A 144,179-nucleotide genomic window follows, 5' to 3' on the forward strand; every position below is an offset into this window, starting at 1 on the left:
ACAACGTCAGTGACTCGTAATATCTCTGGAGTTAACTTCACACTCAGGTGAGAAGATCCACGTAACGTTACGCTCTGCAATATTGTATATTAAATACTAGAATGTGTCTGTTAAGTCTTGGTAGACGGTATTAGTCAACATAAACTTGTTATCGCGGGTGTCAGTTTGTAATCTTAATTCATTAAATCCGAATTGTTGCGTTGGCGTTTTGCTACTCGAAAAGCGTACTAGTTTATATCTAACATAGTTGGTTCATAAATATAACGAGACACCGCTAGCTTTAAATCAAGCTGCTGAATGGAAATTCCAGCCCTATCAGAAAGGAAGCGGGTCCGTCACCTAATGCGTCCGGGTTGCAATATTATGGCAAAACAAAACTAAATGTCTTTTTAAAATAAACATTGTCACATAGTCTTTACGGCAATAAATGTGTAATTTCTTCCACGATTGAGCCGTCCATATGACAGTCTAACGGGTTAACGTTACATTTTTCGGAATTAAGTTAAATTGTAGAAAATCCCATTGACCTTTCACCAAGTTTAGCTCTATCTGTTGTATCTTGTCTCCCAGACACAAGCGTTATGTAGCTAGGTTAACGTTATCTGTTTAGGGACGTAGATTACGCAATATAAGCTCAGGGCTATCTAGCGGTCACACTTAACCACTTTTTAACATTTTAACTTTAGTCCTAAAGAGGCTCGTCTTGTGCCTTTTACAGCTAGCGTTAGCAACTCACTCAGTGGTTTAACGTCTTCCGTTAGCCATAGTTTGTGGCGTGTACCACGGTACCGGCGTTTCATTAGTTAGCGGTAGTTCGGTTAGGTTAGTATTTAAAAGTCAAGTAATGTTAAAGCAGAATAGTGTCTCAACCACCACAATAAGTGTCATTCTACTAGTGATATGGCCGTAGCAAACATGGTAGTTGTTGGTCAGTGTTTTCTGTAACCTTCCCATATAGCTAACTTTACATTAGCTACACAACGCAACAGTGGAACAATGTCCCGTCATGTCTAATGTTGCGTTGCGACTGCAATGTTCTTGGCTTCTTTTGACTGTGAGCCTCTCAAACAGTAACTTAGTTTTCTGTTAACATGTCCAACGGGCGAACAAGGGAATGTGTTTTCTGACGCAGCTAAACAAACAAAGACCGGTTCCGACTCTTACATCAGGAGCACTAAGTGGGCCCAACACTGTCGACAAATCCAAAGTTGTAGTACTCCAACACACAACCTATTTATCAAATGAATATAATGCTGAACCTGAAACCTCTACTCCACCCTTTCAGGATGCCAGGATCAGCACCAATCAGTTGCTTAGGACCATGGCCCAAAGATGTAGGTATCATTGCTTTGGAATTGTACTTCCCGTCCCAGTATGTGGACCAGGCCGAGCTGGAGCAGTTAGACGGTGTAACAGCTGGTAAATACACCGTGGGCCTGGGCCAAGCCCGTATGGGCTTCTGCTCAGATCGTGAGGACATCAACTCTTTGTGCCTGACGGTGGTCCAGAGGTTGATGGAGAGGAACAGGCTGTCCTATGACAGTGTAGGTCGACTGGAGGTGGGCACAGAGACCATCATTGATAAGTCCAAGTCTGTCAAGACGGTCATCATGCAGCTATTTGAGGACTCTGGCAATACAGATGTGGAGGGCATTGACACCACAAATGCCTGCTACGGGGGTACAGCTGCACTCTTCAATGCTGTCAACTGGGTGGAGTCCAGCTCATGGGATGGTGAGTGAACATATATATATATATATATATTTTCACATTGATCGATTCATTGAATAGTCTATGAAATATCGGAAGTGTAGAAGTTTTCATTCAATTACATCATTGGGAAGTGTTGCATATTGATTACTGCTAACTCCTGATTGATGAGGTGATTCCCTTTTTTGCACATAATAGCGTTTAGTCAGCCTTAATTGTTGCAACAAATATATTACACTCTTATAGAATGGGTTGCTGCAACAGTTTTGTGCCACTGTGCTAATGATTCCATTTTCGAGAAGAGACTTGTGTGTATGTTTGGATACATATAAAAACATGCTCCTCCTCGTGTTCCCTTTCTGCAGGACGTTATGCTTTGGTTGTAGCGGGGGACATTGCTGTCTACGCCACAGGAAGTGCCCGGCCTACGGGAGGTGCTGGTGCAGTGGCCATGCTGGTCGGGCCTAATGCTCCTCTGGCCTTTGAACGAGGTCAGCTATGTGATGACTGCTGTGCACAACTTGTCAGATAGCACTCTTCAATGATTGGCCGTATAATAAGACCCCATTGTTATTTAGCCAATCACAATATCCAAATGCTGATTAAGTCACTTACTTTTAATCTTCTCTGCTGTTAATCACTGAAATCAAGGTTGTCAGACATTTGGAAGGAACATGTGATTTAAGTAAAGTATCTGTCATCTGATACTTTACTTTTACTTAACTTTTTTTTTTTCTCATAAGTCTGTCTTCTATAATTACATTTTTATTTGGGACAAGTGACTTTTACAATTTGCACTGGTTAGTTGCGTTGGTATCTCAGTCATTGTCTGAAAGTTTACAAACGGCAATATAAAAGTGAATCTGTGAAAGATTTGAAAAATGATCAAGCTTAGTGGAGATGGTGCAGCCAACACAGAATGAGCTCTACATAGGAGTTGAATTGAGCCAGCTGGTGTCTTTGGTGCAGGTCTACGAGGAACCCACATGCAGCATGCATATGACTTCTACAAGCCAGACCTGATGTCCGAGTATCCTGTGGTGGACGGCAAGCTGTCGATAGAGTGCTACCTGAGTGCCTTGGACCGCTGCTACTCTGTGTATCGCAACAAGATCCACACACAGTGGCAAAGAGGTGGGTTAAAACTGATGTCTATGATCAATACAGACTGGTGCTCCACATGGATAACACTAAAAGAGGTGCAGAGGTATCAGATATTACCACACAGTTTTGGACTCGGCTCCCAGAAAGGAAAGATGTGAGCGTGTTCTCACTAATGCCTTGTTTGCCCTACATTGTACGACTCGTCTCCACTCACCTCTCCTGCAACCATTTTGTGTTTGGTTTTCCATTAGTAGAAGTTGTGTAATAATAAATAAATAAAAATACAGAGGGTCCTCTGTTTGGTTGCAAATGAAAGAATCACACTGTTTGTGTCGCGTTGAGGTTGATGTCACTGCAATTTTATTCGCCGTTGCTATAATCAGCTGAGAGTTCTGCCTACATCAAAGGGGTACTATCTGTAGTGGAAAATGAAATTGAGAAAATCACCTTGTACAAAAAACAAGTCAAGCGGAACTAAACTGAAAATTCATCATTAATGACTCATTCAATCTTATTACTGCTCCATGTCAAATATCTTATATTTGAAGACAGAAAGCCCCCAAATACTGCTGCTACATAATAAGAGCAGTCGTAATATTGCAGTTGACAGTATCAGTATCTGATGCTTCTTCTTTTTTTTTACAGCTGTATTTATTAGTCACGGTACCTTCTGTTGGAAAGGTTTTGCTGCTGTCTTGAGGGATTGATCCGATAAGAGCATGATTAGTTAAGTTGGTTTCAGGACGTACATGTACAAGAGTTTACCTAAGTTCAAGACCATGAGCCTTTTAACCTAATGTGTCAACAATGTACAGTATCTGAGAACATATAAAGTGGATATATCCAGCTCTTCTCTCTGGGCTTGATCTAATGGGCTGTGTTTCCATGGCGTCTCACATCAGCTCTTTGAGGTGTTGGTGTGTTCCTGACGTTGAAATGAGCTTTGTCACCTTGATATTTAGTACGTAGTGCATGGTTCGGAGGTGGGAGGAGAGGTGCGACATGAGCACAGCAAGGTGTATTTAGATAACAATTGTTCTCATTGCTCTTTGCAATGAAATGTAAGCATATGTGTTACAAATTCTTGAGATCGTGCAAAACAAGTAACATGCTCTTCTTCTTCACAGATGGTTCAGAGAAGCGTTTCAGCCTGGACGACTTTGGCCATCTAATCTTCCATTCTCCCTACTGCAAGCTGGTGCAGAAGTCTTTGGCTAGATTGATGCTGAATGACTTTCTAAATCACCCCAGCCCCAACACTGACACGGGACCCTTCACAGGTCTCGATGCCTTCAGGTACACTTAATAAAACGGCTAGACATCAGACATGAAAAAAAGTGGTTGTTTGACTGCATTTAGAAACTTAATTCTCCTGCTTACTACTTCATGTTCCTCCATCTATGCCGACACCTTCTTCTGCTTGACTCTTCACTTGGTGCTCACTCGCTTCATAAGATATAATATACTGTAGTATTTCATCTTGGATGTAAAGTCTAATGTACAGTTTGCTCTGCATGTGGAAAGTATTTCCTAATGACCTAACTTACCAAATGACTTTACCAGCAGGTGGTACAAGTACAACCTAGTTATTCTATGACAACACCAGGATACACTTTAGTGATTCTGATCAATGGTGTGTGGGTGTTTTCAATGATAGAGATGTACGACCGGAAGAGACCTACTTTGACCGGGATGTGGAGAAGGCCTTTATGAAGGCCAGTGCAGATCTGTTTGAGAGGAAGACCAAGCCCTCCCTACTGATCTCCAACCAGAACGGAAACATGTACACCCCCTCTGTCTATGGCTGCCTGGCATCACTCTTTGCAGAGTAAGTCTCAGTGTGACTGTTTTCATTCATTCATTCACTGTATTTAATCACAAAATGTTCACGTCAGATGAAAACACCTCAAAACAAAAGCACAGGAAACCAAGCATTTCTAGATTTGGTAAAGACCTGAAGAACTCCAAATGAACTGAACAACACAAAGTGTCTACTGAACAACCGACTAACCCTGCTGTAGACGCTTTGACATTGAACCATGATAGAGACAAGTCCTGAACCCAGGTCCCCAGTACCCAACGCAACTGGATCTGTTGGCTGAGTCCCTTCTTTTTTTCGGGCAGTGCAGCGTTGGTCTAACAGGATCCGTAACATTACAGTAACATTGCCGTTTACCTAATACTAGCAGCTCAAAGATTTTTACATAGCCTTCAGCTAATTGTAAGGTGAGATTACTGGTGAGATCTTCAAACAACTGTAAATCGTTGCATTCTATATGCAGTTTATTGCAAGTTAACAGGAAATTGCATCTCAACCGATCAGGGGCATCAATGCAAAGTAATCACTTTATGGCTGCAAAGACAACTCCGATTCTGGTGGGACTCAATGAACTGGTTGAAAGAATTGACTCTTGGTGTTGTCAGGAAAAAAAAAGTTTTTCTCTGTGTTGCAGGCACACATCTTCACAGCTGGCAGGACAGAGGATTGGAGTTTTCTCTTATGGTTCAGGATTTGCTGCTACTCTGTATTCTCTCAGAGTCACACAAGACCACACACCTGGTGAGTCGGCCACGGTTCAGTTCACCTGTGTGATGATGGGGATGAAATTAGAACCTGAAGTCATTATAAAAGCTGTAGAAACTAACAGACTACAATGTGATTTGTTGACTTTTGTTTCAGGATCTGGTCTGGAGAAACTTGTGTCCAGCCTGAGTGATCTGAAAGTCAGACTGGACTCAAGACAGAAGGTTTCACCTGCTGTCTTCTCTGAGAACATGAAGCTGAGAGAAGAGACTCACCACCTTGGTATGACCTTGCTTCACAGCTGCTCGTGTTTGATACACAAGGACATGTTCCAACTGCTTCTTTTACAGTGAAAGTCACAATTGTGGCAGGAAGTAAAGCTTGTAGAAACTCCCTAAAACAATGGCTGCTCAATCTCTCTGGGTGCTGAAGAGAGATGCAGACGCCGTTGTCGCCGGACTTGGACCTATAACCACTAAATAATTGAGAATTCTAACATTTTGATGAAGCATTTCTATTTTAACCGGCGCAGCTTTTCTAGCCTTTACGACACTCATTCAGCTGTCCAGGAAATGCATCGACCAATTACATGCGTTGTAAATCATCTCACGTGATGCCACTCAGCCAATCAAATATGTGTATTCTAATAAGCATCGTAGTTTGATTGAGATATTCATATAGAAGGGTTAATGATCTATAGCGGGCACAAGTGGAATGCATTTATCAATGGGTGTACTGGCCCAAACTCTGCTGCATGAGCCTTGAGATTGTGTCGGCACTGACAAACAGGATTTTAGTTGATATTTGGAATCCTGCATCTCTCACTGCTTGCCATCACGGTGATCACATTCTATTTTCAATCTGTCCTCACAGCCAGCTACATCCCTCAAGGCCAAGTGGAGGATCTGTTCCCAGGGACGTGGTACCTGACACGAATAGATGACAAGCACCGTAGGGAATATGCCCGAAGACCTCTGGACCATGATCTGCAATCGGAGCCAGAACTTGTTCGCTCTAGCACTGCCACCGAGGTACAGGAGGTCTAAACCTTAGGACAGTTTCCTACTTTGAACATTATATCCACTGTAGAGCAAAGGAACCACGATCTGGGAACACGGTGACGTCACTATCAAGTCTTAAAAAGACACATGCATGAAATTTGACACCTGTAGAAGTGACGAAATGTTTGGGACGAGGGTTTTAGAGCAGAACACTGGTGACTGACATGACTTGTCCTACAGATGGGATTAGTGTTCATAACGGAGCAGCAGATCGGACATGGATTTGACCCGAAACCATTTAGTGCTTTGTTAACCAGCAGTTGTTTTCCTCCTTCAGCACATCCCCAGTCCAGCCAAGAAGATGCCTCGCATCCCTGCAGCCAGCGCCAGCACAGAAGCTGCTGTCAGCAACTGAGCACTCAGTTTACCTCTGAGAGGTATCAAGGAAACTCTAATAACTAGATAACACTAGAGGTCCGAAGGCAGTGTCCCGTCTGAAAACACCAGACAAACTAAATTAGGTTGGAGCACTTTCCCCTCATGCCCCTGTTGTCCACATGTAATACTGTCGGAACGTAAACTCTCTATTTGACCACAGTGTCTATTTTGATCACGATAATCAATTATTTTAGCAATCCTTCATTTCAATATTAACATTTGTACATATTTTCCTTTTGCGTTCATGCAAAAAGGACTGTTTTTGAGACGCACAGGCAGATGTTTGCATAGATTATTGCAGATGTTGAGTTAAACAAGCAGTCTTTCTACTGGCAGCTGGCAGCCAGTGACAGGAAGAGGAAATGGGACATAATTAACGTGGTTGCAGGCCTCCTGCTAATTAAAAGATCAAAGGGAAGTGTGCCTCAACTGTGTTAATGTATTGAAAAAGTGCTGACACCACAGCAACCCAGCATGAAACTGAGCTGCTCTGTGTCCAATACCTCAGTTTTCTATGAAAAGATGTGGTTCGCTTTCTACAGGACTCTGCAAGTTCATCATGTGACCACACATCAGGAACAGTGATATTCAAGGCTCCACCCAGAGAGCTTCACAGGGTGGAATCTCTTTTCCACTTGTAGTTGACAGCTGTAGCTGTGCTCATGTAGGAAACGTTCACCCACACAGAAGATGTTAACCGTCCCACACTCAACACTGTTGAGTCCATGTTGCACCAAAGCTGTTCTGGATAACACCATAAAAAGCTTAAGCTGCTGCTGTTCATTAGGTTTACTCAAGCTTCCAAAGTAATTCGCTCTGATTGTTTTTAAAGTCTCTCAAGAGACTGCAACATTTGGCCTGAGTTTCTTTGTAACTCTTAATAATTAAATTAACAAATAATTAATCCATGAATAGGAGATAAATCATTGAGTGAATTTTATGAAGTAAACTTCCTGTGGTTTCAGTGTCTCTTGTTTGAAAACAAGCACACGTTCACTGTATTCCTTTAATGTGTTTGCAGACTAGATGATGAAAACACAAGTAGTGTCTTTGAGTCACTCCCACCACATGTACAGTAACAAAGAGAAAGCAGCCAGGTTGAAAAATGCTGTCTTGTAGTAAGATGCCAACAACAGTGGGTTTAGACTCTTCCAATAAGTGATAACAGAAAAACATTACACCATTGTTATCCTTAAAAGTGCACTCTGCAAAATGTCTGTTTCAGCTGTAACACATTCCTCGATTTAAAAAAAAAAAAAAAGTATGCAACTCACCACCCTTTGGGAAACCTACAGTCCTTCAATGAGAAGAGATACATACAGCAATATCAAAACTTACATTTTCTTTTTTTCTGGGGTTTTTACAAGAGAAATATTTTTGCAAGGGGGATTTTAGTTTTTTAATTTTGAAAGTTGAACCTCAGCTATAATAATAAATAAAAGTAGTACGAATACAGACACTCAATCCCATAAGGCCAAATGTCCCCATAAAATCAATGAAAACCACAATGTTTGATCCTGCGGCCATCGCAGCATGAAATCATTTATTATGTCATATCAAACTTACAATCTAGAGCCCTGGCTTCAACATTGTACTTTCTATTTTCCACCTGTTTGAACCAGTCATGTTTGCTCTATGGGGTAAAACATGCTATTCTCCTGGCGTCTCCTAGGGTCATCACTGCTGTAAAATAAAGCACTGCAGTATTTGATGCAGTGCATCAAAATCTATGTTTTTGCTAATCGTTGACATATCCCAGACTGTGAAATAAAATCACTTCGTATCCAGAAAAGATGTTTCTAATATTTTGTTCCCCCAGAATCTCCACCTCTAAAACAACAGTTTCAATGCAAATGGAGCCTGCACTGAAGAAATGATTCTGTGTCCTATTAAAAGGTTGATTCTGTGTAATTAATTTATGCCTGACAGTTATGCAAGAGTTATTTGTGTTGTGAAACCATATTGAGGCAGTGATTGGTAGATATGAATGTGTATCTGGCGAAGGGACCAGTCAAACTGTTCCAGTGTCACAAACAGCTGCTGTGATGAGCTGCAGTGCAAATAGCTGAAGTAAAACATATGAATCCAAAGCAAAGCTTTAAGGTCAAAGGGCTAGGTTTCATGGAGTTGTAGGTCAGAAGTCATAGTAGCTGACCAAAGCTGTTCATCAATTATGTTCAGATCTACATATATTCTGATTGCTACCAAGTCAAAATGATATTCATATTGTCATCCATCAACACTGTAATAAGGTTTGACTGTAAAACTTAGAAAACGTATTGCGTTGCTTACATTCACTAAGTGTTACCTGGAGTAAATAATTACAAGTAAAACTCACATTTTCATAGTGCTATGAAATAGGTTTTTGAACCCTCTAGATGCATAGTTAAAGTTATTTTCATATCACCTGTTTAAGTTATGTAATTCCATAAAAACCTTTGCAAATGAACAGAGCCCCTGCCAAGTTCTGCCAACAGAAGACTGGAAACTGGCACGGGATGTACACAGAACAGTACAGAAGGGCAAACAAGCAATCAGTGATTGTTACGTCCCCTTCTCGGTCTAGGGGATATGTGGGGGGGACGAACACATGGCAGTCAAAGAATAAGTGAAAAGAAGTCCAAAGGAGGAGTAACCGTTTCAAAATAACATTTATTATGACTCGGTTTAATAAACAACCCAAAAGTTCTAAGTGGGAGAGGTTGGGACAGTTGTGGTTGTGCCAAACAAAAGAAATCAGGATAACAAAACTAGGCCTGGCTAACTACCTCTAAGAAAGAAAGAAACCTAATGGCTTCATCTGCGTATCTAATAAAAGTCCATCAAAACAATACAGAGGCAGCACCAACAATAGTCTAATATTTTAGACCTACGTGAGTGCACAAATGTACACCAAACTTACCTACTGTCCTCAACCTCCCACCACAAACCTGCACCTCTAGCAGTGTCAGTGGGTATATGGAAACAAAAACACTCCTGAACTCTTCAGGCCTTCTCCCTTTTATAACGGGGCCCACTCAGCGGATTGCCTAGCTGGCCTTCTGGAACCCAGGTGCAGCCGGATTGGCCTGTACAGGTGGCAACTGATTGGCACCTGAAAGGAAAACATGGAGGGAGAGGAAAACACACAACACTGACACGTAACAGTGATATTGTGTACTAGTTGTGTCAGCCGGTAATGAAGCTCTGTGATCTTGGTCATCCTGACGCACTGTTGTCGGAACTCTATCGCTTCGCTGAAGCATAACACAACTTCCCGCTCTGGTGGTTTCTCACACTGTGAGAAGACCTCATCAAACAGGAGATTCAGAGCATCAAGTCACTCAGACAAATAGGTACAAATACTGTCATCAGGGACTATATACAACGGCAAATACATTGGGTCTTGAATGGTAAATAGACTGTACCGACCACTCAAAGCTCTTTAACACTACTTGACATCATCCACCCATGTATTAGGTATGTATAGGCATGTATTTAACAGTGTGCGCGGTGACCGGGGGGCTAATATCAAGATGAGCACAGTGTGATATGCTGATGTTATGAATGACGGAACAAATTTTTTCAGCATTTAGAAGGTTTTTTTGTGTGCATGTTTATGGGAACAAACCAGCAAACCATGCTGCAAAGTACAAATTAAGATTGTGACCACCTCACATATGGGGTAAGTAGTCAGATTGCAGGACAATAATATAATTTCAGAAATTTATATTAAACCTTCATTTCTGTCCCAGGAGGTAATCTCTGAATTGTTCAGTCATGGCCCATTTGAGGGCCAGAACCTCAAATTTCAGAGAGTTGTAGTTGCTCATGTTACGCTCTGAATGCTTAAGGCCACGGCATGCATAAGCTATGAGTCTAACCTTACCCTCCTGTTCTTGTACTCCACTGTAGCTGGCATCAACCTCTAGGATGAACTGTTAGGCGAAGTTAGCGTAGGCTAAGACTGGAGAAGCCATCAACCTACTTTTAAATCCCTCAAAGCTCTGCTCACACTCCTCTGTCCATGCAAAAGGTAAGACTTTTTCCAGGATGATGTCAGTGATTTGGAGCCAGTCAGTTCAGCAACCAGGTGATGCCGTGGGGCCGCAAGCTTGGCAAACCCTTCAACAAAACCTTGGTAGTAGCTTGCAAATCCTAAGAAGGAACGCAACTCAGACCCATGGTTAGGTCGCTGCTACTTTGAGAATGCTTCTATCTTGTACACACCATCCGTAGATATGATGTAACCCAAGTATCTCACCTCTGGTCTGAAGAAGGAGCACTTTTCCAACTTAGCTTTGAGGCCCTCTTGCTGTTCAAGAGCCCATAATCCACTCACAGACAATCCGTCTTCTTCACCAGCACAATGGGAGAGGCAAAAGGGCTCCTACTTTCCCTGATTACCTGTGGGAGGAGCTGGTGAATGTGAGTCTTTGCTTCCTCATACTCTGACGGAGGAATGCACCTATACAGGTACCTCATCCACTACAGGACAAGTACAACCTATATCTCCCTCATGGGCAGATATAGGTTGTACTTCTGCAGTAAGGACCTGACCTGACAATGCTCCTGATCGCTGAGTGCTGTTAGATCAGATGCCGCAATCTTGTCCTGCACTGAACTTGTTAAAGTCTGGGAGAAAACTGGCTGATATCTCCCCCTCTCACCAGAGTCACCAGATGAGCATGATTCAAGTTACCCAAAACAGTGCAAGGGTACAGTACATCCTGGGTCCCTACCAGGGTTGCAAAATTCCGGGAATATTCAAAGTTGGAAACTTTCCACGGGAATAAATGGGAATATACGGGAATTAACGGGAATAAACGGGAATAAACTGGAAATGTTGGGGTAATTTAACTGTATTTACCTTGTCATAAGCAGACATGCATGCAAACATTTATAATACAACTTTTAAAAATGATTAATTAATTAATGATCATTTTTTACATTTTGTGAGTATAACTTTATTCTTTCATCGAACAACAAAAACATGATGATTCAACTGCTCATGCGATTCCTCAGAATTTCCTTTAGTTCACCTAGCTCAGAGCTAACAGAGCGCACGCAGACGCGCACACACACAATATTTGGCAAGAGACGTGTAAGCAAACATTTATTAAAAGGAATCAATGAAAATAATCAAAACTAAAAACTAAAAGCCAAACCATGCAAAACAGAAGCAAAAACAAGCAAAATGGAGACAGGTAAACAGCAGCAGCTGAACCTACAAATGATAAACAGAGATTAAAAGTTAACACCATGCTGCAAAGTACAAATTAAGATTGTGACTACTTACCACCGCACATATGAGGTAAGTAGTCAGATAGCAGGACAATAAGATAATTTCTGAAACTCACCATGAGCCACCACAGGGCCAGGACAGGGGCCAAAAGGGAGTGAGGTTATATAACAGGTACCTTACTGGCACTGATTGGTGGAGGAGCCAGCCTGAGGGCTGCGTTCAAAACCCTACACTTCCTTCTCTGGGGAGCATTCCCCACTACATACAACAATAAACAAACATTTGTTAACAATCCTGAACAATTGATGTACTTATTGTTCTATGAAAGATTCTCTGGAACTGTTAGGACTGAGTAAATGGAAGAATTAGGAGTGAATGAGTGTTCAATCAATCGAACTCAATTCAATTCGATCAGCAGCTCATTTCTCTCAACATAAGGTGACCATTTATGGTTGAATGTGGCCATGTAGAGATGTGAGGCTGAGCCAGCTGAACACATTTACAGGTTCATGAAATTATAAAACGTATTAAAAATTGAGCACTGAACATCACATTCTGAACATTTAGTCTGGATTCTACGCACTGTTTTATAAATGAGAGCCCTGGTCAGCGACCCACTCCCCTAGATCAAGAGCAACTGTGTGTACAATTCCAGTCATCAGTTCCTCTCACCAAGGCCTTAGGGTTATCTTGGATTCCGACCTCATCTTAGAAACATTGCTATTGCTGACACAGAAAAACTAATGCATGATCATTATGACCCCAATATTGACTATTGCAATGCTCTTGTGTGGTCCCCCTAAAGAAGCTGTTGGCCTTACATAGTATTTATATCTCTGGAGCCAATTTTTGTTATTTTTATTAATGTGAAAATGTTATTGTTTATTGTTGTTGTTGTTTTTAGTCGTGCAAAATTATATTGCATTCTTTATTATTTATTTGTGTATTTTATTTTGTCTTTGCTGTTTTATACTTGCTCTGTGAAGCACTTGTTAATGATATTTAATGATATTCAGGAGGGCTAACATGAACCAGCTCTCTCCATAATGGTTCTTATTATTGTCAGGGGGTGGCGCATTTCACCAAATTGTTATGTCTCTATAAATACTATATATACATTTATACTTACAGAATTAGAAAAGTATCATGATGAGGTAAGGACTCTTCCTTAATCTTGTATACATTGCTTGCTTGGCCCCTGGTGGTGCTGTTTGCAGTGTTGTGGAGAACCACTCATTGCTCGTTGACTCCAGGAAAGTGAAAAGGTTTGGCCGTAAAATTAAATCCAGCACCCAATAACACCCATCAGCACCAAGCAGCACCTAGCAAGACCAAGCAGCAGCCAGCAGCACCAAGAAGGACCCAGCAGCGCCTAGCAGGACCCAGCCGCACCAAGCAGGACCAAGCAGGACCTAGCAGGACCCAGCAGTATCCAGCAACGCCTAGCAGGACCCAGCAGGACCCAGCAGGACCCAGCAGCGCCTAGCAGGACCCAGCAGGACCCAGCAGCGCCTAACAGGACCCAGCAGCACCAAGCAGGACCATGCAGGACCCAGCAGGATCCAGCAGCGCCTAGCAGGATCCAGCAGCGCCTACCAGGACCCAGCAGCGCCTAACAGGACCCAGCAGCACCAAGCAGGACCATGCAGGACCCAGCAGCACCTAGCAGCTAAAGTAAAATGAAGTGAGAGTCATGTTCTGTAAAACGACCAGTCTGCGGAGTACTGGAGCCCCACCCCTGCTGCTGCACAGATCCTGTTCGGTAGTTTAATCAAAGTTTATTCATATTTATGAATTCCTAGCTTTATTAGATTATCTGACCAACCTAAGTTCCAAAGATAACATATTTGAAAGGACTACAAGTGTCTCCTGTATCCTTGATGCCCTTGGTGGCTCTTAACTGTCCAAAATTAAGGGATTACCCCAAGAACTTTAGAACACATACTTTCCTGGCCCAGCGAGGAGCGATAAGAATCACAGATAATTCACCAGAACATGGTGTCCCGGCACCAGGCCCATAGCATAAAAATGTCTCAGTGACTGAATCTTTTGTCAGCTGGTGTAATGACAACTTTTAAAAAATAAATGTTGGAAAGACCAAAGAGCTAGTGATTGATTTCAGAAGGAAGAAGGAGGAGGTCTCCACAGTGATAATTGCGGGTCAGCAGATAGAAATTGTCCAGTCATATAAATATCTTGGGGTCCATCTGGACAGTAAATTGAATTGGAAAAAGAACACTGATGCTGTATTTAAAAAGGCTCAGTCAAGACTTTTCTTCTTGAGGAAGCTTAGATCCTTTGACATCAGCAGAAAGCTTCTTCATGTTTTTTATAAGGGGATCTTAGCTAGTGACCTCTTCTATGCTGTGCTCTCCTGGGACGGCGGCATTACTGCGGATGATAAAAACAGGATCAATAAGATGATCAAAAACGCTGGCTCAGTGATTGGCCTTCCCCCGGACTCACTAGAGGTCACTATACGAAAGAGGACAAGGGCCAAGTTAAAAACAATCATTTCTTTTGAAGGCCATCTCTACACTGGGTTTTTAATGGTCTCAGAAGTTCATTCAGTGAGCGTCTCAGGATGCCTCAGTTCAGTAGAACTACTGAACGACTCAGAAGGTCCTTTGTTCCGGCAGCAGTTCAATTTTTTAATGAACAACTTTAGGTGTTTTTAGATTTAGACTTAGCATCTTTCTGATGGTCATATTTTATGGGGTATCTTCTGGTTTTGTTTGTTTTGTAGTGTGTTACTTGTCTGTTGTGCTCTGTAGACTCTGTCTTTTGTTGTCTGTATGAATGTTTGGTGGCAAATGAGTTTTGGGATTAATAAAGTTTTCTAATCTAATCCAATCTAAACACAGCAGTTTCAGCGGATTGATATGTCTTCCTATCTGACCAGGTCCCGTTCACGGTTCTGCAGATTCCCCAGTTGGATGTGTCTGTGGTAACCACAATGGTCTGGTGCTTGGATCAACATGCTTGGGCCTAATTATATTCTTAAACAGGGTTTCTTTCATATTGATGAACGCTGAAATTACATTTAGCCCTGTTGAGTCAAAGCCCGTAGACCAAAGGGAGATCATGAGCACCCAAAGCTTGCTGCTTCCTCCTTCTCACTGTCAGGGGATGTTTAGGGGCTGCTGCTTGTTCTAGGACCAACCGATGTTTAGCCAACGCTGACTGTGGTTGCTGCTCCTGCTGGTAAACTGTTGATATTCGATGAGAATAGTCTCTTCTGAGCTGTGCACCGTGTGAGTGTCATATATAATGCTGTCCCTCCAACATGCAGAACAGGCTACATTCCATCTGTCATCACTGATGAACTTGGTTATTATCAAATTCCTTAGAATTTACCTTAAATTTCAATTTAGACTCTAGGTGAAAACTATGCCATCGTCTACTTGAATCTGCTCCTGCAGGTTACCTGATTCAAACGCCTGTTTGATTCAGTAAACCATATCATTTTGGGAAATACAACTCCATCCATCCATTATCATTCCCCTTATCAGAACTGCGGTCAACTCAGCGAACACTCGGATCTCGGTGGTCAAATCAGCCGGCACTGACATTTTTGTGCGCCTATATACTGACATTCATGGTAAACACGTTCAAACGACCCAGATCGAGAGCGAGCGAGGGTTTTTGCAAAGTTTGCGGAAAAATCCACATGACACAACATCCGGCTTTCAAAATAAGAAGTCGACAAATCGTATACTTGTATGGAAAATATATTAAATAAACAATATTCACAAGTATAAAACATGTGACCTGCTTCTAGTGAATAAAAGTGAAAATACAACTCAATTGTGTGTAAAGTGTCTTTATTCTTTGATTAAAGTGTTAATGGAAAGATAATAAATTGAATAAAATCTAAATGACTGACTGATATGTATGTGTTAAGGACATGTAGCACTCCATGCATACTGACAATCAAACATATTTACTGTCTAGATTGGGAGATAATTAACATTAAAAGTCATATCTTTTTAATTCGGAATGAAAATATATTGATATTAAAAGTTAATTAAAAATACATTTAGCAATAAATCCAGGCAATGGCTTATGCACATGTGTTAATGACATGTAGGACTTCATCCATACTGACAATCATATTTAACAACAACATATTTACTGTATAGATTAGGAGATAATTAACATTAAAAGTCGTATCTTTTTACTTAAAAAAGAAAATTAAGCTGTGAGCAGCGATGAACGAGTCCTCGCTCATTTGCACCAGTCGGGGACGCCGGCAGGACGCCGACCCGCTCGGCCGAGAACGCAGGGCCGCCAGTCGTACATTTTACCGTTTGTAACGCTGATTTAACAGACAACACAACACCGCCAAAAACAAGACACTACAGGGAATTGAACCCCATCCCAGGGAACCATGAGTACCATTACCAATATCTTTTGCTTATTTTAGGCTACATGAAGGTAAAGCAAAACCTGCATTAGCAATAGCAATAGCATGAGCATTTATATTTCATAATTGGCCATTATGTCATTATGTCTCATCCAATTTATTACATTTGGATGAGTATTAAGTTTTATATTATTGCCATAAAATGTTTGAAAGTTATACATGCTCTTGTAATGCAGAAAAATAAACCCTCTTTTATGTTTGTTTTAAACTTAAAACATTTCAAAGTACAGGAACTTGAACAGTCAACAAGCATAACATTATACAACACAATATTTGGAATAAAATTTATAGACTTTATAAAGACATAAAAAATATATACAAAGACTTTTTACAGTCAAGACATGAACACTATATACAAAGACTTTTACAGTCAACATTAATATAAATATTTGCCAACCCCAAACTACAAATCCCACCCAATGCCTAAACTAACTACAAAGCCCACCCGATGCACAAACTGCCTCTCAACATTTGGATTATACACCCTTTTGGCAGGGTCAAAACCGTGAGATTAGTCCGTAAGGCAAGGTAGGGAGGCAGGCAGCGAGGCAGCGCGGCAGGCAGCAGGCGGCAGGCAGCAGGCAGCAGGTAGCAGGCGGAAAGCAGCAAGCAGCAGGCAACAGGCAGCAGGCAGCAGGCGGCAGGCAGCATGCAGCAGGCAGCATGCAGCAGGCAGCGAGGCAAGCGCGGCAGGCAGCAAGCAGCAGGCAGCGCGGCAGGTGGCAGGCAGCAGGCAACAGGCAGCAGGCGAGGCAAGCGCGGCAGCCAGCAAGCAGCAGGCAGCGCGGCAGGCAGCATGCAGAGAGGCGGCAGGCGGCAGGCGGCAGGCAGCAGGCAGCGCGGCAGGCGGCAGGCAGCGCGGCAGGCAGGGAGGCCTATGGATATTAAAAGGTCAATACAAATATTATTATCAATAAATCCAGGCAATGACTGATGCACATGTGTTCCGTATCTGACTCCACCCATATTGAGAATCAGATGGACCAATTAAGATTTCTTTCTAAATGATCACACATTTGTACATTCATACTTTTGGTGCAATAATTATTCACACAGACAACAATTCCAGTTGGAAGTTGTTGCTTTTGTAGGGTTGTTGTGTCCATTCCTAGGCACTGGCTGTGGAACCAGCGGCAACAGCTGTCACACTGAATCTAAAAGAAAAAGGGAAAATTAACCACTTTTACCGTGAACACGGTTACTTGCTCTTTTGTCATATTAAATATATATTTTTTATATTACTTTTTTTACAATTTTATAATATATTACATTATAAACCAAAAAACATAATCAATTCAGCACATTGTGTAATAAAACAAAAAGAGTACTTTTCTTGTATTCTTAAAGCCTAGGGACACTTAGTGTTACATTATGTAAGTGGAATCATAAATACATTTTCTTTTATTTAAGACAAATTTAAAGTGCTACATCGCAAGGATGTTGGTCCACTCACAGATAATAATTTGTACGCTTGTATAACCTAAACACGCAAGTTATTTATGTGCGTGTATTTTGAGACCAAATAAACGGCATACTAGAAATAACTAATATTTCACAGGATAAGAATCAGACAGTATATTAAATTCAGCATCACCTCCATAAAAGTTCTCATTTGTCCAGGTCACTGAATATCTGGTAATCGTGAACTTGACTTGATTAATTAAAATGTAAACAGAGAAGGTTTTTTATATTTTATATTACACAATGTGCTAATAAATGCATTATATTATTCAACCTGTAAGTATTGTGTACTTACAGGTATACATTTTATCATGAAGTAATACTTTTTTTTTCTAGAAATTGTTATGTGATGCTTTGCTTACAATAGATGCTTGTTTTTTAATTTTGAACTTTTGTGGATGGGATTTGTGTGTTGAAATGCAGTCACATACTACATGTAAATAGAAGGTCTTAGCTACCTGTTTTTGAAAATCTACAAGGTAATCAAAATCATATCCATTATTGCATGTCATTCCCCATCTCTCGTTTAATGTAATCTCTCTATTGTCTTTCTAATAATATGTAGAAAATGCCCAAACAAACAATGACGTCAGTCAAATAATTACTTACCCAGTCAGTGACAGCAGGCCCTGGACCGGGTGGTTTTTTGGCCGAGCACATTGCACATTTGTACTCTGATTCAAACACTAAGATACAAACACACTTATTAGATCTTGAGTACCACACTAAAAAAATATGACTAACAAAAATTCTCACTCACCGGATGCTTTCAGTATTTGTAGAGCGAACAGTTTTCGCTGATGTACCATCTCTTTTCTTGTCGTACCAAAATCCATGTTTGGCATATCTGGGAAGGCCTCCATTACTTTGTTTGCCATCTAAATAATGGCACAATGTGTGATGTGCATGTGAGCGATTGTAGATTCTGATAAACCAACTTAAATCAAAAACACAGAATTTATTACATTAGATTACATTTATCTATAATCATTTAGGAAAAGCTTGTACTTAGAGAAATATTAATCTCACCATGATTACCACCAACCCACAGCTACTGCAATCTTGCTGCATTGGGTGTTCCATAACAGCGCCCTTCCATTTGGTATCCACCCAGTCACACTTACTGTGGCAGATCCTCCTCATCTTGAAGTACTCACTGTGTGAGAACAATTAATGAAAGTGTCAATGTACTATATGTACATACACATGCAATTTGTATATAATATGTGAAAACAACATCAGTGTCTCTATAATTTGTTGGGCTCCCACATTTTGACATCTTTCTGGAAGCCTCTGTAACTCTAATCAATGCTTTAAGTCCTGAAATATTAAACCTAACCAACAGTGCATGATAGACTCCCAGTGTTTCTCTCTCTGTCTGTCTGTCTGTCTATCTATCTATCTGTCTGCCTGTCTGCCTGTTTGTATGTTGCAACGCTCTCCAGGGTGCTGATCCTGCTGCTGGGAACAGCAAGGGAGCTATCCAGCAGTTTGAAAGCTTCATGAACTTCAACCAAATAACATCCTTATCTAACCTTTGACTGTTTCCTAGCATATAGACTAAATAGGCCCTCTTAGTGTTTTCTGTTTTCTGAATCAAATCTCATTTCACTCATGAGTGAGAAAGGCTTCTCTTTTCTTCTTCACTTGTTTTCTGTCTGTTTGTTTATTTCTGTGCAGTACATTGAAGTCACCAAGTAACTAAGTTAGAAAGCCTGTTTGGCTAAATTGTTTGCAAAGAAAATTAAACTCCTTAAACACGTATGTTGTCTCCTGCCTCTCACTGCACTTTGGTTCTCCCTGCATTCTTACAAAGTCCCAGGAAAATGCTAAATTGTAACTTAGGGTGACACAATGTAAAAGGTTTAGAACCTCTGTTACAAGTTATTCCCTGATTCTAGGGTTTAGCTCTGGTTTATGGGGGTATACATTTCAAACCATACCTGCTTCTGACAATTTCCTCTATACTTAAGTTTCTTTTATCATAATTATTACAATAAATGATAGATATGAGGAAATTAAAATGATGTATTTAGGCTGACAAGCTCAAAGCTTTCTTCCCTTTTTTCCCTGTCAAAGGTTATTTTTGGGGAGTTTTTCCTGATTCGATGTGAGGTCCTGGGACAGGGATGTCGTATGTGTACAGATTGTAAAACCCTCTGAGGCAAATTTGTAATTTGTGATATTGGGCTATACAAAATAAACTGAATTGAATTGAATTGAAATTAAAAAAGTACCTGAATCCTTTTGCAGCATTGTTGGAGTCTGCCAGCTCTGTGGATATGGGAAATGGGTCCACCAAATAAACGCTGCTTTGTGCAGGATTGATGTACTAAAAACATAGAAATTACATGAAATATCAGTCAAAGATTATTCACAACATCCATAAAACAATGAAAGATCATAACGATGAATACAAATGTCGTCACTACTAACCAGAAACTTCCAGTGAGAATTTCGTACGTTCACAAAAGACACAATTGCCTCATAGTTGTCAAAGTTGATCTGTAACACATAAAAAAAATGAACTTGATAAAAACATTTTCATATTTAATTTTTTGTAAATACCATACTGTTAAAAACGTAGATCTATTAAATGTAATCTGCTTTATCATAATGAAGACACAGTCATAAACATCAGCTAACATGTAAACAGTTATAAAACTCTGTTTGGCTCCCTGACAGACACACAAGTTACCTTTGACAAACTGTTCCTCCTGACCGCTTCTCTCGTCCCAAAGAGGATCACACTAGCCGTGTAATAGTTTAGAATATACAGTTTACTCCCCAAATGGAGCTTGTTGAGAGTGTGATGGAAGAGACACTCAATGATCTTAAGAGATTGAGAGACAGTCTATTAAACATCATCAATTCATTTACATTTCAGACAATGAATGGGTGACTGCGTGGTTGTTGTTAAAAAACACTTGGTCACCAAAATAGTTTGCATTGACATGTTTGAAGTTTAGAATCACATTCAAAAGTATGTTACTATAGAACAAAAATGTAAATGCAACCAAAACCAACTGAATAGTCAATCAGTTCAAGGGCTCAACAATCTATGTGGTCTTCATATATAGTGGCCATTGCCTGGATTTATTGCAAAATGTATTTTTAATTAACTTTTAATATCAATATATTTTCGTTCAGAAGTAAAAAGATACGACTTTTAATGTTAATTTTCTCCTAATCTATACAGTAAAAATGTTTGATTGTCAGTATGGATGAGGTCCTACATGTCATTAACACAACTGCAGTAGCCATTGCCTGGATTTATTGCTAAATGTATTTTTAATTAACTTTTAATATCAATATATTTTCATTCCGAATTAAAAAGATATGACTTTTAATGTTAATTATCTCCCAATCTAGACAGTAAAAATGTTTGATTGTCAGTATGCATGGAGTGCTACATCTGCATTAGCCATTGCCTGGATTTATTGCAAAATGTAATTTTATTTTACTTTTAATATCCATACATTTTATTTTTTAAGTAAAAAGCTACCTTTAATTTGGAATATCTCCTAATTGGTAAAGTAAATGTGTTTCATTTGCTGTACATGTGAAGACAGAGATCCCTTCAACATCACTCATATTTGGAATTATTGAGGAAAGTATGTCTATAGCACCTAAAATATACCAAAAATAAACTGTTGTATCATACACCTGAATTAGACATTGCTCGACATATTGAGACAATTATCTTTATACCAGAAATGATCTATTCGAAATGTACAACATCAATTCCGTTATTACTTTGTAAAATATCTGAATTGGTACAGTTAAGATGTTTGGATATGGTCAGAATTCTAAACACATACATATCAGTCAGTCATTTAGATTTTATTCAATTTATTATCTTTCCATTAACACTTTACACACAATTGAGTTGTATTTTCACCTTTATTCACTAGAAGCAGGTCACATGTTTTATACTTAATGTGAATATTGTTTATTTAATATATTTTCCATACAAGTATACGATTTGTCGACTTCTTATTTTGAAAACCGGATGTTGTGTCATGTGGATTTTTCCGCAAACTTTGCAAAAACCCTCGCTCGCTCTCGAGCTGGGTCGTTTGAACGTGTTTACCATGAATGTCAGTATATAGGTGCACAAAAATGTCAGTGCCGGCTGATTTGACCACCGAGATCCGAGTGTTCGCTGAGTTGACCGCAGTGTTGGAGATGGGGGTAATAGAAGAGTCACAAAAAAGTGGCTAGGGCACCGAACAACCCATAGTTCTTGTTGTCAAGAAGGATGAGTCTGTACGGTTCTGCGTTGACTACCGCAGGGTGAATGACGTGTCACGATTTGATGCTTACCCAATGCCCCGGGTCGACGCACTCCTCGACGGACTGGGCACTGCGTGTTTTTTACAACCCTGGATTTAACCGAGGGCTACTGGCGGATTGCTCTGTTGCCAGAGTCCAAGGAAAAGACGGCCTTCTCCCCTCGGTTTGGTTTATACCAATTCACCACGCTTCCCTTTGGGTTGTTCGGTGCCCCAGCCACTTTTCAACGCCTCATGGACCGGGTGCTGCGTCCGCATGCTGCATATGCTGCCGCCTACTTGGATGATGTGATCATCCACAGCACCACCTGGGCAGAGCATGTGCAGCGGGTGGGCGCGGTGCTGGAGTCCCTGAGGCAGGCGGGGCTGACCGCCAACCCGGGGAAGTGTGCAGTTGGACGGAGGGAGGTACGGTATCTGGGGTACCAATTGGGCGCGGGGCACAGAGAACATTATTAAGTCAGAGATGTTTAGTCTCTTCATTTATTGAAAACATCCAGGAAGCTGAAAGAGAGAGAATCTTGAAGAAAAGACTTCCTTAGACTCTCTGTGGCTAGCTCTGTTCTTCTTTGTGAATGCTGGTAAAGTTCTTGCCATATGGCTACTTCATGTATAGATTTTCCATCCATCCATCCATTATCAGCCGCTTATCCGGGGTCGGGTCGCGGTGGCAGCAGGTTCAGCAGGCCGACCCAGGCTTCCCTCTCACCCGCAACACTTTCCAGCTCATTCTGGGGGATCCCGAGGCGTTCCAAGGCCAGCCGGGAGATATAATCCCTCCAGCGTGTCCTCGGTCTTCCCCGGGGCCTCCTACCAGTTGGACGTGCCCGGAAAACCTCTAATGGAAGGCGTCCAGGAGGCATCCTGATTAGATGCCCGAACCACCTCAGCTGACTCCTTTCGACACGAAGGAGCAGCGACTCGACTCCAAGCTCGCCCCTGATGTCCGAGCTCCTTACCCTATCTCTAAGGCTGAGCCCGGCCACCCTACGGAGGAAGCTCATTTCGGCCGCTTGTATCCGAGATCTCGTTCTTTCGGTCACGACCCAGAGTTCGTGACCATAGGTGAGGGTTGGAACGTAGACCGACCTTGTGGCTTGAGGATATCGACAAGCTTATTTTCACTCACTCAAAGCACCACCTACTGGCAATAGGAAGTCAGTATTATGTGACGAACAGTATTTGATTTACATGACATGTACATGATGTTGTTTACACTTGTAATAGAGCTTTTGCATTTATTTGTATTTGCTTCAAAAGGAATGTAAACCGCAGCAACAAAAAAGTTCTCTGGCCAGATGATATAGTCGACATCTGAGCATAGAAGCATTTTAACATTATAAAAGCATTGTCCATTAACTTTGTTTGACAGCCAATAATCCAAGTCCACCTCCTCTTGTCCCACCTGCACTGTGGTTCAACCATAAAGTAATGCTTGATTTGGAAAAACAATGGAGTCAATCTGTAAAGATGTGGGCAGTCAAAAAATGTCTCATGTCTCATACATATGTTATGGCCATCTCAATTATTGTAAATACATCTATGTACAGTTTATTTTGAGAAACAGTGACAAGGAAAATATTATGGACTTCCATGTTTATGCTAAACAACTAGCAGGACACTGCAGGGAATCGAACCCCATCCCAGTAAACCAGGAGTACCATTACCAGTGCCTTTTGCTGTTTGAGGCTACATGGGAGTCTACAGCTTCTTCTTTACTTTTTTAAACTTTTTTTCTTAGCTTGTAAAGATGGGTTTGTTTTGTTTGGTTGTTGTTGAAATGGTTTATGTACAATGGTGGGGGGAGGGGGCTTGTGAGAAGAGCTAATCCTAAACTAATGGGGGGGGGGCTTGTGAGAAGAGTTAATCCTAAACTAATGGGCGGGGGTTTGTGAGAAGAGCTAATCCTATACTAATGGGGGGGGGGGGGGGGGGGCTTGTGAGAAGAGATAATCCTAAACTAATGGGGGGGGCTTGTGAGAAGAGCTAATCCTAAACTAATGGGGGGGGGGGGGCTTGTGAGAAGAGCTAATCCTAAACTAATGGGGGGGGGGGGGGGGCTTGTAAGAAGAGCTAATCCTAAACTAATGGGGGGGGGGGGCTTGTGAGAAGAGATAATCCTAAACTAATGGGGGGGGGGGGCTTGTGAGAAGAGATAATCCTAAACTAATGGGGGGGGGGCTTGTAAGAAGAGATAATCCTAAACTAATGGGGGGGGGGGGCTTGTGAGAAGAGATAATCCTAAACTAATGGGGGGGGGCTTGTGAGAAGAGATAAGAGGAAGGAAGGAGGAAGGAAGAAAGGAAGGAAGGAAGAAGGGAAGGAGGAAGGAAGGAAGGAAGAAAGAAGGAAGAACGGAAGGAAGGAAGGAAGAAGGAAGAAAGGAAGGCTGGAAGGAAGAAGAGTCTGTTATTGTGTCTTGTTGCCTCTTGTTGTCTCTTGTTATCTCTTTAGTCTCTTGTTGTCTCTTATTGTCTCTTGTTATCTCTTGTTATCTCTTTCATCTCTTGTTGTCTCTTATTGTCTCTTGTTATCTCTTTCGTCTCTTGTTGTCTCTTATTGTCTCTTGTTATCTCTCTAGTCTCTTGTTGTCTCTTATTGTCTCTTTAGTCTCTTGTTATCTCTTTCGTCTCTTGTTGTCTCTTTCGTCTCTTGTTGTCTCTTATTGTCTCTTGTTATCTCTCTAGTCTCTTGTTGTCTCTTATTGTCTCTTTAGTCTCTTGTTATCTCTTTCGTCTCTTATTGTCTCTTGTTATGTCTTTCATCTCTTGTTGTCTCTTGTTATCTCTCTAGTCTCTTGTTGTCTCTTATTGTCTCTTTAGTCTCTTGTTATCTCTTTTGTCTCTTGTTGTCTCTTGTTATCTCTTGTTATCTCTTTCGTCTCTTGTTATCTCTTTCATCTCTTGTTGTCTCTTATTGTCTCTTGTTATCTCTTTCGTCTCTTGTTGTCTCTTATTGTCTCTTGTTATCTCTTTCGTCTCTTGTTGTCTCTTGTTATCTCTCTAGTCTCTTGTTGTCTCTTATTGTCTCTGTAACAGGTTTCGCTGTTACCCGGTGAGTCTCGGACTGGTACAGAGGCAGCGCACAGCTTGGGGTCGTTTTCAAAAGGCTTTATTTGCTGACAAACACACATACACGCTCGGTGACGTTCCTCGCTCTCAATCCCTCCTGCTCTTTATTGAGAAGAGACAGATTAACCCCAGCTGGGGCTGATTAACCCTCAGCCCCAGCTGAAACTGATTAGACATCATCCCGGCACTGTTCCCTGAACCACACCCCCGCTCCACCCACTCTACACCTGAGTCTAACCACACCCCACTGCCACATACCTCCACCGCCCGTTTTAGGCCAGGGTGCCATCTGGCCTAATCTACTCCCCCCCCTCCCCCCCATGAGAGCGGGAGAGGAAGTCGGCCACGACCATCTGCGTCCCCGGCCTATGGATCACCTTGAAATTAAAAGGCTGTAAAGCCAGATACCACCGAGTGATCCAGGCGTTGGTATCTTTCATGCGGTGGAGCCACTGCAGCGGGGCATGGTCCGACCAGAGGGTGAATGAGCGTCCCAGGAGGTAGTAGCGCAGGGAGTCGACCGCCCACCGGATGGCCAGGCACTCCTTCTCCACCGTGCTGTACCTGGCCTCTCTCTCTGACAGCTTCCGGCTGATGTACAGGACTGGGCGGTCAACCCCCTCTACCTGCTGGGACAAAACAGCCCCCAGCCCTCTGTTCGACGCATCAGTCTGCAGAGTAAAAGGAAGAGAAAAGTTAGGTGTGTGAAGGAGTGGTTCCCCACAGAGAGCTTGCTTTACCTTCTCGAACACCAACTGGCACTGCTCCGTCCACTGGACCGGATCTGAGGCACCTTTCCGGGTGAGGTCAGTCAAGGGGCTGGTCAGCTTTTTTACCCACAATGCCTCCATCAATGCCCCGGGTCGAACCAGGCTCTGGTGGATCATAGACTGCGTACAGCCCGAATCCACCATCGCCTGGTGTGTCCCCCCCTGGATTCTTTCCGGAACCCGGTACGTCGCTCCCGGACCGGGGGAAGGTGTTGGAGAGCCGGCAACCCGAATCACCTGGCCCACCTCCATCAGGAAGTGCCCGGGCTGCCCGCACCTCCAACACTCCTGCCCTGGTGTTCGAGAACCCCCCTGTAGGTCAGGAAGAGTGCTGGTGCTGTCGGTGGGCGGTAGCTCAGGGACCCGCGGGAGGGGTGCCGGACACTGTGCCGGCGTCGACCCCGCCAGGGCCTGTGTGGGTGGCCTCCTCCGCGGGGCAGGTGTTGGCCGGAACGAAGCCGGCATGAGACCGCTGTCCCCCTGACCAGGTGCATGAACCGCCAGGTGGTCCTCCGCTAGGGTGACGGCAGTCACCAGCAGCGACGGCCGGTGGCAGCGGACCCACGCCGCGGTCCCGGACGGTAATCCGCCGACAAACTGCTCGAGGACGAGCTTTTCCACCACCTCCAGCGCCGTTCCCGGACCCCCGGGTTGTAGCCATCTGGTGGCCGCGTCCTCGAGCCGCTACGCAAAAGCGAAGGGACTCTCTTGTTATCTCTTTCATCTCTTGTTGTCTCTTATTGTCTCTTGTTATCTCTTTCGTCTCTTGTTGTCTCTTGTTATCTCTTATTGTCTCTTGTTATCTCTCTAGTCTCTTATTGTCTCTTGTTATCTCTTTCGTCTCTTGTTGTCTCTTGTTGTGTCTTTCGTCTCTTGTTGTCTCTTGTTGTGTCTTTCGTCTCTTGTTGTCTGTTGTTGTCTCTTGTCTATTTTTTTTTTTTATATATAGCTTTTCTTAGCTTATAAAGATGGGTTTGTTTTGTGTTGTTTTGTTGTTGTTGTCTTTTGTGAGAAGAGTTAGTCCTAAACTAATAGGAGGGGGGAGTACTTTTCGCGGCGGAAATCGTCTCTTATTGACGACCTCCGCAGCATGGTATTAGGCGTTGGTACCATTTTCTGGGGTTCCTTCGCTGACTGTTGGTGATCTGGCTCTGGAGATCTTCAAGTTGGGTTTTTAAGGAGCTTTCACTGGTCTGCCACTCCTTTTCCTGGTCTTGCAGAGTCTGTTGGAGGCTCTCTGTGGCCTGAAGGAGTGAAGTCTTTTCCTCCTGCCACGTATTGGTCTGGCGCTCCACCAGCTGCTCAGCCTGAATCACAGCTTCATTCAGGGCTTCTGCCATGTTTTTATTTTGAATGGCAAGTTTCTCTTTTTCATCCGTCTCGATGGTCTGGTAGTTCTCCAACTTTATCTTGATGGAGACCATCGTCTCAGTCACAACCTTCAGCTGCTGATTGGCCTTCCATAGTTCGGTCTTTAGCTTCATATTCTTTGTATCGTTTGCTCTGGTGATCTCTACCAACTGGACTTCCTGCTCATGGATGATGCAGGTCTTTTTTTTTAAGTCCAGTTCCGCTCCCCTTATCTCGAGGAGGGTCTGGTTTGCCTCTTCATTTAGATTACTCATAGTCTTCAGCAGGTCGCTGTTAGTAAGCTGGGCGATGTGCAGCTCTGCACGGAGTGCGGACTTCTCCTCATCCCACTGCAGTGTCACAGCTTTCACCCTCTGCTTAGCTTTCCACAGATCAGTTTTCAGCTTCTCTGTTTTGCGCTGCTGGACGTCCACGGTCTCCTGGCTGGTGGATGACCGTTGATTCATAGTATCTTTAAGGGCTTGTGCCATTTTCTGATTGGCAATGGTCAGTCGCTGTGTTTCAGCTCTCTCAATGACCAGGTAGTTCTCCAACTCGAGCTTGGTGTTGGACTTCATGTCAGTCAAAGCCCTCACCTTCTGCTTGGTTACAAGTTTTTATTTTAGTTACGTAACGGTACGGCAGCGTTTGTTTGCAGAAGGAAAAACTGCAGCAATTCTCTACGGAGACCGATACGGGTTACAAGTTTTTATTTTGTTTCGGAACGGTACGGCAGCGTTTGTTTGCAGAAGGAAAAACTGCAGAAATTCTCTACGGAGACCGATACGGGTTAAAGAACTGCAGCAATTCTCTACGGAGACCGATACGGGTTACAAGTTTTTATTTTGTTTCGTAACGGTACGGCAGTGTTTGTTTGCAGAAGGAAAAACTGCAGCAATTCTCTACGGAGACCGATACGGGTTACAAGTTTTTATTTTGTTTCGTAACGGTACGGCAGTGTTTGTTTGCAGAAGGAAAAACTGCAGCAATTCTCTACGGAGACCGATACGGGTTAAAGAACTGCAGCAATTCTCTACGGAGACCGATACGGGTGCGGAACGGTACGGCGATGTTTGTTAGCAGAAAGAGATGAAAAGACGATAAAAGTTAAGAATAACGATGATAGCTGGGTAGTTAGTGACGCTGACCAGACTTGCGTTTCCCTCCAAGTGCAACCAGAGTGGACCGATAGTGACACGCAAACCGGACACGTTACGATAGCCCGCTTGTTGGCGCAGAACACCGGGATAATTAGGAGACAGAGAAATTAGGGAATAATCGGGTGCGTACTCATAGCGGTACTGTACGTTTCAATACTGACAGTATTACTTTACGTAGGACTGAGAAAAGGCCGAGTATAGAGTAGGGACAGCACAGCTCCCTTCCCAGCGCGTGCCCTCGCACACCTTCACACCCACACGCACACACACACACACCCACACACACACATACGCACCCACACACACACACGCACACACACACCACCACACAGTTAGAGGCAGGAAAAGGAAAGATAGCGTAAAAAATTGATAACTAGATGGAAGGAAGCAGGTCTGTTGCCACAGTTTAGACCCCAGAGTCGAGCCCAACTCAATGCCATAGTACTCGACGCACGAAAAAGATTGCAAGCAGCAAAAAGAAATGGAAAAGAAAGAAGGTGCCAGAACAGCTAAACAAATGACTGCCTCAGCGGCACCAGCCCCAGAGCCTGCAGCACCTGCCGCCCCAAGCACAGACACATTGTTGCTAACTGCCCATGCCACTCAACTGCTACAAGGCAACCAAGGCCCACAACAGCAGCAGTACCAACAACCATGGCAGCCACGAGGGGGTGGAGGAAGAGGTAGAGGAGGAGCCCCTGGAGGGACATTCTACTGCTACAACTGTGGCAAACCAGGCCACTACTCGAGGGAGTGCAGAATCCCCCGCCGTCCCAACGACCACCCTCCACAGCACGGCCCTCCCCACCAACGACATCAACACCCCCACCTAGACAGTATGGTTAAATTGTACTGCGAAGAGTGCAAAGTGTGTGGCACGCGCAACTCTAGAAAACCATACAAAACACCAATGGGATCCTATCCTGTACCATCAGCCTGTTTCCAAGACATAAGTATAGATTATACTGATATGGGGGCAGGAAATGTAGTACAGGGAAAGAGATATCTATTAGTGATGGTAGACAGATTCTCAAGATGGGTAGAAGCAATACCTGCCCGAAGGGAAGACAGCAAAACAGTGGTAAAGTGGTTACGAACAGAGCTGCTACCTCGCTATGGGGTACCAGCTAGAATAAGGTCCGACAACGGAACACATTTCAGCAACAAGTTGCTACAGGAGGTGGAAACAAGTCTGGGCATCGTTCACAGCTATGGGTCCGTGTACCATCCACAGTCTCAGGGACTGGTGGAACGAGCTAATCAAACGTTGAAGGCCAAGATAGCTAAAGCATGCTCAGGGAACAGGATGACGTGGGTAGAGGCACTCCCCTTGGCACTCATGGCCATGAGATCGTCAAAAGGGGGAGGCACACACCTCTCACCACACAAACTCCTGACCGGAAGGGTTATGCCAGGACCACCCAGGGATGGAGGTCATATGCCATCCTTGGATGTCAGTCAGATAGAGAAGTCTGACTATATGCACGCATTGACATCTTTGGTCTCAGCCCTCTCTACCCAGGTGGCGAAAACTCTCGAGAAAGAGCCAACAGAAGGAGAGGACCAGACTGTGAAAATAGGTGACTGGGTAAGGGTCAAGGTTCACAAGAGAAAGTGGAATGACCCCAGGTGGACTGGACCGTACGAAGTGAAGGAGGTTACCTCACACTCGGTCCAGGTCAGAGGCAAATCAGGAGCGCCCTGGCATCACTTGACACATTGTTCCCCAGCATCTCCACCAACACGCTCCCTTGCTGAAGTAAGGAGGGACGTGGCCGATTTGGACAAAGGAGAAGGTAGCGAGACGACTGTTAGGGGCTCCGGCCCAGCCACAGGCTTACAGATGCCCTCCCTTAAGGAACTAGGTTTGACCAAAGAGAAGCCCCCTCCACCTCCCTATGAGGCTGGAAACTACCCCCTGTTGACCGTAGAAAGCACCGACGAAGACTGCACCTATGACGTCCCTCAGGTATAAGAAGGGGGGCCAACTATGCATAGAATAGATTCCACACCTAGCAGGTGTGGAAAGGGGGATTTATAGAGCATTTTAATACAGCATTAAGGTAAATCTGCACATCAGCTTGCTTCAGCCTAGACAACACATTTATAGAGCATTTGAATACAGCATTAAGGTAAATCTGCACACTAGCTTGCTTCAGCCTAAACAACACACACAGCATTGACCCTAGCGTTAAGGTCACGTAAGTTCGCGCCGAGTTACGAGAGCCCAAGGCCGAACTCAGAAGGGAGTGTCCGGTCCCAGCGCACACACTGCCCTTATCTAAACTGGGGCAAAGGAGAAAAAAGATAATCAGGAGAATCCCAGCCGTTAGTCAAGGGCAACCCATCCTGCAAGACTGAATTATACCAGCTCCGATCATGCCCCCACCTTCGCACCCCGACAACATCCACACACACTGATGGATGAAGACCAATGGACGTGAGCCAGTGTAGGTGGAAGATACCCAGTGCTCCTACCGGACAGGCTTGGAATAAACCTTGCCCCGTCTGCATCAGTTTTGACTTTTAATCCAATGGGACCTGATAAGAGGAATCCTATATGAAGCTTCCGCGCACTCTGTTTAAGCGCCTTTTCCTTGGACACTCAACCCTGTTGGGTGTTCAACTTAGGACTGTGCATTTAACTGTACGGGAGCATTAACTCTGCTTTTTATTACTGAATAAATATTGAGAACTAACTTTACTTCACCGGACTCCGTTTGCTCATTAATTGTTGGGTTGTACTCCACAACAGAAGTAAACGGGCAGTGCGTCTGTTTGATTTGCAATGAAACTGTTGATGAAAGATTATAATGTACGACGGCACTACGAAACCAGCATCAGACGTACACGTCTTAGACCGGTGTCGAGCAAGAAGACACCGTTTAGCAAATGGCGGCTAGCCTGCTAGCTCCACCATCGTATTTTAGCCATCCGAACAAAACACAGGAAACGGCCACACAGCTGCGAGGTCGCTCGACTCGCAGCGCGACACGGGGAACCTTTCTCCGGGCGGCGACTTCATAGAACAGCGCCTCACTAAAGTCGCAGGAATAATGTGCAGGGAAAAGATGGCGGAGTTGAACAACAAGACCTGCGTCAACGCCGCACAACTTATTAACACAGTTGTGCGGCGGATCGAAGACTTGTGGGCTAACTTAAAGCATCGGGTGTCACATAAAGCCGTTAAAGTGTTTTTGATTTGTACTCGATGCGTGTGACGAGAGCACAGGCGCCACAGACACCGCTCAGCTGTTCATGTGTTTGCGGAGAGTTGACGATGACTGTTGCATTACTGGCGCTGCTTGATCTGAGGAGACTCAAGGGCACAACAACGGGGAACGACGGTACATTATTAAGTCAGAGATGTTTAGTCTCTTCATGTATTGAAAACATCCAGGAAGCTGAAAGAGAGAGAATCTTGAAGAAAAGACTTCCTTAGACTCTCTGTGGCCTGCTCTGTTCTTCTTTGTGAATGCTGGTAAAGTTCTTGCCATATGGCTACTTCATGAATAGATTGTGTTCATTATAACTAAATCGTTTGTGTGTTGGAATATTGTTGTATATGCTGTGTTTTTTAACTTAATGGCTTACTTCAAATACTAATTAATAAACATACTTGATACAACTTAATATCAATTGCAATAACTTTTTACAAGACACAATTAAGTACATGTCAGAGTTGTACTGTGCAGCAGTACTTAAATACAGTTAATGCAGCCTAATTTGTTTAATTCAACACATACCAACAAAATAACAGACTTTACACTAAAAAAATAAACACATCAGGAAAAACATCTAGAAAAAAGCCAAGACTAGGATGTTCCTTCTGCTTCTACCAGCTGTTAAAACACATTTATTTATGAGTGTGTACATACTGTATATTGTGAGAGGTTCAAAACAGAATAAAGTTCTGAATGTCATTATTTCCTTTTTGCTAATTTTGTCTTTATTTTTCTTAGAATGTGTACAGTACAATCTCATGAAAATAACCATGGACATAGCAGAGGTCCTCCTGAATGACAATCCAGTGTCTTTTTCATATACACTTTTTACGGCTCTGCTTTAAATAAAGTTAAAATATTAGAGAATTTTCTCTTTTAGCTGACTTTGCCTCTCTCAGAAACTGTACAGTAAAATCTCATGAAAATAGACATGGACATAGCAGAGGTCATTGTGAACAATAAACCAGTGGAAGTATAATATAACCTTTTAAAAATATGCTTTAATAACAGTTATAATATTGTGAAATTATAAATAGAATCATTGAATTCGAGCTGACTTTCAATTAAAAACAGTACAGTAGTGTAACCTTATATGTTATTAAAATATTATTTCATATAATGTCCATTGTATCATTGCTTAAATAAGGGTCTATCTCGGTGCTTTTGGGCTGTACACGCCTCTGTACCGTAACACCCGGAATAGAGGTGCATTACATTTCAAGCGGCGGCTCACTTGACCGAGTATCCGCGGATGCCGGCTCACATGACCGCAGTCTTATCAGAGGCTGTGCCCCTCCACCTAGTAATGCTCTCCGGGCTCTTACTGGGGCTCTAACTCCCAGGCCAAATTCCAGAGCTGTAAAAGTAATGATGGAAGATTTAGATGATGAAGATGAGCTCCTGTCCCTAGAGAATGAATTAGATTGCTGGTACCAATCTTCCAAAACAAATTCTGCTCAGTCCTAATGGAATGATACGAAGATCATTCTCACAATAATAAAAGCATTTGAATAAAGAATACTATTATATTTGATCATGTTCGTTTATAACAAAAATGCTGTTGCTGCTGTCCACTCATATCGGCATACGTAGAGCTGGTCCTTCTGCTCTTCTCTGAACATTCATTGCATGCTAGTTTTTGCCATCGGTGAGTCGTCGGTGGCTGAGCCCGCCGCAGTACACCGACATGTCCACGGGAGAGCGCCACCGCCCCGCTGCACAGCGACGCGGCCCGCAGGGTGGAGTTAAGCAGCAGCTCTGCAGAGAGCGGATAGGGAGGGGAACTCAGAAGAAGTCGCTATCTGGCTATTCCCCGTTGCTCCAAACCTCGCTCTCTATCCGGAATAACCCAAACACCTTCAACTATTCTGGTTTTCAAAGTCCAAGGGGCCGCCGGCGGGAGTGGATTCACGCGCGCAGGTCAGGCTGAATGTTGTTGTTGTTGTTTAGTTTTTTTTACTTTGAAAAGTTTTCACCATTCTAACAAGAAGTCCTTGACGTCAGCGTTAGACTCAACGTGGGAGCGAGAACACTCCCGAAAAGTAACTCACGCACTTTAGGCCGCAGTTAAAACGACCGTGTGTGTGAAGCACTGCTAGTTAATGAACACGTAGGAAACGACGTGCTGGTATGTAACACACGCCACACAGGCAGACAGCGAAATATGCCCCCCGCCACATACACACGCACGCGCATTCACACGCGCACACACACACACACACACACACACACACACACACACACACACACACACACACACACACACACACACACACAGCTCAATGTCCTATGGTCTCTTGAGGAACATGCAGTGATGTGTTCAAGTTCCCGTAAGTCTGGCATTCTGAAGACCTGATAAATGTTGCTCTGTCAAAGTTCCGACTTTTCAAGAGCTTACAATTCGGCTCGGTGGTGACCTCCAGCAGCCGTTCCTCTTCATAACCCTCTTGTTCAGACCCGGTCCCCGGTCCTCTATGTCCAGACTAGCTCACATGTGACCGTCTGTCGGTTCCGTTCGCTCCGGTTGCACACGGCCGAGCGCTGGGCGTGTTCCACCGCGAGCAGACAGAGAGGAAAGGTAGCCTCCGGGTGAACATTCTTCCACCGCTGTGATGTGGCGGTGAGCGACATAATGGAGGAGTTTGTTTACTGCGAGCAATAAACTTGTGTCAGCAGTGGACTAGAAGGAAGGTTCCTCTGTGAAACCTGGTCCGGGAGGATTCTGCGAGGCCTAATAACAGTGTGTACGCGCCTCATGTTGGCACATGTTAGGACAGCCTCCACACGGATGTCCAACAAGCTCTCCTGTAACTCCGTGATCGAGTTTGAATCTAAATGGCACAGCAGCGTGTTTACTAGCGGATGAATGACCTGCTCCATTGTAATGGATGGAGATGCTGGAGAGGTCTAAAAACAGAAATGTCTAAAGTGGAGGGGAAGAAGTTGTCATGTAAGAACTCCTGTTATTACATATAACTACTTTATCATCAGAGATTTAGGCAACAATGACTTTAACTATTATGTAAGAAAGTAGAGAATGTGAGCCTTGACTTAAGACTGTGCTGACATACCCTCTGTAAGCACAGTCTGAAGTCAAGGCTCAAATTCTCTACTTTCTTACATGACAACTATGGAGATCTGTCTCTGTTGTTTGAACATAGAGGTTGGACCCGATGGATGAAAATAGTTTCACCGCGCGAGTGTAACCTCAGACTGTTTCTCTATTCTCAGAAGAAACATGACTTTTAAGACAAACTGAATGAACAAAACAAAAAAGAAGAATTGTTGATTTGATTGGAAGTGTTTCTTTCTAGTATTGAAATAATTAGCTGAACAACCAAGAATGAGAAGTCATGCATCCAGTCTCCCAATGTAAGCATGTTTCTGCTTTTCTACGTTTTATATCAAATATAATGTGTTAATATTGTCCAACCCTTTCTGTGACTTTCTGAAAAGAGCTGTATGGAGTTAGACTACATACATGTTACATACATGCCACTTTGTTGTCATTGCACCCTCAAGCCCCCCTTCCCCCTCCCGACCTTACAGCTTCCCACTCTGCCTTCCATTGTAGCTGTTGAAAATAGTTAACACTTTTGATTTCTGACGTGGGCGGACAACTTGTCGGTTGATTATTCAAATGGACCAACGATGTACTGAACACATGCAGATTAGATTTGATGCCAGAACTGAGTGCCCCGGCAACGCAACACAGGGTCATCTGGTTCAAGTGTTGCTGCAACGAGATGCAACGTCATAGGACAACTCTCTGCATTGGCCAGACACATGCATGCAGGCTTTCAGACTGTGTTACATGTTGTGCTGTGTTTTAGTATGTGATAAACCTTTAAATGCATTAACCAACTGGACTTCCTGCATTGTATTTCATTGTCTCACTGGTACCTTAAACAACAGGCCCCCACCAACACAGCCCCTGTGCTGTTTTAGGTGCTGACCTGGGCTGTGTGTAGTCACCATGACTGTGTACAGCGCCACTGAGAGTGAATGCAACAGTACTGCTAGCTCTGCTGTGAAGGCGTCGCTTTCAACACCTCAATGTCTTTCGTTATGTAGAAGTGGTTCTCTAACATTATTGGATTACAAAAAAAAGGCACTTCATCTCACAGCAAAGGTTGGAACTGTACCAGGAGAACAATCCGGATCTGATCAGGAGACATTGATCAGCTGCACAGACTATAATTAAGGTTGGCAAAAGCAGTGCAGTCTGTCTCAGTCAAGATGACACAAGGTCAGGCAGAGGAGAGCCAGACACACGCCATTCTGAAATTAGTTTGATAATCAGCCAATATATTAATAATACACTTAATTCACATAGCGGCTGTCATACAGGGGTTCAGATCAAAGTGTCCTATAATACATGGTCTGCGTTGAAGTTAGTTCCCAGTTCCTTCCCCGTACATGCTGCCCTCATATTGTACATTGTGAAGTTGTTGTTATAAATTGAGTATGTAAAAAAAAAAGAAAGAAAGTTGACACAATTGCTCGCAATCACTTGGATGTAATGTTAAACTTGCCCTCACTTGAATTTAAGGATTCCTCTTGCGTCATTTAGTGTGAAGTGAGTAACAGTTTTGGGCTTATTGTTTTCAGAAGCTACATCAGCTGATTTGTAACTGTTGCCAGCTGATTCTTTGTACATTCTGCTGTAGCCAGGACACGTCACGGAGCAAATCAACACTCGCAGGGTGAGTCGGTACACTAAAAGGTACTCGGTTAAAATGAAATGATCTTTTTCACAAGGAACCTTTAGATCAGAGCCTGGTCAACCAATTGGGCAGCTGAAGTTATCGGCCGACATCAGCTTATCACAGATATTTCTGTGCCTCAGCATTTGTTTGTCCCAGCCAATAAAGAACAAGCAGTGTCTGTAGACAGTGGAAATGTGATATGTGCCAGGCTCTACTTTAAATAGGTAGGGATTAGTACTGCCCCCTCTTAGTCCAATACCTATTTTGTTCACTGTTTCATGCTGAATGATTTATTTCCAGGGACCATAGGAGCACATCTCTGGCTCACACAAGGGCTAAACTTCTGCTTTTGTGTGATTCACTCACTCATTCACGGCTCCCTACTCACCATCTATGTAGATGACTATATGGTGAGCTTATTAGCAAAATTAGCAAAACCCTTTCGTAAACTACATGGGTAATTTTCTCTCCGCCATTAATTTTTGTCGCACAATTAAAACGTGCCAGATCAGTGTCGGCTGGTTGACTACCATATTAAATACAGTTCAGTTTTTGTGGTAAACATTTAGTTGAGTTGCTTTTTACAGAAGTGCCCTGAGTGAATTCCTGTTCCCCAGGTAAACAGCAAAGCAGAGTATATATGTCCAGGGCTTTTATTGTGAAAGGTAAAAACGGAAGTAGTAAAGTGGTATGCGATGTCTTTGTCAATGTCGGGGCAATTAGCACATTTTCACAAAGCAATAATTACAAAGTACTTTGTGGATCTTTTTGTGCCACAACTCCTGGATTTGTCTCCATTGGCTGCTCGCTCTTCTCCGACATTTTTCCTTCATTGCAATGCATGATGGTATATAGTGCTTGGTTAGTGATCATCAGTTGTATACCACGTTTCGCCGTGCATTGTGGGATACTATGAGTCCACTATATAGGTCATAATAATTCTCACTACACATTTGGACAGCTCTACAAAATGGCGAACTTGTATGCAGTCACTATTGAGTGACACAGCACCCGGTGTTGGCAACTTCCCTGCTAGACTTAGTGACCTTTCAGCCCCCTTAGCCACTTTATTTCTTAAAAGTGTCTCCCAACAATGTGTTTACTCTCTCAGACCATCAGGGAGAAAGCAAGACATATATTCAAACATGTTATATTGTAATTCATTCCCATGCATACCGCTCAGAAGCCAAGCAGCGCAGGGGAAATCGCTACTGATCACAATCCTTTTTGCCGCCAATTCCAATTTCATTGATGATCCATGTCGCTTGATTCAGACTTTTTGTTGTTGATCCATTTGGTTGTAGCAGTTGGTCTCCAAGAATTTAGAATATTTATTTTTCTTTGTCCACCAACCCCCAAAATAATTTCAACCGAGTAAACCTTCAAAAACATTAAATATTCTCCCGTTAGTTTGTTAAAGTTGTCCATAGAGGTTATTAGCATATTAAACACAATTCAAAGCATTATATTTGTATTTATAAAAACATCTTGTCATCAGTACTTTTAATGATTGCTTAGCGGTAGTGTAAGCAACTCATAATTCATCTCTAATATAAATCAAATGTTGCTGCGAATACATCTGCTTCAAACAACTGAATGTATTCATCTTTTTAATTTTACAAGATAACCTTTGAATACATTCTAATAACATTATCATTTACCTCTGCCCAATACTAATTTCCACTTAACAGAGCCTGAACACATCACAATGCAACTGAATGGAACCTCCTTACGTTAGTATTGGTGTTAGCCTTACTAACCTTCCTCCTGTCAATTTCAACAGATTATCCATAAATAGAAAGTATTAAAGCCGATCTCCTGATGGCATATCTTTACTGAATACCGGCCGATGACGATCAGCAGTAAAACTTTATTTCACACTATGAGGTTGAACTGTGTAATTAATCCATGGTTCACATGCGTGAGGATCAACAAGGGTCGGCCACACCACCATTTAGTAAGCTTTAGTGACTGCTGATCCACCACCTCCACATATATTCAACCTGTAGAGTAGAAGCTCCGTTGGTGTCACGGCCCACTCTCACACCAGTTAAGGAAACCTGCTTTTCATTCCAGTGTGCTGCAGAGAGACTGGTGTTTTCACTCAGCCATATTTGGTCAAGACAACATGTGCTGCCACTCCAGCACAATAAATGATTTGTTTTAGACTTGAGCCAGTTCCCAAGCCTGTGTGCTGTGTTGGGAGTGGAGTCAGACCCCGAGAGCTCTCCAGTCTCCAGAGATAAAAAAGCAGCTCATACTTGATCATATCAGATGAAGCAGTAAGGCTGTTTGGAGATAATAGACACATTTTCAGTGGTTTTAATCTTTGACCTGATTATTTTACTCTCAGTGATAGACTTAAGGAGGCCCAGCTAATTTCCAAGCTGAAGTTGTGAGATGATATGTGCACTTCTTTATGAACATTCCTGCTGATTCATTCAATGCATTTCCCTTTCCAAGCACACATGTGACTTGTTTTAAGGTAAACAGTGGGCTTTCCTCTGCAACATGCAGGGTGTGTCTCTGTAGCCTGGGCCGCCACTGGCCCTGCTGTCAAAGATGGAGGAAACCCACTCTGTGCTGGGAATGAAACGCTGTACATAGCTGGTGGTAGCACATCCGTGTATATTCTGGTGTTCATTGAAAAGGCAAAGAAGACAAGCTTTATCTGTGTTTTTCAACGAGCTGACTGTTTGACCTTTTGCTGCTTGCAGCTTTCTGCAGAATCGCTCAAACAAACAAGTTGACTCTCAGCACTGAGCTTCCTCTGGTCCTCACAACACACCTGATGACATGTTGAGTCACACACCCCAACTAAAAGGACCCCAAACAGCTTCAGATTTATTATGATGTTTAGATGTATGGGATTATGTTACTATTCTAACTCAATGTTCCCTTAGATAACTTACAAAAGGCTTCAAAGTCTTAAAATATACAACTGTAAACTCTGTGTTTATGAAAGTGGAATGCCTCCTGCAGTTGGTCATCTTTGTTAGGAGCCAATATTCAGGAAATTATATGAGATCAGTTCCCGATACCTGAAATCTGTTGAACTCCCTGTCCTGTTTAGCTAAATTGCTGAAGTTCCATTCAGATCCATTATATTGCGTTAAAGCTCCACTAAAAAATTGTATTTGGTAAATAAAGTTTTCATGATTTGTTCAAATGGTAACTGGACTGAAAATACAACTTTCTGTATAATATATATACATATCATTGATTACTCAGCAGACAAGTTGCATCAAAATACAAAATGTATTTGCATTGCACATAGTCAGTGAAAGTCACATCACTGACTGTGCAATGCGTCTCACTGAACACTTTTTGTACTAAAATGCACATGCCACAACTTCACTTGAAAATAAAATATAGTGTTTTATTTTGTTATTGTTAAAGGTACATTTATATCTCTTTTCTCATCTTCCGACCACTCAAAGCTCTTTGATCACTACAAGTCATCCATCCATTCACACACATTCATACACTGATGGGAGAGGATTCTAACCATTCTAGCAAAGCCGGGGATCTAACGGCCGATTCTCTGATTGAAGGACGACCCTGCTCTACCACTGAGCCCGCAAAAGTAGTTTCTGTTGAAAAACTGAATAAATCCAGTAGTTTGAAGGAGATGTTTTCACAGCAATATGACAGAGATATTAGATAGAATTAGGACCTGTTAAACTTCTTAACTAGTGTTATAATACATAACTACAACTCCGAATGACAAGATTTATTTAATTTTTTCTCAAAGCTATTATCTAAATAAAATCATTCATTCCCTAATCTTTAAATTGTTTGTTTCAATGCAAATAACGACAATAGATCACATTAGGAAAGTTAAAACATAGCATTTAGAATTTGATGGTTTTGATTTTATTTATTTATTATAGGCCTATATTTTTTATTTCAGACTTTGGGTTAATAACACCTCAGCTTTCAGCCTCTCAAATGTAGCTAAGAAAGCTTAATGTGTACTTCTACTTCAAATTAAAACCTTGTAGTACTATATTCAACAGAGAAATAAGAGAAGAGAAAATAACAATTAAAATATGATGCATCATTATTTATGAAACTATCAAGCATCATATTAGAATTGAAAGCTCCCCCTTGATCAGACGTTAGGTACATTTAAGTTGTTTTACATTGTTCTGATAATTCATTTGGAGTACACAATTAAATGCAGGACCTTTAGTGTGAATTATTAAGATATTTACAACTAAAGATCTCATAGTTAGTCACAGCAGGTGCTCATGTCTGCTTTGTTATAGCACATGTTATTATACAGCTAAAATATGAGCCGTTGCTGATTTATGCTGTTGCTTATGTACTGTATGTTACGATGTGGGGTCGATTGCCTGTCCAATCAGGTTCTGTTAGACTATGATGAACTTCGTGCGTGAATTCAAACTGAGAAGCATAATGTTGTCCTTCAACATCAGCCAGAGAGAACGCAGTAAAGCTCTTAGTATCCGGTCTCTGTTCAACCAACTAAATATAAGCTCTGTGAATCTGTGTGAGGAGTTCATGCTGTAACAGTGTAGACATTCCCAATTAACACGGTAATGTAACTCATTTCATGTCAGTGTTTCTATAGCAACAGTTAAATGAAGTAGATGCAGGAAAAGGCATATAGTGTATACTTCAAACAGCCTTATTTTTGGTAGACTTCCTGGGAGTTGAAAACGGTCTGAAGTGGAGATGTGATGTTATCTTCCCTTTGCCACAGAATGTCTCCGTCTTCACATTCCTGTATTCCGTTGGGATTGGCTGCATTTAGTTCTTGTGCTGGCTACCAGTGACATACTGTACGTCTGAAGAAAGCCTCTCTTCTCTCTCTCTTTCTCCGTGCTCTCATGATGGTCTTCCAGAGGAATGCACATTTGAATTCCTCTGCAGGGCTGGAGGCAGCAGAGCAGCTACACAGTCCTGTGCTCATGTTGCCCTGCTAAATATATACCAGTACCTAGTTTAAAGGGTGTTGAAGAACCTGGGGCCAGACGCATAAAGGCAGTGCGTAGTTTCACAACTTAAAGTGCTCAAATACAGAAATCTGCATACGCATTCTTTTCGTAAGATCGCCAAAGTGGCACACGCGCCTGATTCTGTTTATACATCTTGGTCATCCTCGTTTAGGCTCTCACAGGGAGCCTTACATGGATGGAGAAGCAGTGGGCCCACTCCATGACTCAGTAGACCTGTGAATGAGAAGGACCGCAAAGAAGAAGTGCAATTTAGAGCTGCAGCTGTCTGTAACTAGTAATACTACCAATAATTCAAGCCATTACTTGTGTAATCGGATAACAATACTTTTGCTTCATTAAGGAGCAATAGTAAATGTACAGTACAAGATAAAATACGATTCAACAAGTAATTGGTTTGCTCTTTAGAAAAAATCACATTTATTATAGCTTGAATTGCTAAATGATATTATCTGTCAAACATGCACTACACCTCCTTTAAACAACAAGATGTATTGATGTTTCTGTAGCTTCTGTAGCTGGATGTGTTTCTGACTGAAACAGGTTATCAGGTTTAGGTTTAACAGGTTTAGTTACCCGAAGGATTTAGATCTGATGCTTTTAGATTTGGTTGGATCGCTCAAAAGTGACTTTGTGAATAAGTGCGACATGTAAGAAGATGAAGAGAGATATTAGGTATTATTAAGAAGAAAAAAAAGGACCAAACATAACTTTTAGATCAATTATCAAGTTTTTTTTGCCGATGATCCATATTCTCAGATACAGATCCCTTTGTTTGATTATAGCAGCTGGTCAACAAGGATCCAGACCTTTTTATTGTATTACTACCACTGTCCAAAATCTAAATTTCAACTGCTCTGAAGTCAGTAAACAATTAAAAATACAAATGCAAACACAATTCAAATGTTAAGTAATTAAAAGATTGCATTTTTATTGATTAAAACAAATGTTGTCATTAGTAGTTTTAATGATGTATTAAGCTGCTTGGAGGTGTAAACTAGTCATAATTCAGCTCTAATATCTATTTTATAATCAAAACATCTGCTTTACAGAACTGGATTTATTCATGTTCCTCACCAAAGCTACATTCTACTAGATTACATGTGATCATGATCACGTTATAATTTACCTACAGTCTGAACTCATTTTCACTGAACAGAGCCTGAACGCATCATAATGTAACTCTTGCGGTGCTGCTAACGTTACCAGCTCTCCTGTCAATTTAGACTGTTTACAATGTAACATGATCAGAGAAAAACATAAATGATGTCCTGATGTTTTACTGAATATTGAGGATAACGAATATCATAAAAACTTTATTCAACACTGTGACGGTTAACGTTAAACTGCGTCATTAAACCACGGTTCACATGCGTGAAGAACCGTGAGGGGATCCGTATGGATCACGGATCCACAACAGTCTGTTACACCACTATTTAAAGTATATACAAACACTTCATATCTCTCTGTAGTGTATTAATTATATTGTAAAGGACCGTTAACACACACCTAACTCTCCCCACTGTTAGATAAGGAGGTAGAAATTAAGAGATTAGAGCACAACCCTGCACTTCTGAAAATAAGCATAAAGCCGACTGAATCCAACACACCTATCCCATGATATTGCTCAGCCACCTGCTATGAGCTCAGATGAAGAAAATCAATCGAATCAAGATATTGCCACAATATTGTAGGTAAATAATATATAATATCAGGTTTTGGATAAATCGTCATCATTAATGTGGATATAATGACTTTGCTGTTATGCAACCTTTAAAACCATAAAAAGACATCACTATTACAATATCTAAGACAAAATCTGGTCTCTTTTCACAACATCGATATGTTCTTGATATGATAGCTAATGGTCTAGTGAGCTCAAATATAATTTAAGGGCTAGTGGGCTCGTATCACAATAGATTCGTGATGAGTCATTAATAATACATTATTTTATAGGAAGAGAGGGATTTAGATATCGAAATACTAAAAAAGAGAAACTGCAGAAACAGGAACAAAAATATGTGTTCTCTTACAGAGAATGCAGTACCCGCCCCCTTCTTTTGCCAAACAAAAGACATTAGGGATTGTAACAGACCCAAGATCAGTTCCCAGGGTAAACACAGCTGCATCCAGTAATATGAACAGATCACTCAGTGTTACTGAGCCCTGGAACAAGGTTTACCGTCACTTAGTCTCCATTGGCCCAGCAGTGCGGAACAAGAGGCCTCAAATGTTTGACTAAAAACCTGACGGCGCTCACAAAGAAGGAGAACTACGCAAATCCAGGTTGATGTACTGGTGTGGCTCTTGGTGCAGGGTGTGACCGCCAGTCGGTCTTGTACTGTAGCAGTGCAGGCAGCAGGTCGGTGGGGCCACCATCACACAGTATGTTTGAGACAGTAGAGCTGTGTGTACTTGGCTGCACCGTAACCTCGTGGTCAGCTGTTCTCCACCACAGCTTGCTTTACTTCTGCTAAATTGCCTTACTGTCAACTCTTCTACACTTTCAGTGGAAGCAGAAGTGAGGCCATTGCTACCTTTCTGTCGGGCCGAAGAGTTGGAAGAGCTTCATTCATAACGTTGACATTCAAGTTCTTAATCAGCACTGGTTTCTGTTTTTTTTGCATGTCTATTCACTGTATTTCTGCTCAGTTTTAGATGTGACTCAGGCTCCACTAATATTAGTGTAACACTATTTGTAGAATGGTGGGGGGGGAATTTAGAGTTTCAATGGAAAACCTCAATAGATTCTGTTCTCCTGAAGATACAAAAGTATTTACAGTCTGAGCCATGTTAGTAGTTTGTAGTAATACAATCAACATCACACTCTTCTAAGCTGAAGTTGCAAAAACAACAAGTAACACTGGTAACATTTCCGCTATGACAGAAAAAACTAATCTTCTTCTTCTTCTTCTTCTTCTTCTTCTTCTTTCTCCATATTGTGGGCATGTTTGCCGGTGTTAGGAGTAGGACTCAGATGTGACAGGAAATTAAGTGAGACGAGGATGACATGCAGCAAAGGTGCCCTGCCGAACTTCGACTGGGGACGTTGTGATTAGGAACCGATCCCGAGGGTCCACATTGGGGCGATCCTGAGGGTCCACATGGGGGCGATCCTAAGGATCCACATTGGGGTGATCCTGAGGGTCCACATTGGAGCGATCCTGAGGGTCCACATTCTGTCACTCCCACCAGCAGATCAAGAGGTTCCCGTCTGTGTCATAGAAACACCTGTCAGAGCTGGATCCCCTCATTGAGCAAAACACATTCATACATCTAACATCCATCTTTGTCGAAATAATGGGAATGCTGATCTCTGCTAGTGCAAAACATACTTACCAAACTTTTCCACATTTAAAAACCTCATTTTAGTGAATGACCAATGGACGCATTGAAAAAGACCACCAAAGAGTTGCCCCTTCATAACTATTAAGAATTACATCAAGGACACCTGGCAAATGTCAGACCAATCTTATCCAGGAAATCCATCTGCTGGGCCGACTAAAGTATTGATGATAAAAGTTCAAATCATGCGTCGTCACTGATGAACCATCAAAGGTTCAACAATACGTTGCTCCCGCTGGGACATCTCAGGTGCATGTCAGAGTCGGTGTGTATTGATAAATCGATACATTTTATGGAAGCACATCTGTTTAGTGAGTCACAGATGTAAAAAAGGCTTCTTTACACTACAAAGTCTCAGGTAGAATTTAGGCTTCGGCTGTGACTATTGATTATTTTCATTATCAATTAATTTGTTGATTATTTCCCTCTTTTTTGCAAAGCCGAGGAGAATGCCAACGGAGTGGTCGGGTTGTTCGACCAACACACGTGTGTACTGTCCGATAAGCTTCAGGCATCAATGGATAGACCGGATCACATGCTGTACTTATCAGCCGGGGAGAGCGGCTGTGAAAGTAGAATGTGTTATTCTGGCATATTAAGATAAGCGGTTATTGTAATATTCCTCAGCGCTGGAGGAGATGAGATAGAGTATCTGGTGCTGCTGACAGGAAGGATGACAGCTGCCCGCCTTCCCTTTACAGTGTTAGTCTGGACCAAAATGATGGGAAGGGAAGTCGGAAAAGAAAAGTCTAGCACGGAGGATGTAGCTGCAAGGAGACAGTGTTTGATGCTTGAACAGCAAGAATAGCACATGTACACTTATCATCATTGCTCAGTTCCCTTGAAAGGACAATTCTTAATGTCTTCTCTTTGTCCACGCATTGCACTCACTCAGACCTCATGCAGAGGTCTGGTACTGGGTCTATGGACACGAGCAGTGAGATACGCAGAAGTGTGAAAATGAGTGATGCTTTGGCATGTACATTAGCAGGACACCTCAAAAGAATGCACCATTGTTCACATTCTCAGTTACACCTGCCTGTTCAGTCATTTTGTGTTCAAAAGGAAATATCTGTGGTTTGCTCACATTAAGGAAAATGTGGTTTCAAGGTGTGTTGACGTGTGTCAGTCACATGAATTGGATGCTCATGTCATCCAGACAAGAGAGTTTCTCCTTGTAGAAATTGTAACTCTAAAACCGAGTGTGTCGACCACCAGGTCCTGACTTAAATGTGACTTCAATATGCACACAGTGTTAACCATGATGAAGCTGAAAGCATTACACACACACATGCACACGCACACACACACACACACACACACACACACACACCTGAACTTTGGCCCATATATCGTCAGAAATATTCACACATCAGCCTCAGAAGTCCAGAATCAGTTGACCTCTGGTAAACAGTCAGTGTATTTCTGCTGCTGTGCTACACTGTAAAGAAAGACCTATTTGGAAGTCTACTCAATTTGTTTGTTTGTTTAATCACACCTGTGTGGTTAACTTAACGGCTGATTATATGCTGCAATATTGTTGTAATGCAGCCTTTAAAACCAGGAAAAGACCACACTTGTATCATATTACAGCATCCACTATGATGGTTTCTAGTCTTGTACCACCATGTCCACATCATATCAATACGTTGCCCTGTTTCTAGTGTTTCCATGCCTCACTGATTGTGATTGGCTGCTGTGGACTCTCTTCCTCATTGCTCAGTAATTACTGTTGTGTCTCAGCACTTCCTCTTTCCGTCAGGGTGGAGTGGGAAGCATCCACAGTACATTTTCGCTCTCTGTCTATTGACAAATCAAACTGGAAGGGTGACGTGGTTTTGCTTTTTGGTCCTAAATGTTTTTTTTATAATAAACATACAGACCTGAATGAGCAGTGGATGAGTCCCTCTTATCTCTCCTTAAACCAAGTAAGAGTCCTTCCATTCACTGCATGCAGGATACTCTGCTCCCAGCTGAGTCAGAGCTGGGAGCACACAGGCAGCTGAAATGCCCTTTTATGGCATCGACAGGCTTTTTAAAACAGGAAATGGCATCAGTTCATCGAAAGGGGCTCTCAGAAGAACCCTGTCATAGTGAAGGAAGGTTTTAAGTTTGGTCGTTTGGTGGGTAACCACGAAACAAAGCGAGAAGTGGTCTGTGCTGAGTGACAGCAGTGAGCGGCCTGAGGTGCATTCATACATGTTGCAGCAGAAAAATCTAGAGTCGGCCTCAAATATGTGTGAGAAGTGACGTCATGTAACAGGGACTTGTAGCAAAGCTTCTGTACCGGAGTGTTTTCTGCTAAAAAAGAATGGCAACTGGACTCGTTGGGAGGATTTTTCAATTTTGTGACGATGAGTGACTTTCTTTTCTGAACTTTTATTGAATTTGTAAACAGGTGATAAAGGACAACTCACGCTTCAGTGCAAAGGCATTTTCACAAATTAATTCCACAAGAATCTCTCATTACTTAAGTATTCAGATCCTATGCCTATCCAGAATTGGTTGAATTTCTTTACAATCTTCAAATTGTGGGTTCACAAGTTGCTGGAGGGTTTGATTATTGTGTTTTGATTGGTCTCTTTTCTTTCCTTTAGCCAGAGACAAAAACCCACATTTCATCACCTGACGGGGCAGGAGGGCTGTCACCAAAACAAACACCCTTCACATCAGGTATTTACTTCACTCACCTTCTTTTTAGTTTGAATAACCCCAGTGGAAAAGACAGGGCTCCGCACTAACTATTAAAACTACATTTGCCATTTTTGGTAACCTTATATTTAGAGTAATCAAGATACTATACAGTTATAGGAGACTTGGTTTTTCTTCGGTCAGTTAAATCAATTGGCACGTTAGTTTATGATGTTAACGGGTTAGTACAACTTTTCACCCCACAGCCAAACTACTTCCTCTGTTTCACCGTTGTCGCTATAAACACACGAGCAAACGCACCAGCAGATGTGCAACGTTGTCTGGTTCCAATTCTGACTGCAACATCAATATTTAAATATCACTAATGCAACAAATATTATTTTTTATTTTTTATTTCAGCCTTCCCTGTTATTTTGTTATAGTTAAAAATGAGTTGGCACTGCAACCAATTTCTCAAAATGCTTGCCAATGGCAACCTGGCTACCCTTACTGTCGCTCTGCAATATTGAATTGAAGGCGAGTAGCAAAGAGCAAGCAGCATCAGCAGTTTATCTCAGAGGAATCCAATCCCTACACTTTGAACTTATTCACCAAATTACAAAGTAGGATCATATTAAAAATGCACATCTTCAACATTTTTTTTTTGCCCAATTTTACTTTCAATAGTTTAACAAGATATTGTATCTTAAAAGTCTGCATTGTAGCTCAGGTTGCTCAGCTTGTTTGGACCTCGTTGAAATGATAATGGGTTTGACTTTATTGTCGTGGATCTTTTGTTAGTCTTCACCATCAGTTCTGAGGAAAAGGCAGTTTCCTTGCTTGTTTTCTAGTTACTGGTACTACAATACCCAGCATTCATTTTGAGAGCTGTATCCTGAGATCTGATCCCTTCCCAGCAACATCCGCCTGTCATCAGGGGGGAGCCAGAAAAAGGAAGGAGGAACTGATAGTGAGACCGTGTCAGCAGGATGTGTGTGGGGGAAAGGTTGTTGTGACATTCAACTCCTCTCAGCTCTGATGCCAACACACGGCATGCTGTTTTCACACGGCAGTCAAGTCATTTGTCATCTCCGAAAACTTTTACAGACACACCCCGCTGAGTTTCTTCCTCCTGCGGAAAGTATCCTATAAATAATACACAACCTCCCTTGTCAGACCCTCCAGATCTGGATTTTGCAATTATTGCAACCGGAAATGACTCTGAGCAACACTGTTTCTCAATATTAGAATAGAAATTCTTTCTATGTTCTGTTTCTCATTTCAAACTCAGTTCTGAGAATCCTTTGGATGTCTCAGATGTCTTTTTTAAGGGTATATTATACAGTAAGTTGCTAAAAACCAAAGATGCTGATACAACAATACTCCATTACCATAATCACATCTGACCAACTACAAGTGTGTGGTGGTGACTGTCTTTTCTTTTATCTTCTTGTTCTATGCTGTGTTATGAGTCAGCCATATTTGAAGGATGAGAGTGGAGTTGTTGCATCGGGTTGTTAAAATTGCAGCGCTGAATGAGCTAGTGGTTTATGTTTGTATATGTACTGTATCAATGTATATAATGTGCATGTACGTATTCAACTGAGGGGGAATCCCCTTCAATGTAGAGCTGTTAGTCGGAGCTAAGTAGCTGAGAGAAGCTACTGTCAGACAGCGGGCCGTGTGTCATTACCACTAAAGAGAAATAAATGTTCACGTAGAACGTTTATTTGTCAGCGTTTATCAGGTTTGCTAAAGCTAACGCAGCCTCGACTGTGCAGGAGAGGCTCAAACTGGGGCTGGTTACCAGTGTGTCTTCTAGTGGTGCAACAGATCACACCACTCACGGTTTGGATCGGATCACGGATCAGAGTCACAGATCGGATCAACACAAAAGAAAGCAAATGCAACTTTTATATCAACGATCACGTTTTTTTGCTGCCGATACTAATTGATTGCTAATAATTGATTATCCATATTAACAGATACAGATCCCTTTTGTTTGCAGCTGGTCTACAAGTATCCAGACTTTTTTTTTTGCCACTGTCCCAAAAATAATTTTAATGCTCTGAAGACGGTAACATTTGTCAGGTTTTTCTCTTCATCAAATGATACAATTCAAATGATGAATAAATAAAAGATTGTATTTTTATGGAGTAAAACAAATCTTGTCATTAGTAGTTTTAATGTATTATCTCTACTCATTAGAGATGTAAATAAGTCATAATTCATCTCTATTTTATATTCATGTGAAAACATCTGCTTTAAAGAACTGGATTTATTCATGTTCCTCACCAAAGCTACATTCTACTAGATTACATGTGAACACATCATGATCACGTTATAATTTACCTACAGTCTGAACTAATTTTCACTGAACAGAGCCTGAACGCATCATAATGTAACTCTAGCGGTGCTGCTAAAGTTACCAGCTCTCCTGTCAATTTAGACTGTTTACAATGTAACATGATCAGAGAAAAACATAAATGATGTCCTGATCACACGGTTTACTGAATATTGGAGGATAACATTCGTCAGTAAAACTTTATTTCACACTGACGGTTAACGTTAATGCTCTGACCTCAGGGTTCTATGCTCTGATCTCAAGGTTCTATGCTCTGTCTTCAGGGTTCTATGCTCTGACCTCAGGGTTCTCTGCTCTGATTTCAAGGTTCTGTGCTCTGATCTCACGGTTCTATGCTCTGACCTCAGGGTTCTATTCTCTGCCCTCAAGGTTATATGCTCTGACCTCAGGGTTCCATGCTCTGGCCTCAGGGTTCTATGCTCTGACCTCCGTCCTCTCTGATCTCAGGGTTCTATGCTCTGTCCTCAGGGTCTATGCTCTCACTTCAGGGTTCTCTGGCCTCTGGTTTCTGTGCTCTGATCTCACAGTTCTATGCTCTAAACTCAGGGTTCTATTCTCTGCCCTCAAGGTTCCATGCTCTGACCTCAGGGTTCTATGCTCTGACCTCCGTCCTCTCTGATCTCAGGGTTCTATGCTTTGATCTCAAGGTTCAATTCAGTTTATTTTATATAGCCCAATATCACAAATTATGAATTTGCCTCAGAGGGTTTTGCAATCTGTACTCGTACGACATCCCTGTGCCAGGACCTCACATCGGATCAGGAAAAACTCCCAAGAAATAGAAAAAACCCTTTCACAGGGAAAAAAGGGAAGAAAGCTTCAGGAGAGCAACAGAGGAGGATCCCTCTCCCTGGATGGACAGAAGCAATAGATGTCATGTGTACAGATGAACAGCATTACAGAGTTACATAAACGCATTACATGAATATGACAGAATGAATGAATATTTCGTAGTAGGCATGGACCACGATCCAGACCTCCACAATCCATGAAACAGAAGGAGGTAGAGAGGAGGGAGGGGTGGGGTGCATCAGCAGGGCCCAGGCAGGAGGCCGACACACCAGGCAGGACGCCACAGACACAGCCAGGTCCAATGGACCCTATGAGACGTGAAGTCACAAAGACTCCGGGGAGGAAGCAGAGTTAATAAGGTGCAATGGAGAGATGTAAATTCATCCATAAGGAGAGAGGGAAGAGGAGATAGGTGCTCAGTGTATGCCAAAACATCCCCCAGCAGCCTGGCTCTGGCTCCCATCCTAATTTTCTAGGAAGCACAAGTAGCCCTGCATTTAGTGAGCGCAGCTCTCTAGTGGGGCAATATGGTACTACAAGCAAGTCTTTGTAGGTGAGGAGAAGAATTTTAAATGTGATTCTTGATTTTACAGGGAGCCAGCGCAGAGCAGCTAATACAGGAGTAATGTGATCTCTTTTCTTAGTTTTTGTGAGTACACGAGCTGCAGCATTCTGGATTAACTGGAGGGACTGCTGAGTGAAATAACTTCAGTTTTGTCTGAGTTTAACATCAGGAAGTTGCAGGTCATCCATGTTTTTATGTCTTTAAGACATGCTTGAATTTTAGCGAGCTGGTTGGTCTCCTCTGGTTTGATCGATAGATATAATTGAGTATCATCTGAATATCAATGAAAGTTTATGGAGTAGTTCCTGATAATGTTGCCCAAAGGAAACATATATTAGGTAAATAAAATTGGTCCAAGCACAGAACCTTGTGGAACTCCGTGATTAACGTTGGTGGTCATTGAGGCTTCATCGTTTACAAATACAAATTGAGATCGATCTGACAAATAGGATATAAACCAACTTAGTGCGGTACCTGAAATGCCAATCGACTGATCCAGTCTCTGTAATAGGATGTCATGATCAATGGTGTCGAACGCAGCACTAAGGTCTAACAAAGTACAGAGATGAGTTCTTTATCTGATGCAATTAGGAGGTCATTTGTAATTTTCTATGGTTCTATGCTCTGACCTCAGGGTTCTATGCTCTGACCTCCATCCTCTCTGATCTCAGGGTTCTATGCTCTGACCTCAGGGTTCTCTGATCTCAGGGTTCTATGCTCTGATCTCTTAGATATGTGAAGAACCGTGAGGGAATCCGTATAGATCACGGATCAACAACAGTCCTTTACACCCATATTGTCTTCACTATTACATCACAGGCGGGGAAGGGCTGGAGAATAAGACATAAAAGGTTTGTGTTTAATAGCAAGATAAATCTGTATTAACATTATATGCCAACCAGGATCTATGTGATCATGTGTGCAGCGTGGTTGAAGACTTTGAGTTGGTGAAGAACTGTGGATGTGGACACGTTGGATGTGACATCGGCATGGGCCACAGTGCTGTATGATGGATTTGTCTGAACTGCTTTATTTCTCATGCAGGTGTGAGTCGGACGGAGGTGCAGAGCAGCAATCATGGTGGCCCTGTCCTTAAAGATCGGTGTGGGGAACGTGGTGAAGACCATGCAGTTTGAGCCCTCCACCATGGTGTACGACGCCTGCCGGATCATCAGGGAGAGAGTTCCTGAGGCACAGCTCGGACAGCGTGAGTTCTCCCTCCAGCTCTGGCTCCTCCCACCCACCACACGGCTAACACTACACCAGTTAGAAGGCTTCATCAGAACTGCTTGTATACACTCACACTCGCTCACACTCACACTCACACTCACACTCACACTCACACTCACACTCACACACACACACACACACACACACACCCTTATCTCAGTGCTGTTTCTATGAAACAGTCTTGAAATTTGTTTTCTTAATCACACACGATAAAACAGTTAACTGCCAAGTTAAAGTTGAAATGCCTGTTTTGTTAGCTTGAACACAATTTATGTACTTACTGAAGTTTTGTTATGATGAACCTGGCCTGCATTCTGATAATGAGGATACAGGGTGAATGTGTGATAGCTCTGATAGCATACAATATTAAGAGTGATTATCTTCATGCTAAGAATAATAACGAGTAAAAATACTTTATTTGTCAAAAAGTGTCAAAGATACCAAAACACAATAATTACCTAAATACTGTGATCGTGGAAGATAGAGTAAAACAGAGTGTGAACTAGTACAAAGCAACTCTCAAATGCATCAGCTAGGGAGCATGCAGAGTTATGTCTTATTATTACATAAGCAGTTTGAACAGCAGTAGAGTCCATGTCATTGTACATTTAGAAAGACAAAGTGTTAGAGCCAGTACCTCTGACTTTCACTAATTTAAAAGCTTGTTTCTACTGAAATGGACCAGTTCTTCTGTCTTACACTCAAGAGACAAGTGGTTGCATTTTGTACAGTGTGACCTGACATGCAGATGTATGTGCTGAAACAGAACCACTGACCTAGTTAACAAGGACAGGGAAGCTGTGCACGTATTCTAAAAGTTACATCCAGCACAAGTACTTCAAATACCAATAGTAATAACAGCTCACTAGTGGCCTAATATCCACATATGCATGTAAGCCAAGAAACACACGCCCAGTGACAGTGTTTCTGTTTCCTTCTGCAGCCAATGACTATGGGCTGTTTCTGTCTGATGAAGACCCAAAGAAAGGCATCTGGCTGGAGGCAGGAAAGGCCCTGGACTACTACATGTTGAGGAATGGGGTGAGACACTGCACACACTCTGCACTCCACTTGAACAATTTCACTTTTAGCACAGAGCAGCCTCCCATGCAGAGCACCAATGAAGGATGGCAAAATGTACAAACCACCTTCTGGTCTGTGTGGACCCCAACAACTACAGGGTTTGTTACTAAATAGACAGGACTCTGTAATTTACAGTGTGGATCAAAGGTAACACCAGGGCCAGATTATACTGCCTTCTCTGTCTATTTTGTATAGGTCTGAGGTCCTGTAGTTCTGGGTCCCTGGAGGTCTGAGGTCCTGTAGTTCTGGGGCCCTGGAGGTCTGAGGTCCTGGAGGTCTGGAGCTTCTCTAGTCAAACCAAACCTGCTATCCATCCTTTTTGTGCCCACCTCCTGAAAATAAAGACTATTTGTGTGGTTTTGCTCCAAGCCAAATTACCGCAAGTGTTCTTTGATTTAATACGACTCGTGATTGGCCTTCAACCTGGCAGCTAGTGTTGCTAACAGTGCTAACAGCTCCTATAATCTGCAGCTAGAGGCAGATGGCGTGAGGGGATTGAATGACTGATAACATCAGCCTGGTGCCAAAGTCGAAGACTTACTTGTTAACCTGTTCCTGTTGGGGGTGACTGGCTCAGTGGTAGAGCAGGGTCGTGCTTCAATCAGAAGGTCGGCGGTACGATCCCCAGCTCCTCTAGTCTATGTTGGTCCTTGGGCAAGACACTTAACCCCAAGTTGCTCTTGTGGTGTATGAACAGGAACTAATGTTAGTTAGTCCTGATGGGCAGGTGGCACCTTGCCCCTGCCCATCAGTGTATGAATGGGTGTAAATGATGACAAGTAGTGTGAAAGAGCTTTAAGTGGTCGGATGACTAGAAAAGATCACATGTCAGAGCACTGATTTTGCTGGTTTGCTGGGCCGCCATGAAAATAGTGCCCTAAGATGCTGACAGCATCTGGCTTCTGATGCAGATGCTATGAGCACCCTGATGTCAGAAGCCAACAATACTATTTGCCCATATTAGATACTGTATGTGTATATGTAGCCTCCTGTAGCCTATGTATGTTTTCTTAAACAGAACCACACTGAAAATAATAATAAAACAATCAGTGTAAAAATAGGCTTCTCACAGGACTCAAACATAGACACATTCATTCAGTACCACCAACACATACTGAGTTGCTCTTTATACTAATACTACTATTACTACTACTACTATATCTAAAGCATTTGGACTAGCTAACTATTGCTAAATTAAGTAGCATATTCAACTTGTGACTATTCTCACCTGGGTGTAAAAAGACACTGCGATGTCAGAATCAGTTTTGTTTTTTTCTCGCTAATACATCAGGCTGTTTGACATCTAGTAACACAGAACTCCTGACTTTTCTCTTCTGTATGTTAGGACACTCTTGAGTACAAGAAGAAGCAGAGGCCTCTTAAGATCCGCATGCTGGACGGCACAGTGAAGACAGTCATGGTGGACGACTCCAAGATCGTCAGTGACATGCTCATGACCATCTGTGCTAGAATAGGTCAGCTCTGCTCCGCACCGCTCACACGCCACCTGGACAACAATGATGTGTACAATTCAATTAAACAATTCAATCTGTACACATACGACATCCTCTGTACTGGGACCTCACAGGAAAAACTCTCCCAATCTGCCCATTGTCTCCCCAACAAGAAATGTTGTCACGGATGGTTAATGCCTGTGTTTAATTTAATCCTGAGTGTGTGCGTGAACTGCAGCGTGAATTTGAAATTAAACGCGGTAACCTGTTTGTTTGGACAGGCATTACAAACTATGATGAGTACTCACTGGTGAGGGACATTGGGGAGGAGAAGAAGGAGGAGACCATGGGCACACTAAAAAGAGACAAGACCCTGCTGAGAGACGACAAGAAGATGGAGAAGCTGAAGCAGAAGCTCCACACAGATGATGAGTGTAAGACAAACACCAGCCTCATGGTCTGTAGCAGAAGCTGACCAACAATTATGTGTTTTCACTCACGTTTGTGTTGGATGACTTTGCTTTGTTTGGCGTGATGATGTGAATGTGTTCTTAATACTGCCCTAACAACTTGACTAGTCGCCTCCTGTGACACACAACTGGCTAATACGTTTCTTGCTTCTTGCTTGGCCTCTGTACAGTGTGAGTTGTCAACATGAATAATAGTCCAGAGGATGTCTTAATATATCAATCAAACGTCCCCTGAATAACATTTTACATGTGAGAAAAATTCCATCAAGTTATGATTTCCAAATAGTCAAAGCTAAAATCTAATCTGTATTGATTGGTTGCTGAAACCGTCAGCACACTGCATGTTGTGCAAATTGTATGTGAGCAAGACCAGCGAGTCTTTGCTGTTCCTGAGTCAGTTTGCGTGTTTTCCCCAGTGAACTGGTTGGACCATGGCAGGACGTTGAGGGAACAGGGTGTGGAGGAGACGGAGATGTTGCTGCTGAGGAGGAAGTTCTTCTACTCGGACCAGAACGTGGACTCCAGAGACCCCGTCCAACTCAACCTGCTCTACGTACAGGTGCGTAAATCTCTGAAGCTCAGTTGAAGGTCAGCAATCCCTTTCCTTTTTCCCCTTCTTTGTTGGAGGGTTTTTAAATTAATTAAGGCTCCTTGTGTTTGAAATATGATGATAGGCAGGTTCAATTGTGTATCAATCAGAGCAACACTGTGGGATCCTCCCACATAGGGGACAAAGCGTTGCTCCAACAAATCCAAACGTATGACACGGGCTGTGATGGTGACGATGCCTGAGAAAGATGTAAATGCTGCTCTATTTAACAAAGACATCAGTCTTTTTTTTTCTTGTTTTTTTTTTCTGACCTAATCAGAAGAATACAAGAACGAATGGAATTCAGCTGTAATGCTCCTTAGAAAGAAAAAGACACATGATGTATCTACCATTCAACCTACTTGCTTTTGTACATGTGCTTGTTAATTAGTACATAGGATGAGTGTGACTTTAATGGGACACTTTGACTGTTAACTGTTGAATGAACACAAAGTTACTTGGCCCAATGGGTGTACTGCTGACTCTGTTTTTTTAAACTGATGCTGTTCTCGTACAAGTAATGTGTGTGTGTGTGTGTGTGTGGGGACAGGCCCGTGATGACATCCTGAATGGATCTCATCCAGTGTCCTTTGATAAGGCCTGTGAGTTTGCTGGCTATCAGTGTCAGATTCAGTTCGGTGACCACAACGAGACCAAACACAAGCCTGGATTCTTAGAGTGAGCGCTGCCTTCTTATTCACATGTTATTGTTTTATTTTTGTTCCATCGATTATTGTTTGACATTTTTGTTTTGAGTGGGCTTCTTCAAATGGTCCTGAATCTAGTTTGATCCTATTTGAACTCCTCCCAGTTTAAAGGAGTTCCTGCCCAAAGAGTACATCAAGCACAAAGGGGAGAAAAAGATCTTCCAGGTAAGACAAGATTACATGGAGGTGTTCTAATGATTGTTTAGTGTTAATGCTCAAAGATACACTCTGATTTAGTTGTAGTTTCTAATGTTGAAACTTCAACAGTAGAAAGGAGGCTTTGAGATTCAGGAGAGATATTGCAAAGCTCTATCTTGAACTGATATTTAACAACAATGTCTTATTGATAAACAGGAAATGCTGTTTCATGCAGGAGAGCAAAAAAATTAAGCACGTCAATTAGTCGTGAGAAATCTAAGAGCGGTGACTTGTATTTGGGTTTGAGTGGAGCTACACCTCTGATGTGTCTCTCGTCTCTGCAGGCACACAAGAACAGTCAGAACATGACCGAGATTGAGGCCAAAGTCAGCTACGTGAAGCTGGCCAGGTCTCTAAAAACCTACGGAGTGTCTTTCTTTCTGGTCAAGGTGAGTAGAAAGCTGCCACTCAACGTCTCACATCAAAGTAGCGGTCGACATCACAGCACATTATGTGCAGAAGTTGATACAGTTTATGTAGCTAGACTCTTCCAACATGGGGATAGAGCTGATGTTGCTAAGGTGATCAATAGCATCTAGTGGTGTAACAGATCATAACTCTCATGATTCGGATCGGATCACGGATCAGACTCACAGATGGGATCAGCACAAAAGACAAAAGGGAACAACTATAACTTTTACATCCCTGATCGTTTTTTTTTTTTTTTTGCCGCTGGTACTAATTATTGATCATTGATGATCCATGTTGTCAGATACAGATCCCTTTATGGTTTGATTATAGCATTTTGTCTACAAGGATCCAGTTTTAGTTTTAGTGATGATAAGCTACTTAGAGGTGTAAAATCATAATTCATCTCTAATATCTGCTTTAAACAACTGGATTACATGTGAACACATCATGATAATGTTATAATTCACCTTCACACAATACTCATTTTCACTGAGTAAAGCCTGAATGCATTATAATGTAACTGAACTGAACCTCTGTTTGTTAGCCGTTAGCAGTGCTGCTAACGCTACCAGCTCTCCTGTCAATTTAAACTGATTTGGTTGTAACATGATCAGGGACTAGAAAAACATGTCCTGATCATTGGATTATATATTGGATAATAACGATCGTCAGCAAAACTTTATTTCACACTGTGATGGTTAACGTTAATCTGTGTCATTAATCCACAGTTCACATGCGTGAAGAACCGCGAGGGGATCCGTACGAACATATATGTATACATGTCCATATGTATCTGTGTATCAAATATCAAGAACTTTTCAGAGGAATTCTGCCTTAAGTTTCTCTAAGAAATACAACCAATTGAGAGATTTCTCACCAGGTTCAGGATGTGTGATGATTGTGTCAGGTTTTCGGTGATGTTGATTCCCAGGCACTTAAAACCTGTGTTTTGTCAAAATGTTTGTATTAGAAAATTAAATATATTAACATTGCTGGTTTATAGTAGTCAGAACATTCTAACAGTTTCCTTGAATGTCCCGCAGGAGAAAATGAAGGGCAAGAACAAACTGGTGCCCCGTCTGCTGGGTATTACCAAGGAGTGCGTGATGAGGGTGGATGAGAAGACCAAGGAGGTGATCCAGGAGTGGAACCTGACCAACATCAAGCGCTGGGCCGCCTCTCCCAAGAGCTTCACCCTGGTGAGTTCACACAACGTTGAGCCTGAAGCTGCTCCCCGTGGGGGGAACATCCGCTGTATCACAAGTTTACTACTCGGTTCACCTTCCAGCCCTCACCTACGTTCACACATCTTGTGGAGTGGGCGAAAATGACATGATGGATTTGAGCGGCTGATGTGAGTTTCCCTCGCAAGCACGTCTGTTCTCGTTGAGCTCGCTGTGGCTGCATGTGATCCCCGTCGTAGCTTTAACCGTAGGGCTCGACATGTGTGGTCATGCAGGTGCGGAGAGAGCAAATGCCATAAAAAAACAAAAACACTTGTTAGGTAGAGAATGTGGTGGTGCTGTTGGAATCTAAATGCACTCGCCCACAGTACTTACTACATGGTTTCAAATACCATGTGCAAGTCGATGTGAATCTTTTTGCTTGAAGAATAAAACCACGTTTAGTTAGGACCTCAGACCTACATGTTCACAACTGGGTGAAGACTATTTAGAAAACCCATTCAGATTCAGAAGGATTAAAGGATTGCCGTTGAAAGATGTATAAAAACGTGTCCAGGTTGTAACTTGTGTTTAGGTTGTAACCAGTCAGCCCACAATCGTCAGAAGAAGCTTAGACAATTAATGATTTGACAGACATATATTCCATAATTCTTTACCGCAATTGTTTTTGCCAAAGTTGACAAAATGTACCTGTCTTAAAGATGCATCATGATTATATCCCCAAAACATTTTTTTTGTAAAAAGATTCAGCAAATCTCTGCTCTCGGCCTGCTAGCTGTCTGTTCTGTGTGTGCTCTGAAACCCCCGGTGTTCATACACAGCTCTGTAAACGGGAAGCTAGCCCTATTCCAGCCAATCAGCAACCCGGGGTGCTGGAGCTCGTGCCCGGGACGGGGGAAAGGCCACAGATGTATAAAGTGAAAGGTAGCGGGGGAGAAAGGATGGTGGGTGGGTTGTTTAGGTGTCAACACCTTTTCTCCAGAACCACCTTTTTTAATTCAGCATTATTACATCACATGTGATTTAGCTGACGCTTTTATCCAAAGCGACTTACAATCATACAACGTAGACACAAATTCAGGGTTAAGTGTCTTGCTCAAGGACTAGAGCTAGCAGAGCCGGGGATCGAACCGCCGATCCTCTGATTGAAAGACGGACCTGCTAACCACTGACCACTAAGAGTTGTTTGAAGAAGGGCAGAGTAATTATGAGCCATATATTTATCCTTCTGACTGCTCCTGCTGTTGTAATTAGTTCACAAGAGACACACTGCATTACATTACATTACATTAGCGCTGCAACTAACGATTATTTTAATAATCGATTAATCTGTCGATTATTTGTTCGATTAATCGATGAATCGGATAAAAAAACAAAAAAGCATTAATTTCCAACCCTTTATTCAACAGAACTGTGCCAGAAAATGCACAGGTAACAGGTACCGTTAATTCCGGACTATAGAGCGCACCTATCTACAGGCCGCACCTGCTAATTTTTAAAAGAAAAAAGAAATTAGACATAAATAAGACGCACTTGTCTATAAACCGCAGGAAAAGGGTGTGTGGCTTGTCTCCGTAAAAACAGTTATTTCCGCCGTTCACCACGGAATAGATAACCCCTAGTTCTGCTTTATACTTGTTGTGGACATCCATAAACGTCGGAACATCTAACGCCCTGGTGTTTGGGTTCATAACATCACCCGTAGCCTCACACAGCTCGGGGAATTTCACCGACAATGTCTCGATAACTTCCACTTCCAACACTGCCGGAGCAGCAGCATACAGGCGGTCAAGAAGGGGAGGGGGTGTGTGTGTGTGGCTTGTCTCCGTAAAAACAGTTATTTCCGCCGTTCACCACGGAATAAATAACCCCTAGTTCTGCTTTATACTTGTTGTGGACATCCATAAACGTCGGAACATCTAACGCCCTGGTGTTTGGGTTCATAACATCACCCGTAGGCTCACACAGCTCGAGGAATTTCACCGACTCCGTCTCAATAACTTCCACTTCCAGCGCTGCCGGAGCAGCAGCATACAGGCGGGGGGGGGGGGGGGGGGGGCGGCATGGCGGCGTGGCTTGTCTCTCTAGAACCATTAGTTCTCGCACAACGTTACGGGTCTCTCCGATGGTCTTTGCTCTACCGGCTTTTCTTTTTTGCTCCGCTCCTCTCCGCGCTCAACTCAACTTTTTATATATATTTTTTTATATGTTATTTTTGGGGAGTTTTTCCTGATTCGATGTGAGGTCCTGGGACAGGGATGTCGTATGTGTACAGATTCTAAAGCCCTCTGAGGCAAATTTGTAATTTGTGATATTGGGCTATACAAAATAAACTGAATTGAATTGAATTGAATATATATATATTTTTTTTATACTCAAACATCTTATTGGGTGGCGTAATAATCGCGCGACACAACGAATCGATAATGCAATTCGTTGCCAACTATTTTAATAATCGATTTTAATCGATTTGTTGTTGCAGCCCTACATTACATTACATGCCATTTAGCTGACGCTTTTTTTCAAAGAGACTTACAATAAGTGCATTAAACCATGAGTCCAAACTCAGAACAACAAGAATCGAGAAAGTTAAATTTCTTCAATAAAGTTAAACTACAAAGTGCTATCAGTAAGAGCCATTCAAGTGCTACTAAAGTGCTACTACGGCTCTACCTTCCCTATTCAAGGTATAGTCGAAAAAGATGTGTTTTTAGTTTGCGACGGTAGATGTAGAGACTTTCTGCTGTTGTGATGTCAATGGGGAGCTCGTTCCACCAATGAGAAGCCAGGACAGCAAACAGTCGTGACTTTGTTGAGTGTTTAGCTCGAAGTGAAGGAGCTACAAGCCGATTGGCAGAAGCCGAGTGCACTGCTGACTGACATTAATCCTGTATTGATCCAGCTGTTATCCAACATTGATCTAACATTGATCCAACATTGACCCAGCATTGACCATACTGTTAACCAGCATTTATCCAACATTGATCCAACATTGACGCAGCATTGATCCAGCATTGATTCTGCATTGAGCCAGCTGTGACCGAGCATTTATCCGACATTGACCCAGCATTGATCCAACGGTTACCCGGGATTGATCCAACTGTGACCCAGCATTGATTCAGTATTGCTTCTCCATTGAGCCAGCTGTTATCCAACAGTGATCCAGCTGTGACCGAGCATTCATCCAACTGTTACCCAGCATTGATCCAACATTGATCCAGCTGTGACCCAGCATTGATCCAACATTGATCCAGCATTGATTCTGCATTGAGCCAGCTGTGACCGAGCATTTATCCGACATTGACCCAGCATTGATCCAACGGTTACCCGGGATTGATCCAACTGTGACCCAGCATTGATCCAGCTGTGACCCAGCATTGATCCAACGGTTACCCGGGATTGATCCAACTGTGACCCAGCATTGATCCAGCTGTGACCGAGCATTCATCCAACTGTTACCCAGCATTGATCCAACATTGATCCAGCTGTGACCCAGCATTGATCCAACATTGATCCAGCATTGATTCTGCATTGAGCCAGCTGTGACCGAGCATTTATCCGACATTGACCCAGCATTGATCCAACGGTTACCCGGGATTGATCCAACTGTGACCCAGCATTGATTCAGCATTGCTTCTCCATTGAGCCAGCTGTTATCCAACAGTGATCCAGCTGTGACCGAGCATTCATCCAACTGTTACCCAGCATTGATCCAACATTGATCCAGCTGTGACCCAGCATTGATCCAACATTGATCCAGCATTGATTCTGCATTGAGCCAGCTGTGACCGAGCATTTATCCGACATTGACCCAGCATTGATCCAACGGTTACCCGGGATTGATCCAACTGTGACCCAGCATTGATCCAGCTGTGACCCAGCATTGATCCAACGGTTACCCGGGATTGATCCAACTGTGACCCAGCATTGATCCAGCTGTGACCCAGCATTGATCCAACGGTTACCCGGGATTGATCCAACTGTGACCCAGCATTGATCCAGCTGTGACCCAACATTGATCCCGCATTACTCCAGCTTTGACCCAGCATTGATAAAGCTGTGATCCAGCTGTCATAGCTCACAATGACTTTTCTTTGCATCTCTTTCTGCCATCTTACATGGGAGGAAAAAGATGCAAGTGAGTGAAACAATGGAAATGTTAAAGACTAATGAGAATGAACTGCTTGCATGTGTTAATCTTTTCATCCCAGGTTGTCCTTTTTCTGCTTTTAGGACTTTGGAGACTACCAGGATGGTTACTACTCTGTGCAGACCACTGAGGGAGAGCAGATAGCGCAGCTCATTGCCGGTTACATCGACATCATCCTTAAAAAGGTAACAGTCATCATTGTTCTGAGACCAACATTAACATTATGGTCACACGTATTAGTTGAGGGTTACTATTTTGACTTTTCTCACTTAGTCTGCTAAAGTTGAATTTCTTTATTTAAAAAAAATTATATTACGTAAAAGGGTATCTAGGAGCTTTGTTGCTAATTTAAATAGTTTTTTATATTTAGAATATATTGAAAATCTATACTCATATTCTGTCTTTTGATCCATTTTACACAGGTTTATATTCAGTGATAAAGAATAGCAATGACTGTTTAGTGAGTGTGTTTTGGATCTCCAGCCCTAATAGAGACTTTGTTTAATACCCCCCTCAAACTTCTAAATATGGAGGTTAAATTGCTTACATTTGTTTATTGACCACTGTTCATATAAATATGCGTTGTGTTATGAGCCCGGTGTCTCAGATGTACCATTCAGGTTTATTAGACTGGCTGTCCAACCTTTCTTAAATCAAAAGTCTTTTAAAATGACATTTTGTATGGTCTAGTGTGTCCACTGAAGTCTTTACTTGCTTTCGACAGAAAAAGAGCAAAGACCACTTTGGCCTGGAGGGAGATGAAGAGTCAACCATGCTGGAAGACTCTGTGTCACCCAAAAAGTTTGTGTTTCTGATCTCGCATGCTATGATTGTGTGTGCTTACAGGAGTTGGTGGGTGCTTGAGCAACTACCTCTGCTCCCCAATTCTCCTGAAAGAAACCCTTTAACAGTGAAGTGAGTTCTCCTTTTCTTTTCTTGATTTCTTTCTCTTCTCTCTATCACTCCAGGTCCACAGTGCTGCAGCAGCAGTTCAACAAGGTAGGCAAAGTGGAGACAGGCTCAGTGGCCCTGCCGGCCATCATGCGCTCAGGAGCTGGAGGTCCAGAGAGCTTCCAGATGGGCTCCATGCCTCAGGCCAAGCAGCATATCACCAGTGGACAGATGCACAGAGGACACATGCCCCCACTGGTAAAACAAATATCACGAAAGGTTTTAACTCAACAAATATAAATCATTTGAGATTTGTTAGTGTGTCTGAAACCTTAGTATGAAACCAATAGTAACAAAATTGCATACTATGTGCGGTGAACTGACAACTTTCATAACAGACAATGTTGGACAGCTCTGTAATAACTCTTCAATGGAAGATGTCACTTTGCCAGGCGTAATATATTTTTCAAATGAGTTCTGACTTCATGCCCCATTAAACACATCAATGAGCCTCACTGTTGCTCTGGTGACATGTTCCTTCATCACTATCAACACACACACACTGTAGTTTATTTAGACTCAGCCCCACATTCAACATACAAAACAGAAACTATATATTTGTGAGGTGTTTTTAAGAGTCTACATGTTCAGTAGGAACCAATGAGCTTGGAGCTGAGAGCCACAGACAGACTAGAGAAATCAGAAAGTAACACATGGTTTTATATGTCCACAGACTTCAGCCCAGCAAGCCCTGACTGGAACCATCAACTGCAGTATGCAGGCTGTCCAGGCTGCCCAGGCCTCTCTGGATGACTTTGATACCCTGCCTCCACTGGGAACCGATGCTGTAAGATTGAACTTTCCTTTGTTCTCGGTGGATTGGTTTGAGTGCTAATGTAGTATGAGTATGAGTATGAGATCTAGATTTTTGCGACCATAGGACCTTTTTCTTTGTTCAAGGCATCCCAAGCCTGGCGTAAAAACAAGATGGATGAGTCCAAACATGAAATCCACTCCCAGGTGGATGCCATCACAGCAGGCACCGCCTCCATGGTCAACCTCACTGCAGGTAGAAACACTGTGCTTCACCAAACCTTTCTTATTGCTTCCAGTATGTATGGAAAACAACAAGAATAGAATATCTCTTTTGTTGGCGCTGTAATATCTTGATCTCCTTATTTAGAACACGCCTTGATATTGGAAGCAAAAGACTGTAAGGAACATTTAAATGAAAAAAGATAATGCACACATTGTTTCATTAAAGGAAACGCAACTTAACTCTACTGAACATGAAAAGTTGAAGAAGAATGTTTTTTTACAAAGTGTATTATTCAAATCTGGCCACGGGACAGCTGTTTTATTATTTCATATAGTTCCATTTGAACCAAATGAAGGACCTAGGCTCTAAAACCTTTTTATATCAACATGATAAATACAAATGGCATTTCCAAATTATTATGAACGATAATACATAGCCTCATTTGGAAGATGAACAACAAACTGAAATGTACCCACCCTGTTGAAAGTCCTTGAGCCCACAGTTGCTCCCCGGGCGATTCACAGCACCCCATTGCTCCTTAATAATTAAGGATGCGTTAAATGCAGAGGACAAATTTCATGTATATGTAAAAAATCATCCAGGTCAGGAGTCTGTTTTATTGTCATATTATAATATGACAATAAAACACGGTTTTCATAAGTCTCCTGACCTGGATGATTTTTTTCTTCCAAATGGTACAAAGGAGGAAGGAGGTATAGACATACCACATTTGAAAGATTTCTATTGATGAATCTGTGCAACCAAGATTACCATGCCAGGTAGACATTGAACTGTCACTAAATAACAACCCTCCAATTAACTCAGTATTAAGAAATATGTTGTGCAAAACGTAAAGTCTGGAACTATTTTAGGGATGAGTATGAATATTTAACCTCAATTGTAAGTCTAATCAATTGCACCTTATATTTAAAAACCAGATAGCCAAAGAAATAATAATATTTTACTCCATAAAAGAGAAGGGACAATTTAAAGACCTTCATACTCTAGAAAAAAAAACAGACCTTTCATAGATATCTACAATTGCATCATTAGCTTCATGAAGTTAAAATGACCCAGTATAGATGACCCAGTGCTGAAAGAAGTCTAAGGAGCCTATTTGGCCGAGCTAAACAGAGGTATGAGTTCCTTGAGCAAACTCTTTTTGCCTCTGGGAGTTCATACAGTTATGTATTCTATCTGTCCTCAGGTGACCCAGCAGAGACAGACTACACAGCGGTGGGCTGTGCTGTGACCACAATCTCCTCCAACCTGACAGAAATGTCAAAGGGAGTGAAACTGCTTGCGGCACTCATGGAAGATGAAGGAGCAAACGGGCAGCAGTTGTTGGGTGCCGCCAAGAACCTGGCCTGTGCCGTCTCTGACATGCTGAAAACCGCCCAGCCTGCGAACACAGAGGTACACCGGCACACCACAAGGGACGTGGAGATATGTCATGTTTTTACCCTTTGTTGTCTAACTTTGTGTCCGAAATATCTTTTGCTTCTAGCCCCGTCAGATCCTGCTGCAGGCTGCAGGAAATGTTGGCACGGCCAGCGGAGAGCTGCTTTCTCACATCGGAGAGACGGATACGGATCCTCAGTTCCAGGTGTGTCCTCCTCAACTTTTGATTCATGTACCTTTGGGTGCCACTTCATTCTTACTACAAAGAAAAGCCTTTAAGTGAAACAATGTAGTCTATATGAAGTATCTCCTAAGGGAGAAAATGTATCACTACTTTCTATGAGAACGGTCATCTTGAAGAAAAGGGATTTCAATGACTAAAATAAACTTTATTTAAATGTTCACTTTGTCATTTAATGTTGATGCCTATCCAAAAATGGCATTATTTTCCTACATTTAACATGGCTTTTGAAGTGGCACATTTGGCACTATTAAACCTTTAAATTAAAATGAGCCTTTAAAAACAGTGCTGACCCCACAAGAATGAGAAAGTTAATGTAAGACATAATATCTTTGGTTGTGTTATAAAACTGTATCCTCTATTCCATGTCTATATTTGACAGTTTCTAGGTAAAGGATCTTTCAGGGGTGCCAGATGGAGAGACCCCTCTCATTGTCAAACGCTGGTAACAAATGTGTCCTTAAGACCAACGCTTCAGTCTAAAAGGCCAATCAAAATGATCTTGTAGCAAGTAATCCAGTCAAAGAAAATCATAATTCAGTTTGTCAAACCTTGTTAATTTAAAATTCAAACAGCTCTAAGATGAGTCTCTGAGAGTTCATACAGTGGGGACAGGAATCATAACATATATGTAACCGTCCTCTAATCCTTCATCCTTCATCCCACACAGGTCTGATTCTAGTTTGTGTATGTTAATGATACCACATATGATAATATCGTCTTTAATCATTGAATATAAACACGGTTATGGTTGCAGACTCTTTCCTTTCCTCCCCACACTCCTATATTGAGTGTAATTCACTGACCAAAAAAAGAATCAAAATGCACAATAAGCAAAGTTTAAGATGAATATGACTCATAGCTTTGTTATAATTATCTAAGATTTCTCTAGATATGGCTGTAATATTGTTCCTGTGACTTGTGGCCACGATAATGGTACATAGATCAAATCTGACATTCCAAAACAGTTCCTGTTTGTCCACTGCTGGAAACGCTCAACAGGGGAACATGGAGATGAAATGTGACAGTAAGATTTCTAACTCAGGCTACTGAAAGCCTTGAGTCGTCAATTAGTCACAGCATGACCACGCAAGTAGTTCATTAAAAAAGACCTGATCGCGTTTAGCCGGTCGGTAACGGTTGAGTTAAGTTTCAAATAGTCAGCAGCGAGCTGGAATGGCGTTTTAGGATGAGTGGGTGTTGTCTGAGCGCCTCAACAGGCGTGTCATTTTTAGGCCGAGCTACCACTGTGATGAACGCTCCCTTTTGTGACAATCGTATGAAAAGAACCAATGTGGAAGCCGGAGGTAGCATTGAAGAGACAAAGCCTAATCACGTGTGAATGAATCAACCTCATAATTTTCATTGATAATCTTTGTGATTCCAAGCATTCAAATCTTTAAATTTACATTATTACCTGTCCCTCCTTCACCTATGAGTAATGAGCGGTCAGTGCTAAGTGATGCTAATGTGTGTGTGTGGGTGTGTGTGTGTGTGTTTGTTGCTGGCAGGACATGCTGATGCATCTGGCTAAGGCCGTGGCTAACGCTGCAGCAGCCCTGGTGCTTAAAGCTAAGAACGTGGCTCAGAAGACGGAGGACTCGGCCCAGCAGAACCGGGTCATAGCTGCAGCCACTCAGTGTGCTCTGTCCACATCTCAGCTGGTAGCCTGCACCAGGGTAAGTAGTCCACCCGGGATATAAATCTACTCAGTGCCCTCAGTGTTTACCGTCTGTAAGCTGAGGAGGAACATTTTGCAAATTAATCTTTTTATTCTTCTATCTTATCACTCGTCAAGGTGGTGGCACCAACCATCAGCTCCCCAGTGTGCCAGGAGCAGCTGATTGAGGCGAGCAAGCTAGTGGCCAAGTCGGTAGAAGGCTGTGTAGAGGCGTCACAGGGGGCCACCAATGACGAGGGCCTCCTGAAACAGGTGGGCGTGGCCGCCACTGGTGTCACTCAGGCCCTCAATGAGCTGCTCCAACACATCAAACAGTATGCCAGTGGAGGCCACCCTATCGGACGACACGGAGAAGCCACCGACCGGATTCTGGATGTCACCGAGAACATCTTCAGCTCGATGGGAGACGCTGGTAGGTGAAAGCAGCTAAAGTCAGGGTCAAAGGGCTCACATCGCACCGCTGGGCATCCAAATGGTGCCGTCCCTCTTTCCATCCCTCTTGCATTTGCTTCAGATGAACAGCTGTTGTTTGGGTGGTCCTCCAGTTGGCTCTTCAAAGTCTATGAGAAGATTTATACCTCGATGCCCTCGCTATACTGGAAACTACACCATCTTCTCAGGAGCGATACTATACATGTACCTAACAATGCGAGAAGCAAACTCTTGTGTTTCCTCCCTCTCCCTTCATTCATTCAGTCATTTAACCCACCAGGTGAGATGGTCCGTCAGGCTCGTATCCTTGCCCAGGCCACGTCTGATCTGGTCAACGCCATCAAGATGGATGCAGAGGGAGAGTCAGACCTGGAGAACTCACGCAAGCTGCTGTCAGCCGCCAAGCTGCTGGCTGATGCCACCGCTAAGATGGTGGAGGCTGCTAAGGTCCGTCTTTGTCTTTGTCTTTCTCTTTCATCACTTCTGCCCTTAATACAATGACCAACTGTCCTCATTTCCATGAGCCTGTTAGATGAATGTGTTGGATCTGTGTGTGTTTCACCCCAGGGGGCAGCGGCAAACCCCGACAGTGAGGAGCAGCAACAGAAATTGCGAGAGGCTGCTGAAGGTCTCCGCATGGCCACTAACGCTGCCGCTCAGAACGCCATCAAGAAACGGCTGGTCAACAAACTGGAGGTAAAAAGGAAGGAGGCGGAGCAAAGAAGTACTGCAGTCTGAGCGACATTGACAACCCCTGGTTGTGTTTAGTGTTGTCTACTCAGAACGATTGGATTGTCCAGTGGAACCTGGCATATCGGTAGTATAAATAAAATACTTCTTCAGACTTGTTGAAAATGTTGCTAATTTCCAGTAAGACCAGAATGTTGAATGGCTTGGACATACACTTGATTCTTGAATTTTTAATATGGGGAACTTTTGAAACGGTCTCAGTTCGGTCCTGGTTCTCTATATGGCCTACATCAGTAAACAAGCCCAAAGAGTTATTCCAAATGACTGTCATCGGGGCCACCGGTTCAGATTCTGGTACAATCTGGTGAAATAAGTCAGTGTTCCTGCGGGAGGAAGAGAGTTCAACACCCAGCAGCAGAGTCTCCTCCTCCTTCTCCAGGAGCACAGCCTATCCTCCTCCAGAATCAACACAAAATGAAAGTTCCCCTCTGTAGCTTTAACTTCAATCGTATTCTTTTGGTAGGCCAATGCCATGTGTGCCAAGTATATTCACACAAACGCCTAGATTACCAAGTTTAAGGGAACAAGTGGCAGCTTCAGCCATGTGTTAAGATTACAAGTGCTAAAAGTGAATACAGTTTAAAGACGATATCTGATAGTGCTGCATAAGAGGAGTATTACTTCTACAATATTATGCTCCTGTTCCTACTAGCTTCTGGAAGTTTTTGCTCTTAGTATTAAGTTAAACTTGACATTTGGCTAAAGTTTCTGTGGGTTTTAAAGGTGTGTGTGATAACCAGCTGATATTAGCTGCGAATGTAGTTGCAGCTACTTTATTCAGTTATCCAACTCTAATCAATATTTGTTGAAAGTCATACACAGGCAAGTGCTTTAAGTTGACACGTCTGTTTCCTGTCAGAATGCAGCCAAACAAGCAGCCGCAGCTGCCACTCAGACCATCGCTGCTGCCCAGCACGCTGCCTCCTCCAACAGGAACCAGGCTGCCCAGCAGCAGCTGGTCCAGAGCTGCAAGGTAAACATGCTCACTGTCTGTCCACCTCAGCACACTAGACAGTGGCTTTGTCCTCTCAATCTGTGTTTTATCTTTTCATATCTTTTGTTGCATCCTTTTATAATCTGACAAAAAATATTTGACTTATATCTATTACAGGATTACAAAGCGTTGATTGAAAATAAAAAACCTTTTGATTATGGTTTTCTCCTAAATATAGCATAGCGCATGTGCTTTTACAGCAGGTTAATATCCCTGTGTGTGTGTGTGTGACATCAGGTGGTGGCAGAGCAGATCCCTCAGCTGGTTCAGGGAGTCCGAGGCAGCCAGTCTCAGCCCGACAGCCCCAGCGCTCAGCTGGCGCTCATCAGTGCCAGCCAGAACTTCCTGCAGGTGACTGTCACACATGATGTTCATTCACTCAGCGAGGAAATGCTTCTAGGTTTTTCCAAAATAGCAGTACAGAGACAAGCCCACATACTTCTACCAGAGCAGAACAGTAATGGTGGTACAGCAGTAACAAATACAGCCTCCAAACAGTTTTTTTTTTTTAATGATGTTGCCAGTGTTATTATGTTCTCGGGTCATCTGTAAGTGTACTTAAAGATGAACTGATGAGAATTTGTCACTGTAGGTCACTGTAACCTTCACAGGAATCCTCATGAAGTGCTGACATTTTGCACAGACACGGATGGTAACTGCAGCCTGACTACTTGGAGGCATACAATCATGAGGCGGTCATTCTAGTTGAGCTTTAGTTTATGTTTTGTTGTTATTCAGGTTAGGAGCTCTGATGCAGAATGTGCTGAGAAAACTGCTGACGTTCTGCTGTGATTACCCAACACAAAGTCTTTGAAAGTTTATTTTTATAGTATTCTTAAATAACCTGAAAAAGTCAAAAGCACAACACTATGCTTAGGTAAATGGTCAGTGGTATGAAGCAATGGCTAGATGCTAAATAATTCAGCTTTAGGACAAACAAGAAGTGTTGGACCCCTCGGTAAGTTATTTGTAGAGGTAATAGTTTGTCCCTTCCTCTCCTCTACCAGCCTGGTGCTAAGATGGTTGCAGCCTCCAAAGCCACAGTTCCCACCATCGGTGACCAGGCCTCAGCTATGCAGCTAAGCCAATGTGCAAAGAACCTGGCCAGTGCCTTGGCTGAGCTCCGTGCCACCTCACAAAAGGTACTACACATCTACGCTCTTTATTATATTGTCCATGTGATGTGAACTTAATGGTACTACACATCTATGCTCTTTATTATATTGTCCATGTGATGTGAACTTAATGGTACTACACATCTATGCTCTTTATTATATTGTCCATGTGATGTGAACTTAATGGTACTACACATCTATGCTCTTTATTATATTGTCCATGTGATGTGGACTTAATGGTACTACACATCTATGCTCTTTATTATATTGTCCATGTGATGTGGACTTAATGTAACTTAATCTTCATTTTACTGCAAAAGCATATTGGGTTTTACTCGAAGTTTACATGTGCTGTTGTGAAGGTGCTGATACTGTCCGGTCAGTCATTGGTACTTTATTCAGCGAGCCCAAATAGACCTACAGACAAGTGTTTTTGTGTGTGTGTGTGTGTGTGTGTGTGCGCAGGCTCAGGAAGCGTGCGGCCCATTGGAGATAGAAAACGCTCTGTCCATGGTGAGGGATCTGGAGAAGGACATGCAGGAAGCCAAGGCTTCAGCTGAGGAGGGCAAACTCAAGCCGCTACCAGGAGAGACGGTGAGACCCACACAAACACTGTCTGAAGTCCTTACCCACCAGGTTGGGCCTCGCCATGAACAGTGTGAATAACAGTTTGTTTATTTCCATGCCTCCTTGCTCAGCTTGAGAGATGTTCCCAGGATCTGGGTACCAGCACCAAGGCTGTGAGCTCAGCCATGGCTCAGCTGCTGAGTGAGGCCACCCAGGGCAACGAGAACTACACAGGTGGGTTTAACATTCACACATCTAGACAAGAGAAACAGGAAATTGAATGTTGCTCCCATCACACTCTCTTACCCCGGCTGGGCCTTGGGATTCTGTCCATGAAAATGACATACAGGATTAGTGACAAGAGACAACTCTGGCAGAGGCCAACACCAACTGAAAACGCGGTTGACGCTAAGGATACGGACACAGCTCTCACTTTGGTTATGCAAAGACTGGATGGCCCCTCACAATGACCTCATACCGTGTTTTCGCGTAAACCCTCTCCATTTACAAAAAACACATGTAGACTGGATGGCCAAACTCCCATGCCCCCTCCAACAGACTTGCTTGGTTGAAGACCTGGCCCACTGGTCCACTGTTCCAAGGACAGGACGGAATCCGCATTGCTCCTCCTGAATTGGAGCCTCCTCTCAAGCTCGCTGAAATAAACTTTCCCGGGGAGGATGAGCAATGTGATACCACGATATTTGGAGCACACTATCTGGTCCCTCTTTTTAGAAATGGAAACCACCAGCCGAGGAACTGTATCAGAGCCTTCAGCGCCTTGCCGCCAAAGCGCTTTTGACTATCTCAGCAACCTCCACCTGGAATGTTGATGATTCTTTCCCGGACAATATCCCAGTGCAGACCTGCAGTTCTCCCCTGCTGAACACAGCCTGAGCCGAGCCCTGCTTTCCCTTTGTAATCTAGCAGTTTGTCAGAACTTCCTTTATTTAGGCCACCTGAAAGTCCTTCTCCATAGTCTCCCCAAACTCCTCCCACACCCAGGTGTTTGCTTTGGCAATTGCAGCAGCTTGCAGCCCTGCTGGCCAAACGGCACCTGTCTGCCGTTTCCAGAGAACTCAGGTGATGCAGGATGAAATGACATGTCATGATAAAAAAGAAGTAAAGATTTAATAATTTGTGTCATTATGCATGTGCTTATTTTTTCATGTGCTGTATGTCATTTATCTATTACATTTGGTCATTACCTGGGTTCTCATAACGTTCATGTGGTATTCATTCATTCCAAACACTGAAGTTACTCTCCTGTTGCATCCAGGCATGGCAGCCAGAGACGTGGCACAGGCTCTGAAGTCCTTGGCCTCAGCCGCCAGAGGAGTAGCTGCCACCACGGCTGACCGGTCGGCGCGCAACGCGATGCTCGACTGTGCCGGGGACGTCATGGATAAGTCGGGCAGCCTGATCGAAGAGACCAAGAGGGCCATCGCCAAGCCAGGAGATGCAGAGAATCAGCAGCGGCTGGCCCAGGTCAGTGAGGGTGTCGGCAATGCAGGGCGGGGGTTTATTCTTGACCGATCACTTTCATCAAGATAATTTCTATTTCAATTTATTTTGTAGAGCCCAAAATCACAAATTACAAATTTGTCTCAGATATAAGTCGTACACATACGACATCCTCTGATCGAGGACCTCACATCGGTTCAGGAAAAACAGAAACAAAAAGCAACAGAGGAGGATCCCTCTCCCCAGATGGACAGAAGCAATATATGTCATGTGTACAGATGAACAACACATTAAATGCATATGACAGAAAGTATTCAGATAATGAGAGTAGTAGGCATGAAAAGGTTACAACTACCAAAAAGAACAGCAACAGTGGATATAGTGAAATAAGAATGATAATAGCAGTAGGTGTCGGGCAGGACCCGGGTCCAGATATAACCACCATCTATGTAAACCTGTGAGGAGAGAAAGCCCAAAGACTCTGAGGAAGAAGTAGAGTTAGTAATGTGCATTGTTGGGACAGGAATTCATACAAAAGGAGATATTGTCCTCTTATGATAGGTCTGTATCTACCTGCTGAGCAAACTGCTTTTGCTACCATGTCTGATTAGAGAAGGAGCTAGCAAAGCTGCAGATGATAGCATTAGCTTTGGCCAGCAGGAACAGGAGAATGTAAGGAGGCAGATTAGTGAGTAGACAATGACTCACTCATGATGAAAATCAACTTGCAGAGACACGAAACTTGTTTTACTCATGTCATTTGTGTGTGTGTGTGTGTGTGTGTGTAGGTGGCTAAGGCAGTGTCTCAGGCCCTGAACAGATGTGTGAACTGCCTTCCTGGCCAGAGGGATGTGGACAACGCCATCCGCACTGTGGGCGAAGCCAGCAAGACTCTGCTGTCTGATTCTGTAAGTTAGACAGATTGCATTAATACGTATGAATAAAGAAGAGCCTTGTGGGTTTTATAGTGAAGCTCCTCTGTATTGGTGGACCAAGACCAAAAGCCTGTTTCTCACTGTCTTCTCTCCTTCCATTTCCGTGATGCAAAATCAAATCAGAGAACTGCATGGTGTTGTCCCAAATGATACATTCTTAAATATGGACACACATGATGCCAAATGCCTGTTAGTGTTTCTCATTGTCTATTAAAGGTTTTTTGGCATTTCTCGCCTCCGTTGGATCAATTAAGGTAGCTTTAAAAAATGTAAATCAGACGTATGTATTTTTAAACAAATTATAACTATCATACTCAAATGTTCCCAAAATTGCTGTACACCACATCTTTAGACATGACCAAGTAATATTTGTATAGTTATAAAACCTTTCCTTGAATGACAATGAACCAGTCTCCAAAACGATGCATTCGTAATTCTGAGAACACTTTCCTAGATGTTGATGCTACTGTAAAGTAATGGCTTAAATTTGAGTGTTTTTTCCTTTGCCACACTGCTCTCTGCCGGCCGTGTTTCTACTTGCAGCTCTCATGTCCTTCTCCTCCCTCTCTAGTTCCCGTCCAGTGGAAGGAGCTTCCAGGAGGTTCAGGCTCAGCTCAACGAGGTGGCGGCCGGTCTCAACCAGTCCGCCAACGAGGTGGTCCAGGCGTCCAGAGGGACCACCCAGGACCTGGCCAGGGCAACCAGCAAGTTTGGACAGGACTTCAGCAACTTCCTGGATGCTGGTGTAGACATGGCCGGAACATCCCAGGTGAGAATGACGAGAGGATACTTATGCATTCCAACAAAGGGGGCTGCTGTTGAGTTACTGTTTAACTTTACTGACATCTGATCCACTCAGCAAGGGAGGCAACTGAATCATTTGATTGGATCAGAGGACAGCATCGTAACCCTCAGCAGCCTAAACAGAAAAACAGTATAAATAGAATTTAGGTGATGACGGTAATTTGACACCAAGACTTTCCAAAACCTATCTTAACATATATGTGCTTACGTGTCTCTTTTCCTCAACAAAAAATCAGGTTCCAACTAAAGGTATCTTTACAGCAGGAGGAGTAAATACTACATTTGTTGGGACTATTTTCAGTGGTGGATGCTCTAGTGAGCATCTGTAGCAGCAAGACAGTGTTTGTCATGTTATCAGGATGCGTAGCCATGGGCCAAGTGTCATACATTTATTTCAGCAAGCGGTTGTATGTACAGTTTCTGTAAGTGTCAAGTTTCTGAAATACCAATAATATCATTCTCCTCTTCTCCAGTCTAAAGAGGACCAGACACAGGTGGTTTCCAACCTGAAGACAATCTCCATGTCATCCAGCAAGCTGCTGTTGGCAGCAAAAGCCCTGTCCACTGACCCCAACTCCCCCAACCTCAAGAACCAGCTAGCAGCCGCCGCCAGGTAGGGAACAGCCCGCTGTCTCTTTGTCTGCCGCTCTTCTCCTACGGTCTATCCATCTTTTACATCTCTGGGTCTTTTTTGTTCACAGGGCCGTTACAGACAGTATCAACCAGCTCATCACTATGTGCACCCGGCAGGCTCCTGGGCAGAAGGAGTGTGACAATGCTCTCAGAGAGCTGGAGGTAACAACCATCCTTTTAGTTTTCCATCAGTTCTCTACTGGTTCATCCCCTCTTCTCTTCGCCTGAGTCATGTGCATGTATAGTGCTTTGAAGGACGACCCTGCTCACCACTCAGCCCAGTCGCCCCGAGTTATGTTTCTGAAATCCCTAGTTTGAGTCAGGCCATGATTTAGACTGCTTTATATATGACAACTCAAGACTAGAAGCTACTGGATGAGTTAGTATATGAGCAATAACTAAACCTATTGTATGGTTGTTGGCTTTGAATCGACCCTGAATGTCATTTATATACAAATTTAAGAAATGTACACAAACCAATTAGCACCATTAGAATATGGAGCTGTCACTGGCTTTATTTCCACACTTTGCTAATTTACTTAATTTACGGCCAATTACTGAGCCAGCCTTTCTGATCTTATTTATCCTGTTTTTATCATCCATGATGCAGCCCCCCCCCAGCATATAAGAGAACAGTAGCTAAGATTCCTTGAGATGAAGCATGAAGAACATTTTTGCTGATAGAATAGTCTTGACAGAACCTTCTTGATTGCATGTTCTTTTTCCACTTCAATTTACTGTCCAGGTAGACCCCAACATATTTGTATGACTGGATCATTTCTATCTGCTGAACATTAATTATTCCTAAAGCGACATCCTCCTTACTTCTGAAATATAACTAGCTCTTTTGTCTTTCTGACATTTACTTAAAAACAAAGAATTACATCTCACCAGCTGACAAATGATTCAACTAGGGCTGCAACTAACGATTATTTTAATAATCGATTAATCTGTCGATTAATCGTTCGATGAATCGGATAAAAAAACAAAAAAGCATTAATTTCCAACCCTTTATTTAACAGAACTGTGCCAGAAAATGCACAGGTAACAGGTACCATGAATTCCGGACTATAGAGCGCACCTATCTACAGGCCGCACCTGCTACTTTTTAAAAGAAAAAAAAATTGTACATAAATAAGACGCACTTGTCTATAAACCGCAGGAAAAGGGGGCGTGGCTTGTCTCCGTAAAAACAGTTATTTCCACCGTTCACCACGGAATAGATAACCACTAGTTCTGCTTTATACTTCTTGTGAACATCCCATAAACGTCGGAACATCTAACGCCCTGGTGTTTGGGTTCATAACATCACCCGTAGCCTCACACAGCTCGGGGAATTTCACCGACTCCGTCTCGATAACTTCCGCTTCCAGCGCTGCCGGAACAGCAGCATACAGGCGGGCAAGAAGGGGAGGGGGTGTGTGTGTGTGGCTTGTCTCCGTAGAAACAGTTATTATTTACTCCGTCCACCGCGGGGGAAATGACCATTAGTTCTCGCACAACGTTACGGGTCTCTCCGATGGTCTTTGCTCTACCGGCTTTTTTTCGCTCAACTCAACTTTTTTTAAATTATACTCAAACATCTCCGCGTCTATTGGGTGGCGTAATAATCGCGCGACACAACGAATCGATAATGCAATTCCTTGCCAACCATTTTAATAATCGATTTTTATCGATTCGTTGTTGCAGCCCTAGATTCAACCTCTCCTTTATAGCCTCGGGTAAGTAGACCAGCTAGGCAGCAACTAGGCCAAGTGTTTCATCAAGTTTGTTTTTATAGATCACGACCTTTGCGTGGTGTACGCCTCTTTCAGGCTCAGATTTGTGCATACACAACGATTATAAAAGAGACAGTTTATGGTTACCATCAAAAGTATCAGATCATAAAGCAAGGACTTGAAGCCATCATATAGACATGCAGCTGTGATGTGCAGTTACATTGTATGTTTCCTGTGTGACGATGTTGTGCCTGTTTGCAGTCGGTGAGGGGGATGCTGGAGAACCCGACAGAAGCCATCAATGACCTGTCGTACTTCGACTGCATCGACAGCGTCATGGAGAACTCAAAGGTAGAACATCTTCTTCTGGGTTTGGTTCTAGTCTCACTTTTCTTACAATCAGCATTGTTAAACAAGCATCAACAGTTTAATTTAACTCACAAAATGTGCTGCTCTGCTGCCTTAACATGTATACATTTATCTTTTAGAGTCCTTCACTATTAAACACTGTGTTCCAGTAAAATTCCTCTGAAGTTGCATAATGCTTTGTTCCAGTCCTTTATTTCCTAACTTTGTAATGTGGAACTAACTATAAAGACGTCCTGAGTTAATTGTGTTGAGTTTGTTGGTGAAACTAATCAGTGAAATCATCATCTTTTAAACATTTGATCCCATTCTGTCTTTTCTCTTTGTCCTTCGTCAGTGTGCTGTAAAGCAGAACATGTACAGTTGTGTTTTTTATTTTTGAAGTGATGGCTATCCTTTGGATTTTTTTGTATACCAGTGCTGATTGGTTCCCATACCAAAACCTTACGTACAAATATATTTACAGGTTACCTTTGTTCATTTAACAATAGCCAACGTTCTCAAATGGTATATACAATAACTTCTGAATGGCTCAAACAGGATGTGTGGTTTTTGATTATATCAGGAACTGTCTGACCAAAGTTTAATGAATGTGAGCACTTATTAGTTGTGTGACACCCTGTGCTGCCGACAGGAGTCAGTCGGTACCAATGAAGGGTTCTCATCATAAGAAGTATATGAAGACATTATCCAGACTGAACCATGTTTCTTATGGTGATCTCTGTTTTCCTGTTGACAGGTCTTGGGTGAGTCCATGGCTGGCATTTCACACAATGCCAAGAACTCCAACCTGCCAGAGTTTGGTGATTCAGTCAGCGCTGGCTCCAAAGCTTTGTGTGGTCTGACTGAAGCAGCTGCACAGGTAAAGATCACTTCTGACGGTTACTTCATTTTTGTCAGACCACATAGGTGCATGGCTCGCATTGAGTGTGTGGACTCTCACAGAAGTGTGGACAGTAGTGATCAAATAGTGCAGCGTATTGAGTAAGCTGATGATAAAACAACATTTCCTGATTTTGCTGCTGCAAAATAACATATTTTTAATAACAAAATAACAAGGATCTTTTATTGTGAAGAATGTGTTTATCACTGAGTAGAGGAGCTTTGTTAGCAGCTATTCTTCAATAAAAACAAGTCGCATAATACTGTAGGGAGGAATGAAATGTGTTTATCCACCGTCTTACAGCTTCTCCTTTGACCATAAAATATATCAGATCACTATCCGATCAGGCCAATCACATTTAAGTCTCAAGTGTGGACACACACATGAGGACATAGCCGAGTTCCCATCTGATGCATCTGATCACAAAAGTCCTATTGAAAAGACCCAAGAGACTCTGCTTAGGTTGTGTTTGTAATAAGTGCACTACTAACCACTGTTCAATCCAGAGAGACTTCATGATGGTGAAACAATAATTTATTACACATGCATGATGAAATGAATAGTGAAGAGTCTTTGGCAATGGGACTCCATGGAGACGTAGTATCGTAAAAAGGGGGGTTGAGATGCTGTGATTAGATCAAGAATATTTTAGTTTAGAGTTTAGACACTGTGGTGGTGATGAAGGGAGTAACTGAAGATCCAGTGATGGGATGAGAAGCAAGACTGAGCTCTGGATATGATGGAGACTGGGGGTGAAGGGGGTGGAGGAGGGTTGCATCGGATCATACTGCAATGACAACCGACAGGAGAGCAGTATTAAAATATTGATAGCAACTCTGTGATTGGCTTAATGAAACTGGCAGAATGTGGTTGTTTCAAGTCAAAATGAACGCCCACAATCAGCTGATTTTGACGGAGGGAAGGAGAGCTTTGTGAATGAACGAGTGAAGAGAGTCTTCCTGAATGAACCTCCGCTAAGCTTCATTGGAAAGTGACCAGTGATCTGTTGATGTCCCTAGGCTGCCTATCTGGTGGGAGTATCAGACCCCAACAGTTCAGCGGGTCAGAAGGGCCTGGTGGACCCCTCTCAGTTTGCCCGGGCTAATCAGTCTATTCAGATGGCCTGCCAGAACTTGGTGGACCCAGCCTGCACCCAATCCCAGGTACATGCCAACCTCACTGCAACATCACACTAAAGGACAGAGTCATCACTGTTCTTCTTCATCTTGGTTGGTAAGTCTATATTTGCTAGAATACATCTTTGATTCACCCCTGTGCACTGTTCCTCTGCCCAGGTGCTTTCTGCAGCCACCATTGTGGCCAAGCACACCTCCGCTCTGTGTAATGCCTGCCGCCTGGCCTCCTCCAAAACTCCCAACCCTGTTGCCAAGAGGCAGTTTGTCCAGTCGGCCAAAGAGGTGGCCAACACCACTGCCAACCTAGTCAAGTCCATAAAGGTCTGTAGTACGAGTCCTATCAAATTCACCAGCAATGACATGAAAAGAAAGTACTCTATGTTGAGTGGAGGAAATTGCCTGCTTTGCATTCCTTAGTACTGGGCCAACCTTAAAGTCAGGTGTATGCGTCAAACCAACTAGTTTGTAAAGTTGGCGTTGGATCATGTCTGAAGGTAAAAGTGTTAATATCTGTTCTGAATGGCGGGGCAATAAGCCTACTGTCATAGAGAGGGCCCACACATGATAAACTGTACAAATGGGAATAATGGTGTACACTTGTGGATGCTTTGTCCTCTAAAGTGTAAAATGGTTTTCTTTTTAAGCACGTGGCTAAAAAAGAAATGCATAAAGGCTACTGTTTAGTTTATTTATATATATATATATATATATATATATATATATATATATATATATATATATATATATATATATATATATATATATATATATATATATATATATATATATATATATACACATATAATTAATGAGAGAGGGATTTGCTGGTTGGGTTTCCATAACTGGTCAGGTGGCTGCAAGTATTTAAAAAGCCTTGATCTTGCTGGTTGCAAAATGTGGGTTTAGACCTGGGTTCAGAACAGGGCTATGCACACTGGGAAAAGCCCTTCAAGGGATGCAGTAGACAAAATATTATCATGTCACTTGACATGATTGATCAATATTTGTATGTCTAGCCCATGTAGTCCTAGTCCTGATGAAGGACCAGGGCCAAGCAGGCAAAGCAGGATACAGCCCTTGAGCTCTCCAAAAAACACTCCTGTTCCAGAAGTATAGTCTGTTTGTAAGTTCTGATTCAAGACTGTCGTGGTCTTAAATCAGAGCCACTCTGGTCCAAGAGACAGCAATATAATGAGTGTAATCTTGGCTCAAACCTCTGTCTGCTAGGCTTTGGATGGAGCCTTTAACCAGGAGAACAGAGAGAAGTGTAAGGCTGCCACTGGTCCTCTGATAGAAGCTGTTGACAACCTGACTGCCTTCGCCTCCAACCCAGAGTTCGCCAGCATTCCTGCTCAGATCAGCCCCGAGGTATGTCCTCACCTAAACAAGTAAGTTTGGAAACGAGTTGAGCCCTTGAGTTGACCATGACAGTCTACTATAACGGTAAATAATGAAGAGAAGATGAGCCTTCAATTTGAAGTTGTTTCTCTGTTAAGTGCTCATTGTAAGTAAGTAAGTAAGTAAGGGGAAAGCACTATTAAGAGTGTGGGCTTGGGGGGGAGCTTAAACTTGTATGTGATTCCTTTATGTGTCGCTACAGACAATTTCTGGAAACGGTACCATTAAAGTATTTCTTACTCTCGTGAATCAATTTCCTCAGGGTCATGCAGCCATGGAGCCCATTGTGGTGGCAGCAAAGACCATGCTGGAGAGCTCAACCGGCCTGATCCAGACTGCCCGCTCTCTGGCTGTCAACCCTAAAGATCCCCCCAAGTGGTCAGTGCTGGCCGGACACTCCAGGACTGTGTCTGACTCAATCAAGAAACTCATCACCAACATGAGGTAAACTCCACTGCTACTAATACTAGCTGCTTTCTGACAGACTGACGGCTCATCTGCTCCTTCTCAGTGTTGGATCCATCGGTACTTCAACATTTAGCAGAGCCAATTATTCGTCTTCAGTATTTGCAACTTGTTTTGTCTCTCTTAACTTCTGGCTGATCGAGCTGGCTATAGTAAACAGAAGTAAACCTAATAATAATCTTACACAACCTAATATACATTTGTCAGAGTGGGGAACACGTCCACATTTATGAGGAGGTTGTTTGACCTGACACCACCACATCCACCAGCAATCAGATTCAAAAGACCATTATGGACAAAACTAGCTTTTTATTTAGCTTATTTCATAAGCGCTTATGCTAACATATTAGTATGATGGTGCAAATTAATAAGTTATTAACATTATTTACAACCTTCATAAAGAATCACTGAACAATGTTTTGGGTTTAGAATCTGATTTATCATCTCAAATTAAATTGCAACAAACTAACAAAGTGAGTCTCCACTGTGACTGTTTTGGATGAAGAAATATTTCATCACACACATTTTTAACAGCCATATTCAGACCACTTATTCTGTTATGATACCATAGTTTTATAAACACATAATAAAACACTCATTCCAACACATTCTGACCAGCCACCATGACAACAGTAAGAACACCAGCTGATTCTAGAACAGTGTGGGACAACTGTTGTAATTGACGCCACTATTTCAGTGTCCAGTGTTGGTCACACTGCTGGAGAGGAAGATCTCTCAGTCCTTCAAACTGGATTATAAAGCTGCTCAGATGATCAAATATCAGACGCTTTTATCCAAAGCGACTTACAACCATGTAGAACAGCTACAGGGAACAATTCAGGGTTAAGTGTCTTGCTCAAGGACACATCGACTAAGGCGGGGGATTGCACCGCCAACTCCCTGATTGAAAGACGGACCTGGTAACCACTGACCCACAGTCGCCCTCAAATATGTACAGTATATTAAAAACCATATCACCACATCGCAAAAAATAATGCTAGATAATTTTTATATTTTATAATTCACATCGAAATGAAGAATGACACTTTGGAGAAAGGTTTGTGGTTTGTTAAACAAGCTCTAAAATGCCAACTGTAGAGTGGAGAAGCCAGAGTGCTGAGGAACAAGACATTGCATATTAATTCTAACAGCCATGTTTGTTTCTCTACTTTGCGATTGTCAGGTGTGTTATAAGAGTGCTGTAGTACCTGATTGTTCCAGCTACTTTTTACTGTATACACCCTCCATCTCGTGTGCAGGGAAAAGGCTCCTGGCCAGAGAGAATGCGATGATGCTATTGAGGTGCTGAACGGCTGCATCCGTGAGGTTGATCAGGCCTCTTTGGCTGCCATAAGCCAGCAGCTAACACCCCGAGAGGACATCTCCATGGAGGTAAACACAGACAGACAGAACTTTGAGGAACAAGCTCTGTACAGTAAACTGGTTGAAAGTCAGAAACCTCTTACCATAGAACATGAAGATGGATCTGTGCTAGAATGAAGCTTTATTAATGGTTTGTTAATGAAGCTTTATTCATGTTGCAGACTCTCCATCAGCAGATGGCTGCCTCAGTCCATGAGATCAGTAACTTGATTGATCCTGTAGCTGTGGCTGCTGGCTCCGAGGCCTCCCAGCTGGGACACAAGGTAGAAGACAGGACAACATCTCTAAAAAGATGAAACAACTAGTGGTATGACATGTTTTTAATTTGTTCTTCACACATTTGATCAGGTATCTCAGATGGCCAGCTACTTTGAACCCCTGATCATGGCAGCCATAGGCACAGCGTCCAAGATCGTCAGCAGCCAGCAGCAGATGGCTGTCTTGGACCAGACCAAAACCCTGACTGAGTCGGCCCTGCAGATGCTTTACACCGCCAAGGAGGCCGGAGGAAACCCCAAGGTACTAAAGCTGGCTCTTGTCATATTGTGTCCTCTGGAGAAGCTGGTAGAGGAACCTGGCTAAAGCATTCATTTACCATTTAAAAAAAAAAAAAAAAACAAGTTTCCTCAATGTTTGTCTTTTATTAATAATCATAATATATTTAGAGAATTTCAGCCAGGTTTCTGTTCATTTCACAGCTCTGAAACTAAAATAAACTAATGATCTATAACTAACAGCTGATGTTGGTGGTTTGTCAGAGTTCATTTGACCTGATCTCAGCTCAGATTCTCCCCCTGGAAATGTAAATGCAATATTACATCATTTTGGACCATTATTGTTACTACCATAGATACAGATAACGCTTCTACTCCTTATTCTGCTTCAATGAGCAAATGAAAAAAAAATGGTACTGTTAAAGGAGCCAGGCTGATACTTTGGGCTACTGAGGTGTTTTCCCCTCTGGATTGACCTGGTTGACGCGCTCGTGTTAAGCCTCAATCTCTTTGCGTTCACTTTGATCGGATACATGATCCACGGACACGTTGTGATGTATACGATTTATTTATTCTCTTCGGCCGTGGTATAACATAAACCCGCTCTGGTACCGACAATTAACACTCGGTTGTTAGAAGCATAACACTGGTAAGGCGAAAGCAGGTCAAAGCCCTTTGACTTTTCCGGGGTTCAACGCCTGACGTCAATATTGATCTAATTGACTATATGCCGAAGCACAGAACCTCAGAACATACATTATGTATTTGGCTATTACAGGTATAATAATAATAATGATACATTTTATTTGTATAGCGCTGTAAAAGATACTCAAGGCACTTTACATGATAAAACAAACAATAGAAGCAACAACAATATAAACAAGAGAGATGACATAACAGTAAGAAACTAAACAAAAACATACTGAACGAGCATCACAGGTTAAAAGCTGTTTTGAAAGTGGTGAGTGATGGAGAATGTCTGAGGTGCTGAGGGAGGGGGCAGGAATGGAGAAGGCCCTGTCCCCCCAGGTCCGATGCTTGGACAGAGTAGGGGGGGTGAGGAGGTTGTCGTCTGCAGATCTAAGCTTGGAGTGTGTTGGTGCAGGAGGTCAGAAAGGTATGTAGGGGTTCAGGGTTGTGAAGGGTTTTGTATGTGATGAGGAACATCTTGAACTGTATTCTTTGCTGTATGGGAAGCCAGTGGAGCTTTTCAAGGATTGTGATCCCTGGTGGGAGAGCAGACAGGCAGCTGCATTTTATATGTATTGTAGTTTATTGATAATGTTGGTGGATGTGTCATACAGGATGCTGTTGCAGTAGTCCAATCGAGAGGTGATGAAGGTGTGGATGAGGAGAGGGAGGAGCGTAGACGGGCAATGTTATTAAGATGGAAGAAGGCAGTTTTTGTGATGTGCTAGAAGAGGGTTGGATCAAAGATGACACCAAGGTTCCAGATGTGCGTGGAAGCAGGAACAGTGGTGCCATCAATGGAGAGGGAGAAGTTGTGGTGGGATTTGTTGAGTGATTTGGGGCCGATGATGAGGATTTTGTATTTGTTGCTGTTGAGCATCCAGGTCTTTATATCGGTGAGGCAGTTGCTGATGGTGGAGTAGGTAGTGGGTGTGATGGATTTGGTGGAGCTGTAGAGCTGTGTGTTGCCCGGCGTAGCAGTGGAAATGGAAACCGTGGTGGTGTACGATATTGCCACGGGGGAGCAGAGGATTAAGAGGAGGGGACTTAGTACATGGTAAATGGTTGTCTTCGATAGTGACCTCTTCCTTAAAACCTAATTTACAAGCACATCAAAAATGTAGTCTTTCCTCTCTCGTGCTGATCTTGAGAAGATTGTATATGCTTTTATAACGTATTTGCTGTAGGTTTAAGACTCTAATAATTTAACATATTCAAAGAGAAGAGATCAACTAATTTTTGGCCTCTTCACTGGTTACTTTGTTTCTTAAAATGCGTGTTTTTCTTTGTTTTTTACTCACTTTTTCTTTAGTGTTCAACAACATGCATTTTCAGACGGTTACTTTCTTTGTTAATTTTTCAGCTTTACGTAGTCATGATATTTAGGTACGGTGTACAACACACAGAAAGAACAAAAAAAGGGGGGAAATGAGGATAATAATAATTAATAGGTAACATAAAATGCATGCTTTTAAAAAAGCTTTTTATTAATATAAGCCTGATGTTTTATTTTATCACTTGTGTGGCCATTGTTTGAACGGTCTGGTTGAATATTTATATATATATATATATTGTTTTCCTTTCTCCAGGCAGCACACATGCAGGAGGCCCTGGAGGAGTCGGTGCAGATGATGAAAGAAGCAGTGGATGACCTGGGTGCCACTCTGGCGGAGGCAGCCAGTGCAGCAGGTGCTGTGGGTGGTATGGTGGACTCCATAAATGATGCCATCAATAAAATGGAAGACACACCTGCTCTTGAGCCTGAAGGCACCTTCGTGGACTACCAGACCACCATGGTCAGAACAGCCAAGGCCATAGCTGTCACTGTGCAGGAGATGGTAAGGCATTGTGATGGTCATCCAATGGCCTAAGCAGTTTCAAGGACTGAAATAAAGTTGAATATTTGAATAGCATCTCAGCCCCACCCCTGGACATTACAAGCCCCTCCCTGTTATGTGTATCAGGCCCTGCCCCTGTTGTCTACATGATGATCGGTCTCCTTGGGCCCAATTTGGTCATAGCATCATGGGTCAGTCTTACTGAAATGTTATCCCCATCACTTTTATGTGGAACAGGGCGAGTCACATTTTCCCCCAGCTGCAAAATTGCATGGCTCTTCAATGTCCAGCTAGTTTGAGAGAGTGGCTGGGACCAACCTTTTATTCATATTCATATTATTTGTATAATCTTGTTTAATAACTGCACATGCAGCAGATCACAATGGATGCTGTTTTGGTGTAGTCTAAGGACGGTGACAGAGGCAAATGACAGTAAGGTGTATAATGTATAGCTCTGTAGATACTGATCATGACTGATGCTGGTTACCAACAGCAGTAACTAGTTATATATACATATACGTGACGTAATTGAATTACAAAATAAATGTTATTGTAATCACTTACTGAAAAAACCTGCGTAATTACAATAATTAAAATGTTGGTGGTTACAAATATAGAATATTATAAATTATAATGTACCAAGTGAAAACCTAATAGATGCACTTGTTATTACTCAGCTGTTGTGGTTTCTCATCTCCCCCCAGGTGACCAAGTCTAACACCAACCCTGATGACCTTGGGGGATTGGCCAACCAGCTCACCAATGAGTTTGGAAATCTTGCAAATGAGGCCAAATATGCAGCCGTGACCGCAGAGAATGATGAAGTAAATAAAGCCAGCCGTCCTTTGAGAGACACTATGCAGGCCATGCCGGCCCCCCACGTCTCAGTGTACATCTTTTTGGTCCTGTTATTTAAATGTCTGTCTTTGTTTGTGTCCAGATTGGTTCTCACATTAAGAAGCAGGTGGGCGAGCTGGGATTCAGCTGCACAGGTCTGGTGACCAAAGCTGGAGCTCTGCAGTGCAGCCCCAACGACTCGTTCACCAAGAAAGAGCTGATTGAAAGCGCCCGCAAAGTCTCAGAGAAGGTCAGAGCTCACCCAACAAGTCTACTGCTTTCTTTAAATCACTGTTACTTTACCAGTTGAAACCGAATAATTTAACGAGATAGGCACAGTAAGTCCAACTTCCACTTATAACAGATAGTCTTCTTCTTGCAGGTCTCCCATGTGTTGGCGTCCCTGCAGGCAGGTAACCGTGGCACCCAGGCCTGCATCACAGCAGCCAGCGCTGTGTCTGGAATCATTGCAGACCTCGACACCACCATCATGTTTGCCACTGCTGGTACTCTGAACAGAGAGAACTCAGAGACCTTCGCTGACCACAGGTACGACAGACTCTCCTGTAAAAGATGACATTAGCATATCCCTGTAAGGAAACTAGATCATGGCCAGTAGGGTGTCAGAGATAAAGCAAAGAAAAGTATCATATAACTCATTCATTACAATTACATTTCTTGAAATGAATCGCCACTAATGTTTTTTTTGCGTGAGAGGAATTAAACCCAGACTATAATATATATAGCATGTAAACATAGGAATAGAATAGATCAGCCCCATTGTGTCGGCCGGATAGCGTTATCACTTTCACTATGAAATGCTGTGATGTGGAGAATCTGTTAAGATATGTCTTTCCCAGTTCCATGTTGCCTATTCAATATGTGACTCTGTGCCCTTCCTGTGTGCAGAGAATACATCCTGAAGACAGCCAAGGCTCTGGTGGAGGACACCAAGCTGCTGGTGTCTGGTGCTGGAGCCAGTCAGGAGAGACTGGCCCAGGCTGCCCAGTCCTCAGTGTGCACCATCACCAAACTGGCAGATGTGGTTAAACTGGGAGCTGCCAGCCTGGGTGCTGAAGACCCAGAGACCCAGGTAGAACAGCAGAAAACATGTCAGCTGTGTTTGTCTTCACTATTACCCTAAACTGAGTAAAGGTAGAAATTGACTAACTTCTAAGAGCAGCTACTACATGTAAATAACAAACCGATGCATTCGGAAAGACAATCAATTGTAAGAAAAATAATGAGAAATATAAAAGAACAGAAATATTTCAAAATGTTTGTCTTTTTTTGTATGTGATGAACAGCTGCTGCTCTATGTGTCTAGGTGCATTCACTTCTCCTTTGAAGGCGTCACATTAAAGCGTAAAGTACTGGTTGTGCCTTCTACAGGTGGTCCTGATCAATGCAGTGAAGGATGTGGCCAAAGCTCTGGGCAACCTCATCAGCGCCACCAAGGCGGCTGCGGGCAAACCTCATGACGACCCCAGCATGCTGCAGCTGAAGAACTCTGCCAAGGTGAGTCACATGACACGAGATGAAGAGTGTGGAGTGCTGTGTTCCTCCACAGCAGCTCTCTATGAATGAGAATGGCTGGACGATCGCTATGGGAACTGGGGATGTTTGTGGGGTTGTCGGATGCACTGAGACAGGGTTTTTAGATGCTGCCTGACCAGCGGAGAAGCACTTGTTAATGGAGCACTTGTTAAGGTGGCTCATATTATGTATTATTTACTACATTGTCTGTTGCATACATATGAACCACACGCATGGTACAGTGGCATGTCTTCTCTCTGGTAATGCTGTGTATTTTGAAAAACCCTGTGACATTTGTCACTGCAGGTGCATCACAGCCCTTTTCTTGTGCCTTCAGTCTGCTATATAGCCTAATGATGTGACTTGGCTGCTGTAGGTGATGGTGACCAATGTGACGTCCCTCCTGAAGACGGTGAAGGCAGTAGAGGATGAGGCCACAAAAGGGACCAGAGCTTTGGAGGCTACAATTGAACACATTAAGCAGGAGCTGGCTGTGAGTGGACAAGTTGTCAATATATCTCTGTCAACATTTGGAATAAATGTCCAGTTAGAATCAGTAGAAGAAGCTGTACATAATACCAGCTGAAACCAGACTCCTTTCAGCGGGACAGATTCCTGTAAAAAAGAAAATGTAGCTCCTCATTTTTTTAACAGTCCCCTGGTTTTACCACACAGGTGTTCAACAGTTCTGACCCACCACCAAAGACGACCACGCCAGAGGAGTTTATTCGCATGACTAAAGGAATCACAATGGCAACAGCAAAGGCAGTGGCTGCTGGGAATTCTTGTCGTCAGGAAGACATCATCGCAACGGCCAACCTCAGCAGAAGAGCCATCGCTGACATGCTGCACTCCTGCAAGGTACACAGGAGATAGATACCAGCTGACATTATTCAAAAAAGTATGGTGGGTCTTGTCAAAATAAAACAGGATTTAGAAATAACATGACATTCAAGTTACGGTGAGGGTCTTTTAACTGGTTATGAACATCTCAGTTTAATCCTGGTCCACTATGTGACCTTCATCAGTAAATGAGACCTTCAAACAGAGAAATGCTCTGTTTCCATATCGTTATTCTTAATGCACGTCATCGGTGCCACCGGGTCCGATTCCGGTGAAACCACCTTTGACCTGCAGTCGGTGGAGTCCTGTGCAGCAAAGTCTTCTCCCCTTCCAGGAGCTGAGCTCCTCCTCACTGCTCTGCCGGTGGGGCTGCCAAAATCCTCACAAATTCAGAATTCCTTGTAACATTAAGATGATGCAGGCATAATTAAGATGATGCAGGCATAATTATAGTGAGTGTCTATCACTGTGCTACTTATTATAAACCCCAATTATACTGTAGCTCACAAATGTTCACAATATCTGTACTAAATTATGATTTCTAAACTGCAGTGGTTTTGAAGACCTAACTTGTTGTGTCTGGACAACTACATTTCACCTTGCTGTAGTATTGTTATCCTATCTTTGGTACAAAGTAGCATTGGTGTAATGTAACATTTCAGTTAGGTTGCTAAAGTTTCTTCTCAACTTCTTAACCTTTGTAGCAGCCCAACTCCAACATTTTTTTATTATTGTCAATTTTCTTACATTATTTCTTCTTTTTAAGTGTTACATTTTGACATGCAAAATGGCCTACATACTCTGTGCGAGTTCACTGGATTTCTGTCTGTCTGCCCTCTTAGCAAGCTGCCTACCATCCAGAGGTCAGCAAGGAGGTCCAGATGAGAGCTCTGCGCTTTGGCAATGAATGTGCTTGTGGATATCTGGGACTGCTGGAGCATGTGCTGGTGGTAAGACATCTTTACCCACGTACACCAACACACACACTGTGCTATCTATCAGCAGTTTACAGTGCTAGTAGAAGTAGCTGAAATGGCCACAGTGTGAATGTCGACTGGTATTTGTGATGTTCAGCACAAAAACACTACAGCAATATTCAATTACTGCTTTGGCCTTTGGAGGCCCAATTTGAAATGCATCATCTCCCATTTTGAGTGGTGCAGCATTGTTCTTTGTTGTGACTGAGGATCAGATGATGAAAACCCAACAGCAGGCTCAGTAAAGGTGGGGTGGACAGTACTGCCACGTCTGTTTAACAATACACTGGGTGCCCTCAACAGGACAGAGAAAGAAGGAGGATGAATAACATCAGATCATAACATCTTTTCCTCACAGTGGACACGCTCCCAGCATTGGACCGGCCCCCTGCTGAGAGTCAGGTCCTTAAAGCAAATCAAAGAAATAAATCAAATAAAGAGGTGGCGGAAAGAAGAAAAGAGAAATACTAACATTACGTATTTTGTTGTCAAGTACAAAGTACATCATTTTACATGTACGCAAACATGTTGGTAAGACTTTCTTTGACGGCCATGTCTATAATGTATTATAAACATGCTGATAATGTCTCATAATCTGTAATTATTTGTAAATACCCATATTACGACTGTGGCTCAGTGGTGAGCAGGGTCGTCCTTCAATCAGAGGATCGGCGGTTCAATCCCCGACTCCACTAGTCCATGTCAATGTTACCTTGGGCAAGACACTTAACCCCAATGTCTCCCGTAGCTGTTCTACGGTGTGTGAATTTTAGTTACTCCTGATAGGCAGGTAGCTCCTCCCATCAGGGTGTGAATGGGTGAATGATGTCATGTAGTGTTAAAGAGCTTTGAGTGGTCGGTAGAGTAGAAAAGAGATAAACAAGTACAGGTACATTTACCATTTGCCATAAATATTCATATTGCTGTCCAACAATAACCACAACACAGCACCCGGTGCTCATGAGGCAATTATGAAGCATAATCATTTGCTTGACAAGTAGTGTATTATAAATCCCATAGTAATACATAAGTCTTTTTATATTCAAATGATTGTTATATTATGCCTATACCTCAGGAATGTCATTACTTCACTTAAAGCACCACTAAGACAAATGTATTATTATATTATAATGTATTATAACAGGGAGAACTATGGGAATACATTGCAATACATGTCAGTGAGTGACTGACCATTCAAACAGACAGACAGACAGAGATTTAAAAACTAATTTGGACTAGCAGCTCAGTGGTCACATTCTTAGGAGGGAATGTGTCGGAGCATGTCTCTGCAGAGCAGTAGTCATGCAGTTACTAAACCAATTGTTTCCCATCCGTGTGACCCGCTCTACTCTGCCTCAGATTGGCTAATGCATGTCGCCTTCTTTGCAGAGTTTAAGTTTATTGTTGATGACCATTGGTGGTCGTCTTGGTAGTATAAATAATTCCAACTCAGGAGGGCAGCTTCTTGTGCAGTGCTCGCATATTGAATTACAATGTCTGATTATGGAGAAAAATGGCTTTTTTAAAATTTTGATTTGTATGTTGCTGAGATTGATGGAATAAAGTAACAGATCCGTTAGAGAATAACATTTTGATGTGAGGTCTTAATATATATAGCATTCTAATTTACAAGCTCTACAGCTTCTCATAGAAAGAGCTGAAACAAACTGCTACTGAAAAATATTGCGTGATACCTTATTCATTTGAACTTTAATTGGTCTAATTTTGTTCTACTGTAGTGTCAGAAAGTGATGACTGCAGATCATTAGCTTCCAATAGTGAACACGTGGTGAAAAGACTGAAACCTTCAGTCACATCCTCTGAGTGTTGCTGTATTCACATGTTGCCGCCCTGCACCTCAGACTGCAGTTGCACTTCCTGGGATAAGCCACTAGGAGCAGTGTTCCTCATACCAAGCTGTGATTGGCCCAGCTGTTTTTAAGGGTATGCAATGAGTAACGTCATTGACCTGACTCCTTTCGACACGAAGAAGCAGCGACTCGACTCCAAGCTCCCCACTGATGTCCGAGCTCCTTACCCTATCTCTAAGGCTAAGCCCGGCTACCCTACGGAGGAAGCTCATTTCAGCCGCTTGTATCCGAGATCTCGTTCTTTCGGTCACGACCCAGAGTTCGTGACCATAGGTGAGGGTTGGAATGTAGACCGACCAGTAAATGGAGAGCTTTGCCTTCCGGCTCAGCTCCCTCTTCACCAAGACGGACCGTTACAGCGCCTGTTTTACTGCTGCAGCCGCACCGATCCGCCTGTCGATCTCCCGCTCCACCTTACCCTCACTCGTGAACAAGACCCCGAGATACTTGAACTCCTTCGCTTGGGGTAGGCAGTTTGTCCCCACCTGGAGGGAGCAATCCGCCGGTTTCCGGCAGAGCACCATGGCCTCAGATTTGGAGGTGCTAACTCTCATCCCTGCCGCTTCGCACTCGGCTGCAAAACGCCCCAGTGAATGCTGGAGGTCACGGTCCGAGGAGGCAAACAGGACCACATCATCCGCGAACAGCAGAGAGGCGATCCCAAGACTCCCGAACCGGTTCCTCTCCGCTCCCTGGCTGCGCCTAGAAATCCTGTCCATGAAGGTCACGAACAGGACCGGTGATAAAGGGCAGCCCTGGCGGAGGCCAACACGCACCGGGAACGTGTCTGACTTACTACCAAGGATACCAACACAGCTCCTACTGCAGGCGTACAGAGACCGGATGGCCCGTGCCAACGGGTCCGGCACCCCATACTCCCGCAGCACCCCCCACAAAAACCCCAGAGGGACCCGGTCGAAAGCCTTCTCCAGGTCTACAAAGCACATGTAAACTGGTTGGGGCAAACTCCCAGGACCCCTCCAGTAATCTTGCGAGGGTAAAGAGCTGGTCCACTGTTCCACGACCGGGACGGAATCCGCACTGTTCGTCTTGAATCCGAGGTTCGACAAGCGGTCGGAGCCTCCTTTCCAGCACCCTGGCATAAGCTTTTCCCGGGAGGCTGAGCAGTGTGATACCACGATAGTTCGAGCACACTCTCCGGTCCCCCTTCTTGAAGATGGGAACCACCACCCCGGTCTGCCAGTCCATGGGCACTGTTTCCGACCCCCATGCGACACTGAAAAGGCGCGTGAACCAAGACAGCCCAACAATGTCCAGCGCTTTCAGCATCTCAGGGCGGATCTCATCCACCCCTGGCGCCTTGCCACCAAGGAGCTTTTTGACTACCTTAGCGACCTCTGCCAGGGATATGGGTGAAACCACCCCAAAGTCTTCCGGCGCTGCCCCCTTTCCGGGGGACATGTTGGCCGGGTTTAGGAGTTCCTCAAAGTGCTCTTTCCACCGCCCGACGATGTCCCCAGTCCGGATCAGCAGTTCCCCCCCCCTGCTGAGAACAGCCTGGGGTAGACCCTGCTTTCCCTTCCTGAGCCGTCGGATGATTTGCCAGAACTTCCTTGAGGCCAACCGAAAGTCATTCTCCATGGCCTCCCTGAGCTCCTCCCATGCCCGAGTTTTAGCCTCCGCGACCATCACAGCTGCAGCCCTTCTGGCCCGCCGGTACCCGTCAGCTGCTTCAGGAGACCCCTGGGCCAGCCAGGCCCGAAAGGCCTCCTTCTTCAGTTTGACGGCTTCCCTCACCCCCAGTGTCCACCACTGGGTTCTCGGGTTGCCGCCACGACAGGCACCGATGACCTTCCGGCCACAGCCCCGAGCAGCCGCGTCCACAATAGAGGCTTTGAACAAGGTCCACTCGGATTCCATGTCCCCAGCCTCCCTCGGGATTTGTGAGTTCTTCCGGAGGTGGGAGTTGAAGACCTCCCGGACAGGATCCTCTGCCAGACGTTCCCATTTCACCCTCACTACACGTTTGGGCTTGCCAGGTCTTTCTAGCCGACTCCCCCGCCATCTGATCCAACTCACCACCAGGTGGTGATCAGTTGACAGCTCTGCTCTTCTCTTCACCCGAGTGTCCAAGACATACGGCCGCAGATCAGATGATACGATTACAAAGTCGATCATTGATCTCCAGCCTAAGGTGTTCTGGTACCAGGTATACTTATGAGCCACCTTATGTTCGACCATGGTGTTCTTTATGGACAAACTGTGGCTAGCACAGAAGTCCAACAACAAAACACCATTCGGGTTCAGATCGGGCAAGCCGTTCCTCCCAATCATGCCCCGCCAGGTTTCTCTGTCATTGCCCACGTGAGCGTTGAAGTCTCCCAGGAGAACTATGGAGTCGGCAGGCGGCGCCCTTTCCAGGACCCCTCCCACCAACTCCAAGAAGGCCGGATACTCCAAAATGCTGTTCAGTGCATAAGCACAAACAACAGTCAGAGCCTTACTCCCCGCAACCCGTAGGCACAGGGAGGCGACCCTCTCCAACACAGCGGCGCTCAGCCGGGGGCTCGTGAGTATCCCCACTCCCGCCCGGCGCCTCTCACCCTAGGCAACTCCAGAAAAGGACAAAGTCCAACCCTTCTCCAGGAGCTTGGTTCCAGAGCCCATGCTGTGCGTGGAGGTGAGCCCAACTATATCTAGCTGGTACCGCTCCAACTCCTGCACCAGCTCCGGCTCTTTCCCCGCTAGTGAGGTGACGTTCCACGTCCCTAGAGCTAGTCTATGATCGGCCCGCCCAGGTCTCCCGCCTGGCCCGCCGCCCGGTCTACATAGCACCCGACCCCGATAATTCTCCCTGCGGGTGGTGGGTCCACAGGGTGACTGCTGCTCCATGCTGTTTTTTCGGGCTGAGCCCGACCGGGCCCCATGGGCGAAAGCCCGGCCACCAGACGCTCGCCGACGAGCTCCCCTCCTGGGTCTGGCTCCGGGAGGTTGCCCCGGTTTCCCTTGTCCGGGCAAGGTAGCTTCAGACCGTGGGCTGCTATTCATCAGGGGTTTTTTGAACCGCTCTTAGTCTGGGCTCTCCCCCGAGACCTGTTTGCCTTGGGAGACCCTACCAGGGGCTGATGCCCCGGACAACATAGCTCCCAGGATCACTGAGCCACTCAAACTCCTCCACCACGTTAAGGTGGCGATTCATAAGAGGAGCCTATTGTTTTCAAAATGTGCAGTCCAACTGGCTTAAGCCTTTTAAAATGTCATGTTGCACTTTCTGTGTTCACAGCATGATACTGCATGCTGTCTGATAGGATATCAGCTGTCATGTGTTTGATAACCTCTTTTCTTTCCTTCTCCCATCGCTCTGTCAATGTTCCTTTTAAACTTGTGGCTCACTGATGTCGGTGCAAGCCGGTGAGTATGCCACATGAATGACCTGCACAAGTGGGGCTGCATTGGTTGAATGCTACACTGAATACCACAACAATACCACAATTAATACATGTTAGACCTAAGACCTGAGTCAGACCTGCTCTGCTTATGGAGAGGGGGCAGCAGCTTTTTATTTAAACTCCACTCTGAAGGACTGACTTAGTGGGAGGTGTTTGAACGCCCCTGAGACATCAAATCTAATGCTAGCCTGATGTTAGACCTGACAGTCACTGACTACTGATTGTTTCTGTTCCGACCATTCAGAGGTGGAAAGATCAGATCACACTCAGGGCTTCAAGTAAGGGAGGGATGTTGGGTATGATGGGGCTGGGGGGGGGCAAACATGTACTGTATGTATTCCTTTTTACCTGTAATTTCCCTTATTCACATCTGGAATGATCCTGCAATTTGATTGCAGTCACCCTTAAAGTTTCTTAAGCTTAACCGTGTCTGCACTCAACATTGCAGTGACTCTGTAGGTTCATGTCAGTAGGCAGCCATCTCACAAGCTCCCTTTACACCCTGCATTGCTGGTTTGGTCTTTTCCCAGTCAAACCCAGTAAGGGATGTTCCACTCTCATGCCGCTGTGGTGTTCTATAACTTCCTGGCTCAGAGCAGATCATCAAAATTGCAAATGCTGTTTATTCATATATTATTGCAAACTTTGTGTTGCCTCAATAGTTGTGCACCTTTGAATGAATATAAGTGTACTACTTTCTCATTCAGCCTAGTATGCTTGCACCATTCTATCAGAGGGGATGGAACTTATTGGCATTAATCAAAAGTGAAAAAGGATGAGTTAGGTCCAGCGTTTTGACCCTCTGGTTGCAAAGGTGATGCTGGTAGAATTTCTGAATAAAAGTGTGACATTTGAGAGGTCAAAATCAGAACGAAGAAGCTGATTGATAGAGAACCATTAGGGCCTCTTAAGAGTGAGAGCAGATGTACACACCGCCATGATCAATCCATGGTGGACCATCCCTCACTTCACAGTTACATATTCCACCAATGGTGAACGGTGGCTGGAGCCCACACACACTGTAGATGTGAGTAATCTGAGGTCCTGCCCTCTGAAGGTTGGAACAGAACAACACACTGACCTGCTGATCATGTTGCCCAGTGACACGGTTTGCTTTTCACCTCAAGCCTCATCACAGATAAATGAACAACATATAACCTTTTTCTATGTTGTATTTGTCTAACACAGAACAGTGTTTTGTGTGTGTGTGTGTGTGTGTGTGTGTGTGTGTGTTTGCCCATGGCATTACTTTGGCCCGCTGCATGCGTGCCTGTGCAGTTCCGTCCTCGCCTCTATCTTCTCATGACAACACATCTGAATAAACTTGAGCTGGGCATGGGCTGAGCCCTGTTAATGCCTTGCACCTGTCACATGCTGCTCCAACCTGAATACTGCATGTCCACCTAGGACAGTCTGAGGACACATACCAGGAACCCAAACCCATCTGAGCATCAACTAATCTATTGTAAACCGTGTAAAAAGTATTTCTCTAACAAAGCAATACTTTCTAAAGACTGTGGTGAATACTCAGAGGAATAGTTTGGTATGCCCGACTTTGAGAGCACACAGGTTTATTTTCTGACATCACAGTCAGATCTCACCTTCATGTCTACGATTCTGTGTATGCGCCAGATAAATGCATACTGTATGCATTATATTCATCACATTTAGAGAGCCATGCATATGAACGCTTCTGTTTATACATCTCTATCATTGTGGAACTGGGAGTCTTTGGATGGACCTGATTCCCACTCCCATGGTCACCTATGATGCACTGGTGTGTCACTTCTCCTGTCTGTCATACTTCGTCAGTGACCTTTGATCAGTTTATCGTTCAATTCAATTCAATTCAGTTTATTTTATATAGCCCAATATCACAAATTACAAATTAGCCTCAGAGGGCTTTACAATCTGTACACATACGACATCCCTGACCTTTGACCTCACATCGGATCAGGAAAAACACATGGAAAAAAGGGAAGAAACCTTCAGGAGAGCAACAGAGGAGGATCCCTCTCCCCGGATGGACAGACACAATAGATGTTATGTGTACAGAATGAACAGCATTACAGAGTTATATAAACACATTACATGAATATGACAATGTATGAATGGACCTCCAATCCATGAAACAGAAGGAGGTAGATCAGGGGCCATGGCCATGGCGCATCAGCAGGGCCAAGGCAGGAGGCCGGCTCATCAATTGATCACATTTACCTGTGAAGCATCGTTTCCAGTGATCTAACAATCATCCTCAGGTTTAGTTTACGACACTCATCTCAGAACAGTTTTTTGTATGTTCATCCCAATAAAGAATCAAATGAAAACATAATAAACACAGAGAAATGCAGTGCAATATAGAAAATAGAATCAACACACATTTAATTTTAGTATTCTTCATGGCCTCCATGATTTACACTTAGTGTAGTTTCTTTCCCAGTGTCAAGTTGCATATGTATACACATATACAACAGGCAGTTGAATATTATCTTAGAACAGGATTAGATTCAAGTAAAAATGTTATGCAGAAAGAGAATGTAAAAAAGGAAGGATGAATTAAAGGTTGTGACTTTGTTCCCCGCAGATCATCCTGAAGCCCTCGCATGATCTGAAGCAACAGTTGGCCAACTACTCCAAGCGGGTGGCAGGCTCTGTCACCGAGCTCATCCAGGCTGCCGAGGCCATGAAAGGTATCTTAACCTTTGACCTCTTCAGCAGAACCAAACTGCATTCCCGAGGGTGTCTCTTTAATGTCCCAATTTACATTTAATGGTGTCAGTGTTCTTATTGATCCGTCTAAATGGGTCTGGATGTAGCCGACAACACCAACCCCGACCAGACATTGGTCACCAGTTGTGAAGACAATTACAAATGTCATACATATGTGAATGGGATTTAAGAAATGGTTATCAATTAAGAAATTACAATAGATGTTTTTTAAGCCGATTCATTAAAAATAAAGCCTGTGGAAGCATCAAAAAGGGCAGACAAGCCACATCTGAAATAGCCCCTCGCGCGTCAGGTGTTATTTAGAGCACTTCATGCAAATGAGCCCTGACAGTAATCTGAAGTAGGATTAGTGCTCACTCCCTGTATAGTTCTACAGTTTCACACAGCTCTGTTCTGGGATCCCCCTCTTAAGAGTCAAGTACAAATTACATTGAATCTAAGGCGATTCCATGAATGCATCATCTGTCAAATGGAGGGAAAGTCATCTTCAGAGCTTTTTATCACAGTCCCTCTGCTCTAGTTTAAGAGACATTCTGAACCCTGCTGGACCACCAGTGATTACTGTCCAGTCTTTCCTGTCTCAGTCCCTTCAAACACCTTATCCAATCTATTGAGGTTACATAAGTAACTGAATGAAGTGTAATCACCTGTGGTTAGTAGAGGGGGTCTAATTAATGCCAACCTGGAAATGAGATGAACAACAGAAGATAAGACATGCCGCTGAAATTTACACGACTCATTGAAATATCGGCGTGGTAACTTTACACACCTTATTTTTGTAACCAAATACTGGAGGTCCTGATTTTGATTAATGTATTAGGTTGATATGCATGATATATTGATATAATATCAATCATATCCTGGTAATGTGATGAAATCAGAGAAACAGTTTCACCGTCACTTTGATGACAAAATGGAAAGCGGGAGTTGGAGAGTGCTGCTTCTATCTTTGTTCCACGCGTAAACCAGACTACAGACAACTTACAGTATGTATTTGGCCTTTAGTCACCTATGGATGCATTTGCAGTTGGGAAATAAAAAAAATAGCGAGGAGAGACACTAATGGCTAAGACGTTCATTAGCCTCAGAGCTTAGTGAATCTGGAACAGGATCCAAATGGAAAGTGCCTCTTGGAACCTTACCCCAATGACACTGAAGAGCCTGATTGCAAAGTTCTCTAGGGTTTGCTATTAGTCCCTATCCTAGAATGTGACCTTGTATCATTGTATCATGGCAACAGAGACTGTTTGGGACACACTGGGAGCTGTACAGTTGAAGAACAAACACATTGCACCTTATATAATTAATAATCAATGTTTAGCTATTGATCGCCAGTAATGTATGGGATAATCTGCTCTGCGGTGCTGTTCTATAATATAGCACACAGGCCATGTCCTTTGATAAACACCAGTGGTTATCAAAGGACTGATTATGTGAGGACTCAGTGAGGACTGATTTATTATGTACTGATTTGTCAAATCTCGACTCACTCACTAGTACACACTGTTAATTTAAAGAAATACTTTAATTAGTAAATAACTAAATTGCCTCTCAACATGGCTACAGCTGATCCGGCAGCTAACAGCTAATGGTGCTAACAGTGCAAACAACGGCAACAGCGCTGGCAGCTAAAGGCCCCCCTGTGCTCTTAAAAAACTCTTTCCAACTCTTTCTGAATATCGTATGGAGAACCTGTAAGTAGCAGAACTTTGAATTGAATTCTGATAGTGTGAGCCACATTGTCAATACCATTACACAAAGATTCCCGCTAAATCCCGTTGGTGTTTGTTGTAGGCACCGAGTGGGTGGATCCCGAGGATCCCACTGTCATCGCAGAGAACGAGCTGTTAGGAGCAGCGGCAGCTATTGAAGCAGCTGCCAAGAAACTGGAGCAGCTGAGGCCCAGGACCAAACCCAAGGTTGGAGGGCTTTTTACAGAGCAGCAGCAGTGCCAGTGTGCCTGTTAACCTCACTGCAGGGTCACATACTGTGTGTGTTGCACGTCTTCTGGCCTGTTGGCTCCTCACACCATGAATGATAGCTGTCTCACGGACCTTACCTGCTTAGCATTGTATATGCCATTTGTGGACCCTAGCTGTAGAACAACATTGTTCACGTTTTGTCCAAATTAATGTTCCACAGATCATCGTAGCCCTGTACCACAGCGTCTTTATTGACTGTTGCTTTCCCGTCTCTTGTACACAGGAGGCAGATGAGAGCTTGAACTTTGAGGAGCAGATTCTGGAAGCGGCCAAGTCCATTGCAGCTGCCACTAGTGCTCTGGTTAAAGCTGCCTCAGCAGCACAGAGGGAGCTGGTGGCTCAAGGGAAGGTACGTCTGAAACCCTCCACAGAGAAATGGTTACCTCTGAGTATCTCCTCATAATAATAACAGAAATCCCAGAACATGGTTATGTGGTAACACCTAGGAGTCCAATTTGAGAGCACAACTTTAATTCCACCAGAAACTGCTTATTTTTGCTTGCTGCCTGTTTTAGTAGAAAATAAAATAAGACAACCCAGTCAGTTTGCTGTGGGCTGTCTAGATCAGAAAACATTCAACAAGCCATTCAGATATATATATATATATATATATATATATATATATATATATATATATATATATACATACATACATACATACATACATACATACATACATACATACATACATACACACACACACACAGAAACATTCAGACAGACAGTATGAGAAAGTACTGTGATGTGATGTGTTTTTTTAACATTAAAACATGTAAACATGTTCTAGTAGAAACCATAAATACACATATACAATTATCATGACATTTCTCCTTTAAGAGACTAGACTAATGCAATGTGGCTCCTGAACAAACAGACTGATGCATACAGATTTGTCATTCCCCGTTGGGACATAATCCACCATATTGGGCTGTGATGCATAGGAGATCCGGAACCCCAGAAATATGGCTGATCGCAATGGGTTCAATTCAGTTCAGTTTATTTTGTGTAGCCCAATATCACAAATTACAACTTTGCCTCAGAGGGCTTTACAATCTGTACACATGCGACATCCCTGTCCCAGGACCTCACATTGGATCAGGAGGTTCAGAGATTGAATTTACCAATCCCCGTCATTCTTCTCCCATTAGTGAATTGTATGCTTTTGATATCCATGAATGCTGAAGGATGATGACTCTGAGCCAGTTTTCCTGTACTTTCAGGTGGGAGCGATCCAAGCCAATGCAGTGGATGATGGACAGTGGTCTCAGGGGCTGATTTCAGCTGTAAGTCCTTGCCCTCAAGCTTTATTTGAGGATGTTTCAAAGTCCTTCGTAAAACATCTCACCGTGAATGCCTTTGAACCCTCAGGCTCGCATGGTTGCGGCAGCAACCAACAACCTGTGTGAGGCAGCCAACTCTGCGGTGCAGGGACACGCCAGTGAGGAGAAGCTCATCTCGTCAGCCAAGCAGGTGGCAGCCTCCACTGCTCAGCTGCTGGTGGCCTGCAAGGTCAAGGCTGATCAGGACTCCCAGACCATGAAGAGGCTTCAGGTCAGCACTGCACATTAGTACCTATCAAGCTATCACACACGCCCACTTCTGTTTGTTACCCTGGTACCTCAGGACACAGAAAACTGAGCTCAGTCACCCCTAGAGGTCAAAACATGAAGTCATACTGACTGACAAGTAACTCATTTATTGGAGACTTTTTTCGATGTCATCCTGCAGCATCCACACTACATGTGCTTAAATACTGGCTATACGGAACTTGCTTTCTTAACAGTTTGCCATCAGCAGATGGATTTCATAGTAGTTTAGCATTGCCGTTCATAGTCAATCAAATCTCTGCTGTCACACAGCCCTGTGGTTGGTCTACAATACGCTACACCAGAGACCACCGGACTGTTCTGAAGCACAGCAGAGTTTGATTGACGTCTTTCGTTTGCTCGAATGAAACGATAGAAAAGGGAAACCGCTTCAGAGTTAGATTTAGTTTTTTAAACCAGTTAGGAGAAAAAACACCCAATGATATCCTGAAACTGAGACAGTTGTAACCCTGCCAGTCACCGTTAGAGACTCCAGTCTGCAGTGTGCTTCATACACTTCACTGATACTGAGTTATGTTACATTCCCCTAAAAAAAGTTTCAGTTTCACTTCTCCGTCCGTTAAATGATTAATTAACTGATGTTTCATCGTCGGGATGATTGAATTTGTTCTGTTGGGTACAAAAATAAGTTAACCAAAGCCAGGCAGCCTCCGACAGTCCAACGGTCAAACGGAGATGGTTTGGGTCTGCACATAAGTCCTTGGCAATAAGAAAAATAAAGAAGGAAACCAGAATCATCATTTGAATTAGCTGACTATTTTATACAGTACACATTAAGCAGCCTTTCCCCTGCTGCATTAGTTACCACGGCAACTGAGTTTGATTGAACTCAAGCCATTTTCCCTAGACTGAAAAGCCAGGGTTAGGTCCAAAGTTAGCTCCCTAATCCTCTAATCCTGCTTTGTCAGACTGACATCTGATATTGTCAAATTCAGAGTGAGGTCCTCCTCTGTTCCTCTGTCAGACCTCCAGTACCTGCTGAGCGAACAATACTCGCACCACAACATTAGTCATTCTATAACAGCTGAGGTTGTTGGACAGTCTATTAATAGGCTGCAGTTTAAATGTTTAGGGTTACAGGTGAGCTGCATGATCTGTACAGCTGCTCCATCAGGATTAGTGTGCTCTATATTCAGCACAGGTAAGAGGGCCTTTAACATACTGCTGCATTTCATTATTATGACCGGGCTACTCCACAAGTTTACTATTGCGTTACCATAAAAGGGGTAGTTTAGTCCCTTTAGTCCTGACTTTGAGTTGCTGTGACCTTTTAAGTGTAACTGGTGCACAAACTACAAGTATCTCCTGTCACCCCATCCACCCAAAAAGACTATATTTAAGGCTGTGAGCACATCAGCCTGCCCAGGCCATCTCATATTCTCTGATCCAATCAGCAGTGGCTTATCTCCTCCTCTTCTGGGCCTGCAGCTGCCACCACAGTAATTCCCATACATTTATGTGTACAGGAGCTCTGGAAACAATCCACCAGTCTGCCCATGGCACCAGAACTGGAAACATTAGCCCTGATCTATGATTACACCAGCAGCATTTGCTCTCTTCACTCTCTGCCGCAGGGCTTTTTATGGCTGTATTATCCAGAGTGCTGAGTATTGTACAGTCTCTCTGAGGAAAGGTGGCTATTGGGACAGTTCCTGATGGCAGCAGCCGGTTCAGGGAAAGAACTGGCTCACACACTCAGGTACCAGGTTGTTTGGTACCACCCAGTACAAGTGTAGTGATCCAAGCATGAACAACGACATGTCCATCTGACTTGCAATGGTGTCCATTGGGTGTGTGTGAAATGTGAGCTGTGAGGTCACCAGTGTAGACAGCTGTGTTGATTTAAATGGATAAATGAGTGAAAACATGGCTGAAATGAGGCCAGTGCAGACAGTCAGAGGGAAACATATAGGAACATTCCCTCAGACAATGGATTTGACAATTTAACAATTTTTAGAATACTAGCCCCCCCCTCATCTGATGTCCTGAGACAAACGCTGTGACAGTCCCAGTTTAGTATGTGGCCTTTGTGTACAGTACAGCTGCTGACGGGAGCTGCACAGTGTTATGTTGTATGTCATGGCCGGACTAACAGTAACATTCCAGCCAAAGATAAACCACAAGAGGAGGATTCACAGTGTCTGATTTCAGTCGACGGAGCCGCAAAAGGAGAAAACTCCTCTTTGTACGAGCCGAGCTGACCAATGAGACAAATGTTTGGCTCTGAGTGCTGCTCGTTGCCTTTTACAGTTATTGTCGGGCACTGAGCAGGAAAAAAACCTGTTATGGTTTTCTCTCAGAGCACTGGTGGAACTTTTCATTGCCTTTCCAGGAATTGCTGTTCACCAGAAGCACAGTGGATGTGTCTGCTGCTGTCTGCATGAGTCTGTTTCATCATCTACTAAAAAACTAAATCATGGTCCATAGTTAGAGATATGTGTTAAGATATCTAAATATTAGAATTCCCCTTGTCTTCCTTTTATTCTGTTGACTTTGATCCTAAAGCACGGGCCTTTTACTAGCTTTAAAAAAGCAAACGGAAAGGGAACTTTTTTTATTGTCAGTTTACTGCTTCCAGTGTCAAGAATGACACACTCAACTTCATCTTTTCTTTATCGTGTGTTTCTACAGGCTGCTGGAAATGCTGTGAAGAGAGCCTCTGATAACCTGGTGAAAGCGGCGCAGAAAGCAGCGTTTGATGCTCAGGATGACCAGGCCGTGGTGGTCAAGAGTAGGATGGTGGGAGGTATCGCTCAGGTGAGTCAAAGGGCCCAAACAGCGGGAGCAAAAATATATGTACATACATACCAACTTAAAGGAACTACAGATATAAAAGAAAATACATACTTCATGAAAAATGTATACTTATTTTCAATAAATCAATACAAATATAATTGAATTACATTATTTTACCCTGTTTGGATGTATTAAAGAAAACATACTTGGACAGCAACAAACGGCTTCTCTTTATTTTATAATAAGAAATAACAGTTGTAATAACATAATGTCATTTTAGCTAACAAGTCAATTGGAACGTAAATCTCCCCCAAATCTAGGAAGGAGCAGGAGATGCTAACGTTAGGTGAAACTGACACATCCAGGGCCAGTTCCCACAGGATAATAACGCCTCTTCCTAACTGGACGTGATGCGAACATCGTATCGTTCCAGTTTTCACCCCACTGAAGGTGTTATCACCAGTTCCATGTGTCAGTTACAGGCTAATAAGCCCGGTATCGCTATAAGCTAAGCTACAAGCTAAGCTTGTTTGAAAAAACGCTCGCCCTGTTGTTGTCAGAATCAGTGCAGACAGTAACGGAAAGTTAATCAATATCACTCTCGATCAAAGAGAGAGCGGCATCCCTTATTGTATTTCAGGACAAGTTTCTGGCTCCATTCGCTAAAGGTGTAACTCTTGGCCTTTTGAGGTGACGCAGCTGTTAGCAGTTAAAGTTCTACTCTATACTCTACTCTGGGGTTGGAGATGGGGCTTAGGAAGACACGACTTTCCACTCTTTATATAACAAGCGTCTCTCACTAGAGCCACATGAACACCTGCTTTGGCATGTTGGGGAATCCAAAGCTTGTAGTTCTGGTTTCCAAACTACTGCTGCTAACAATGAGGGCTTTAGCGAATGGCAAGGTGCTATATATTGGCCTTGTGATTACAGCTGGAGTTTCCTCAGTGTGCTGAGCGACCACGTTTTCTTGCAGATCATCGCCGCTCAGGAGGAGATGCTGCGGAAGGAAAGGGAGCTGGACGACGCCAGAAGGAAGCTGGCCACGATCCGACAGCAGCAGTACAAGTTCCTTCCCTCGGAGCTGCGTGAGGACGGCCAGGAGCAGTGAGGGAGTGCAGCAGTGATCCGTGGAATGCTCAGGACCTTCCCTCAGCAACATGAAGGGAGAGGAGACTTCATGTAACATTAGGCAGGCTCTCAATCTGTTCCTGTATTTAATTTTTAAAGTCAAATGATGCCAATGATTAGGAATTTTGATAATACAGAAATTATTTTTAAGGTATCTGTGCTTTTGATTATATATGATCAAATACTTTTCAATATATCTTTCTTTTGAAAAAATCTGTATTATATGTCTTTGTTGTGTACATGCTACGTGGCTTCATAAAATTGCTAAATCCTGCCAATAAATTTGGCTCGCCCTTCACTGTTTAGAACGTGACTTTTCGATTTTAGAGATGTGAAGGCGAGCACAATTAAGCTTTCTATGCAAACTATGCATAATCTATGCAAATATTCTATGCAGATGCGTGCGTGCGTGCGTGTGTGTGTGTGTGTGTGTGTGTGAGCGAGCGAGCGCATCTTTCAAGAGACACGGTTTCTAAGTTTAGTATGTTACTTGTCAAAAGCTGAAATAAGAAATATGTTAGGACAAAAGCAGTTTTAAAGACTACATTTGGAGAAAAAAATAACTTTGCGATGGAACAAGTCTGTGTGGGAACACATTATTTTTCTAAAGATTGAAATGTATTAAAAAGTTGCTACGTTAGTAAAGGTTTTTTGTGTCAGTATTTGGATGTAAGCAGCTACAGTGTTGAAGCCGGGGTTAGATTAGGATACATGTTTGTGTAAAGAGTATGAAGCCATATATTTAACCTGGAGACATTTGACATCATATTGACTATTTGTTTAGTGACTTGCTCCAGTAATGTGTCATCTGTGCCGATATTGGTGCTTAATACTTTCTAGTGGATTCCTGTTACCAGCACAATCCAATGATGCTGGTCTGTTTCCTGATGCATATGACTCACACTTTTTTTCTCATTACCAAGGGCCTAATGTTTGATCACTCTTTGGTCCCACTATATTAAGTGCCTTCATAGAATTTATCAAGTATTATTAACTGTTGCCAATCATTTACCCTCTTGACGCACTTCCCTAATTGAATAATTTATCAGAGCATCATTTAAATCCTTCACACCACACATGTCTTTATTTTCTTGACATATTCTTTTCACATGGCACAGCTAGAACAGTATGCCTAATACCAAAGTGACTGTAATCATACAACGCCTTCTTCTTTTGCTCACATTTGACTTTATTACAGCAGCACAACCTCATGGGCACTGTAAAAGAGATTTATATTCAATAAAGCCAGTTTTCAGTGAAACTCTTGACATCCATTTCTTACCATTTTGACACTCATTCTTCTCACCCTGTTCACAAGAGGAAGAGCCTCCTCAACCAAACCAAGTTAGTTAATATTCAGCTATATTTTAAATAGGTGTTCATAACCAGCATCATTTGCTGATTTAATCATACCATATTTCAGGTCTGTTTATTTAGTTTTTATTCCTACAATGTTTGCTACAACTTTGCCTATGCACAGACTGCAAGCCTTAGTGTTCAATGGAGACCAGTTATTTCTTTGTTTGGCTTTTCACTTCATTGTTTTTAATGTGGCCAATATCAGATTCCAGTGTGAACTGGTCACAGTCCTGAACCGACCAGCACGCACAAAACAACAATAAAAAAAGACGTGACACTGTCGCACAGAAGTAAACACGGAGGCCATTGAAGCCGGCGTTTACAGTTTCATAGGGTGTGAATGCTGGAAGCATTACTCAACATTTGAATTCCGATTCAAACTGCTTGGAAGCGTAGAAAAAAAGGCTCACATTTTTTCATGGTTGTGTATTGGAGGGAATGTTTGACAGTTGTTTCCCCTCTCTAGCTCCAGAGTGGAGGGGAGCTTCAAATCCTCGACCTGATCCTCGACCTGCTCTCTTTTCTAACAGTTTATACTTCTAACAGTTTATACTCTCTCTGACCAACTGCCGCATGGACTCAAGTTAACTGAGCGAAAAGTTCCAGTTTTATAACCTGAACCTTTGTTAACATTTTTAACCGTACACGCATACATTTCACACAATATATTCCTCTTGGTGTCTTAAATGCTCAAGTCAAATATTAAAGCCATAAGAGTTGCCGTTTTTGTCTTGAAAGGAGGGTTATGTGATGTAAGTCAACTCTATGCCTAATCGAGGAGTCACTTAGCAATTACCATCCCCATGGCAACCTGTGATTGCTGACTCAATGGTTAGAGAACATGCCAGCAGAAAAGTCTTCTTAAAGAGGATTTTTGACTTGCACCCGTTTCCACAATTCTCTCTCTACTAACATAATTTCAACTCAAAATATAGGTAATCATGTATTATTTCAAACAATGTAGCTGTGGAAGCTGAATGACTTGCATATGGTCATATGATTCATTATGAAAGTGAGAGGATCTCCAACCTTCTTCCAAATAGGTCTTTATGGCAACTGCCAACAAACATTAGTGGAGGACACAGCAAACAAAGCTGTTAGAGAGGAGCTAATTAGTGCAGTATGACGCACACAGGCACACACACAACGAGGACAAGGAGAATTTATGGCTTTTCTTATGATACCCCATTATTATGGAATAACTTCTCTATAGATATCAAACAGTGTGATTTTGTCTATCTCGACCCCCAACCCTTTCAAATAAAAGCCCTAGAGAGTAACAGTATGTTAACAAATGTCTTGGTATGAGGCCTTGCATGGAATAAAACCACTTCAAAATAAAAGTCCCCAGAGTAAGTATCCCAACAGGACTCAGGACCAAACTTGTTGATTCAATAAAGTCTCCCACTTTCAATATATATTATAAGAAACGAGGGATTGTAATTTTGAACTCTCTTTACAAAACAATATTAAAATGAGGGAAACACTATCAAACTTGACAAATAGCTCCATTGTTCTGTATAAAATAGTCCTACTGTGAGCCACTAAGAGCCTCTTTCAAAATAAGTCACAATCATTATGTGGTCATAGTTGGTTTGGTTTGTGGTCAGCGGTTTTGGAGCCTCGAGTTTGGCATTTTTGCCATAGTTATCTTGGATTTTGGCTGTTATTATCTTGTTTTTTTGCAACCAGTAAACAGAAGTTACCATATCTGGAATGGGGAGGACTGTCATGGAGATGCCGCTTTGGTAAAGACCCTCAATCACAGTAAGCCCGCCTTAAAGCATACAATTCAGTTTATTTTTTCAGTTTATTTACCCTGCTTTATGGTCTCTTTGACTCTAAATGGACATCATATTGTATTGAAGAAGACTTGAAACTATAGATCTAGATCATACATTCATGTTTACAATGTTTAGTGAGGGAATAAATCAAGAGAGAAGTAGTCACTTTATAATCAGACTTTTTCTTCAAAGAGACACTGTTTGAATTATGGCTTTTTGTGAAGCATATTAGAAACATGGTTGCATCTAGTGTGACCCCCCTGTGTAAGTATGACTTCATGTTGCAGCTGGTAAAGGTGGGGCTCATTCGAACAAATGTATAGTTTTGTATAGCTATATACTGCCGGGTTGATTCTATCAACACACATCATAATTCTTCCAAATGTAGTTTTTTAATCTGATTCTGAAATAATTCTCGTAAATACCAGGATGTTTCTCAGTGAGATGTATTGGAGTAGATTAATTGAGAAAAACTCAAGTAAATGGACTTAGTTGACCATAAGTGTTTTTATATTTCCACTGAAATTAATTAAAATTAAAATGTATTTATATGCAACGTGTTCTTTCTTGGTCATTTCCATTTGAAAAGAGGAGCATTGCTTATGTCTGATAACTCGTGGCCACGTTGAAGACTTATAGGCTTCTTTAAAGGGGAATCTAATTCCCTCAGGGTCCCCTTGTTCTCCATGGTTACGCTGATGTGATTTGGGGCGCAGGGCCACTAGTGATCCAGGTGGAGCTGACGCACCTGGATGTGATTTATTCACACGTGCTGAAGACACAAGTCACGCGCACAGACTGGACAACTCTCGCTGCCTAAATATGGGCAACTTCCCCGTGCGAATCCTCACTGAAAAAAAGTGTAGGGGCTCGTGCAGCTGGTCTTCCATCTTCAAGCTCTCCCCGAGCCGCACAGACAAGCCGCACGCGCGCTCCTGTCCACCTCCGTGCCTGTCACAGACCTCTGCCTCCGTCTCTGTCCGGACTAACCGAGTGCACTTCTCCTTCTGCTGAGAGCCCAACACCTGAAGAAACATGGAGGCCATCAAGAAGAAAATGCAGATGCTGAAGCTGGATAAGGAGAACGCGATCGACCGGGCAGAGCAGGCCGAGGGGGACAAGAAAGGAGCGGAGGACAAGTGCAAACAGGTAGAGAACCATCGAGCTGCTCAGTGTAGTTATTGTATTGAAGGAGCGTGCGCAGGGCTTTTGAGAATTTATTTTGGATCCAAATCTTGTGAAATTAATGTGTAAGATGAATTTGTGAAAGGGTCACACAATGAAATAAAGTGCAACTCAAACATGAAAGCAAGAGGAGGATAATGTTGTATGTGAAGGTCGCCTAGGCCTTTAGGGAAGGTGTGTTAACACCAAGGCATGATGGACCATCGGGAGGGCTGACAAACACTGGGGGCTTGAAGCATGTCACTTTAGGAAGACATCATTGAATTCATAAGCATCGAGATACTTCATACTGGCTAAAGTTATCTAATGGTAACCTTTAGATATATACTGTATTGTACTTGTTTTTCCTTTTCTTTAGTATTTTCCATTAGCTTATGGTTGTCCCAGGGTGGTGGCTTTTAAGGTGATGAAGAAAATCTTGAAACAAAAAAAATGCACATGTAATCACTCAGTGGATGGTATTGAGGTTATTTGAAACAGTGTTTCTTTCACATATTAGTTTGTCCTGCAAAAGGCTGGCTAAATTGTATTTAACAAATATTTGTTTCCCTTTATTAGTAAGTGGACAGTATGACGGGAAAAGAGTGGCGAGATGGTAAATAACATGCAGAAAAAGATCATTAGTCAGACTCAAACAGCTTTAACTGGGGGCCGCCCAGGTGCCCATACAATTGAAGAGATCCTCGTGAAAAAAGCTTGTTATGTGTCATGTACACATTTACTGGACAATATATCATCATTGGTATCAAGCATCCACCATTGGTCTAATTAGGAACTAAGAGAGCAGAAAAAACAGAAATACAGTCTAAACAGTAGAGTTTAATCCACTGTTGGCTTTCTGTCACAAAATATGTTGTGACCCAGTCGAAGCATGTATATTGAAAATAAGATGGAAGCCTTCATATTTGAACCCTTTCTCACATATCCACACAACTGGCATAGGCGCATTAACAAAGAAATGTCTCTCCCAGAATTAAGAAGAGAGAGCTGTACCGTAACCCTCACGATTCCCAACACAGTTATTAAAATGTCATAATCAATTGAAACCTTAAAACAAGATGCTCCTCCTAAGGTGTTTGGTAGGCTGAATATAGACAACTTGTAATAATCAATGGATAAATGGACAAAAATGCTCAATATCAAAAGTGTTGCACTGAAGTTATGGTATCTTCATGTAATATCAAGTTTTTCCAAGGGCAGCTAGAGAGAGAAATCATGGGGTCTAAACATCCTTGTGTGGGCCGTAAGGAAGATGTTAGAAAAATGTGCCCCTAAAAAAAAATAAAAAATCAGTCAGCCTAATTCTGCTCCTAATATTATAGTTTGTTGTTGATAAAATCATAGTTCAACCTTTTGATGGAATGTTCAGAGGACCACGTTACTTGTCATACTGTCAAAATGAGGGATATATATTCATATATATCCCTCATTGGCCACTGCCTGCCATTATGAATCCAAAAGTAATGTATTCTGGGTCATATTTCCTCACCACACACGTTGAACTGTTTACTGGCACAGGGTTGTCTCCCACCTTACTTTTTCATTTCAAATAATCCTGATTCATTTCAATTTCACCAGAGCCATTTAGTGTCTCTGTATCCTGCAATGCCAGCAAGCACAAAAGAAAGCCCTTTATGTGATTGGCGTGATGGGTTCCAAAACTAAGTAGTCATCGAAGTGAGGCTTTGTATGAATACCTGTTTTTTTTCTTTTAATTTATGTGAATAAATATAATTAAAATAACTATAAAGATATATAAAATAGAATATAATAATATAACCATTTGGCAGTACCTCCGTGGCCCACTGGGTAGCGCCCTGAGGCCCACCAGGGGTTGAAGACTCTTTGTGTCTTTGTGCTGCCCCTCATCCTTTGTGAGTGTTCCTCTCAGGGAAATACCAAACTGCACCAGTCGTTATAATCAATAACTAGAGGCTTCTGTCCCCCGTTGGCCTCCCCCCTTCTGTCTCTCTCTCGCTATTTCATACATGTCTCTCCTGTGTAATGTAAAAGATCACACAGCAGTGAATGAATAGATAGCAGCTATTCAACATATGCAAGTGTCCACATAGCATTGGTTCCCGGGGGGTCTCAGCTCCATTACAATGCCTGCACAATCACTTCTCTACACAGGAGAACACTGGCATGTCTATTTCTGTGTTCCCTCTAAAGTTCCCCCACCTTCTTTGAATCGTTGGTCCTCTCAGAAAGACGGTCAAGGCTGTCGGTTCGGGAGTTGCCACAATGTCGACGGAAGGATCAGGACTGTGCTATTTGTGACCGAGAGGCCCTACAAGGCGACGGGCTGGGACAGACTGTCAGAAGTGTTAAGAAAGGACATTGTGGTCGGGCCACATCACTGTCATTTACAATTGGCTTTTTATAGTCCTGCAAGCTGTTGTTGCAAATGGATACTTGCTGAAACAATCTTTGCAAATGACTCATTGGATAACAAAAGCCTGAAATCCCAAAATGGAAGGGACTCATTAAGTTGTAAAACAGAATATGTTCAGCAGTCTGCTCGTTAAATTGATATTTTCTGTAATGGGATCATGAATATGCTCCTATTCAATCACCGTTGGAGTGTCCCAGATGTTTATACTTCATGGCAATATGTCTCTCAGACATTGCAATGTCTTGAGTATGATTTGGTATGAGGTGGGGGAGGCTCATGCCGCATATGAAGAATAAGTAATGACAGGTGAACAGGTAATATTTTCCATTACATCTTGGCTCTCGTCCACAAGATGATGAAAGATGGCTGATTATTGAATACATTTTGACCTGAAGCTCGAGAACAGATGTTTTGACTTTGTAACACTAGAACCGCCAACAGCTAAAATTGACCCGTGTCTGTATGTTGATTGTATTTAACTTGATTTCAATAAGATTTTCAAGTTCCCCAGTATGACTTTTCCCAAAAATGTAGCACTCTCTATTGTTAAAACGCTGATTTATGACGGACACTAGTTACTTACTTCAAACTGTCATGTTTGAAATTCAATTTAATTTATTTGTATACACAAAAATCACAAATAACACAAAATCACAAATTAGCCTCAGAGGGCTTTACAATCTGTACACACACAACATCCTCTGTCCCGGGACCTCACATCGAATCAGGAAAAAACTACCAAAAAAAACTTAAACTTTTACTCCTCATAGAATTACAACATAGTCAAAACATTTGATATACATTATACATCAAATAAAACAAAACAAAATTGCACTTAAATTATCAACTGTATAGTCACATGATCAAATAGGCTTGAGACTTGAACATTACCCAGCAATAATCATTGCAAATATGTAAGTGACAAAAATACCAAAGAAAGCGAGTATTTTATAAAAAGAAAACCATCACAGAGATTGGCTTTGCCTTTTGAGGTTTATATAATAACTGGCAGCATAACGTTTGTAGTCTTCACTACATTTACAGGAGTCATAAACAATATAGACTGACGTTTTGAAGCATTGAGTTTGGCATTTTTGCTGTCACAATCTTGGATTATGGCTGTCTCTATCTTGGCTTTTAGAAATCAATGAACAGGAAGTGATCCTATTTGGACTAAGGAAGAGTGACTTAGGGATGCCGTATACGGCTCTGGCAGAGCAATCACAAGGTTGCCCCGCTCAAAAGCATACCCTTTATACATACTTTATGATCTATTTGAATCTAAATGGACCATCATTTACAAAATGAATGTACTTTGTAGAAGACAGGGTTTGGAGATATCTTGCGTGTTGGATGGAGAATATTGCATTAGAAAAGAGTTATTCTCATACATGTATTTAATATCCATGAAGGCTGCATTATCTGACATGCTGTATTTCTGTGTCTGTGTACTGAATGTGTTTCTACTCGGCCTGTAGCTGGAGGAGGAGTTGCTGGGTCTGCAGAAGAAGCTGAAAGGAGTAGAGGATGAGCTGGACAAATACTCCGAGTCGCTGAAGGATGCCCAGGAGAAGCTGGAGCAAGCAGAGAAAAAAGCAACAGATGTAAGTGAAGGGAGCCGATGCCATTGGTCACATTACTGCAGGGTGGCAATCATATCAAGACCACATTCCCCTATTGTCTGCTCACAACAGAACCCTTTCCTCAGGAAATGCTGACCATGGTTCATATATCACTACTCAAACTGTTTCTTTTGGGTATTGTAAAAGAAAAGTAGCACCAGGCTGTTTCACATGAATTACTGCACAGTTGTAAATGTAGACCATCAGTGATATTACCAAGTCTTAACTCTTTCTGCATTTTAAATATGCACAGAGCAGTTTGTTGACGTCAGTCAAACTTTACACTCTCGTCCAATAACCGTTTGGATGCTGACCTTCAGGGGCACAATTTAAAGCAGGTCGAGCTAAATCTTGAAAGCGTCATCGTTAGTTTCTGAGTAGCCGTCTCACTGCTGACAGCAGCAGCCAGAGGCGGTTTTAAATCTGTCATGTGGAGTATCCGATTCCACCAACATATCATAAAGCTTTTCAGCACCTTGAGGCCAACGCCATCTATTCTGACTAATCTGGGGAGCTTGGCCTGGAGGATTTGGTTTCTTGAGTCCTTGCTTGCACACTCCTGTGCCGATTGGACCCCTTTGAGTTCACACTGCGAACATAAAAGTGTTTTAGTTAAATAATGCTGCAGCACTGTATCATGACATATATATTATAGACCAATATTAATCTTAATTATACAAAAGTATTATAGAACTGGTATTCTCCTTCTTTACACAACATTGAAGTCTGTACTGAACGTGTGTCAATTTCTATTAGACTTCTATACAACTAGAGGAGTCGCCTTCTGGTGGCCAGTAGAGAGAATACAGGTTTAAGACACTTCACTTCACTTATCAGAAACAGAGGTTGCTGCCTCAATGCAGGACAGCAAACCAACGTTTCTGGTGACATTTCGTGGACCTTATATTCCATATAAGGCAGATCTTCCTCTCGGTCTGTGGCTGACTCCCAACAAGCCTCTCTACTTCATATCCTTGGAAGCCACATTTAACCTTCTGATTAAAACGTGCTATGTCTGAGTTAGTATAATAACTCAGGGGATGCAATTTTCTCAGTGCAAAAAGAGTTTATTCAAAATCCTCAACTTCACTATCAGCCCAGCTCCACTGCACCATCTCTAACTACTATTCATACTAAGTGTAAGTGTTCAGTCAGCTTTCTACCAAGACTTGGTCAGTGTAATGTTAGTGGTATATGCCTCTCGGCTTATACTCAGAATGACGGTGTTCGGTCCTGGTTTGGATCAGCCACAGGACAGTAACAGACTATAGCGGATAACATCACTGGTGCCAGTCTGTCCTCCATCCAGGACGTACACTCCTCCAGAGCCAAGGAACATCACTGCAGACCCTTCACTCCATGAACACAGCCTGTTTAAGCTTCTCCGCTCTGGAAGGCGCTGGAACAACCAGACACAAGAAGAGTTTCTTCCTGCAGGCCGTCACTCTGATGAACACAAACATCAGTTGAAAAGTTCAAAATCCATTTGCTCCCATTATAGACTATATCCGTTTACAGTTTAAAATGCACAGTGTTTTACATGTAAGCCTACATATAATCAGACACTGTCAATATGATCCCTACATGCTTTATGTACAATAGTCATCTTCACATGTGGAATACTGTATACATGTATATCCTTAAGTATTTATTACTTTGCACACTATTAGTATTGTTTACAACTTACAGAACACTGGACTTGTATATGTATTATTTATCTATATTTAGGCAAACTACTCTTCAGTGCAAACTAAGTCCCAATTAGAAAGGTACAAATGATTAACTCCTAAAATGGATTCATGCGCACAAATGATCTAGAATACGATTGATGATTGATTTCAAAATAAGAGGCTTATTGACAGCTGCTTTATTTTGAAATCGTATCCGGAAGAATTGTCGCGTTGACGCCAACCTCTGACGCCGTTGCCACGGAAACACCGTGACACCTGAAGGAGCGGAGAGTTCACGGGATGGCGACTCTACCGTCCATGGACGCGGTCAGGAGGAAGATCCAGACGCTGCAGCAGGTGGCGTTCGAAGCGGAGGACCGAGCCGAGCTGCTGCAGGAGGAGGCGGCCATGGAGCGGCACGGCAGAGAGAGGGTAACACACCGGGAACCGGGAACCGGGGACGACGGGGTGCACGGCGGACGACTTGCAGTTCCTCAAGTTGCCACCTACAGCGTGAACGAATCAAAGATGTAGCCTACGGAAGAGGATTAAGGACATATGTGAACATGTATTCGCGATCTGAGATCAGAGTCCGAATTCAGAAATATGAAGTCATAATTCATTTGAGTCAAAGGTTTTACATAAACCATCAATTTTGTTTTTAATTCTTCTATTTTTAATAATGAAATGTTGGGTGTATCCGGCTTTCAATGATATGCGTACCAACACCTCTTCAAAAGCCTTCCGAAATATAGCTAGCAATGAAAGCTTTGTACATGCAAGTGCTACTAAATGTTTAATAAAACAAATGATGAATTATCTAATGGTAACTTTTAAAGACATTATTAGAAATCTACGGACACAAATAGGCAAAATAGTAAAATAAACACCCACATCCGTATGTTGGATGTTTTCTTTCCACTAGTCTGGAAGAAGACATTAACATGTCTTCTTCCAGACTAGTGGAAAGAAAACATCCAATTCTGCTTCCTTAACAGGAAGCAGAATAGACCATCATCTCAAAGTTGATCAGTGCATTTTTTCTGTGCTGTCTTCCTCCATAATACTAATATGTAATATGTAGAACAGCACAAATACTTACAGATTTATGAAATGTAACATTGTATTCATTATTCTGCAATTTTAGTCAGAGGACTGTGTTCTAGCTTGGCCATCTAACATAAGCCCTCCTTATGGTCTCATCTGTGGTGCTTCTAGACTCGCAGTTTATCTCCCTTCTAACTCTTAAGCAACTGGTCAAAGAGCTGGCTGCCTGTTGTTTGTTTTGTCTACTTTTTCTTATATTTTCTGAATTTACATAATTCCCTTTTCACTGGAAGAAGTGTCCCAGGTATTCTAGCTGGTTTTACCTGGACTGGTGTCACATACACTTGGATGTCCAAATCTAAATCAAGTATGAAGGTCTCCCTAATGAATGGAGCCATATTTATCATTTGGATGCTTTAATCATCGTTCTCTTTTTGATGGCAAGTTAAATACAGATCAAACAAAACCAAAATGGTTGTACTGATTATGTTTTTTAAATGGTAAGTCTGTCCGCTAAAATATATATATATATATATTCAATTCAGTTTATTTTGTAAAGCCCAATATCACAAATTACAAATTTGCCTCAGAGGGCTTTACAATCTGTACACATACGACATCCCTGTCCCAGGACCTCACATCGAATCAGGAAAAACTCCCCAAAAATAACCTTTGACAGGGAAAAAAGGGAAGAAACCTTCAGGAGAGCAACAGAGGAGGATCCCTCTCCCCGGATGGACAGAAGCAATAGATGTCATGTGTACAGAAAGAGATATATATATATCAATCGTTGTCTTTATGGCTATAATGTGACTTCTTCAGGCTCTTATCTACACAATGTTGTCTGTGTGCGTCTACAGGCTGAGGCAGAAGTGGCATCTCTAAACAGGCGTATCCAGCTGGTGGAGGAGGAGTTGGACCGAGCTCAGGAGAGACTGGCTACTGCTCTGCAGAAGCTGGAAGAGGCTGAGAAAGCTGCAGATGAGAGCGAGAGGTGAAGAGATTGAATGATAGAAGCATGTGTTTCACTCGGTTGCAGGCTGGGTTAAACTGCCAGGATAACAATATTGACTGTACTTTGTGTGTGAAAGGGGCTAAAGTTGCCATGCTCTCTACTACCTGCGCTGTAGCTGATGGGTTGTGTTCTCCACAAGCCCTACTGCACACAGTATATGGGAACATTGTCCCAATAGTCCGAGGTAGAAAAGCTAAAGGTTGTTAGGTAAATCAAACGATTTAGTATCCCGCTTTTATAACATTATATTTTAAAAAGCAGTCAAAGTCAACTTCTTCTGGGTTATTCTGTCGGGTTGATGAAGCTTCTCCGCAGTAAAAGAAGACAACATTGTTTCACAGTTGTCATTATGTGTGGAAGAGATTCTTTAACACTTATTGAATACTATTCAGATCAAGCTCATAGAGGAAAATGTTACATTGTTATAGTGAGTCACACATGAACAGTTGTCTCTGACCCACTGTTCCTCTTGACCCCCAGAGGAATGAAGGTCATCGAGAACAGAGCATCAAAAGACGAAGAGAAAATGGAGATCCAGGAGATGCAGCTGAAGGAAGCCAAACACATCGCTGAGGAAGCCGACCGCAAATATGAAGAGGTGGGGGGGAATTACTGTTTTTTTTCAACGTCTTTGCTGGACGTCATAAACTTGCAGTGAGCTGTGTCCCAGTGCAGCGCTATGAAATATTAGTACACACTCATTCTAAACAAGTTCTGCATGTGTAGCATGATCACTTTGGAAAAGTGACTTCAGTAAAGAAAATTAGGGGCAATAAAAAGATTTAAAAAGGAGTCAGAGGTAAAGGTGTGTCATTGCAGACCAACAGACAGAAACGGACGATATATCTGAGCCCATGTGAAGATTTAGCTATGGTCGACATAACATAATGATGTAACTGTGCAGCAGGGACAACAAGAGTTCATTTCAAAGAAATAAACTCAAAGTTTCATTTAATTTATTACAGCCCAGTGACAAACCCATCTCTGAATTTAGTACATATATATTAGTACAGTATGTAATTGGAACACCGTAACAGAGCCAGTGAGGATGCATACTACCAGTCAGTGTAAAGACAGATCCTCTGTGTAAACAGTGCGTGTGCTGATTGATGATTGTCTGCAGGTTGCACGTAAACTGGTGATCCTGGAGGGTGATCTGGAGCGTTCAGAGGAGCGTGCCGAGGTGGCCGAGGCGTAAGTCAACACCCGCACCATGAAAACGCACACCGACACAAGAGCCACCGTCCATTATTCATGTTGCCATCGTAGAGATCCTGTGATCACCACTACGACAACATGTGATCTCACACATTCCCTTGTCATTGACTAATTTCTTAATTTACGACACTATAATCCTCTAAAGATGGGTTGTACCAACGTGGATTCATTTAATCTATGATTAGTTCTAATCAGAGTTTTGCAAAACTAGGTTAACAATTAGTTAATCCTGAATGAAGCAGAGCTCTGTTGCACAATAGTTTAAAGCACAATTAAATAGCTTAATCAGTATGGATGGAGATTCTTGTTCACCCAAATTAAAATCCATCCATCCATTTTCAATACCGCTTATCCTCATTAGGGTCGCTGGAGCCTATCCCAGCTGACATAGGGCGAAGGCAGGGGACACCCTGGACAGGCCGCCAGTCCATCGAGGGCACATGTAGGGACATACAACCATTCACTCTCACATTCACACCTATGGGACATTTAGAGATCAATTAACCTGCAGCATGTCTTTGGACTGTGGGAGGAAGCCGGAGAGCCCGGAGAGAACCCACGCTGCCACGGGGAGAACATGCAAACTCCACACAGAAGGACCGCTCCGACCGGGAATTGAACCCGCGGCCCTCTTGCTGTGAGGCGACAGTGCTAGCCACTACACCACCGTGCAGCCCCCAAATTAAAATTAATTAATTAATTTGTGCGTACTGTCTAACCTAGAAGGTTTATTTATCTATGTTTCCTATTTTAAAAAAAACTAAACACAGAACAACAGATAAGAAAGCCACGTCTATATGAATACCACGTCTCAGTCTCATCTCTACATAGCAAGCTTAAGGATCGACATCGATGAAATTTTATAGGCAAGAGCATCAAAAAAGAAAAAAATATATAATAATAATAATAATATTATGGCCAAAGACTAGAAGATAAAACGACAGACAACAGTAAGGAAAACTAACTGTTGGTCCAAACTTCCTGTTCACGTCATAAAACTCACTTGGATTGAGTCCATCCCTTAATCCCCTTTCTTCAATTAACTTGATAATTGTTTACAATCTCAAAAAGGCAGCCACACCTAAAGTGTTAGGTTTAAAGTTAATACTGGATCACAGTTTAAATTACAGTTCAAAGTTTAGGTGCAACAAAATACAAATTAAGTCCAGAGAGGTTTTTCAATTTCTTAATTTTAAGATAGTTTTGAATTTAGGTGTAACATGATTTAAAGTTACATCATGATTTAATCCTTGTTGGTGCAACCCAGCCTCAGTGTTTGTATTGACAGGAAGTGCTGCATGATTCTCTTAACAACTGCAACTAATGATTGTTTTGGATTAATATACTAATTATTTTTACAATTAATTGCTTAACTATTTAGAGTCAAAAAGCTTAAATTACAGATTGAATTTTACATTTGACAGTTTGCTTTATAAATAACCTAAAAGTTCAAATGGTTGACGATTTTCCGTTAACCGACTAATTGATTGATCGTGTGTGAATCCCAAGCTGCAGGACATATGGAATATAGACGTGTGTGTGTGTGTGTGTGTGTGTGTGTGTGTGTGTGTGTGTGTGTGTGTGTGTGTGTGTGTGTGTGTGTGTGTGTGTGTGTGTGTGTGTGTGTGTGTGTGTGTGTGTGTGTGTGTGTGTGTGTGTGTGTGTGTGTGTGTGTGTGTGTGTGTGTGTGTGTGTGTGTGTGTGTGTGTGTACGTCATGCATGCCTGAACACACCACCACCGCCTGTATGGGACCTGTTACTGTTTGTTGTTGTTTTATGGCCGCCCTGCCCACTGTCCCCTCTCACCCCCGACCTCCCCGACTAACCCCTTCAGAAGAGTGAGGGAGCTGGAGGAGGAGCTCAGACTAATGGACCAGAATATGAAGTCCATGATGTGCGGAGAGGAAGAGGTACTTGCTGTACGAACTCAATCAGGGTCTAATTCTGCTCCTCTGACCTGCAGCCTCTCAACCCCTCTCTTTGTTTTCTGTCTGGCTTGCACTTAGTCTTGAGCATGTCCTTCAAGCAGTACTAAAAGTATAGACCTGCTGATATTCTATGTTTTTTTTTTTCTTGTGAAGAAATCCCATGAAAAGACCAAAACCAATGATGAATTGCAAAGGTTTGGTTATCATAGGGGGGGTGGGGGCACAATGAATTTCTAGTTAAAAAACAGAGATGGCGATACAACAAAGATTTCCAGTTGGAATCGAGCCAAGAACAATTATAGACAACGGTCTCATGGTCCCCAAAACACATGTCTGTTATTAATTGTTCAGTTGTAAATGAAAACGGTTTCAGAAAAAGATAGTCTGCTTATTCACTGTCTGTTTCCTGTGAGCTAAGACCACTGTGACCTAAACGGCATTGCTTCTTAGGAGAGGCTGCGCTGATGCGCTGGTACATTTTCATGGGAGCTGTGTTTTTATGTATGCTTGCAAAGTAATTATTGTTTTAGATTTGTAATAGCAAGTACTCTAATGTAAAGTAAAGTCCAGGAACACTTGAAACATAGATGAAAGAAATAGTGAATGAGAGATTGCGTTGTGTAACAGAAGCAAGTAGAGGCCAGACAGGAAGTGATGTCATGACTCTCAAAAACTCATGACTTCTAAAAAAAATAGCTGTAAATAGTCCCCAACAAAAACTATTGCTTACACCCTTTTGAATAATGTAATAAACTACAGGGGCAAACTGTTTTAGCTGATCCTGTTAAAGTCATAAGCTGTTCTCAAAGACTTACGTCTTGAGGATCAAGAGCTGAGAGCCCCAAGCTCATTGGTTGAGAATCGGGAAGTCAGAAAGTATTGAGAGATGCAACTAACGTTGTTAGTTTGGGTCTGCACATGGGGCTTAGTGGAAAAATATAGAATTAAACAGACTTCTTTTTCCAATTTGTGATTCATCTTTTGGCTGACATTTTCCATTTAGAAACTGAAAAGCCTCCTTCGCTGTCTTACTCAGTCAGATGTGACCAGAGCGGTTTCATGACAGATCTATCTTCTGTCTCTGAGTAAGACAGGCAGAGACATTTTAATACAAATGTTGGAGTGGTCCTTCAGACCATGTCAGGGTCTGCTTTCCTACCTTTCAAATCACTACTTTTTCTTCTCTCGCTTTTCCTGTCCCTTGCCTTGCCCAGTAAATCAGGTGACCTTGAGGAAGAGTTGAAAAATGTCACCAACAACTTGAAGTCACTGGAAGCCCAGGCTGAGAAGGTACAGTAGGAGCTGAAGGTTATCCAGCCACGGGACCGCGGTGGTTGTATAGACGTTGAGATGAGAAAATGACTCCACTTCTCACTTGACTAAATATGGTCAGAGGAGTCTCCCCTGATGGATATTAGAGAAAATGCAAGTTAAGACATTTAAACATTGGCTTCACTTTTCAGAACCATAGGTTGCCGCCTGGTATAGACTTGAGAAAGAGGTTCAGAGGAGGAAGGCCCTTTAACAGATGAAGTGGTGGCTGGGGTCAAAATAGTCCTTTTTTCTTAGGAAGGTTCCTAACTGAGTGAAATGACCCAGAAGTATCTTTTTGTCAGTCATGATACAAGCTTGTCAAATTCTCTAAATGATAAGTAAGGAAAGGGGTATTTTGTATCTCCTATAGCAGAGGATACACTAGATGGTAAATGGACTGTATCTCTTTTCTAGTCTTCTGACCACTCGAAGGTCTTTCACACTACATGCCATCATTCACCCATTCACACCCATTCCCACACTGATGGGAGGAGCTACCATGCAAGGTGCCACCTGCCCATCAGGACTCTAACATTCACACATACATTGACACACAGCTAGGGGAACAATTTGGGGTTAAGTGTCTTGCCCAAGGACACATTGACATGGACCTTTTTGGAGTCTTTAGTTCTGCATTTGACAAGATCAAAAGTCCTAATATCTTGAAATGTAATTGAAAACAGACAGATGAAGAAGAACCTCACAGCAAAACATTTAATAATAAATTGACCATAAACTTACTGTTTAATTATGCGTTTCACACCTAATAGTTATCCTTGCTTCTCTTGAAGAATAATTGTGATACAGCAATAGCGTATCTATCATCAGTATGTTTTCTTTTAGTGGTTAATAATTGAGTTGTATATGCATTTAAATACCTTTTTTTCTATTTGGATTTTAGTACTCACAAAAGGAGGACAAATATGAGGAAGAAATTAAAGTTCTTACTGACAAACTGAAAGAGGTGAGATTCTTTCTGTTACATTGTTGCTGTTTCTGTTACTTATGCCATATGAAGTTAATAAATCATTTAAAAGAGTATCCATTGACACATGTTGTGCTGTGGTTTGTCAGGCTGAGACCCGTGCAGAGTTTGCAGAGAGGTCTGTGGCCAAGCTGGAGAAGACCATCGATGATTTGGAAGGTATTCAACACACTCACCTGTGTAACATGCCTGCTTTGTCATGCAGTGAAACATTTTGAATGCTAATTTAACAAACATCCTTGCTAGTTCCAGTTCTGCTGTTGCAACTGAATTGATGACCGATTGTTGACTGATGTAGCCAAATCAAAATAATTGCATGTGCATGGTTATTCAGTGCGACTTAGTGTGTAAATACACTGTGATCACCATATGCTCAGTGGTTAGGGTTAGAGTTAGGGTCGTCCTTCAATCAGAAGATCGGCGGTTTGATCCCCGGCTCCATCCATATCATTGTGTCCTTAGGCAAGACACAAGTAATGTTAAAGAGCTTTGAGTGGTCGAAAGACTAGAACAAATATATACAAGTACAGTCTATTAGCGTTCCCAATGACGGAATAATCATTGGGTACGCATTATCTCTGTGGGTTTTCACCTTTGCGGACTTGTAGCCTTAATGAGCACAGTTATGTGAAGATCGGTAAAGACAGTCAAACGTTTACACCACATGTCATTCACCCATTCACACACTAATGGCACAACCTTCGGCAGCAATTTGGGCTTAAGTAGAGTAGACCACAGATCTTCTAATTGAGGGACAACTCACAGTTGCCCTCTGGTGGAGCCAGAAGGGCCCACAACTGAGAGGGATACACCTATACTCAGAAAAGTTCGATATTGTATGAGCTTCACCCTCTACTCATTGGAGTGAAGGGTGAAGCTGTTATTTGGTTAAGGGGGAAGCTGATGTAGCCTATGCCCCAATGTACACCACGGTCAACAAGCATAGAACATAAACCAGTTCACAAACTATAAATGCCACACGTAATAAGGCAGGGAGGCACAAACTGTGCCACGTATAAATCTTGTTACACTCACTTCATATAGCACTGCCACTGCAGAAGAGTTGATTATGTACTATAATGGTCCCCATGCAGCCCAACACTGAATGAGTCAGGGAAGACTCGGCTACATCTCAATGATACAAACGGATGACAGGGCAAGGAGAATCCCCTGTCATCCTTCTGAGGAGGGCCATGGATTAGGATAAAGCTCTGGTTGGTTGTGCCCACACGACCTGTGTAGGATCCACTTCTGCTGCACTGTAAGCTTGTGTGATGCCGTCACACAGCCAGTGAGACAAAATATGTTTTGACAGAGCCACACCTTGTAAGTGTTCTCTGTAATGCATGAACAGCTGCTGTGTCTGCCTTATGTTCACCATGCGTATCACATTCTGAGACAAAGCTTGCACTGGGCCGAGTCTGTCGGATACACTTCTACGCCTGGAAAATACCCTCAAGAGAAATAATTCTCGACCTAAAGCAGTTTAAGACTCAATGTGTTCATCAGGGATTTGGCTGTAAAGTGGCCGCCCTTCTGTTCTCTCAAGAGAGCGTGGGCCTCTCTCCACACACCAGCGCTGAAAAGCAGAACATCTACCCGCGCCACACGTTGTAGTAGAAGGGGCTCTAGCGTTCTGGATAGTGCACACATTGGCAGGGGGCAGCCCTAACGTGTCCAAGTGCCCACATTCGCTGGCCTATGTGGAGGATGTCATCGACAAGGTGTGAGAGTGCATGTGTAATGAAATAGCGGGAGCAGAGCCCCTCTCATGGAGGCCCGTTGAGATCTCCTCTTTATCCAGAAGCTCAGCCAGCTCTGTAGTCGAGGCTGCTATTTCTGCCCGAGAGGAAGTTATCCTTTCCACCTCACCTAGAAATGGGCTTGGCGAACTGGGATGTGTAGCCTCTTGAAACTAGCCCCGACATCCATGTATTCATGTGCCTTACTTAAAGATACTTAAAGATAAGTATGGCACAGCAGCTCTCATACTTTATCTTTGGGAACTGAAAACGCACACTAGCGTCAGAGTTAAAAACAAAAAACGGAGTTTGACACCGGTTGGGCTGGGATATCAACACTAATTTGCCCCAATGGGTGAGAGGTGGATGATAATTCTTTTGAGGTCAGTGATGCACATTTGAAAAGTTATTTTTTTACTTATGAAAATGTGAGGAAGTGTGACGGGTGGTGCTGGTGTGTCCAGTGGTCGAGCCTGACTGGGAAGAAACTGGTCTTTAGAGGAAAGTGTGGCCCTTAAAAGTGCCGCAGTGTTTCCTTTGACGCTTCCCCCGGAAAATGATATCTCGCCGAGGGAGGAGGCGGCATTGGACCTGTAGCATGATGTGATGCAGCTGCTGCAGGGACTGCAGGGCACCTCCTCTTGGACTGTGATGGTGCAGCTGAGGTGCAACTTGGCTCCAGAAGATGTGTTTCTCACCCATGAGGGCTGAAAGCTGATTGGTGGAAGAAACTAAGGGAACAGAGCCAGGTTGATGGGACTATTACAGCACAGGTGAAACACAGAAAAAAGATAGACAGTCAAACAAACACAGGGCACAAAAGGCACTTCAAAATAAAACAGGAAACAGACGAAAGGAAAACCCAAGATGCTGACACGGTTATATGAAAACATTTTAGGCGAGATACAGTATTTGATTTTAAAACATACATTGATGTTGTGAACCAGCAATACTACAGATTAATATTCCATTCTCCAAACTGCTTATCCTATTTAGCCAATCCCAGCTGACATTAGGCGAAGGCAGGGTACCCCTGGACAGGTCGCCAGTTTATCGCAGGCCACATATAGAGACAGACAACAATTCACTCTCACACCTACAGGCAATTTTAGAGCCTCCCATTAACCTGAGCTGCATGTCTTTGGACTGTGGGAGGAAGCCAGAGAACCCGGAGGGAACCCACGCTGCCACAGGGAGAACGTGCAAACTCCACACAAAAGAACCGCCCGGGATCGGGGATCGAACCCTGGCCCCTCTTGCTGTGAGGTGACAGTGCTAGCCACTGCACAAAATATGATCAATTATAAAATAAAGGCTTCTATATAAAACTACCCAGGAATGCGTTAAATAGTTGAAATTCACTTGACTTTCAGCAGCCACATTAAAGTGTAACTCTCATATTGACAATCGTCCAATTATGTGATGATCTGTAGATGGTAAGATGTTGCTAATACTTTCATACTTGAGTCAAATTTTTTGTATTTATAAAATTGTCCTTTTACTAAATTTTGTTTTGCTTACCTTTTACTTAAGCAAATGATCAGAGAACTTGTTCTACCACCAGGTATCGGCACCGTTCACTTGTACATTCTTTACCAGACTAGACACCAAGTTACTGTGCAAAATTAGAATAAAAATAGAAAATTGACTATCAGTTGTGGGAAGCAGTTGTAGTCAGGTATTACAGTATATATGTATTCTTTACTTAATATGTCCATGTTATCCACTAACTAAAAAATAAGATATGTACATAAATCACAAGTGAGTTTACAGATGAAGGTTTTACACAATAACATATGATCAGCTTATGAATCATCAATCTTCTGCTTTGTGTATAGAACATGATTACGGTTAGGTCCATCTTGAGCAGATACAGTAGAAGATACAATAGTGGAGTGGTTACAGCGCATGGTAACGCTGCCAGACAAGTTTCAAGTGTGGAAGAGGTTTACCTGAATGCACTAATCATTTCCTAAGGCTTTTTCGGGGGGTGATTGTGATCCTGTTGTCTCTGGCATGTGTTGTGTGTGTGTGTGTATAGTGCAGCAGTAATTGATAACTGCATGGCCTTGTTCAGTTTGTGTGTGTTTGAAACCAGATTGCAGCGATCAGAGATGACATTATTTGTCTAAATGAGCTTGAAGTTGAATCTCGGTGAGCTGCAGTAACCAGCTGATGTGGTGATGATCTTAACAGGGACTCTTGGTCCTTCTGTTTGAGGGTTCCACGTTTTTATTAATTTATTTTCTTTTTTTGTATCTTTGCCCTTTTTCCATTTCCGTTCTGTGCATCTGTCTGTTGGGTCCCTCGTCGCTGTGTGTGTGTGTGTGTGTGTGTGTGTGTGTTTGTGTGTGTGTGTGTGTGTGTCCGTTCGTCCTCTCTCCGTCCATCCTCCTCCAGATGAGGTGTATGCTCAGAAGCTCAAGGGCAAGGCTCTCAGCGAGGAGCTGGACCTGGCCCTCAACGACATGACTACACTGTAGTCACTCTTACTTCCTCTTTGCTCCTCTTTCCTGTCTGAACTATTGTCTGCCTGCTTGTTGTAGTTTTGTACCATTCCACAGTGGTATCAGGGGCTGGAAGATTCTAGAAATGCAATGTGCCGAATCCACCCACCCGTGTTACACAGCACTAGTCTTTTTTCAGGGTTAAGTAATTGCTCACCCAGTCACTGCTGTGCTTCTGCAGGTTCACTTAGTTAATGTCCTCTCTTTCTTGAATATTCTCCTCTGTAATAAATGTATTAAAGCTCTCTCTACTTTTCTGTCTCCTTCCTGTCTTTCTATTTTGTTTACTTCTTCTACTTAATATTCATAAGCAGTGTATGAATAATGAACTGCTTTGTAGCACACCATACTATATGTGTAATCAGAAATAAGTAGGGATGTCCTGATCCAGTCTCAAAGATCTGTATTGGGGCAAATCAAGGCATTTTTTTTATTGATCGATATAGATCGATATTTTTATTGATATATTGAGCCTGATCACTTCCTTTGTTTTACGTGAGGTGTTTTTAATTTTAGCAACGCATTCATGTAACTCGGGCATTGGCTGGACCAAAGCAGCAAACACCCAAGGACACTTTTAAAGGGAGAGAGAAATTCCCTACGAGACAGCGACGAGGCCAAAACAATTACAGAGAGTGGGGAAGGAAAACTTCATACGGTATCTTTAAAGCGACAAGACTCGTTTGACCAAAACTGAAATTTGACCTGGCAGAACAGGGGAGTTCCTGGTCTACTACCAATCAGTTAATTAAATATTGGTTAACACCTAAACTGATTTAGCTGACCGTCATCTACTAATAAGTACCTCAACAGCTCTACAAAAAGTCTGAACCATCCTCTTCTGTCCCTTAATGCAGCATGGAGAGAAACGCACACACAGAGCAAGGATTTTATACCAAAAGGGCTCAATAATAGTACAATTTTGTCTGAGATTAAAAGCTCAGCAGGCTAATATACATGGTGCCCATGTTAAGGTGATTAGGGTAACTTAAATAATATATCACTATGAATCTTCCCTATTTGATTATTTATATTTAGACCATTACTTTGTATTACTAGCTTTCTGAAATGTATGTTTAGATATCCCCCCAAAAATCTTTTGTTACAATTTTCATACATATACAGTACATGTACATATTGGATAAACACGTTCAAAATTGTTTTATTTCATTGACCTAATAGTACGTTTTTGGATATCTGAACAAACTCCACTGTAAAAACCTTTAGAATATAGATAGGAATGAAACTTGAAAGTTTGGTGTAAGTGCAACTGAAGTGGAGATTTCTGGCTCAGAATCCGACAAAAGAAAAATTATTGTAAAATGACATACAATTTGGTGAATAGGGTAGAAATATGTATTTAGTAGATATCACCATGAAACTTCCCCAGTAAATTACTTGCACAAAGTCTCTGCTCAGACACCTTGATAAAAACAACCTCACCTTCCTTGAGGAATTGATTTTGTTGGATCGGAGCCTGAAACGCTGCTCGCTGCTGTTTAATGGCACCTCAAATGTATAGAGCTGTTTAGTAAATCCACCTGAATAGTAGCTATCAAACAAATAATTCACCAACAAGGACTTCTCAGCAATGTAGTGATGGATTGATCAAAACTTCAAATGCTTTCACACGTGGTCATTTAACACACATGCAGGCGGGCTGTAGCGTCTTGTGTTGGACTCTTCCATCATCAAAGGGCGGAGCATCTGTGATGCACGTGTGTGTGTGAGGATCTTTGAACAGTTGTCATACTTCGTTACAGTGCGCAGTGAAAAATATACTACCGTACATGGATAAACTGGCAGAAATGGACTATACTATTCATAACTGTTTTCATTAATGTTATCAATGCTTAGAAAATGTAATTTAATGTGACATGTGTAAGTTATGTAAGTTATGTAAGTTTTCTCGCCCTTTGCTGGTGAAAAATGTCTTACATGTATGGTGAGTGAGTCCAGTCTACTGTAAGAAACAGTGTTTAAAAAAAATTAAGATGATGATATCAATTATATTTAACAGTTGATAATTTCTTAATTTCCTGGAAATTAACTTTGTATATAATCTGGTATTTATTTGTGGCCATTTTAAATCCATGTTTAACTGCCTGATAATGAGACTGAATTACAATTTTCTTTTCTTTTTTTGTCAGCTCAGAGAAGTGTAACCTAAAATATTTGTCATCATATATGGAAAAATAAGGGTTCAATTAAGAAATGCATACTTAACTGATTGTTTGCTTGTATTTAAATGGTGGGCAGAAGATTATTCTATAGTCTACTTAAACACTACTTAATATTTACTGTAATTCAAGGTTTAAATGATTAGTCTATTATATGATATTTCTATAACATAAAACAAACCCAAACTCAGTCAGTTTGTTGAAAGCTGTCTATATCAGAAAACATTCAACAAGCCAGTCAGATTTGGCTCTCCTTCGATAAAACCTTGATAAGGTGCAAGGTGCTGTCCAGGACTCCGCCCAAGAGATAGTGGCCCCACTCCCCAGGCAGAATGACAGGTGACATCAGAGGGGGCAGAAGAAAAGCAGTCTTTATCAACATATTTCTCTGCCATAGGCTCAAAGGGTGGCGTGCTCAAGGCTTGCAATACCAGTGGCAGGTCCCATTATGCAACCCGATATACCATAGGGGGTGCAGCCTCCTGGCACCACACAGTGACTCACACTTACTGACCCTCCATCAATGTGGCCATTGTTTACAGATATGGCTGCAACATTAACCTGAAGGTTGAAGCAGCCCGGGTAGCTTCAAAAAGATACTGCAAATACCTTAGTATGTCCTGCAACCCGGTCTGTGCACCATGAAGAAAACCGCCCAACAATTTCAATACGCCACTCTTGTGGAAGGAGCCCTTGCTCTCTGCAGGGTCTCAATTTGATTCAAGCTCACTCTGTGAGCTCGCCATCAGGGAGATCGGAGGGAATGCATAGAAAAGACCACTTGGCTAGGCGTTGGCAAGAGCATCCATTCCAAGAAAAACTGCAGTAAGTCGGGCACTCTGAGACAAATAGGTAGAGAGGAACACCATGCAGTAAGAATGTACGGTCCCTCCACCGCCGGAAATGAACAAGACACTCGTCACAACTTTGTACAACGTGCGGAGGCCTTAGATGCAAAAAGCCCAGGGGTAAGGTTGCAGAGGCTGCTGTTAGCAGCACCAGCAGCCGGAGTCAAGTCTGGACTGTCAAACTTGTCCCAAGATGAAAAGACTGTCGTAGGCACTGCATTCTGTCTGTCCACTCCACAGTCGGGCACACCTGCATAGAGACAAGGTAAGGGAGAATATTTACTCCTCAAGTGATATTAAAGCTGCCCTCAAGCATCTTGTAAAAATGCAAGGACCCAGGGACAAATGGTAGGCATATCAGTCAAACTGGGGGAACAGGAGCAATAAAGGAGTTGTCTTTATGTCTGTGTCACCTGTGACCCCAGGGAGGCAGGGGGGGACACTGCATCCTGTAAGCCTCTGACATGTTGTGTAAAACAGGTACATTCTCGGCAAAGGTAGGTCGGTCACCCCTGGGCTGACGCCAACTGAACGCTGTGTTGCCAGTGCTGTGGTGCTAGATTGAATGCAGTGGGTCCCGTGCACTACGTCTCCTGGAGCGCTGAGCTGGGGCTCCCATGCCCTACCTAGATGACCCCAGGCTTGTGACGCCTGGCTAGACTGTTTCCTGTGCTCCAATGCCCTCTCCGCCTCTAGCCCAAACAACTGGCCCGGCACAACAGGGAACTTTTGTAGGGTTTGCCTGCAGTCGTCCAACACAGGCGCCTGTGCGAGCCATACCTGACATTGCGTCATGATAGGGGTGGATATCATTCCACCCAACTCTTTGGTCATCACCGAAGGCATGACGTGCTGTATTGTGTGTCAACGCTCTACCTTCCCGCTCTGGCTGCACCTTTGCAAATTGGGCGAGGAGGAGAGAGTTTCCAATGCGAGCTATCCATGCGGCAGTATCATAAGCTTTCAAGAGAAGGCTGTCAGTTACCTGACACTGTGGCCTGGGACAGTGGACCTGGTCCTTAAGTGCATTATCTGGACAGAGGATCAGCGAGCAATGCAAGGAGAAATATCCACTTTGTTTACTGCCACTGGCAGCCAGTAGGGAATTAAACAGAACTACCTTTGCAATAGTGCACCATATTTTTCTCGCAAGCCAATCAGAACAGACTGGGCTGTTTGGTGAGGAGGGCTTTAAGAATCAGGCACTTTGACTGAGTGTTTCAGACAGAGGGTTCAGGTATGTTTTCAAATATTAAAGCATGTTCTAGTAGAAAACCATAGCACAAGTATGAACCTGAAAATGAGCATGATTTGTCTCTTTCAAAGCTGGTTTGCGATATTCTCCAACAGCATTTCATTGTTCTCTTTTGATCTTCTCAAACCTGCTGGTTGAGCTTCTTGTCCATCTTACCAAACCATTTCTTGGTAATAAAATTCACAGACTGTAGAATTAGAAGGTTTCTGGATTTGCATATGGAAAGTCATCTACAACTTTGTTTCCTTCTCCAGAGAAACTGGGCAAAGCCAAAGAAGAGAACTTGGACATGCACCAGGTCTTGGACCAAACCCTTGTGGAGCTCAACAATCTATAGAGACCTTTACAGAGCTAGGTGGGGGACAACAATGTTTAATCTCTCAGCGTAACATCAACAGTTGTTATCGGTAAAAACATGTCAAGTCATGTCAGAATTGGTTCAAATATAAATCTATGGAGCCCCTGAAGAGACACAAGCAAATACTTGTCTATTGCAAACTGAAAGCTACATCATGTACGCACTGTAAAGGTCATCAGAAATGATAAATAAAAAGTTATTTGCATTCACTCTTGGGCACAGACATCTCAAGAACAATTGTTTCTGCTAGAAACGTTTCTCTTGATTGACCAACAATGACGAAGGATTCCTCATTGGGCATACTGTATTTGTGTATGTAGCAGACGTCACTTATGTATTGCCATATTTTAAGAATAGTGATAATGATAACCAAAGCTTAATTTGGGCGAATCAGACAACGCTCTTTTGAATATTTTTGTTATAGTCATTTCTAACTCTTTCTAAATTCTGTCTGATTGGGGCATCAGATTAGAACATACATATTTAAGAAGGTAATGACCAACAGCATATTTTGTACTTTTAATGTGGAGGACTTGATGAAATACCTTTTACCTTGTGGGGCAACGTGCAAATTGAATTGCCTTCAAAAACACACAAATGTTAATATATGTTATCCAACATCTTTTCTATTAAAATTAACCAGTTCTAGATTGGCTACATTATTTGAAGTAATTTTTGTCAGGTATATTAGGCATTGCACAGTATTCGATGAATTCATATGATTTAAGTTTCTAATAAAACAAAAAAGTAGAAATAAGAGAGTGGGACGGATTTTCCATGTTAGAAGATTAATTGAATAGTGGTGGTGGAAGGTGTAATACTGACATCTAACCTACCAGAATATATGTTTTATATATGGTAAAGAAAAGAGATTTCCTCAAAAGACAGATATCATAATTCTAGGATCTCTTTGAGATGGTATCACTTTTTACAGTGATGTCATAGTCTGACAAACATTGTTCATTACCCTGCCAGAAGGTTCTCCATACAGCGCAATTAACAAAGTGACCAACAGACCATTCCAAACAAATAATTGGTTGCAGTAGTCATATCTGTTTCTGTTTTATTTTTAGACTTTGACATGAAGTGAAGTTTGATTGTATCCGAGTTGTTACCCATGTACTGATGTAAAATCACCAGTGTAAACCATTTGGAATAAACAAAACAAGTTACTTGACTCGATTGATTGATTTATTGTGAAAAATATAAATCAGCTATATATCTATCTATCTATCTATCTATCTATCTATCTATCTATCTATCTATCTATCTATCTATCTATCTATCTATATATCTCTATATCTATCCATCCATTATCAGCCGCTTATCCGGGGTAGGGTCGCGGTGGCAGCAGGTTCAGCAGGCCGACCCAGGCTTCCCTCTCACCCGCAACACTTTCCAGCTCATTCTGGGGGATCCCGAGGTGTTCCAAGGCCAGCCGGGAGATATAATCCCTCCAGCGTGTCCTCGGTCTTCCCCTGGGCCTCCTACCAGTTGGACGTGCCCGGAAAACCTCTAATGGGAGGCGTCCAGGAGGCATCCTGACTAGATGCCCGAACCACCTCAGCTGACTCCTTTCGACACAAAGGAGCAGCGACTCGACTCCAAGCTCCCCGCTGATGTCCGAGCTCCTTACCCTATCTCTAAGGCTGAGCCCGGCCACCCTACGGAGGAAGCTCATTTCGGCCGCTTGTATCCGCTTGTGTATATATATATAATGTGTGTAGAACCAACAGGCTACATCTGGGAAGGTGAAACAGTGAGATGACTAATGTATGGACCTTTTCACCTCTTCATCACAAATATACATATAGCTGAAATTCATTGAGATTTATATTTTTCAGCTATATATATATATATATATATATATATATATATATATATATATATATTTATTTGTGATGAGGTGAAAAGGTCCATACAGTAGCCATCTCACTGTTTCACCTTCCCAGATTTAGCCTGTTGGTTCTACTCTCTACATGAGTAGTAGACCAACGCTAATTGAAGGATATCAGGATGAATGATACACTGACAAAAATAATAAGAGGGTAATTTCAATGTAGCCTCAAAAGAAACAGCATCCCACATTGTTGTAGGAACGCATTTAAGTGGTTAAAGCCTCGCCCACACCACAGGCCTTGCCGAACAACTGGCGGTAGGATCCAGAGCAGTGGAGGAGAGTGCATATCGAGCATCCTATTCTCTGTAAAGTGAGAATAAATATCTGGAACGCCTGAATTCAAGCCTGGCTGTGCTGTACACTGAACAATGCTAGACCACAAGATAAAGCACCTTTAATTATTTTTGTAGCCAAAGCACCAATAAACATTGACGCCATAAAGAACTATGTAAAATCTATGGTTGCCGAAAAAGCTGTACCACTCCCATATCACCCAATAGGGAATGGGGCCTGTGAAAGGTTCAACCAGACTCTCCTAAACCGCATATGATAACACTGTTAATGAGTACGCAGGATACGCACCGGCCTTCATCATGTTTTGCCGGCACCTGAGGATTCATGCAGACATGAGTGGTGGGCCCGGCTGCATCTGACAATACTGTAGACTGGGTTGGTAAGCCTCAGGAGCAGCTACTTTTTGCAGGCTAAAAGCAGCGGAGAGGTATAAAATACTAAAAAAACAGCAACACAATACAAGAAATTATATGAGGTGAGAGAGAAAACTACCTAAGTAGAATTTAAGTTGCATGATTACTGAAGTTTGCTGGAAAATCTATAAAATGATACACATACACTATATCCTTTTCATGATCTCTGCCTAGTGTAAAAGCCTTTTTTTGCTAGTGTGGTTTGACATATATTATTTTCTTTCAATCAAGTGTGTGTAACTGTAAGCTTTTAAAGATATTTTGCATTTAATGGTATATTCTGATACATTGTGATGTACGTTTTTACTGTAGTAGTATCAAATGTCTCTCGGTTTGAGAATAAATAATAGGCAGCCTCAATACTCTTCTGTTGGACATTAAACTCTTTACAACGAATCGATTTTTGAAGGTAAGGAAATTAAAGTAAAATGATCCCCTCCGCAATCACATTATGTGTTGTCTTCTGCTGCCAAGTCAATGCATTTATGCGCACATGCATTATTTCGTACAGGAGGGGCGGAGACATACTGGAAAACAACAGGGCGGTGGACGCGTACGTCGGAGACCGGAAAAGTGGAAACCACCGATTCGTCAGAAATGTTTGACAAACAATTTATCGGACGAATCAGTAAACAGTATGTCTTCACTGAGCATTTGCACAGACCGCTAAACTCTCACTAGTGTACCAGAGACCCCACCAGTCGAGAGGTGGGTCCATCGGTATGATCTCAGATCGTGTCAGTGTGGCGCAGCACGCGCAACATGTTGCCCCTTACGGGAAGTGTGGGCGGTCCTACCCCAGAATCACTGGCTCGGACGGGACAAAATAATACAGTTTAAATTCTTGTTTTGGCGACTTTTAGATTTTAGGAATAAATAAATATGGTATCGGTGTAACAGAGAGCACACAGGGACCAACATTGAAGCCAGTTAGGTAAGTGATAACGCCTTGCTTTTGACTGCGGAAACAACATGGCGATAACGGTAACTTGTTAATGACAGAAATGTGAGCTCTCAATGCTATCTTAAAACTGTGACTGCTATGTAACGCGACGTGCGTTTTAGCCACAGGCAAACATAGCCTGTGCTTCCTTCTTCCTTTTTTTTTTTAGCACAACGTTAGCTACCATTAGCCAACACTGTAATACACTCTTGGCTCGTGTTAACACAAGTCACGTGATCTTAGCAAAGTGAGAAGATGAGCCCTGACGTGTAGGTCAGAGGAACAGCCAATAAGTGACGTCGACGTTACTCAATGACTAGCGTTAGTTACTGAGACTAGTTACTCGGGCTAGGCGGTGAAGGACGTAGCATTAATGGCTGAGACGGAACTGACGCTAACAGTCTGTTTATGTTCCTAGCTAGTCTTCATCATGGTGTCTGAGCGAGTGCTCCAGCTGTTGGTGTTAGCCTGCATTGCCTCTTCTCTCCCTGCTCGAGCCGGTGAGTACCCTTTTCCATTGGCCCCATTTGTCTTTTAGTAGATATATCGTCGCAGTTCTCTGTTGCTGTTTGCATGCTAAATGCCTCATCTGCTGCTGGCGTGGACACAATACGTTTTAATAACACTTCAACTGTGATGTGCACTCAATCTTTCTACGTGTCACAGCAGGAAACACTAATAAGATTAATGAGATGTTCTTGGTATAGTGCATACATGTCACAATAACCATTGTTGATGCTGCTAGTTTCATCAGTAAGTATGCCATGAAAATACATTGAACCCACCTGCTTCTTAAAGCTGATATCTGTGGAGGAAACTAACAACGTTATGCTTCCATTAATTTTTTTCTCTCAACAAGGCACATTGTTTTATCAATGAGTCCTAACAAATGTAATGGAGGATAGATTCCCTACTTGGCTAGTCAAGTCTGTGGTGGAAATTATTGTTCCGTTACCTTGTGAGAAATCAAAAGTACTTTAAGTCTTATAACACTTTATTACCAGAACAAGTTTACAAGTAATCAACCATGAGCCAAAGTACAGACAAGTCTTGAAACATTCAGCTGAATGGAACAGGAATCTCTGAGCCTTCAAGTAAGGTTGTCAGAAATTACTGCTGTCGTTCAGTTCAAGATCTCCATCCTTTTAGCTTACAGAAGCTCAGGAGACAAATAACTGTTTGATCTACTGGAAAACAGGACGAGTTCAAAGACTTTTCTTTCTCTCTGTACCTCTATAATCGATATGTTTGGCTTGTGCCCACTAAGATGAACCCAGGACATGTCGGTCATCATTGGGGTTCCGAAGCTGACTTGAACCCATCCTAGTTCTTTAGACACATTCAAACACATGCAACCATAAATGGTATATCAAAGAAGTTGCAGGTTACCGTTTTCTTCATTTGATGCTGTTTTTTGATAGCCTTGTTCTCCTTCAGCTTCAGAAGACAACAGCCATTTGTTGATAGCCCCACAGTCTCCAAATCTAGAGATCGGGACCAACTTCACGGCTACATGCATGATCATCAACACAGACAAATTCACAGCAGATGACCTCTACTGGAATCTGTCTCAGGCTACTGTATCCAGAGACCAATACACCAAGATCAACGAGTCGGCTCTCAATGTCACTGTCCCCATCATCGGTGAAAAGTCAGAGTGGTTATTTTGCCTCTGCAAGAAAGTGTCGCCCTATTTTGCCTTGAACAAAGACAAATGTATTCACGGGATCTACCTTACGAAAGGCTGTAAGTTTGTGTTGTCAGGACTTCAAAATCTGAAGCTGTTTTATAACCACCTGTATTTAATAATAATTTATTAATGCAGATTTTAAATGAGGGCAGGTATTACTCAAACTGTCTGCTGTTAACATCCTGTTTTTCATTGACCAACTGTGACACTGATGTGGACGCTTCTTAAGTATATTCGGTGTGTTCGGTTCTGTTCGGAAGGAAAGAATAATGTCGTTTGAGCTTAAAAGCAACCTGAACAAATCGTACACAAACTTATGTGATTTAAACGTAACCTCACTTTTAGCTTTGACTTTTTAGCTTTCTCAAATACATTAATAGCTGTCTCATTAAAAGAAGGTACACATGTAGTTTTGTATATTTTAAAAAATCCTTCTCTTAAAAAAAATTAAGCAAATAAAATGTCTGTATGTTTGTCTCCATGTCAGATCGTCCGGGGAAGCCTGAGAATCTGTCCTGTCAGGCCGTTCAGGAGACTGAGTACATCTCGACAACCATCAGCTGCAAGTGGGACCCGGTCGGACATCAAACCACAAATGTCCCTACGTCATACACACTGACTGTCGCAGTGTTGTTGTGAGTTTACCCCTAGAAGTTTTTATTAAACCGTAGCAAAGGGATTGATGTTTTGTTTTTTAGGTTGTCTGTCATTCCCAGGGACGGGATATCTCAGGAACGCCTGGAGGGAATTTCCACCTGGACTTGAGGATGATTAATCACAGTATTTTATTTGATTCATAAAATAAATGCTACATTTGAACTGAATGTTGTCACAAGTGCAACAAACCACACCTTCGCCGTTGAACCCATAGAGGCCAGTGCAGTGCAGTTTTTCTTCCTTTCCGAAATCAAGTGGGTTCCCCCCGTATGTCATACATTTTTAAACTCCAACAATAATGGTCAGTCAAGGCACAGAGATGATTCAACTACAAGGTACATTTTAGGTTCAGTCACTGCTGCACCTGGTGAGAGAACTGACACCACTGCTCTCTTCCTTGGTATTGTTTCAAGCAATCACCCTTCATCATCAAACAGGTGAAGCCAGCAGTGTTCCATTCCATTATCCGAACCGCTTATCCTGTTGAGGGTGCTGGAGCTGATCCCAGCTGACATTGGGCGAAGGCAGGGTGCACCCTGGACAGGTCTCCAGTTTAATCTCAGGGCTCATATAGAGACAGGCAACCATTCACGCTTACGGGAATTTTACAGTCCAATTAACCTACACTGCATGTCTTTGAACTGTGGGAGGAAGTCGGAGAACCAATATTGGAATATGTAAAAGTGCATGAAAAGTTTTGGAAGAATAACATTTGTATGTATCTAAACGGTATTACAATCTTTTGTCAACAGTTCTACAACCTATAATGTGTCAACCCAAGAAAACCATGCCATGGTGCATTTTGTGTCCAGTTTCCCCACTCATATGATGCTGGAGATCTGGGTGGAGGCACACAATAAACTGGGGAGAATAGAGTCCGAGCATTTGAAAGAGGATGCCGGCTGGTTTGGTAAGTCAGCGTCTTCATGTCGGCTTGTTCTGGTCTAAGTCTGGTCTATGACCTCTACACACCAGTCCCCATGCTGAGATGTGACTAATGGAAGCAGCTTGTTGTGTCTTGTGTTACAGTGAAAACAAACCCTCCATCAGACGTCAAACTCATTTCAGAGAAGAGTTTCCCCACCTCCCTTCTGATAAACTGGACTCATCCTATTCCTAAAGAATATCTGAAACTAACATATCAAATAAGATTCTGTCCAAATGGATCTCAAAGTTGGACATATGTAAGTATGTTTTTTCTTATTCTAATACATACTCATGATATTAAACCCCCAAAAAAGCAGGTGGTTCCCATTTAAGTTTCATCAGTGAGTCAATAGCACAGCCTTGGCCTGGGGCCCCGTTTTTGAATCATCTGAGGAAAAGTCTTTCACTGCACTCGATGGCCGGACGGTGAGAACATTCAGCTCCATCACGGCCAGGTTTTCACAATGGAAAAACATCCTCATTGGCTTGATCATATTAGCTGATTTTAGATGTTAAAAATAGTTATCTTAGTAGTACTTACAAATACAATCATTTTGGTTTCTGTTTTATCCACACAAAAAGGTTATCGCCCACTCCCACCAGCATTTAGTTTCATTTTACCCATGCTTTAATGAAATCCATTTTTTACCCGTTAGCTGGTGCGGGACTCTGCACTGGATAAGGCTGTTGAGAGTCAGTAACAGTCAGATGGCTGATGAATAACTCAAGCAGATTCTCATGTGGCCAATGATATTAGCATTTATTCAAAATCCATTATGATGTGCTGGAAATACACAGAGTAAATTAATAATGAGGAAATAAATGAAATTCCTCACATCTTTTCTGTTCTCACATCACCAGTATGTTTAAGTGACACTTTGAGAATTTAGCTCAAAGCATTACTGTAGCTAATCAAGTATAGGCTCACAGAGCATCGCTGTAGATCAGTGGTCGCCAACCCATCGATCGCGATCGACCGGTCGATCTCGGAGACGTTCCCTTTAGCTCTCCAAAATAAAATGAAAATAAATTCAGAAACGCATTGTTTCTCATTCTCGAACATTTTCTGAAGTGTCTTCTGAAATGTTTTCTTACGGACTTCAGAAGATCAACGTCAGAAAAGATCTCTGATCGCCTGATTCATGAACGCCTGAAAATGGGTTCTTCCACAGCGGAAGTGTTCTCAGCTGTGGATGTACGAACGTAGTCCGCCGTGGTGCTACAGGTGGGGCGCAGGGGGACATGCAGAAACTTCAGTTGATAAATACAACATTAATATTGGTAGTTCATCCAGCCTGCTCATTGCAAATGTGTTTTTTCTTGTTCATATTGTGTGTGGTTAACAAATAATGTACTTTTTATGTTGCACTGAAATTAAGTCATTTAGTGTCAATTTGAAAGCTGCACCAAAGTGTTTGATTTCATTCAATTACAATGAGGCCAAATAAAAAGCCTCAAGTTGTAAGTCCAGTCTGGACAGTGTTTTTCTCTCAACGCCTCAATAGATAGATCTTGCCTGTCACCAAGGCAGAGGTCAGGGATCTTGGGCTTAAAAAGGTTGGTGACCACTGCTGTAGACTGTCTACAGATGTCTCTGTTCTGCTTCTGACAGAGTAGCCGCTCAAGGTGTGTTTGCTGCCTCTAGTGGTTGATGCATGTGTCATCCAGTAATCACCGCAGGTGCACCTTGATGCCCCAGGACTGAAATCCTCACCCCCAAAAGGACTCCGTGTGTCCTTGAATTCCTGAATGAAACTTTGAGGAAAAAAGCAGAACTATCTGAAAACATCGGTTTACAAACTATCACGCAAGTAGTGCAGCATAATCTGGTCCCATTTATCCAGTCATAATATGCTCACTACTAAACACAAGCATCCATCTTTGCAAAAGTCATTTGCACGAGATACAGGGCCTTCCAAAAGTATTCAGCCCTCCTGCTGGTTTTCCTATTTTGTTGCATTACCACCTGCTATTAAAATAGATTTTATTTAGATTTTTGTAATGGACCGTCACAAAATGAATCCATTATTACAAAAGCCAAGAGAGGACCAGAACTCAGGGACCAGACAAGAGGACACAACGAGTCTGTCCACAGAAGCACTGAAGCTGGGCTTCATGGAAGAGTGGACAGAATAAGACATTGCTTTATTTTATTTGACTAATTCTGACAAATAAAATAAATAAAAATCTATTTTAATTCCAGGTTGTAATTCAACCAAAAATGAAAAACTCTAAATGTGACCTGATTTTAAATGCACACATTAAGCAATCGTCTGTTTTCATATAGTTTTTAGTTGTTAAATGTCATCTGTAATATTACTTTCAATGTATCATGTGCATATGATGTTTTTATTACTTTTTAGATATCATTGCCAATGATTTGGCACACTCAAAATCATGCACAATATTACTTTTCTGTTTCAGTTAATGTATATGACTAAATCTATCTTACTTTTCTTGCCATCTATTAGGTACTGGTTTTAGTATGACTTTTTATTAATTCCTCTTATTTATACTTTTGCTCTATTGTTTGTTCTTATGCTTCTGTTGTAATTGTTGATCAATCTCTGGCACAATAATTAAAATAATGTCCTTAAAGTCATCTTAGCTCAAGGGCTATGACTGTAATGTCAGCGTTAGTCATATTCATGTGTTTTTTCTGCTTTTGCCAGGTCCATATTTTTGTGTTATTTTCTACGTGTTGATGCCTGGTCAACTGACAAGTTTGCCATTTGTCTTTTCTAATAATGAGTTGACCAAATCAATAAAAGAGTGGTGTTCTATGTCCTTTAGGTACCTCTTGTTGACACTGCCATGGATATACAATCCTTCAGACTCCAGAACCTTCAGCCAGACACAGTATATGTCACTCAGGTGTGCTGCAAAAACAGTAGAAATGGATCTGGTTACTGGAGCAACTGGAGTACCAACGCTACCGTGAGAACATCGGAGGACCGTGAGTTTTATGGCATGGCATTTGTGAAATTGTTTGACCACCGAATACAACGATTGTGTTAAAAAACAAGAACGGTATTTTAAAAATATCTGTTCTACCCGATGGACACAATAGCTGTATTTCCAGTCACATAAAATGCTTTAAAATTCCTCAACTGCAGAAAATGTCTTTTTTCACTCGCTTGAGGTAGTTGGTGGGTGAGGCGCAGTGGCGTTGTAGCGAGCACTGTGGCCTCACAGCAAGAAGGGCCTGTGTTTCGATCCTAGGCTGGACCGTCTGCATGTTCTCCCCATGCCAGCTTTGCTTTTCTCCGACATGACATGCAGCTTGGGTTAATTGAGGAGTAAATGTGAGCGTGAGTGGTTGTCTCAATATGTGGCAACTCTGGATAAGTGCCTCATAATGGATGGATAGTAGCTGACATGAAAGACCCCTCTTCCTGTTTTTATCGTACGTGGCCAAGCCGACTGTGTTTCCGGTTTGCAGCCGAAAGCTCCAAATACGATGCAGTTACTGAGCCTAATTTTCATTTCTTTTTTTGCAACTTTTCAAAAAGTTTGTTTGAAATTTGCTTGACGATTGAATGGAAACAAGGCTGGAAATAAGGCTAATATGAGTCCTTGAGACCTTCCTTGCACTCAGCCAGTACTTCACTGACATCAGTGTCTGCTGAAGATTTGCATTGTTTAAAGTAAGCACCAAATGTGCTTTGACTGTCAGTGTGCAGCCCGGTAAACACAAACGCAACCGCATTGATCAATAACCATCAGATGACACAAATATTTAAAATGTTAATTTACCGTGGTGAAAGGACTTGCTGAACCGGTGAATCTGCCCACTGCAATGTTGTAATGTTGATGTGTAAGATATGGTATGATGATTTATGTTATGTTGTTAAATGAGATATTTAGGTTTTAGCTTTTCTTTTCTTCTTTGTCCTAGGACCAGGTAAACCGGATTTATGGAGAATCATTGCTGAGGGTGACGGCATAAACGAACGACGAGTGCAGTTTATTTGTAAGGTAAATAACCACATCACATTCCATTTAACTCCCAGAAATGAGTCGAACCACTGATCTATCTCTGGCGAACATGTTACAGACATGACACAAATTCATATCTACACTTCCTGTTCCATTTCAAAATAATGGCGTCTTTCTGTGGACGGAATCCCTCATTTGTTAATGAGTTTTTTATTCAGAAATATTTGCAGGACAGTATTGTGGAAAATGCTACATAAATTAATAAAGTACCGGCTTTTGATAAATATAAATGAACAATTTTGGTCTATACACTTACATAACTGTTTCCCAGAGAAAACTCAAATAAAAAGCATTTTGCTAAAGAGATCTCAATAATATGAAGTAAAAGTAAAAATGTTGTTTATTATAAGGCCTTTACACCCCCCTGCTGTATATAGGCCTCACACTCAGAGAGGAGAGGAAAAAGACCCATTACACCCTATAAAAGGGTAAAATATTTGATATTTTTCAGAAAAGATTTCCCTGAATAGTCTAAAAAATAAAACAACATCTATCCTAATAAACAACTATTATAAATGCATGCATGGTATTTGATGGCATATTCCCTCAATGTGGGTAACAAAGGGAGTTGTTTACAGCTTGATAAATAAGCAGAACAATTTAAACAGAGTTTTTCCTGATCTGATGTGAGGTCCTGGGACAGGGATGTCGTATGTGTACAGATTGTAAAGCCCTCTGAGGCAAATTTGTGATATTGGGCTATACAAAATAAACTGAATTGAATTGAATATCTCACTCCCAACATAGAGCTTCTTTTATAGGTAGACAACTCTGTGTTGATTGAATGGGTTTTTAATGCAAAGTTCTGAACATCGGGGCCAGCCTTATCCTTTGAAGGATAAGGGGAGTAAAGGAGAGTTTTGGGTCATAATTGAAAGGGCCTGAATGCAATACGCACAATGCCATCACATTAATAGTAACCAAAACAATGTTAAAAAGTTTTATTCTGAGTTGATGCAGAAAGGGAACAATGTGTGTGACTTTGTTTCTGCCAGGATCCTGTATTGGCCAATGGGAGGATAACAGGATTCAACATAAGGATTCAAGACCAAAAGGTTCCCAGTCCAGTCAACCGGTCAGAGAGCGGCTCTTTCACTATCCTTCAACAGATTCACCTGGCTGACAAGAAATCTGTCAAAGTATACGTCACCGCTGACAATTCTGTTGGGAAATCTGTTGAGGCATTGTTGGTCATCCCAGAAAAATCACATGGTAGGTGTCCACGGTGACACTCTCAAGGCACCTACAATGTGTCATCTAAACCGCTGCATCTATTATATTTAGTGCTGCAACACTATACACCACTGGCATATGTACATAAAGCTGTTTTTTTATGTTTACA

General features: G+C 42.5%; 4 protein-coding genes across 27 annotated transcripts in view; all 4 read left to right on the top strand.

Annotated features, from left to right (window-relative positions):
* hmgcs1 (3-hydroxy-3-methylglutaryl-CoA synthase 1 (soluble)) overlaps positions 1-8,569 on the top strand; it is an 8,675-nt gene extending 106 nt beyond the window's left edge. Inside the window, exons 1-10 of the mRNA XM_034546733.1 lie at positions 1-47; positions 1,286-1,734; positions 2,076-2,201; positions 2,680-2,844; positions 3,942-4,110; positions 4,472-4,642; positions 5,268-5,374; positions 5,495-5,620; positions 6,212-6,369; positions 6,677-8,569. The exon at positions 1-47 is cut by the window's left edge and continues 106 nt beyond it. Of these exons, the coding sequence (XP_034402624.1) occupies positions 1,287-1,734; positions 2,076-2,201; positions 2,680-2,844; positions 3,942-4,110; positions 4,472-4,642; positions 5,268-5,374; positions 5,495-5,620; positions 6,212-6,369; positions 6,677-6,754 (1,548 nt within the window). The 5' untranslated portion in view covers positions 1-47; position 1,286 and the 3' untranslated portion in view covers positions 6,755-8,569. The remainder of the gene's footprint in view (positions 48-1,285; positions 1,735-2,075; positions 2,202-2,679; positions 2,845-3,941; positions 4,111-4,471; positions 4,643-5,267; positions 5,375-5,494; positions 5,621-6,211; positions 6,370-6,676) is intronic.
* Positions 8,570-33,538: 24,969 nt separating this feature from the next.
* On the top strand, positions 33,539-106,862 carry tln1 (talin 1). Of its 8 annotated transcripts, none has more exons than XM_034546838.1 (57): positions 33,539-33,678; positions 47,392-47,467; positions 52,192-52,354; positions 53,321-53,418; positions 54,806-54,935; positions 55,196-55,348; positions 55,801-55,943; positions 56,524-56,651; positions 56,785-56,845; positions 57,163-57,267; positions 58,333-58,488; positions 62,707-62,808; positions 63,348-63,424; positions 63,592-63,772; positions 64,248-64,361; positions 64,475-64,583; positions 65,761-65,969; positions 66,061-66,159; positions 67,707-67,874; positions 67,994-68,288; positions 68,589-68,755; positions 68,876-69,004; positions 69,918-70,031; positions 70,290-70,403; positions 71,060-71,194; positions 71,633-71,761; positions 71,866-71,968; positions 73,014-73,222; positions 73,987-74,106; positions 74,705-74,902; positions 75,411-75,550; positions 75,639-75,732; positions 77,550-77,639; positions 78,394-78,516; positions 79,557-79,700; positions 79,833-79,994; positions 80,901-81,041; positions 81,334-81,515; positions 82,796-82,928; positions 83,081-83,182; positions 83,268-83,438; positions 85,693-85,941; positions 86,646-86,765; positions 86,882-87,028; positions 87,161-87,327; positions 87,688-87,871; positions 88,171-88,296; positions 88,691-88,807; positions 88,990-89,175; positions 90,000-90,107; positions 98,000-98,105; positions 99,940-100,064; positions 100,351-100,476; positions 101,348-101,410; positions 101,496-101,678; positions 104,366-104,491; positions 105,447-106,862. In XM_034546838.1, the coding sequence occupies exons 3-57, from the start codon at positions 52,225-52,227 to the stop codon at positions 105,579-105,581; spliced, it is 7,626 nt and encodes a 2,541-aa protein (XP_034402729.1). In that variant the 5' UTR covers positions 33,539-33,678; positions 47,392-47,467; positions 52,192-52,224; the 3' UTR covers positions 105,582-106,862. The 8 variants fall into 8 exon arrangements, with proteins under 8 accessions (XP_034402729.1, XP_034402735.1, XP_034402736.1 ...); XM_034546844.1 differs by lacking the exon at positions 33,539-33,678 and adding an exon at positions 33,758-33,886; XM_034546845.1 differs by lacking the exon at positions 33,539-33,678 and adding an exon at positions 36,445-36,464.
* Positions 106,863-109,681: 2,819 nt separating this feature from the next.
* Positions 109,682-133,190, top strand: tpm2 (tropomyosin 2 (beta)). Of its 8 annotated transcripts, none has more exons than XM_034547426.1 (9): positions 109,682-109,893; positions 113,803-113,928; positions 117,524-117,657; positions 118,159-118,276; positions 118,802-118,872; positions 120,732-120,807; positions 123,041-123,103; positions 123,214-123,283; positions 131,911-133,190. In XM_034547426.1, exons 1-9 carry the CDS (start codon positions 109,780-109,782, stop codon positions 131,991-131,993), a joined length of 855 nt encoding a protein of 284 aa, XP_034403317.1. In that variant the 5' UTR covers positions 109,682-109,779; the 3' UTR covers positions 131,994-133,190. The 8 variants fall into 8 exon arrangements, with proteins under 8 accessions (XP_034403317.1, XP_034403325.1, XP_034403318.1 ...); XM_034547434.1 differs by lacking the exon at positions 120,732-120,807 and adding an exon at positions 122,040-122,115; XM_034547427.1 differs by lacking the exon at positions 131,911-133,190 and adding an exon at positions 127,267-127,349.
* Positions 133,191-135,148: 1,958 nt separating this feature from the next.
* Positions 135,149-144,179, top strand: part of il6st (interleukin 6 signal transducer) — a 15,772-nt gene continuing 6,741 nt past the window's right edge. For 2 of the 10 annotated variants that reach the window (XM_034546315.1, XM_034546320.1), the window contains exons 1-9: positions 135,264-135,555; positions 135,983-136,064; positions 137,002-137,310; positions 137,742-137,889; positions 138,664-138,821; positions 138,941-139,095; positions 141,632-141,794; positions 142,737-142,816; positions 143,833-144,049. In XM_034546315.1, coding sequence (XP_034402206.1) covers positions 135,995-136,064; positions 137,002-137,310; positions 137,742-137,889; positions 138,664-138,821; positions 138,941-139,095; positions 141,632-141,794; positions 142,737-142,816; positions 143,833-144,049 — 1,300 coding nt within the window. In that variant the 5' untranslated portion in view covers positions 135,264-135,555; positions 135,983-135,994. Of the gene's footprint in view, positions 135,556-135,982; positions 136,065-137,001; positions 137,311-137,741; positions 137,890-138,663; positions 138,822-138,940; positions 139,096-141,631; positions 141,795-142,736; positions 142,817-143,832; positions 144,050-144,179 lie in introns of all 10 variants that reach the window. The other 8 variants (XM_034546321.1, XM_034546324.1, XM_034546318.1 and 5 more) reach the window with 7 other exon arrangements.

This window comes from Cyclopterus lumpus, chromosome 12 (assembly GCF_009769545.1).
Source record: "Cyclopterus lumpus isolate fCycLum1 chromosome 12, fCycLum1.pri, whole genome shotgun sequence".
NCBI lineage: Eukaryota > Metazoa > Chordata > Actinopteri > Perciformes > Cyclopteridae > Cyclopterus > Cyclopterus lumpus.

Bases quoted from the DNA above. Each gene is read 5' to 3' on its own strand.
- tln1 (XM_034546838.1), top strand. From the start codon at position 52,225: ATGGTGGCCCTGTCCTTAAAGATCGGTGTGGGGAACGTGGTGAAGACC. The intron at 68,289-68,588 runs GTAGGTGAAAGC...TTAACCCACCAG, and splicing joins CAGCTCGATGGGAGACGCTG to GTGAGATGGTCCGTCAGGCT. The intron at 77,640-78,393 runs GTAGAACATCTT...TCCTGTTGACAG, and splicing joins GCGTCATGGAGAACTCAAAG to GTCTTGGGTGAGTCCATGGC.
- tpm2 (XM_034547426.1), top strand. From the start codon at position 109,780: ATGGAGGCCATCAAGAAGAAAATGCAGATGCTGAAGCTGGATAAGGAG. The intron at 123,104-123,213 runs GTGAGATTCTTT...GTGGTTTGTCAG, and splicing joins TTACTGACAAACTGAAAGAG to GCTGAGACCCGTGCAGAGTT. The intron at 123,284-131,910 runs GTATTCAACACA...TTCCTTCTCCAG, and splicing joins GACCATCGATGATTTGGAAG to AGAAACTGGGCAAAGCCAAA.